The 139,089-nt window shown below is 49.6% G+C and overlaps 7 protein-coding genes, 1 non-coding gene and 1 pseudogene across 9 annotated transcripts; 6 read left to right on the top strand and 3 right to left on the bottom strand.

Moving 5' to 3' along the window:
* Positions 1 to 3,673: 3,673 nt before the first annotated feature.
* ITPRIPL1 (ITPRIP like 1) lies at positions 3,674 to 8,159 on the bottom strand. 2 transcript variants are annotated; one of them, XM_016219231.2, is made up of 2 exons: positions 8,000 to 8,159; positions 3,674 to 6,927 (listed from the first exon to the last, which is right to left on the bottom strand). In XM_016219231.2, the coding sequence occupies exon 2, from the start codon at positions 6,911 to 6,913 to the stop codon at positions 5,261 to 5,263; it is 1,653 nt and encodes a 550-aa protein (XP_016074717.2). In that variant the 5' UTR covers positions 6,914 to 6,927; positions 8,000 to 8,159; the 3' UTR covers positions 3,674 to 5,260. The 2 variants fall into 2 exon arrangements, with proteins under 2 accessions (XP_016074717.2, XP_016074718.2); XM_016219232.2 differs by lacking the exon at positions 8,000 to 8,159 and adding an exon at positions 7,767 to 7,842.
* A 9,409-nt stretch (positions 8,160 to 17,568) lies between these two features.
* On the top strand, positions 17,569 to 46,261 carry SNRNP200 (small nuclear ribonucleoprotein U5 subunit 200). The gene is made up of 45 exons (XM_016219242.2): positions 17,569 to 17,708; positions 18,132 to 18,295; positions 22,286 to 22,457; positions 23,131 to 23,323; positions 23,790 to 23,845; positions 24,950 to 25,048; positions 25,383 to 25,535; positions 25,639 to 25,738; positions 25,904 to 26,040; positions 26,585 to 26,668; positions 26,763 to 26,936; positions 27,216 to 27,353; positions 27,589 to 27,744; positions 28,302 to 28,472; positions 29,663 to 29,856; positions 30,076 to 30,199; positions 31,718 to 31,867; positions 32,069 to 32,179; positions 32,731 to 32,862; positions 33,029 to 33,217; positions 33,463 to 33,660; positions 34,053 to 34,205; positions 34,317 to 34,397; positions 34,665 to 34,748; positions 35,610 to 35,716; positions 36,063 to 36,181; positions 36,473 to 36,627; positions 36,735 to 36,924; positions 37,094 to 37,267; positions 38,412 to 38,572; positions 38,896 to 39,123; positions 39,444 to 39,635; positions 39,726 to 39,904; positions 40,127 to 40,278; positions 41,055 to 41,163; positions 41,954 to 42,062; positions 42,783 to 42,972; positions 43,056 to 43,220; positions 43,411 to 43,532; positions 43,744 to 43,887; positions 43,989 to 44,165; positions 44,428 to 44,588; positions 44,688 to 44,769; positions 45,919 to 46,011; positions 46,105 to 46,261. The coding sequence occupies exons 1-45, from the start codon at positions 17,664 to 17,666 to the stop codon at positions 46,246 to 46,248; spliced, it is 6,411 nt and encodes a 2,136-aa protein (XP_016074728.1). The 5' UTR covers positions 17,569 to 17,663; the 3' UTR covers positions 46,249 to 46,261.
* LOC107542040 (mitochondrial coenzyme A transporter SLC25A16 pseudogene) lies at positions 20,414 to 21,342 on the bottom strand (annotated as a pseudogene).
* Positions 46,262 to 47,308: 1,047 nt separating the features above from the next.
* Positions 47,309 to 52,962, bottom strand: CIAO1 (cytosolic iron-sulfur assembly component 1). The gene is made up of 7 exons (XM_016219250.2): positions 52,760 to 52,962; positions 52,095 to 52,243; positions 51,841 to 51,952; positions 51,646 to 51,734; positions 51,207 to 51,408; positions 50,486 to 50,573; positions 47,309 to 49,417 (listed from the first exon to the last, which is right to left on the bottom strand). Exons 1-7 carry the CDS (start codon positions 52,896 to 52,898, stop codon positions 49,177 to 49,179), a joined length of 1,020 nt encoding a protein of 339 aa, XP_016074736.1. The 5' UTR covers positions 52,899 to 52,962; the 3' UTR covers positions 47,309 to 49,176.
* Positions 52,963 to 53,269: 307 nt separating this feature from the next.
* Positions 53,270 to 64,736, top strand: TMEM127 (transmembrane protein 127). The gene is made up of 4 exons (XM_016219249.2): positions 53,270 to 53,360; positions 53,735 to 54,050; positions 61,124 to 61,288; positions 62,017 to 64,736. The coding sequence occupies exons 2-4, from the start codon at positions 53,807 to 53,809 to the stop codon at positions 62,322 to 62,324; spliced, it is 717 nt and encodes a 238-aa protein (XP_016074735.1). The 5' UTR covers positions 53,270 to 53,360; positions 53,735 to 53,806; the 3' UTR covers positions 62,325 to 64,736.
* A 1,269-nt stretch (positions 64,737 to 66,005) lies between these two features.
* LOC148091700 (ral guanine nucleotide dissociation stimulator-like) lies at positions 66,006 to 85,292 on the top strand. Its single transcript, XM_087823769.1, has 14 exons — positions 66,006 to 66,074; positions 74,912 to 75,094; positions 77,497 to 77,690; positions 78,295 to 78,402; positions 79,048 to 79,238; positions 79,385 to 79,731; positions 80,467 to 80,682; positions 81,036 to 81,139; positions 81,608 to 81,677; positions 83,254 to 83,322; positions 83,757 to 83,828; positions 84,115 to 84,144; positions 84,483 to 84,607; positions 85,256 to 85,292. Exons 1-14 carry the CDS (start codon positions 66,006 to 66,008, stop codon positions 85,290 to 85,292), a joined length of 1,815 nt encoding a protein of 604 aa, XP_087679895.1.
* An 11,135-nt stretch (positions 85,293 to 96,427) lies between these two features.
* On the top strand, positions 96,428 to 97,372 carry MTLN (mitoregulin). The gene is made up of 2 exons (XM_087823877.1): positions 96,428 to 96,696; positions 97,265 to 97,372. Exon 1 carries the CDS (start codon positions 96,428 to 96,430, stop codon positions 96,596 to 96,598), a length of 171 nt encoding a protein of 56 aa, XP_087680003.1. The 3' UTR covers positions 96,599 to 96,696; positions 97,265 to 97,372.
* Positions 97,373 to 101,182: 3,810 nt separating this feature from the next.
* LOC107545090 (uncharacterized) lies at positions 101,183 to 121,722 on the top strand. The gene is made up of 6 exons (XM_087823768.1): positions 101,183 to 101,334; positions 101,442 to 101,583; positions 111,564 to 111,687; positions 115,481 to 115,528; positions 117,359 to 117,624; positions 121,515 to 121,722. Exons 1-6 carry the CDS (start codon positions 101,183 to 101,185, stop codon positions 121,656 to 121,658), a joined length of 876 nt encoding a protein of 291 aa, XP_087679894.1. The 3' UTR covers positions 121,659 to 121,722.
* Positions 121,723 to 131,755: 10,033 nt separating this feature from the next.
* LOC148091698 (small nucleolar RNA SNORA74) lies at positions 131,756 to 131,956 on the top strand. Its single transcript, XR_015715606.1, has one exon. It is a non-coding gene; the product is annotated as a small nucleolar RNA SNORA74 (small nucleolar RNA).
* The last annotated feature ends 7,133 nt before the right edge of the window (positions 131,957 to 139,089 follow it).

Genomic DNA, 139,089 nt, shown 5'->3' with positions numbered 1-139,089 from the left:
GAAATGTTTCATGTACATTTTAAAAATGAAGGCCATCGTTTTTATTCAGATTCTTGCGGAAAGCTACCTGGATCTCTACCCCTAGCCCCCTAAAAAAAATAATGTCGAATGTGAGGCGAATGCTTTGTTCTGCTTCGTCTGATCCGTGGATCTGATTCCAAGAATTATTAGGGGAGGGAAGGCCAGGGTAATTTCTCCAAGCGTTCCTAGGACATCCTATAATTTCTGTAACACACATCTGGCATTTTATATCGTGTTTCTTCCCAAGGGTGCCATTGGCATTCAGGATGAAACAATTCCTGACAAGTGGGACTCCTGTCCTCTGTAGGACTAATCAACATCCCTGACACCATTTGCCAGCCAGATGCCATTAGTGCCCCTCAGCCAATCTGGCAACCAAAAAAGTACTACTCTTTGTTGAAAGTCGCTTTTTTAAGCCTATTTGTTTTTTGCGTGATCTTGTTTTCCCAGTGATAGAGGAAAGAAAACACCGTATGCTTCATCCCCACAAATGACTCCAGCCACCCAGGAGCCCTCCTGGACGCCTCCCCCTCCCACTCTCCACCTACAGTTCACTGAGTTCTCTTTACTTCCTAAAAACCTCTTCAATCCTGTGTCTTTCCTTATCCCCACACTTGGCTGGTCTGCAGCAGCCCCACACCAGCTCTGGTCCCATTCTCTTATCTTTGGGCCCAGGGTGGCGGTTGCCAAGTACAAATCGGACCTGTCACTTTTTCCCCAATGTCTAAAACCATTTGAAGGGAACTAAATTTTTGCCACCCTTAAGCTGCCTTTTTGGGATATTGATTTTAAGCTGTTTATTAGGAAATAAGACTCAGAAAGAACCTTTTGACCCTTACTCCTTTGCTGCCCAAGAGATTCAAACAGAAAAACCTGCTGTAGGAAGGGAGCCTTGGCTTAATCACCTTAGCTTTCCGTAGCTTTAGTCAGGGACTGCAGGCCTGTTAGCTAGATCCCCCATGTCCCATTGTTTCTGAATTGCCTGGCAAGAATTTCCTGCCATGTATGTTCCACTCTTCAACTACTTATAAATCTCCCATTCTCATTTTAGAAATCTAGTACCCCATTCACTCCCTTTCTCTTTTGTTCAAAAATGTCGTATATACTGAATGTTGCCTCACTGTCTTGAACTGTTTATGTTTGCGTGAATTTCCCAGAAGCACGTATTAAACATTTTTCTCCTGTTAATCTGTCTCAGTTCATTTGATTATTAGCCTAGTGAGAAGAACTTACAAGGTGGAAGGAAAAGTATTAATTTTTTATTTTAGCCCCCACACACATTCAAAAATTCCACTGCTCTGGGAACTTTTAAAATGTTCTGCAAGGTCCTAGGATCCTGTCCCTGCAGCCTCACCAGCCTCATCTTGCACCTTGCCTCCCTTTGTTCCCTGCCCTCCTATCACTTGGGCCTTCTTTCAGACTCACCCTCACCATGCCCACTCCCAGCACAGGGCCTCTGGCACATGCTCTGTCCTCCACATAGGATTCTCTTCATCCCCATCTGCACCCAGTTAGGTCACGTCACTTCCTCAGGGAGGCCTTCCCTGATATACTCAAGTGTCTGTACTGGAGGCTTTAGCAGAACTTGTCACCTGTGCAATTTTACATCTGCTGGGGTGACTATTTCATGTCTATCCCTTCCATAGACTGCCAACTCTATGAGGATGAAGCTGTGTCCTTGCTCACCTTTGTTTTCCTTGGACTTGGTTCTAGCCCTGGACACAGCAAACACTTAAATTTGTATTGAAAGAGTGACACCGGAACACAAGTTTAAATCCTAGATTGGGCATCTTAACCTCTCTGGGCCTCATCTCCTTTCCCATTTATTGAACAGTGTAATGAGAATACCTCCTTTCACTGGGCTTTATGAGGAATTAGTAACAGATTAAACTCCCTTGACCACATAGGGTCAGTATACCTTAGGGTCGAGGAGTGTGAGCCTCTGGATTCTATGTCTGCACCTTCTAAGAGCAGTGGGTGCTGGGAAGGTGGTAGGTGGCACAGAATCAGGAGCCTCTGAAGAAATGGCTTGGAAATCCTGGCAAAGAAAGGCTACTAGGTGACCCATTAGGTAAGGCATGAGGCTGTTCTGTGGTTATAATAGAGCCTCCTAAGCTGACTGTTTGGGGCTCCATGTGCTGGAAGGAAGGGGCCCGCTCCACCCTCTGCTCTCTGTGAATGCAGGTAGCTCATTCACCTCCCACTCTGAATGCTCATCTTTTGTTTTGGAGGATTAGAAGTATAGAGGGTGTCAAAAGATTGAATCAATGGTGTCAATGGTGTGCAACACTCAGTTACCCTGTCTATACAAAAGTAAAGTAGTGGGACCCCTCCCCCATCCCTTCTCAGCAGAAAAGCAATGCTGAGGCCATTCACCTTCCTCATTTCACTCCTCACTGAGATTCTACTGCCCCCAGATGAAAGCAAACAGCCTTAGTTTAGGCGAGAAACAATAGTGTTATAAATTGGCTCCCTGAACAAGCAATTTTTTGGCTTCAAATTTGCCCCGAACTTGCAGCTTGCAGCTGGCTTTTATAATAATGTAGTTCATGATACAAACCATGTTGTCACTGGGGCTCAAAGGACACATAGTTGAAATGGCTTTACATTAATTTTGGTCTCTGAGCAAATGCCTTTAATTTTGTGATATGAAACTCCCAACGTCCTAAAGACTGGGCTAAGAACCAACGATTTTGTCTTCTGGAATTTCCAAACAACATACCACCCTTTGGCTTAAAATTAATACACTGCTTTTTGCTTTTCAAAGAACTTTAAGCTCTACATGTTATTTGATTCCCAAGATACTGCTGGAAGGTTGCTGGGACAGGTAATTTCCTCCAGGCTCTGCCATTTACCAGCTATGTAACCTTGGGGAAGTTGTGTGCCCTTTCTGTGCCTATTACCTCGTTGGTAAAATGGAGACGGTAAAGCACCAACTTCATGGGGTGCTAGCGTGAGGATTAAATGAGTTACCAGATGTGAAGCATTTAGAACATTGGCAATGCTCAGTGAACGCTACTATTTTCATTACTATAACTGCTGTTCTATCCTGGGTGCCAGCCAGGTATTGTTTTAGAAGAATACTCAGCTTCCTAAATATCTGGAGGTTTCCCCTTTCATTGTAGTATTCCCAGAGCACTATGGCTCTGTTCTTCCTACTACTTGTTTTTTCTATGCTCTTTCTTATACCTGCTGCCCCACCCAAGCTGTGCTGACTATTCCCTTTGTCTTCTGCCCGCTCATAACTTCATGTTTTCTTTCTTGCCTCTTACTAGTCTAGAAACCCCACAGTGCTAGAACATAATACCACCTTCTCACTACCTGACAGACTTATGCTCGCTAGAACTTATGTATGTTGTCTGTAACACACTAAGATCTTTCAGTTTCGCTGATATTTTGGGTTGGGCACCCATGAAAATGAATGACTTAGATGTTCCTTAACATTCTGAATTATTCTTTTCTGGCTATTGGCCAGGCCACTGGGAAACCACAGGGCAAACTTGTTCAAGGCACATTGAGAAACACCAGGATGTGCTGGATGAGCCATCAGGGTAATGTGAACATCGTGGGAACAGGCTGTGAGAATGCTGATCTGCTGTGTGTGTTATTGCACAGATTCCAACTGATACAGAAAATAGTCTCCTTTATTTAGAAAGAAACACCAGTAAATTATTTTCTAAACAAAAAGCATATGGATGTTTATAATACATCAAAATCCCACCAGCTGGAACCAACCATCACTGCATCTTAACCTGAAAGCAGTTCCGGCAGATACCAGCAGACAACATGGGAACACAGTAGCTACTGAGTAGTGGGAATCCCAGATATTGACTGGTATCAGCTTCTGGGACACTTGTAATTTATTTTTGCTTGGGGGAGGGTGTGGATTCTACAACCAAAGCCCATACAGCCAGCATCTTAACACCCCTGAGGTCAAGTTAAATGTGCGGCCCGGTTCTCTTCCGAGCAGATCTTCCTGGCTTGCAACGTAGGAACAGCATTGGATTTCCAAAACAGCCACACCCACAACTATTGTCACATTTCTTAACCGTCCTCCTCAGGCTGCCCAGGGTTTTAAAGAACAGAAAAATAGATCAATCACATCTCCAGAATCGCGACTTTGTTCGAGTTGGACAGCTTCATAGTCCCTTCCAGTTCAGCCCTGCCAGAGATCGACTGTTCTGACCTTTCTTTGAAAAACTGCAAATATAGTTCAAGTAATCCCTTTTCAATCTTTGAAAAGAGAATATAAAGGCATTACCAGACTGAGAAAAGGCACAGCTACACATGGTAGCTAAAACTTCTTCCTATTTAACAAACAGGTGGCTTCCCTCAGAAACAGCTGTTCATCTCAGAGCCCCGAAAAGATCACCCTCTTTAAGGGTTTTATAATGTTGCTTCCAGGCACTGAGAAGTCATCAGATGTTGGCCATTTAATTTTAGTAAACACATTATCTCGATTATGGGACAGGTCACTATTTACTTAATATTTGTGAATCAATACTAATAAATTACTTGAGTAGTACTGGAATTTTTTCAGGTGCATAAAAACAGCTATACTGTCTCATATAAAGATTAGGCTAAATTAAGAAAACAGAAAATAAACATCTTGGTTATATCTTCAAATAGTGAAAGTCTGAAAAATTAGCTCCTAAAATATGAGGAGTGAGCTGGAATGGAGGTATTCTGATTCTTTCATTTCCAGTGTTGATACAAAACACAACTTCACAGGCCACCTCTGGATCTCTTTAGCAGCAAGATCCTCCGACAACATCCGTTTCCCTGGGCTCTCTGTGGGTCATGATGAAAGTTAAGTCAGGAGAAGTAAAGCTCTGAAGACCCACTGGGACCCATCTTTGTGACCACGAACTCCTTAAAGTGTCTTAATCTATCATAACCCCTATGCACAAGGTAAAGGTCATATACACCACTGATGTATCTGAAAAATAAACTCTTTTGCAGCCTGAAGAATCGGAAATATGCCCTGGCCATTGTTGCTCAGTGGTAGAGTGTTGGCTCGTGCACCGAAGGGTCAGGTTCAATTCCACGTACTTGGGTTGCAAGTTCATTCCCTGGCCCCTATTGGGTTGCATGAGGGAGGCAATCAATCGATCTCTCTTTCATACACTCTTTTCCTTCCATTCTCTCTCAAAATCAATGAAAAAAATATCCTCTGGTGAGGATTAACAACAAAAAAAGAACCAGAAATACCTTCTCCCCTTTATTCATGGCCTTTACATTAATGTGCCCCAGCCAATGGGGCACAAGGCAGAGCTTTCACCTGGGTCAGAAGGTTGTGGAACTCTTCTAGTGCCTGTGAATGTGCCATGGGGTTTAGCACCAGGTGTTGGAAGAGATTGACAGGCTCGGCATTCCGAAATTTCTTAGGGATAGGGATGGTCAGGGGCAGGAAGCTGTTACCAATGAGGAAATGATGGAGGGACCTCTGCTGGAGGCCACGGCCCAAGAACCAGAGGATGTCCTGGAGCCGCTGGGAGAGCATGCTGTGCTGCCAGTCCGTGAGGGGCAGCCACAGCAACAGGTGCATGAGGGCTGTTTTGAAGTGGTAAGAGGTAAGGATGGGACAGGATGCTCCCTGGGGTAAGCTCTGAAGGTCCTGGAGACTTAAAATGATCTGGAGGCACTTGAGGTGACAGGTGTTCTCCGGAGCAAAACGCCCTATTAGCTTCAGGAACAAGTGCTCACAGGCTGCAAAGGACTCGGGCCAGTCCACATTAGTGAGCTGTTCCTGGTCAGGGGCCTGACTCACCAGATAGACCAAGGTATCTTCCCTTTGCACCCCCAGGACCAAGCGGATTGAGAGGAAGCGGCCTGAGCGATAGTCCAGCCTGAGCTTGCAGGAAGTGGTAGACGGTGGGAGGCTGAGCTGAAAGTCATACTTGTGAGCCACGAGGGCCCAGGCATTGCTCACCATGTTCCGGAACCACTGTACAGTCTTGCATACATCCAGGTGGGAGCCGGTGCAGAGGGCTGCTTTGATGGAGCTGCTGCACTTGCCCAAGAGGCCCGAGTGGTCCCTGTGGTGGTGCACCAGGCACAGAACATCCCCCAGAAGCTTCTCGCGTTTGCACACGCATTCTGACTCCACCAGCACACTGCCACAGCGGCGGCCTAGAGATGGATCCCTCATCTCCAGCACAAACATGGAGCCCTGGGGGGGAACAATGGGCACCAGGATATCGAATTCCTGGGTCTCATGGAGGGTTCCCCATTTCTCAAAGGCAGCCCCGATGCCCAGGCAGTCCTCCAGCTGTGGGTGAGCCTCCCAGTGGCTGACCACCTGGCGGCTGAGCACCCGACAGGCCTCAATGAGGTCGTCCACAAAGCTCTCCACGAACTCGCAGGTGCAGGGCAGGTCACGGGTGACATTCTGGACATAGTGTTTGTAAAAGGATTCCAGGGCCTCCTGTGAAGGGAAGTCAGTAAGCCAATTGTAGGAGGTGGCAGGCACCACCTGGACTTCCTCCTCCTCCTCATCACTGCTGGAATCAAAGGCTGGCTCGTGCTGCATGTTCTGTCGCAGAAGCTCAAAGATGAGAAAAAGGCAAAAGAGGCCGGCATTCCACAGGTTTTCCAGCATCCAGCTCAGTGGCCCCTCCTTGGCCTGGAACGGCCACCCCATGTCTTTCCTTCCGAGCACTAGCTGGTCACTGGATGTGTCTCCTCTCCACAAGTTCTGTGCCTTCTGCTTCTGCTCAGCTGCTCGCTTTCTCTCTTCAAACTCTATCTCTAACTGGCGCATCTCCTCACTCATGCGCTTCTCCAGCTGCCGACTTCTGGCTAATGTGTCCAGGTCCATCCGGTCGCTGACCATCAAGGGGTGGTGAACAACATACATCACTGCCAAGAACAGAAGGCTTAGCACAGCCATGGAGGCCTCTGCATCTGGAGAAGTAGGGGTGGGAGTCAGTGGTAATCTTCAGGACTCATCTGCTCCCCCAGTGCATATTCCCCAGAGTCCTGGATCCCTAAATCCTGGAAGCCAACTACCCAGGATGAACAGAAAGCTCAACAGAGCTGGGTTGAACAGAGCCTGGGTGATCTGCCCCGAGGAGTTTTGGGAGAAAGGGGGACAGCAGGATATGCCTCTCAGTCTCTCTACTGCTTTCCTTCCCCATGGTGTAAGTGGTATTTAGGCTTCCAGACTGTGGACATGGGACTGCTTTCATCCCTGTGTAGGATGGGGAGGGGCATCCTAGTGGTAGGGTGGCCTTACCCAACTCATCAGTCCACCATGGGAACCAGGTGTGCCCTGTTGATCCTAGAGGCTCCCTTCCACGGGCAGGAAGCACTGGTCTGCCTGGGCAGTACCTTTCCTCTTGCCAGGCAGTCAGACCCAGGCCCCACTTGTAGCATCCCACTTACACTGTGACTTCACAGTCCTCAATTCTATCTCTATCACCCATTGTCTTCAGACAACTCAGCCTCTTCTCCCTGGTGCCCAGTGGTCCAACTCCCAGTGAGCACCAGAGAGGCACAGTGCCCAGCCACCTCTCCACTGCTTGCTGCTGTGCTCTCTGAGGTCCTAAGGGGGTTGCCGGATGCCTCATCAGGGCCCATAGGCAGGCACAGCTGCACCTCTCAGCCTAGGAAACTTGTGAAAGGCCCGGTGGCCAAGGCCACCTGACAGCTGACAGTAGTCGGTTCCTCTGCCCCCCCACCCACCACAGAGGCCTGACGCTTCCTGTATTCACCCCACTAGTTCACAAGCTGGCTGGGCTTACCGAGATCATGAAGGAAGGGCGCTGAAGACAGAAGGGGTCCTCTCCTCCCCTTGGAACTTGGCCTTGCTCAGGCTCACCCGAGCCCTGTTAAAATTTACAAGATACCTGGGGCTTTGGCATAAAGCAGTGTGCCCCCTCCATTCATAACCTCCCAAAATTCCACCCAAAGACCTGAGCACTCAAATGCCCATCCTCCCTGGGGTTTTCCCGGGACCTGGGGCCAGGTTCCTCACCATCGGTTGTCAGCGGGAACACGGTCTTAAAGAGACAGTGCGGCCTGACCGCTCCCGCCTACTTCCCCGCTGCGTCGGGGCTCCTGGTACCTCGCCGGGTCCGCCCGCGGGAGTAGCCCCATTTCCCTCTCCCGGGGAGCACACCATGTCTGTCCAAGTGTCCGGTGGTCTGTGCCCGCCGGCCGCTGAGACCAGACAGCAAGGTGCCGCGCGCGGTTCTGAGGGCGCCAGCCCCGCCCAGCGACTCCCGCCGTCCAGGCCCCGCCCAGCGCCGTCTAGGCCCCGCCCAGCCCCGCCCAGCCCCGCCCCGCCCAATTCCGCGGTGCAGGCCCCGCCCATACTCTCCCACCACACCCAGGCCCCGGAGCTTGCAGCCGTAGCTCGCCCTCGGGCCGCGGTGACCCTCGTGGCGCGCACCCACCCTCTGTCGCTGCCCCGGCTCCCAAGCGTTTGCGCACAGGGTCTGCGGCCCCGGACTCGTAGCTAAAGGGCGCTCACCCTGCAGCTGCTCAGCCCCGCCGGCGTGGCGGCAGGGGGCACTGCGGTGCGGTGGCCAGCCTCACTCAGCTCCGTTCAGTGGGGAATAGACGAATTTAGGTGTGAGGGTGCTGGTGGCTTAAGTAGGAATTGACAAGGGAAACGTCCTTTCCACTTCGGGCCTGTGCAACATGGTACAGATGAGGTGAGCTGTCAGCATCACTCCCAGCCCACCCCCAGACCCGGGAGTTCCTCCCCAGCTCCTTCTGGCTCTCATGTTGGACCGGCCACACAGCACCCAAGGACCTGGCTTGAGGCCTTGCTTGCCACTCACTAGCCATGTAGGAATAAGAATTCTAAACCTACGGTAGCTCTGCTTATGAAGTGAGTGTATAAGAGAACTTTATAAAGTGTGGAGGCGGGACAAACCGTAGGATTAACACTGAGAAACACCGACGGAATGGATTTCCTGAAGAGCCCCAGCCTTCTGCCCTGTGTCAAACACCCAGGGAGAAAAGGAAGGGTGATCTCGATAGTAACTGAAGTTCTGCTGAAAGACAAGTTTCAGGTCTCCTTATCCAGTGGCAGTGAAGAGGGATCCCCAAACAACTTTGACCATCCTTGCAAAAATATTGGCTTAATCACGGAGGGGGAAAGACTGTCTTCTGGATGACTGACTGAAGTTCCAAAGTTCCTCTTTATAAACTTGCAATGCAAAGAACAGACCATAGGCTGCTACTAAGCATTCAGGTGATGATAATGAAATTCTCCATTATTTTTAAATTTGTGACATGACAATGTCGGAATGAAAAAAATACATTTCAGAGTGCGCAACCCAATGGTGTTTCAAGCCAAGTCTTCATGGTCAGGTGAGGATTTTTTGGTTTTTTTGTGTTTAAATGTGCTTATTGATTTCAGAGAGAGGAAGGGAGAGGGACAGAGAGATAGAAACATCAATGTTGAAAGAGAGTCATTGATCAGCTGTTTCCTGCATGGCGTCCTACTGGGGACTGAGCTGGAAATGTACCCTGATGGGAATGGAACTGTGACAGGATCCTGGTTCATAAGTCAATGACCAACCACTGAGCCACTGGGCTGGGTGTAAGGATTTGTTTTAAAAGTGATCGTTGGGTTAGAAGACATTCGTTAATTCATGATCGGCACAAAAATGAAGTTGGTTGTTAAACAGAATTAGAGACTCCAAGCTAGAGAACTATTAGACATTTCAGCACAAAAAGCCCTCAAAGAAGGGACATTTGTTAGCCTGTTTTTTGTTGATTTTTCTTCTTCAGCATGATGTGAAATGACTGTTGGCTTAGTCAATGGGACTAATAGGAAACCAAGTCATTGGGACACCTTATCACTCACGTTAATTGGTTACTGTACACAAATGACATGTGAGTCAATTGTAGCATTGGTTAGACTCCACTGTGGTGGAACTTACCTCCTCAAACAGTGAAACATGGTAGTATTTCCCCAAAATAAATTTATTTTTTTATCATTTAAAGAAGTACATTATAACCCGTCTGGTGTGGCTAGAGGTTAGAGGGTTGGCCCGAGGACTGAGGGGCCCCGGGTTCAATTCCGGCCAAGGGTTGTACCTTGGTTGCAGGCTCGATCCCCGACCCCTATCGGGGTGCATGCAGGAGGCAACCAGTCGATGTGTCTCTCTCACATCGATGTTTCTCTCTCTCTCCCTCCCTCCCTTCCACTCTCTCTGAAAAGCAATGGAAAAAATATCCTCTGGTGAGGATTAAAAAATATATACATATATACATATGTTTGTATATATGTGTATATATATATGTGAAGAAGAAAAAGGTTGAGGTGGACCAATTGACAGAGTCTGTGAAAATGCAAGGGGATTAAAGCCTATAGTTATTCAGTGTATTTGTCATCAACAGATACTTTGTGGAAAATATTTGAATCCATCATGTATTAGTGAACAGTAGTATCAATAGTGAACTTTGTTCACTCTCATGAACTTAAAAAATCATCAGTTCAGCCCTGGCCGGTGTGGCTCAGTTGGTTGGAGCTTTGTCCTGTACATCAAAAGGTGGTGGATTTGAGTCCCAGTCAGGCACATACCCAGGCTGCAGGTTCAATCCCAGTTGGGGTGCATGTGGGAGGCAACCAATCCATCTCACTCTCTCTTCCTTCCTCTCTGTAGAATCAACAATTTGTTTAAAAATCATTAGTTTGGTGAGTTTTGGTCAGAAATAGAAGCTAAATTTGACTTGCCCTTCCACACGTCAGTTTGGTGCTTGGCGGTTGTAAAGTCTTACTGCAATTTTTTTTATCTTAAAGCTGAGATTAAATTTTTCTAAATGAGAACTGCCCTCAACTACTATTATCAAACACTGACTTTAGACGTTAACTTTTGTAGCAGACTTGATACTGTTTCTTAATGAATTCAACTTAAAATCACAGGGCAAAATGGCATTTATGTGTGAAATTTATACTGTGGTGATATCATTTCAACAGCTAACTTTAAATCACAAGTAATAGCAAGCTGCTTACTACACTTTTCGTGCTGTCAAAGACAAAACAAAAAGTAAGATGACCATTCCCACATAAATTTTGCTGCAGACATATTTTTCTGAGCTCAAACTACAGTTCCAGCAGTTTATTGGATACCAGTGCAAGTGAAAGGGACAGTTCCATATTTCAAAATCCATTTAACTTCACAGTTGAGCATCTTCTAGATAACCTTCAATTAGAAGTGATTTATCTGTAACGTGATGACACACTAAAAGGCTAATATCAATAATCTAATTATATGTTTAAAGTGCCTGGCTCACAGGTTAGTCACCCACCCCTCCTGGGCTTGATATCTGTCATGTGTTCACATTACAAAATATGGCACTTACCACAGAAAACTGCACCCTGGTAGTTGGATGTCTGTTGGTTTCTCTAACATAAATCTGAGACTCTTAAGGGCAAAGACCAAAATTGGACCTAGCTCAATTCCTGTTGTGCAAGAGCTAAGTGTTTTTGAATGAATGAATGACACAGTGTTCCAGCCATGAAGAGTCGGAGTGTTTTGGGTTGGGTAGAGACTGTACCATCTTTGTTTGTATAGGCTGTTTGGAAGTTGGAGATAACTTATAGGAAGCAAGCTTAGGATCCATGCAGAATCCTAACCAAGAGGATGCAGAAATTGGGTCTGTGGCCAAAAATCAGATAAGTAAATAAACATTTAGAGCTTAAATAAAATGTTTGGGTTTGGGGCTAGCAGTGGGAGATCAGGGAAACTGAGCAAAATAACTGTGATATAATAAACCACCACAGGACAAGCCATTTTAACCATAAATTTCAAAAAATCATATTTTTTTACAACTGCAAGATTTTAATTGAACCAATTTCTTGTTATCACAAGCTCAAAAATGTTTCTTGCTCTGGTGACAAACGTTTGTGAAGCTTGCCTGTGTAGACAGACTGGCATGTTGCTGATACTTCTGAGCATAAAGGGAAAGTAGAAAACTGCTGCATTGCTCTCAGTTCTCAGGGGAGCTTTGTGGAGGGGGATTATTGGTAGAAGGGCTGCTACCTGTGCACAGAATGCACCAAATCTGAACAGCATCTTTACTTCTCATGTATTTCTTAGAAAACAATGAATAGGTTCTTTCTTCTCAGATGTAACACTTGTACTGTGGGTATGACAACAATAGATGCTTACAGTTAAATACATACTTGAAAGATGTAAGCAGATTACAAAGTTTGTCGTGACAAATTGTTTGTTTATGCACACATATTTATTTGAGCATTTTCATAAGCATGAAAGGTATATTTGGACCAAGATAACGAGAGGTATGAGAACAGGATCAAAGTTCTTGACAGGGGTCACAGTGCTACACACACGTTTCCCGAATTGTCTTCTCCTGCCTTGCTCTCAGTTTGCTGACACCCTCCTCTCTCCTTAATGTTCTGTTCTTCATTATGGATTCCCCCCCCCCCCCCCCGCATTCTGGTCTATTTATTTACTTTTTCTTCTTGTGTGTCATTAGCATTTTCTTCCAAAGGTTTTTAGAGTTCTTATACAGGTTTCTAGCCATTTATATATTTCTTAAATATTTAAGGCTTTGAATAAAGTAAATATTCAAAAATGCATAAATAATTTATCAAATAAATACATGGTCATAAAGGTATTCTATTTCCTCACAAATTACATTTTGAAAATGTAATTATTGATTTCAGAGAGAGGAAGGGAGAGGGAGGGAGGAAGAGAGAGAGAAACATCAGCGATGAGAGAGAGTCATTGATTGGCTGCCTCCTGCACGCCCCCAGTTGGGGATCGAGCCCACAACCCGGGCATGTGCCCTGACCGGGAATTGAACCGCGATCTCCTGGATCCTAGGTCAGTGCTCAACTGCTGAGCCACGCTGGTCAGGCACAAATTACATTTTACAAAATAACTGGAGTGTAACCTTCAAAATGACAGTGTCAAAAGAAGACAAAAAAAAACAACACAACAAAAACAAAAACTCAGCCTGCATGGCTCAGCGGTTGAGCACTGACCTAGGATCCAGGTGATTGGGGTTTGATTCCTGGTCAGGGCACACGCCCAGGTTGTGAGCTCGATCCCCAGTCAGGGGTGTGCAGGAGGTAGCTGATCAGTGACTCTCTGATCATTGATGTTTCTATCTCTCTCTCCCTCTCCCTCTCCCTTCCTCTTTCTGAAATCAATAAAGACATATTAAAAAAAAGATGGGGGAGGAATAGCTCCAGATGTAAGGAGACTAAAGACATAAGACAAGTCCTGGCTGGGTAGCTCAGTTGGTTGGAGCATTATCCTGATACATTAGGGTTCTGGGTTTGGTCCCCCGTCAGGGCATATACAAGAAGCAACCAATAAATGTATAAATAAGTGGGACAACAATTTGATGTTTCTCTCTCTGTGTTCTTGTGTTTGAGTCACAAATTGCCTCCAAACACAAAGTGTTTCATAAATGCTTTTGAGAAATGCAGCTCTGTTGGTCATAGCTATTTCCTGGGCACCATAGTTATAGGTGCCCAGGAACCCTATGGAGTAGGTAAAACTACCCCCATTATACAGGTGACACACCTGAGGTATGGAGTCATTAAGAACAAACTTAAGACTGCACAGCTAGTAAAGAGTAAAGCTGGGATTTGAACCAGGCAATCTGACACAAAAGTCCATGCTTCTAATCACATCAGACTGCCTCCTGGCTAAAAGGAGGGCATTGCCTCCTAAGGTAAAGACCTGAAAAGGAACAAAGCTTGTTTAGAAACTTACACCAGATGAATTAATTAGAAAATCAATCTCGTTGCTACATAGATAAATCTTATATATATCTGCATATAATATCTTTCTTTTCATTGGCACAGCCCTGGAAACTGGTGCAGTGGCTGGCACATAGGAGACAATAACATTTTGCTAAGGGGGAGTGAATAAATGAATAATGTGTGCATTATGGCTCTGGCTGGTGTGGCTCAGTTGGTTGGGCATTGTCCCATGCACCAGGAGGTTCCCTGTTCGATTTCAGGTCAAGAGCACATTCCTGGGTTGTGGGCTCAGTCTCCAGGAGGGTGCATGCAGGAGGCAGCCGATTGATGTTGTGCACTCACATCAATGCTTCTCTCTCCCTCTCTCTAAAAATCAATAAAGTATTCTTTTTTAAAAAGTGTGCATTATGGATGGACTGATGTTCGAGGCAAATAGAGAGGGAACTACCATTTATTGAACCCCTTCTCCTTGTGGACACTGTGTCTACTGGAGTCATTCTACTAGAGTCATTTGACTTAGCCTCAGTCTAACCCTATAAGGTGTATGTTCAATCTCAGGTCAGGAGGCATTTCACCATCCAGTACACAAGTTACCAAGGGGCTTTTGGGTGACCTAGTACTCCTGTCTCCCAACCTCAGGAGTTCAGGCAACCTAAGAGCTTTCTGGACACGCCAAGACACTGACCAAGTTCCTTTGAGTTTGGCTCTCATTTCTAATGCTCCTTAACCCCTGTCAATGGCACCTGCAGCAGGTATGCCTCACCTCTTGCTTCACCTCCTGTAATAGCCTCCTAGCTGTACTTTCTGTCCCTGGTCCCCCTGCCCCCACTCCCAGACTGTCTTACCTTCCTGATGCCCAGCTTTGGGAGGAAGCCCCTGTACATTGATGCTTCTCTGTCTCTCTTTCTCTCTCCTCTCTCTCTCTCTCTCTCTCTTCTCCTCTCTCTGAAATCAATAAAGGTATGTATTTTTTTAAAAAATTTTAAAAATTATGTCTCAATAAAGTTGTTTTAAATTTTTTAAAAAACAAGATTATCCCTAGGAAGCTGAGGGACCTGGGAGCACCCCAACAGAGGGACTATTAGTTACGAAGTTGGGCTCAGATATAGCTTTGTTCTAGTGTGCTCCATTGTGCTGCCTCTCTGCAAAGACGACCTTTGGAATTCAGTACTTCCTAGCCCAGACCCAAACGCAGGGCTACCCAGGCTCCTGGGCCTTGCATTCCTGTACCTGAAGACTTGTCCCTTCATTTAGTTACCTCTCAAGTATTTATATGTGCACTAAACTCCGTGAGCACTTTTAGGGACTCAAGAGAAAAACAAGGTGCAATTAGAACCCTTGAGAAGTTTCATTCTTGCAGGAGAAATAAAGCACACAAATAACTACAGTTCAAAAGCAGGATGCAGCCCTAGCCGGTGTGCTCAGTGGTTGGAGCGTTGGCCCACGCACCGAAGGGTCTCGGGTTCAATTCCCTGTCAAGGGTACGTACCTGGTTTGCAGGTTTGATCCCCAGCTTTGGTCAGGGTGAGTCCAGGAGGCAACCAATTGATATGTCTCTCACATCGATGTTTCTTTCTCTCTCTCTCTCTTTCTCGCTATCTATCTATATCTATCTATCTATCTATCTATCATCATCATCATCATCATCATCATCATCATCTATCTATCTCTCCCCCTCATTCCCTTTCACTCTCTAAAAAAAATCAATGGAAAAAATATCCTTGGTTAAGGATTAACAACAAAAAAACAAAAGCGGAAAAGCAGGACGCAGTCAGTGCCACAAGGGGGCATTGTCGGGGATCAGAGTTTATTTCTGGACTCTCAATTCTATTCCAATGACCTATATGTTTATTTCTCTTTCAATCTTACAATAAATTGGCTCAAGCTTCATTCTACATGTTATGAGGACAACAGCATCTCTCCACTGCCAGAAATCTGGGAATTCTGAGGGACGTATTTTTCCTCCATTACCTCTTGTACCAAATTCTTGCTTTCACTGAATTTACTCTCAGCTCTGGATCTTGTCTTCTATGACCTAGCCTTCCTCTCTTCATCTCAACTTTCCCTAAACATTACCTTCATTCTTTCATCCCCTAAAGTACCATGAACACAACAGTGTGTGGCAAACTTCCACTCAGGATTTGAGAAAATAAGCGGAGAATGCTGCAAAGTTCATATGGATAGCAGCTGAAAAACAATTTGAACATCACTACCTAAAAGTGCATCAGCCAATCTCCACAATGTGGCTCCTTTAGGTTTTGGCTGATTGTCATCTTCCTGGGCTCTCTTGCCTCCTGGATACCTTTCTCTTCTCTTCTCTACATGCCAACCTCCAACTGTGGCTCCTCTTCCTTTTCTTGTTCAGTTCTTTCCTTGATTTGCCTTTACCAAGACTCCCAGCCTCACCCTTTTCATTAAGAAGGCCCATGAAGTTTCCTTGAACTGGCTGCCCCAACAGAAATCCCATCTCTAACATAAACATTGCCCCTTCCCTAGAGTGGCAAAGCATAGCTGTCATTTTTCCCCTCCTGTACATACATTTTTGTGGGATAATCCTCTCTTGGCTGTGCTAGGGGAGCACGCCAGCACCATCTCCTTCCCCCTTCTTCCCTCCGAGGGGACCCCACGAGACTCGCAACCAGGGGAGCAATGGGCAATGGCAGCTCGTCCAGGCTTACTTCCTGAACTGTCTCTAAGGCCCCCTTCTCTCTCTGACTTCTCAGTGAGCGAAAGCAGCACAGCTTAGGCTCTCCTGTTGCTTCTATGCAGCTTTCTTGTTTCACCGTCCTAAGTATACTTGACTGGATACTCTTTGACTCAGTGCTATGTAGCCTTTCTCTTTGGTTATCTTCATTCCCCATCCCCTTTTCCTTAAATTCAGGTTTTCTTTATTCATCGTCTGAGGTGGCTATTTAGCCTGCCCACGCACCACCGACCTTAACCTTTCAGGAATTTTCCTTTCCCCTGCTTCAGGCTTGATTGTGAACATGAGTACCACTCCTACAGAAATGCAGAGCAGAACCGCAGAAATACTTTTAAGACCTTTTGTGTTAGGTGGGTGAACCACACCATGGAATTCAGATTCAGAGTTCAGTAATCTTCAGTGAGCCCCTACCTTGAGCCAGGCACTTTGCTGGTGCTTTTAAACACAGTGCCTCGCCGGGCTGGGCGTGTGAGGGCAGGGGCTTTGTGGTAGGGTAAGAAATTAAGTTCACTGTCTTTAAGGGGTTGATCTCCAGGAGGGCAGCTGCCTTTACCGAGAGACGTGCAGAGAGCCTTGCCCTGGAATATGACAAGCGTTTGGGAGCAAAGTGAGGGCCCCAGCTGGCCCAGTAGTAGGGCAGAGGAGGGGACAGAGTTTTCCTTCAATTCTTAAATATAGACGAGAAACCCAAAGGAAGATATCAGCTACACACACACACACACACACACACACACACACACACACTTAACTCGTCCGCCGGGTTCTTCAGTTTCCAGACGCAAATGGGGCTAATAAGCCCCTCTGCCTGCACAGCTCTCAGAAGTTGCCAGAGCCAGAAGTCGGTAGAAAAGAGCTTGGGTCAGAGCCAGGGTAAGCAGGCCTAAGCTTTATCATGAAGTTAAGAGTCTTGGAGGTCGAAGGCTGGAGCCCGAGGAGCGGGGAAGAGTATAGGTTGTGGGTCCGAAGGGACAGGTGGCGGTCGGACGCAAAGTCCGAAGGATCCCCGGATTCCGAGACCTGGAATAAGCCAGCCTCACCTAGAAGGCCAGAGAGCAGCGCCGCGCACGCTCCAAAGCCCCGCCCCCCGCACTTCCGGCGCGCGACCCGGAAGCGGAAAGGAGCTGTTTCTCTGCCTCCAGTTCGTCTTTTCTGCGTTGAGAGGGACCGCTAAGCAGCGGGTGTTCGCGGCGTGTGGCTTTGTGAGCGGGTCGCTGAGAGCCCTGAGCGGCCGCAGCCATGGCGGATGTGACCGCCCGGAGCCTGCAGTACGAGTACAAGGCGGTGCGTGTGGGCTTGGGGAGGACTAGGGCGCCCAGTGGGGAGCAGGCGGCTGGGGAAGGTAGTCTGAAGGCCTACCGGAGAACCATGAAAGGGGAGGGGAGGTCAGATCCCGGGCCCCTGCCCTCTTAGCGCTATACCCATTCTCTCCCAGCTGTCACCCCAACGTGCCCAGCACTTTCCCCGCGTGGATTTTCATGGGCAGTGTGAGGAGCGGCATGGGTCTGCTGAATTGCTCATCCTTTGCTCACGCGCAATTATACGATGGTCTCTCTTCAGGAAAACATCTTTTTATTCCGACTAGTGATTATCAGCGCTTAGTTGCTCCGATTTTTACTTCCTTTGTTATCATCCGCTGGCGTCCTTCTGATACAGGAATTGGCCCAGCTTCTGTCAGAGCTTCGGTAATATTGTGGTCTGTTTCAGAACTCGAATCTTGTCCTCCAAGCTGACCGTTCTCTCATTGACCGGACCCGCCGGGATGAACCCACGGGAGAGGTGCTATCCCTGGTTGGGAAGCTGGAAGGCACCCGGATGGGAGATAAGGCTCAACGGACCAAACCACAGATGCAGGAGGAAAGAAGAGCCAAGTGAGTACCAAGGGGAGAATGATTTTTCTTCAGATGCGAAGACCATCTTCCCTTGAGCATTTGAGCAGCGCTTTTTGCTGAAATGCTGGTGCAAGATGAGATATCAGTGGCATTAAAACAACTTAGTGAAGGTAAAAACAACAGGAGAGTTAGAAGGTTCTTTGGCCTTAACAAGTATATCTGAAGTGAAAAATAAATTTTAGACTTTTTTTTTTCATTTAAAAAGTATTTGCATTCCTTTTTATTGATAACATAACTGAGATACTTATTTTATACATTTAAATTATCTTGAGATTTAATAACAATATTAGCTACAGTGCAATCCGTAAATGAAAATAAGTAAAATAGTTTAGGAACACATGTATTTCTACCTGCACGTACAGTTATAAATCATACAAAGATACATACTTATTTTAAAATAAAGACTTTGAAGATGAGACTAGTTCATCTAATTTCTACCAAGGTGTGACAGATCTTTTATGCAAAAATAAAAATTGAAGCAGAAATAACACTTTCAGCTTAGTTTTCTAATGTCTTAAAAATTACATCAGTTCTACAAATTGCTATTTCTGAGGACAGAATTGTAACTGTTCCACTCCCATTTCTGTCATGCTTATAATAGAACATAAAAAGTACTCTAAACACAATACTTGGAAGTCTTACATTTTAAACCATTTTAATATAAAGGATAGCAATTCAGATCATTATTTGTTTTTAATCCTCATTGGAATACACGAGAGAGAGAGAGAGAGAGACATCTATGTAAGAGAAAAACATTGGTTGGTTGCCTTCTGCTCTCGCCTCAGATGGGAATTGAACCTGCAACTCAGGCACAGGGAATCTATTCAGCAACCTCTCAGTGCACAGGGTGATGCTCAACCAACTGAGCCACTCTGGCTGGGCCAATTCACATCATTTTTACATTTCTACTTAAATTTATATTGCACTAAAATTATTTTACATGGAAGAACTAGTTGATGTATTATAATAATACTTTAGAAACAGTCTTTGACATTCACATCTTTATTAATGGATATTTTAGTCTACTTAAATAAATTTTCTAGCATACACTAAATCATCTAACAAAACAAATCTATAATGCTAATCTATTTTGAGAGCAGTTAGTATTTATTATTACTGCCTTTGGGAAATATATTGACGTTTTAAAATATTTACATCAGTCATAGTATCCGGGAATAACATTTGAGCAATACCTGAAAATTCTTCATTTATTGTTGAGTCTGCACATGACTACTTTTTATTTATTTATTTATTTATTTATTTATTTATTTATTTATTTATTATTTTTAAATTTTTTTAAATATATCTTTATTGATTTCAGAGAGAGGAAAGGAGAGGGAGAGAGAGAGAGATAGAAACATCAATGATGAGAGAATCATTGATCGAACCCACAACCTGGGCATGTGCCCTGACCGGGAATCGAACCCTGATCGCCTGGATCCTAGGTTGATGCTCAACCACTGAGCCACGCCTGGCTGGGCCATTACTACTTTTTAAATACAATATATTTTTTAAAAATGACAAGAAAAAGTGTTTTTCCTTTTATTCAGTGGAGCAGAATCTTAAGAGAATTGATAAGAATATTTCAATGCTGGCTTCTAAGCTATGGTTTATATAACTTAAAAGTTCAGTTCTCATCATTCTGTTGCAAAGCCTGTTATAATAATTATAACCAATATCAGTATCTTTGAAAATCAAGGTTATAATGAAAAGCTAGGAACAGCATGATAAAGCTAATGGCGGCTTCTTGAATCCCATTTTAAGTTACTTCTCTGTTCAAATAACACTTTTGAATGGTTTCAAATAACCTAACTGATTAGCCAGCATCAGTTTAGGAATTTTTTTCAATGTTCTGTAGTATAACTTTTGGCATCAGAAGGTACAGTAAGCACTTCTGATTTGTGATAAATAAAAAAATCAAGTACTAAAATACCAGGGGTTCCTGTGACAGGGTAAATACTCTCCTTCAAGTAATGTTTCCCCCCAAATTGAAGTCCCATTTTATTTCTCCCTCTGAGAGTTTATTAAGGAAAGGAAATTATTTCAACTGAGGTGAAAAAACTGCTTTATAAGTTCATATGTTGTAAAAGCCACTACTTAGAGGGAATGCAGCAAATATAGTTCAGAGATAAACCATGATGTAATCCTTTCTGATTCCATGGTGTCCGCAAACATACTTCATAGTCTTCTGTGTGGTGAGGTGCTTTTCAAATTCTGGAAGAACAGTTCCTAATTGCATTTGCCTGTGAGTTATGTCAGATGGGTAGGATATTGCCTGTGCTATTGCTACAGCAACCACCAACCACAGAGTAAGCTTATGTGAGTTTTCAAAACTAAGACATTAGGATTGTCTGATGAAGGTCTGCCCAGAATGGTAGGAACATGGGAAAACCCAATACTCTTTAAGGTACCAAAAGTAAAAAATGAAACACCTGCATATGGAGCCATTCCTAATATAGTATTCTCAGGCCTCTGTAAAAATCCAAGGAAACAGCCTTCCTTTGCATACATTGTTTTGAATGCATGAATAATTCTGTGTGTGTTCCCCTTTCACCTGGACTGCTAGGCGTACTCTAACCATGTCAAGAGGGTAAGCACAGATAACTGCTGTCATACCTGCCATGGATCCAGCCATTAATCTGCATGTGACCAGAAATTCCCAGCTTTGTAGTAACTAACATTTTATAATGCTCAAATACCATAAAGTGGACTGCACCACAGTGAAAGATTTGAATCATCATTGCACCATTCCCCCAAATTTATACAATCCAAGGTATCCCTCCTTTTGGGGAATAGCATACCATACTGAAAACATTCCTAAGTGTTTGTAATGGTGATTGTGAGCTTGTAATAAAACCTTTGCTCCAGCCAAAGAAGTAACTGTTTTAGCACAGCATCTCGCAATACCTCTGGCTAGGAAGGAGCGCAGCCAGAAGTCTCAGCGGGCGGCGGGCCATCTGGCTCCTGCTCCCTGCGGCATTGTGAGGGGGGTCAGCTGCTGCCAGGGCCACCATCACTGCCACCATCAGGACCAGGGCTGTGTGGAGCTTTAGTCACCAATTTACAATCCAAAAGCTGAGGCCACGACCATTGCTGGCTCTGACGGCAGTGACTGCTGCGCGGGTGGGGTAGAGTCCAACTTTTAGACCTTTTTCTAACTTATGCGTTTCTGGTCCATAATGTTTTCTTTATGATATTTTCAAGACCTTTGCTGTTCCCTTGTCTCAGTAACTTTTTTCCTTTCATTACTAACTTTCTACCCCTACTTAACTTCTGCTGTTGCCCGTTTCCTACTTTTGTTAAACTAATATTCAAGCATCCATGGTATAAATGACAGGATTTTTGTTTTTTGTTATTTTTTGCTTTTTGGAGGACATGTTTCAAAACTTAAAAAATCATTCAACTTCATCTCACCCTGATCATCTGTTTTCCTCTTCCCACGAAGAAGTCTCAAAAATTTGTAGGCCCAGTTTTGATTAAAGTAGTTACATTTGAAGTGAGTTAATGCGTTATTGGTCTTTCACTTTACGTAGTATGACTTCTTTTCCAGTTCTCTTATAATTTGTTGGGACTCAGTGGCAGTAGATACCTTTGCAGCTATAGTGTCTCTGGCTGGAAAAAGAAAATGTATCTGAAAAATCAGTCAAAATCCAATTGCATAATGTCATACAAAATAAAAAGGGCTGTGTTTTTTAAATGAATGAGAGGATGTCTCATTGTAGATTTCAGTGTGTCTAGTGAGAGAATGACAGAGGACTCCCTTTGTGTTAGTTACTATGTTCCTATAAAGAAGTAACTTCTGCAAGTGACTAAGGTCAAATGGAAATGATTTACTGAGGTACAGATTCATGTTTTAATATAGTACCTGTGTGCCATGAAGCTGAGAAGGAGAGGAAGGTGGGCCTGATTTAGTCTTGCCTCTGAGAAGCAAGGTTCTGCCTGTTCACCATCATGCTATGTGTCCATTAGGCGAAGAAAGCGTGATGAGGACCGGCACGACATCAACAAGATGAAGGGGTACACTCTGCTCTCAGAGGGCATTGATGAGATGGTGGGCATCATCTATAAGCCCAAAACCAAAGAGACTCGGGAGACCTACGAAGTGCTGCTCAGCTTCATCCAGGCTGCCCTTGGGGACCAGGTGAGGCAGCCAGAGGGGTAAAGTGATGGTTTTGGAGAGGGGGAGAGTCACAATTGAGAGGCACCAGAAGAACCTTGTCTGCAGAACCTTGTCTGTGGTGTTCCTCTGTGGGCTGTGCAGTTTGCAGAAGTGGCTAATGTTTCCCGAGCACTTTATGTGGGATAGCTCTATGATTAGGTGCTGTTAATACTCATTTTCAGTTTTATACAAGAGAGATGTGAGGCAAAAAGTAGGTACATAATTTTCCAAGGTCACAAAGGTTGTATTTGCAGAGCCAGGATAAGAGCCTGGTAGTCAGTGTCTAGAATCTGCTCTTAACCAGGACCTTTATGAGTGTCCAAGAGGCTCTGGTGAGGTGGGCGCTAGAGGCTGTGGGGACAGAATTACCAAAAGTCTGGCAGGCTAGAGGAAGATGAGTGCCTCTGACGCCGGGAGAGATATGGCAGGTGGTCATGGAAGTTGTGTCCTGCTTCCTAAGACCGCCTACCTAATATTTTTAAAATGAGTTTTCCTTCAGTTTTGTGAATGTTTTTTATTAATGTTAATGAAAACGATCAAAACCTGGTGTGCAGGTTTTAAAGGGGTATGACTTTTCACATCCAGTCACATAAAGCTGGTCAGTGGTATGCTGCTTCTCATTGTCCTAAATGTTTCTGTCGTTTTTGGCCACCAGCCACGTGATATTCTGTGTGGGGCAGCTGATGAAGTTCTGGCTGTCCTAAAGAACGAAAAGCTGCGTGACAAGGAAAGGAGAAAGGAGATTGACCTCTTGCTGGGGCAGACAGATGATACCAGATACCATGTGCTAGTGAACTTGGGCAAAAAGATCACAGACTATGGCGGAGATAAGGAAATCCAGAATATGGGTAACTGAGCTCTTTATGTCCTGATCATATTAACTGGTTGCTTATTGACCCCTAAACATGGTCTTCTCGTTTTAATCATTAAAACACCTAGATGTGTCAGTTCCCATATCCTATTTGGTGTTTATTGAGAAGTTATGATTGATAGGTACTGGAATCCCTAGAACAGAAGCCATTTCTTACTCTGGACCCTTTTATTGTATAGAACCTGGGAGGGGATGGCTTGGCCAGAGCCTTGGGGGACTCAAGTGATTGAGCAAGTGGAGCAGGGCCATATCCAAGGTTGGCAGGTCAGAGGAGGTCTCACTGGTGGCAGTACAGATGGCTCTCTTACGTTGATCCTGAAGTGTCTTTGAGTCCTTAGTCCTGAGGTCTGTCCTGAGGAGAGGCAAGTCAGGCAATTGGGGAGGAAATGTGCTCTGTAGCACCTCATTTCACTAACCCTTTCTCTAATCCCTCATTGTTTCAGATGACAACATTGATGAGACATACGGTGTGAATGTACAGTTTGAGTCTGACGAGGAGGTGAGTGTTAAAACAGATGGACCTCGTTTATTCTTGTTTTTTGAAATTGTCATCCTCAGGTTTTATAAAGCAAATTAAAGTAATAATTCTAAATTAATGCAGTAACTTAAAATAAACTAAGTCCATCAACAAAAAGAAAAAGATACATTGAAGGTGTATGCTTCCACATTTTACTACATTTTTACTTTACTGTGATAATGTCCCACTGGTCAGTGCTCTGTCCTGCTGCCAGTTTCAAAAGATGTACATTGCCCACTGAGGTTTACCACCTAATCATAATTTCACGACTATAAATTGGAGCAAGGGGGGGCTCTTGAAAATCTTTGCAAAGTTGCCCTAGAATTCTCAGTGGGTGGGTTTGGCTCCTGAAGCTGAAATGCTGGCCTTGAATATCATATGCCAGGACGGGAAGAAGGGGCAGCACAGAAGCGGCAGGAGAGCACCAAGCTGGGAGTCAGGAGGTCTGAATTTTGGTCCTGTATCTTGAGCAGGTCATTTTGCTTCAGTTTTTCCATCTATCAAATGAGACGAGTGAAATAGTTGACTGCTAAGCCTCTTCCCTGCAGTATAGTTAACAGAATTTTAGATTTGCAGTAGCAAGACCCTGAAAGAATGCTTTACTTATAGAACTCATTCATTTAACAAATGCTTATTATTAAGTGCTTGCTTTAAACATAGTACTGTTCTGAGTCCACAGTGTTAGTGTGAGCCAGTGTGTTAGTAAAGACTGGTGAGCAAGCTAAGTGTGGTCTGCACTTCAGGATCCAAGTGTGCTTCTGCATAGCTTGTCTCTGCTGCTAGCTCTTTACATGTATTGATTGCTTGTGTGTGAGAGAGATTGTGGTCCAGTTGGTTGCCTTTGTGGTGGCCTCAGGTGAGAAGCAGAGAAGAGAGTAGAAGCACCTTATGAAGCCATGCCACGTGGACTTAGAGTAGTGAGGGTATCCCATTAAATGTATTCTGGATAAGGCTGACCCTGGTCCCAGTAAGCAGTTGGTTTCACCCCAAAGCCATTGCTCTAACCAGTCTTAAGTGACTCAGGGGAGAGGTTCTGTGGTGATGTCAGAATCAGCTCGAAGCCATGGGTTGGGGCTCTTTGCACAGGAGGGCGATGAAGATGTGTATGGAGAGGTTCGAGAAGAGGCGTCAGATGACGACATGGAAGGGGATGAGGCAGTGGTGCGCTGCACCCTCTCAGCTAATGTGAGTACAGACTGCTCTTGCCCGTGCAGCCCAGGTTCTTTTTCATACCAAGGTCCTGTTACGTCATTTACGGAGCTCCTTTTTATAGGGCGGGCCATGATAAACATGTAGTACCTTGATTTCCTTATGATTTTAGTCAGCCATCCTCCCTCCCAAAGGCATGTGCTGATAAGTTTGGTGCGCTCCCAAATTCAGGATAGCAGACTTTTCTTTCCTCTGGAAAGTTCTCAATAGAAGATGGGCCATGGGTGGCAAGTAGAGCTCCCTTGCAGGATGATGAGAGTGTAGTTGGGGCAGACAGATGTGGTGAGCTCAACGCCTGGTACTCATGCAGCTTGTAGCCTCTGGTGAACTGATGAGTTCTAAGAAGAAGGATTTGCACCCTCGGGACATTGATGCGTTTTGGCTGCAACGGCAGCTCAGTCGCTTCTATGATGATGCCATTGTGTCACAAAAGAAGGCAGATGAGGTGTTGGAAATCTTAAAGGTATGGCCAAGGTCATATTTTTGCATTTAGTGTATCGTAGGGGATGGGACAGTGTATGAAGCAGATGTCTGCATCCTTAATCCTGGTGTTCCCTTTTCTGCAGACGGCCAGTGATGACCGGGAGTGTGAGAACCAGCTGGTGCTCCTCCTCGGTTTCAATACTTTTGATTTTATTAAAGTGCTGCGGCAGCACAGGATGATGAGTGAGTACACAGTGCCCTGTCTGTAGCATGTGTGTGTATATATGTGCGATGGAGACCATTGTTTTCATAGCTCCAGCACATGTTTCATTCATTTCTATCACAAGGTTGAAGGTTGATTGTATTCACTACCTCCTCACCTTCTCTTTCTCCTTTTGCTGTTGATAGTTTTATACTGCACCTTGCTGGCCAGCGCACAGAGTGAAGCTGAAAAGGAAAGGATCATGGGAAAGATGGAAGCTGATCCAGAGCTATCAAAGTTCCTTTACCAGCTCCATGAAACGGAGAAGGAGGATCTGATCCGGGTAAGGGCTGGACTGGTTTTTCTGTCTGATTCCGGAGCAAGAGTGTTTGCTTTGGAAAAGAGACATTAGTTAGAAGATTGCAGCATAAAGCTAAATGCCTGTTAACTGGAAGGTGAAGGAATAAAGTATTTCTCTAAATTTTGGGGGGTTTGTCAGTGGTACAGATTAGAATTGACAAAAATCACAAGTGTGGTTGAGAGACCAGCACTGTGGGCCCTTTTCTGTGTGCACAGTAAATCATGGTATCTCCTGAAAGTAGAGGAAGGGACATGTGTTTGCTGAACAGAGGGAGAGCCCTTGATGCTAAATTGTTGACTGTCTGTGTTGGAAATCCCCACATTCCACATTGTTCCTTTAAGGCCATTCCCTTGCTTTCATCATCTGATGGTCTCTGTGGCAAGTGTCTGAACATAAAGAGCTGTCTTTCTGTTTTGGGGTTTACTGGTCAGCGCCCATGAGTCAGGTTCAGCTAAGGAGGGATTGAGGAGGACATGAACCTGGAATGGTGATAAACTGTCACCCTTTTTATCTTTCCCTACTGCAGGAGGAGCGGTCCCGGAGGGAGCGAGTGCGGCAGTCTCGAATGGACACTGACCTGGAAACCATGGATTTGGACCAGGGCGGGGAGGTTGGTGGTCAGGCCCTTTCCAAGGCTATGATGGCTGGAAGCTCATTTGTTTATCTTCCTCACTGTCTTTGTATTTCTATTTTTCTGTTCTCAGGCATTGGCTCCGAGGCAGGTTCTGGACTTGGAGGACCTGGTTTTTACCCAAGGGAGCCACTTCATGGCCAACAAACGCTGTCAACTTCCAGATGGATCCTTCCGGCGCCAGCGCAAGGGCTATGAAGAGGTGCATGTGCCTGCTCTGAAGCCCAAGCCCTTTGGCTCAGAGGAAGTGAGTTCTTTGCTTCTCGGTTTTCTCCTCAGCTCACCTCCATTCCTGTTTGGATTTCAACTCATTGACCACAGTGTGGCCTTTTCTCATAGACAGTTTATTCCAAAAATGGAAGCTTTCCCATTTTGATTTTGAGCCCAGGGAATAGTACTGATCCCTCTGGTCTGGCCTTCAGTGGAGATGACACAGGGAGCTTGCCAGGAAATGTAGTCCTGGAGATCCCACAAGAATACAGTCTGCTCAGGGTGCTGCCAATACAGAATGATACCTTTTTTTCAGCAATTGCTTCCAGTGGAGAAGCTGCCCAAGTATGCCCAGGCTGGATTCGAGGGCTTCAAGACACTGAACCGTATCCAGAGCAAGCTCTACCGGGCCGCCCTGGAGACGGACGAGAACCTGCTACTGTGCGCTCCCACTGTAAGCACTGCCCTGGCTGCCTCTTCCTTGTGGAATGTGGTGTCTGTTTTTGGTGGCAAGAGGGTTCATCTCAACCAGCACCCCCCAATTATTCATTCTTTGATGGAAGAGATGTTAAATGGTTGAATAAAATTCTCAGGATGTGCTGTAGTCTCTGTTTTGGTGGTAAGCCCATGGGAATTAGGGTGGTGAGCATTCCCAGGCAAATGGGCCTTATCCGTGGCCTCTATTTTAGGGCGCCGGGAAGACCAACGTGGCCCTAATGTGCATGCTTCGGGAGATTGGGAAGCACATTAACATGGACGGCACTATCAACGTGGATGACTTCAAGATCATCTACATCGCTCCCATGCGATCCTTGGTGCAGGAGATGGTGGGCAGCTTTGGAAAGGTAAGGGTAGCACTCTCCTCTAGACGATGCTGCTGCAGCCATCACAGAGTTGGGCAGGCCGAGTGCTTCCCTGCTTCCTGTATCCGGGCATCTCTGCAGTGCCTCAGATGGTGTTTTTTCCACTTCAGAGGTGGTACTTGACCCAGGTACAGAGTTTCTGAACCAAGAATGTCCTTGACCTATCCTGGCCTTTGCAAGGGTGTATCGTCTTTCTGTCACCCTCTGCACAGCAGTTTTCTCTAGTTGTTCTCATGACCATTGTTAGAGTAGTTGTGAAGCCCTCACGTGGCTGGGATTGATAATACACCTACTGCTGTTAGTCCAGGTCCTGTGATATACACATTTCCATTTTCCCCTCGTGTGCGGAGCTCCCAGAGAGTCTTTGTCTGCTTCATTTGCCCAAGTATAAACTTGGATTTGTTCATATGGCCAGTCTAATTCACCTGCTGTTTCCCTGATGGGTTGATACCTACTTCCAATAGCCTGTGCTCAGACTTCTCAGATTGGTGCCAAGGCCCCTGCAAGCATTCTTACCTGATGTGCTTTTCCTCCACCAGCGCCTGGCCACGTATGGCATTACTGTTGCAGAACTGACTGGCGACCACCAGCTGTGCAAGGAGGAGATCAGTGCCACTCAGATCATCGTCTGCACCCCTGAGAAGTGGGACATCATTACCCGCAAGGGTGGGGAGCGCACCTATACTCAGCTTGTGCGGCTCATCATTCTGGTGAGGAGGGGGCACTTGTGGTGGTGCAGAGACCAGTCTGGTCCAGGAACTTTTCTCCAGTCACTGGCCTTTGTAATGACCTCTGTTGTCAGCATTGCTTTTACCATTAAATGACGCTCTGCACTTCATTGACAATTTCCTAGTAGGTGCTGCATGGTGATTGCCATATAATTCTTTACGTCTTTTTTATGTTTGAAATATTTTTAAGAGAGATGTAAACAACAAATGAAAAACTAATTGTGTCCTTCCAGCACATCAAAGGACTTTATAAATAAATAGTCTATTCTCAGAGGGAATGAGCAAGGAGTCAGGATGTTGTGTTTCATCGAAGCAGAAGTACCCAGAGACCAATGACTGAGTCTGAGTGTAGTTTACATTATTGGGAAAGCAGAAAGGAGAGCTAACGTGTTCATTTTCAGTGTTCCAGAGGACGATGGTCCAGTGAGCTGTGGCTGCTGGTTTTTGTTTTATTGGAACACAGCCATACCTATTGTTTAGCTATTATTTACATCTGCTTTTGTGCTGCCATGACTGAATTGAGTATTTGTACTGTGGCCCACAAGCCTAAAGCATTGACTATCCGGCTCTTTAAGAAAAAGCTTGCCGGCTCCTGTTTTAGAGCCTTGGTGCTCAAAGTCTTGATAGAAATACAGTTTCTCTGGCTCCAACCCACAGCTATTGAAATGCAGTGTGCATTTTAATGAGGTCCCCTGCTGCTTTGTGTCCGTGATGAAATTTGACAAGCACTGTCTTAAGCCCTATAACTCACCATTTGATGCACAGTATCTTTTGTTCTTGGTGAGGGTTACTGCCCAGAGGCGAAGCCTTGTATGATATAAATGTGGTTTGATAAAAAGCTTCATTTGCAGTAAAATACACCTTTGAGTTAAGCTATGAACCAATTTACTTGAAGTATCCGATTTTCTTGCCATAAAGCATCGTTTCATTGATCTGTAGCAAAGCAGCTTATGGCAGAGCATGTTATTTTCTGGGGTGTTTCATGGTGAATTTTGTCTCATCATTGGTTTATCCAGTTTGGGATCCCTTTTCTTGTTTATCTGCTTGGGATCCCTTTTCTTGTCTTTTTTACTTGGTATATTAGGTATATACCTATAAAACGTGACTACTCTCAGGAAAGGGGGCTACATTTCTCTAGTCCTGGAGGTGATTTGCTGCTCTCCATGTCTCAGGATGAGATCCATCTTCTCCACGATGACAGAGGTCCTGTCTTGGAAGCTTTGGTGGCCAGGGCCATCCGAAACATTGAGATGACCCAAGAGGATGTCAGACTCATTGGGCTGAGCGCCACCCTCCCCAACTATGAAGATGTGGCCACCTTTCTGCGTGTTGATCCTGCCAAGGGCCTCTTCTACTTCGACAATAGGTATGAGAAGAGACGGGGAGAAGTTTAACCAGGTGACCTTCCTGTTATCTTTCCCCTTTCCTGAGGAGCTCTGTGGGATTGGGTTTAGGAAGGGCCTTTGGGTTTTGATGTGGTGTGACTTGGAAAAGAGGAATATTGCTTCTGGGCAGTGGAAAGGACCATTTATTTCCTCAATATTCTGTGCCAGAAGCCTCATTTGTCTAATTGTTGAACCTCTAGCTTCCGCCCGGTGCCTCTGGAACAGACGTATGTCGGCATCACAGAGAAAAAAGCCATCAAGCGTTTCCAAATCATGAATGAAATAGTCTATGAGAAGATCATGGAACATGCAGGAAAAAATCAGGTCTGTCTGTGGTTTCTTGTCATTCTTGAACTCTGTTCTTTTGAACTCTTGATTTACCGATTGACAAAGTTAACAAAGATAGAGAAGACACAACACAAGTCACCAATATCAGGAATGAAATGGGATATTACAGAAGCTGTGGCCATTGGAAGGATAATAAAGGAATACTCTGAACACCTTTTTACACACAGATGTGACAACCTGGAAGAAGTGGGCCATTTCTTCAAAAACTACCAACTATCAAAACTCAGCCCAGATGATACAGATAACCTTAATAGTCCTAGAAACCATTGAAGAAATTGAATTTGTAATCCAAAAACTCCCAGGAAAGAAATCCCTAGGTTCAGATAATCAGTCTGTCTGCATCATCTAGGGTCCTTCCATAAAAGATATGGGTGGCTTATACTAAAAATGTAGCAGTGAAAAGGAGATGAAGCTTAGCTAGTGAAAGAGCATTTTACTAAAAGTATGATATGGCTTTTTTAATTGAAAACTGACTTTATCCATGTTAAGCAAGACAATAAGGAAAAGTGATAGGTTGTGCATTTATTTTTGATAAAAAGCAGTGCATTTAGGTGAGATGAATTTAGATGAAGAGACAAATCTTTTCTTGGCACTAAATACTTGGACGACTTTATTTCCTACAAAATGGTGCTCGTCTTACACTGAGACTTTTCTTTTTTAAAAAAATATGTCTATTGATTTCAGAGAGAGGAAGGGAGAGGGAGAGAGAGAGAGAAACATCAGTGATGAGAGAGAGTCATTGATTGGCTGCCTGCTGCATGTCCCCTACTGGGGATTGAGCTTGCAACCCGGGCATGTGCCATGACCAGGAATCGGACCTCGATTTCTGGGTCATAGGTTGATGCTCAACTGCTGAGCCACACCTGGCCGGGCTCACTGAGACTTATTTTTTTTTAATTTTTAAAAAATATATCTTTTATTGATTTCAGAGAGAGGAAAGGAGAGGGAGAGAGAGAGATAGAAACATCAATGATGAGAGAGTCATTGATCAAGCCTGCAACCTGGGCATGTGCCCTGACCGGGAATCGAACCCCGATCGTCTGGATCCCAGGTCGACACTCAACCGCTGAGCCACGCCCGGCTGGGCAATTTCTTAACATCCTTTTATAAAGGGCAGTACCCATTATTTCATAAATATTTTAGTTGTTATTCTGCAGACACATTCTTCAGGTGGCCTTAGAATCTCATCAGGTGCCTGCACACAAATTCTTAATTGAGATTCCTGAGTTTGCATCCTTGTGTGTAAACTTGCTGTTAACAATGTGATGCTGGCCGTTAGTTTGATTTCCCAGTGCAGGGCTTTCTCACTGTACTGTGTGGTTCATTCTCTTAGGGTCTTACCAGCCCGATTTAGGCTTCTGAGCCAGTACATTCCTGCCATGGCTCCTCTTCATGATCTTGGCTTCTGGATCCTGTGATGCTGCAGCTTCTGCTTCTTGCTACTGGTGTCTTGGGAGCTGTCTCTTGACTGTGGCAAACCTGGTTTCTACTTAGGTGCTGGTGTTTGTCCACTCCCGGAAGGAGACTGGGAAGACGGCCAGGGCCATCCGGGACATGTGCCTGGAGAAGGACACTCTGGGTCTGTTTCTGAGAGAGGGCTCTGCCTCCACAGAAGTCTTGCGGACGGAGGCTGAGCAGTGCAAGGTGAGGAGAGACAGGCCAGGTACCTTATTCCTCTCTGAGAACTGGCTCAGTCGAGGTTGTCGAACATTCCCTCAGGACTGCACTGGTTGCTGCCGGTTAAGGTTGATTGCCTGTGTTTGTGTGGAGTAGAGATTTGTTTCCTCTAAGGGAGAGCTTGCACAGCAAGGCTCACCTCATCGCCTGTTTTCCTCTGTTCCACAGAACCTGGAGCTGAAGGATCTTCTGCCCTACGGCTTTGCTATTCACCATGCGGGCATGACCAGAGTTGACAGGACACTTGTAGAGGATCTTTTTGCTGATAAACACATTCAGGTGAGGGTGGCCCAAGCACAGACTTCAGAAGACCTGAAATGTCAAAAGTTGTACCATACGTTTGCGCCTGCTACTTTATTTTTTCTGGCTCCAGTAACCCGGGTCAGAGAGTTGTAGGCACAGTTATGGTCCCACTTCTCCCAGCTCTTCACATACTGCCTGGGGGAAGGGGAATGATTTAGGAAAGTGTCCAGAGCATAGCATGTTGGTGACTCCAGACAGTGCCAAACAAGGCCTCACACAGTCAGGGCCTTCCTTGTTGACTCCCTGTCTTAGGGGAGCCTGTGTGTTTAATGTCCAGTAACCCTAAGTTGACTACTTTAAGTCTGCACTTCTGCCTCATAGGTATCTCTAGATCCTTGAAAGGTCAGTTCTTGACTAGATGCAGTGCCCAAGGACTCCTTTCCTCTTTATTCTGGCCTCACACTGACAAGGATGGGACCCACCTCAGTCCTGCTAGAAGCTCTGGGGCTGATTGCCTAGAGAAGTTGGGGATATTGACCTCTGGTGGTAACGTCTATTTTCCTTATTATCTTGCTTTACCTCTGTAGGTTTTAGTTTCCACAGCAACTCTGGCTTGGGGTGTGAACCTCCCTGCACATACAGTCATCATCAAAGGCACCCAGGTTTATAGTCCAGAGAAGGGGCGCTGGACAGAACTGGGGGCACTGGACATTCTGCAGGTACAGATCCTCCGCATGTATTCTTGGTGGGGAAGGGTACCCCTTGTATAGAAAGCCAGGATGCTGAAAATCGAGCAGATGGGAGGTGAGCATCTATAAAGGAGAACCCTGGAACCCACCCAACAGCCCTATGTCCACAGCCCTCTTGGTTTGCTGTCTGCCCTAGATGCTGGGACGAGCCGGAAGACCCCAGTATGACACCAAGGGCGAAGGCATACTCATCACATCTCACGGGGAGCTTCAGTACTACCTGTCCCTTCTCAACCAGCAGCTTCCCATTGAGAGCCAGATGGTGTCAAAGCTGCCTGACATGCTCAATGCGGAAATTGTGCTGGGGAATGTCCAGAATGCAAAGGTAGGGAGGGTGTTGCCCTTGGCGCCTTTTGCCTTCTCCAGAGAGGCCAGGGTACTAGGAGTAGGATGGCCTTTGTGGTGCTGCAGCCTGACAGTTTCCTTGTTATAAGATCTTAGAATATAGTGAAATACTATAAGCCCTCAGAAGGCATGCAATATACATTGTTATAGTTGGGAGTTAATTTCTAATGATCCGTGGGAGCTTTTTTGGACACCATGCTAAGACCCATGAGCTGTCTCTCGTAGGATGCGGTGAACTGGCTGGGCTATGCCTACCTGTATATCCGAATGCTCCGATCTCCAACCCTCTACGGCATCTCTCATGACGACCTCAAGGGAGACCCTCTGCTGGACCAGCGCCGCCTGGATCTGGTTCATACTGCTGCCTTGATGCTGGATAAGAACAACCTGGTCAAGTATGACAAGAAGACAGGCAACTTCCAGGTGAGTGGGCTGAGGAATGGAAGCAGAGGTCTCAGCAGAAGTCATCATCCCAGGAGACGTTTTCAGATCGCCCTCTTGATTTGAGCCCTGCCTCATGCCCATTGCTCGGAACAGTAGAAAACAGGTGGGGTCGCGCTGTGCCAATTGAACATAAAAAATCCTAAAAGGGTGCAGTCAAACCTTGCCAGTGCCTCCTTTTGGTAACTTGAGTGGAGGTGGCTACTTTATCTGTTTTTCTGTGTGGGCATCAGTTCACTGTAGGTCAGATTATTGTGCCGTCTATCTTTATGTGCCTGGGCCACGCACTTGACTGTAATGCGTTCACCCAGTGGGCACCTGTTCGCAGTGAGAGGTTGCAGCTCAGCATTAGATTACGTCTCCCTTCTTCATAGGTGACAGAACTGGGCCGTATAGCCAGCCACTACTACATCACCAATGATACAGTACAGACCTACAATCAGCTGCTGAAGCCCACTCTGAGCGAGATTGAGCTCTTCAGAGTCTTCTCGTTGTCTTCAGAGTTCAAGAACATCACCGTGAGAGAGGTGAGTCTGCGGCATGTTGGGACAGGAACTTGGTACTCACCGCCAAGTCTCTGGGTGCGTTCTCTCCTCTGCCACCTGGCTTTTCCTTGATCTGTTTCCTTCTCGTGGCAGGAGGAGAAGCTGGAGCTGCAGAAGCTGCTGGAAAGGGTGCCCATTCCTGTAAAGGAGAGCATTGAGGAACCTAGTGCGAAGGTGAGCCCAGCACATCTGCTTGGGGCAAGGATAGGTGGTTTTCAGAATCTTCTGAAAGCTGGACCTTGGATTGGGCTTTGTGCTTGGTAACCTGCTTGGTCTTCCCAGCATTCTTCTCAACATGTTCTTTTCATGTGGGACAAGTTACTTAATGCCTAAATCAAGAGCTGTAGAAGATCTTATCTGGCATGAGTGCCCAGAGCAGAAGTGTGATTTATTTCCTTGGCCTGTTCAGTGATTGCCTTCTGGCTTACCTTACTTTTTCAGATCAATGTGCTTCTCCAAGCCTTCATCTCACAGCTGAAATTGGAGGGCTTTGCACTGATGGCTGACATGGTATATGTCACACAGGTGAGGGCAGAGTTGTGCCTCTGGGAGAGGGGGCCTGAACAGTTTCCTTCCCCGTGTGATGTGTGTGTGTTAGAGAACGTAGGTCTAACACTAGTAAGGGAGAGGGAATGCTGAGATTTGCCCTAGTTGGCTCATTGGTTGATGCATTTGTGGTATAGCTGCTCTGTTTCACTGCTCTTGGGCGTGTGGGAAAGGTAAGGCCTTGAGAGAGTGCTGAGAGGGCTGCTTGGAGAGAACCACAACACACAGCGTCAGCTTTCCTAGAGGGAGACTTCCCACTGTGGCTGCTGGGCTCATAAATAATCCAGAATTGGCAAAAGGCTTTATTAACTACTCTTTGTCTTTACCTCCAAGAGCAGGTCACTAGCATCCTTACTTTTGCTAGAGCTCTAAATGCTAAATGAGCCAAAAGCTTTAAAATCATGCAGTGAGCTTTAGGTTAAAATGTGTAATGATCTCAGGCTGACTTTTTTAATTAGTCTGTGTTCAGCAAGCACCTACTATATGGAGAGGGAAAGAGTAATTACAGAGGAACTTTGTGTTTTGTTTTGTTTTTAAGATTTTTTATTGATTTTTAGAAAGGGAGAAAGAGGAACATCGATGTTAGAGGAAAACATCGATAGGTTGCCTCCTGCACGCCCCCTGCTGGGGATAGAGCCCGCAACCCCGGTATGTGCCCTGACTGGGAACAGGATGATTGATTCCCAACTAACTGAACCTTACCGGTCAGGGTGAGGGACTTAGTTTTTGAGTTGGTGAGGCTGGCCGCATCAGAGTGAGGCAGTTAAACACTGTGTAGAGTGGCTTCATTAGTCTGGAAACAGTGGGGACTTATAGAGGGAATGCTTCTTTTTCCTCCAGTCAGCGGGCCGGTTGATGCGGGCCATATTTGAAATTGTCCTGAACCGAGGTTGGGCACAGCTTACAGACAAGACCCTGAACCTCTGCAAGATGATCGATAAACGCATGTAAGGTCCCAGGGCGCTTGCAGCTGGTCACCATGTTGGGGCCCCCAGGCTGAGGGTGGTGGGAAAGCCATAGTGCACCTGACCTCTGGTCCTGCTGCATGAAGTGGGACCTGCACCTGGGGGAAGTTGAGAAGAGAAAAGGCCCTGAGGGGTGGAGCTGGGGAGTGGGCACAGGGTGGTGGTGAGGGTTGCCTCTCAGGTCCCACAGCTGGCACAGTTTCGAATGTCTGTCTTTGTTTAACAGCTGTGTCTTATGTGGTCACAGCTAATCTGTTGGGAGCCATGATGAGGGCTGTTTGTTACAGGCCCTGCACAAGGAACTAAACAGTTTTTTCTCCCTGGGTAGGTGGCAGTCCATGTGTCCGTTGCGTCAGTTCCGGAAACTCCCTGAGGAAGTAGTGAAGAAGATTGAGAAGAAAAACTTCCCCTTTGAGCGCCTCTATGACCTGAATCATAATGAGATAGGTGTGTGGGAAGCTGTCATCTGCCTGGGCTTACAGCCCAGATGTCTTTCTAAGCCATTATACATTCCAGTTCCTAGGCCTTGTTCCCTGATATCCCGGTCACCTCTCATGCCCCACTCAAGCACTAGCCCAGCCCCTGCTCTTGGCCTTTGAGTCCTTTGGGCTCCACTGAGAGTGAAGGGAAGAGCCTGCCACACCTGAGTAGAATCTGCTGCTTCCCTGGAGGCCCCCAGGGTGCAGACACATTTGGCAGGCTGGGCTGCAGCCCCTGAGCCCTCTCATGTCCTCACAGGGGAGCTCATTCGCATGCCGAAGATGGGCAAGACCATCCACAAATATGTCCACCTGTTCCCCAAATTGGAGCTGTCAGTGCACCTGCAACCCATCACGCGCTCCACCCTGAAAGTGGAACTAACCATCACGCCAGACTTCCAGTGGGATGAAAAGGTAAGCTTTGCTTGGTGCAGGGACTGGCTTCAGTGTGATCTGGAGAGCTGGGTGGGAGGGCTGCGTGCCCACGCTGGCTCACGTCCCTTGCTCGTGTGTGCTTTCAGGTCCATGGCTCGTCCGAGGCGTTCTGGATTCTGGTGGAGGATGTGGACAGCGAGGTGATACTGCACCATGAGTACTTCCTTCTCAAGGCCAAGTATGCTCAGGACGAGCACCTCATTACCTTCTTTGTGCCTGTCTTTGAACCGCTGCCCCCTCAGTACTTCATCCGCGTGGTGTCTGACCGCTGGCTCTGTGAGTGTCTCCTCTGTACAGCCACCTAGGGACAGGTCTTCCCAGGGCAGTTGTGAGAATGAACTTGTTGGGGAGAGCAGGACATCTGCTGCCTTGGGGTTCCAGTGTACCCGGAGTGGATCCTGGGGCATTAAATAAAGAGGACCGCTTCCTGTCTCTCTTCTGGCAGCTTGTGAGACCCAGCTTCCTGTTTCCTTCCGACACCTGATCTTGCCAGAGAAGTATCCACCTCCCACTGAACTTCTGGACCTGCAGCCCTTGCCCGTGTCTGCCTTGAGAAACAGTGCCTTCGAGAGCCTTTACCAAGATAAATTTCCTTTCTTCAACCCCATCCAGACCCAAGGTAGGTGTGTCAGTCCCCCTTGTAAGGCCACTGAGAGAGATGTTTTCTGGACTGGAAGGGAAGCAGGGTGCTCAGGTCTCGGTAGATGTGGCAGCCCACCAGTGCCGGCTAATGGAGCGCTCCTCTCAGTTCTTCTCAAATTCTTGGTGGGGTTAGATTTGCTTTGCTTCTTTGTGTGTCCCATTCAGGAGGGTTGGTGGGGCAGGGTCTTATCAATCATGGAATGTTGTCATTTCTCAGGCTCAGGAGGCTGCCTGCCTCTCACATTCAAGTATTGGGCAGAGCGTCCAGCATTGACTGAGGCCTCTCCCTCAGCACTTTGGATAACAGCTGGGTCCACAGAGCATGCCTGTAGACCTAGGGCATCACGGATGTTTTCTCTTTTATTCCTCCCGCTAACGCTATGAGGGGTTTACTATGTGAGATATTACTATCAGTGTCCTACTTGACAGATAGGGAAACTGAGGCAGAGAGGCACTCAATTGAACGAGCTAATAAACAGGACTTGGACGCTTACCCAGTCTTGATGCCTGGGTTAGTCCGCTCCCTTCTTTCCACATTAGACTGTTTCTGGGAAACATAAGCGCGTTGGAGGCAGTGAAAGGTAGCTAAGGCCCTTTTACTCTGAGTCCTGGGCCCTGAGAAGACCAGCTAAGAGGCAGAGGAGACTTGGCCTGCTTTTGCTTTGCTGCTGTCCTATAAGTGTCCATGGAACTGGAACCTTATTTTTAAATATATATATATTTTAAAATTGATTTTAGAGAGGGAGGGAGAAGGAGAGGGAAAGAGAGATAGAAGAAACATCAATCATGAGACAGAATCATTGATCAGCTGCGTCTTTCACCCCCCTCCCCACCGGGGATTGAACCCCCAACCTGGGCATGTGCTCTGACCCGGAATTGAACTAGAGACCTCTTGGTGCACGGGTTGCCACTCAACCACTGAACCATGCTGACTGGGCAGGACTGGAACTCTTTATTTTCATCCCTCCCTTCCTTCTGAGGGAGACCCATGAGGGGACAGACGGCAGCCCGACTGCAGGGAGGGGCCCGCATCCCATCGCCCCTTGGTGCTCCTGCTGTCTCTGTATGATGAGCGCTGTGTCTCCTTCTTGGTTTCATGCTGCTGCTCTGTCGGTCTGCAGTGTTTAACACCGTGTACAACAGTGACGACAATGTGTTTGTGGGGGCACCCACCGGCAGTGGGAAGACCATCTGTGCAGAGTTCGCCATCCTGCGCATGCTGCTGCAGAGCTCGGAGGGGCGCTGTGTCTACATCACCCCCATGGAGGCACTGGCAGAGCAGGTAAGCAGGAGGGCGCTGTCACCTTCTGCCTCCCCAGAGGCTTTTTCCATCTGTGAGTCCAGGTCAAAGCTGCTTTAAGCTCTGAAATTTGCAGGGTCGTTTGGGGCAGGACTGTTTGCTTTTCCTCAGTTGTTCCTCCAGTTTATGAATGGGAAGTTTATGAGAAGCTTCCCATTGCTTAAAGGTTGGTGTGGGTTATAAAGTAGCTGAAGAGCTTCAGAGCAACAGGTCTCTCCCTTTGTCTTCTCGGCTTTTTCTCATAATAAAGGAAACGTTGCCAGACCTGGCCTCACACTTCCTCCCTCCCTCTTCCTGCCTGCCAGGTGTACATGGACTGGTACGAGAAGTTCCAGGACAGGCTCAGCAAGAAGGTGGTGCTCTTGACAGGCGAGACCAGCACGGACCTAAAGCTTCTGGGCAAAGGCAACATCATCATCAGCACCCCCGAGAAGTGGGACATCCTCTCCCGGCGCTGGAAGCAGCGCAAGAACGTCCAGAATATCAACCTCTTCGTGGTGGATGAGGTCCACCTCATCGGGGGCGAGAATGGGGTATGGCCTGACCTTGCAGCACAGAAGGGGACTGGCCAAGTGACCTTGGCATTGGGCCTCATGTTTGAGTCTGAGGCCAGGGACTAGGGCATTTTCCCAGGAGGACTCTCCTTGTCACCTTATTCCAAAGGGATGGTGTTAACACTTTTTGTGGTTCTCGTAGTGGAGATTGGCTGCTGTGAAAGAGATGGGATCCCTAATTAGAGGGGGAACTAGGAGATCATTTCAAGGGCGTTGGGCTTTACACGAAGGGTAACTCAGGGCCAAGGGTGGCGCCTGGACCTGTGGTGACTCTCCCTCCCTCTGTCCCTCTCTCCCAGCCTGTCTTGGAAGTGATCTGCTCCCGGATGCGCTATATCTCCTCCCAGATTGAGCGGCCCATTCGCATTGTGGCACTTAGCTCCTCACTCTCAAATGCTAAGGATGTGGCCCACTGGCTGGGGTGCAGTGCCACGTCTACTTTCAACTTCCACCCAAACGTGCGCCCCGTGCCCTTGGAGCTGCACATTCAGGTAGGACCTGCACTTCCCACTCCTTGTGGCCTCCTGTCCAGAGTACCAGGTCTTGTAACCTGTGTCTCTCTTCTTTTCCATGGTCCCCAGGGCTTCAACATCAGCCACACACAGACTCGCCTGCTGTCTATGGCCAAGCCTGTGTATCATGCTATCACCAAGCACTCGCCCAAGAAGCCTGTCATCGTTTTTGTGCCGTCACGCAAGCAGACCCGCCTCACTGCAATTGACATCCTCACCACATGTGCTGCGGACATCCAGCGGCAGAGGTAGGGGAGGGGCCAGGCTCTGTCCACTTCATCTTGTCTGGTCTGGCTTCTGTGGGTGGGACTGAGGGGAGTTGGGTTAAGTGTGCTTGGCCCACCCTGAAGGGTGGTTTGTTTATGAGGGTGGGATTAGCCCCTCTGGCTAGGGGCTGAACGACTGCACTTTTGGAGGGTGTTTGTGGGGCCAGAACCTCTCTGAGCTGAGTCAGTGCCTGTGCCGCCCAGGTTCTTACACTGCACCGAGAAGGATCTGATCCCGTACCTGGAGAAACTGAGTGACAGCACGCTCAAGGAAACACTGTTAAATGGGGTGGGCTACCTGCACGAGGGTCTCAGCCCCATGGAGCGCCGCCTGGTGGAGCAGCTCTTCAGCTCAGGTGAAAAGTCTTGTGCAAGAGTGAGATTATTTTTGCGGGGGTACCGCAGGTGGTGTGCTTTCAACTGCAGGGGGTGCTGCTAGCTCTTCAGCACACTAGACATTTTAAAGTACTCCACTGATTATTGAATCTGTTATCTCTTGCCATTTCCCCAGTGCTCAGCATGTTGGTGGGACAGATGTTATCCCTACTTGCTAGAGGGAAAGCAAGTGGACATGCAGGGCTGTGTCGTTTCAGAGCCTGGTTTCTAGACCAGCACCTTCAGCCTCTGTACCTGGTTTTCCATGGAAATCAGACTTGCCAAGGTTGTTAGACCTCAGAGATATGTAAATGGTATTACATTTTGGCAGTGGTGGAGCTGCAATGGAGATGGTCCTACTAGAATCACTTCCTATCAGCTTGAGACCCTTGGGTCTGTCTGCTTTGGGGCACACTCAGAGAGCTCAGTTTGAGCCAGCCATGGTGGAGTTGGTACTTTCCAGCGAGCAGGGCCAGTCTATCTGGCAGGCATCTAAGCCTAGCTTTCCCTGGGCTGGGAATTTTGTTCTAGGGTTACATCCTTGCCTCTAGGATAGTCCCCCAAACAGGTGACACTGGCATGGAGCCACCTCTTATAGCACTGTGTTCGCCCTCTTAGTCATATCAGATCTTGTTCCCAGTAAGCTTTGCTGGGTTCTGAAATAGATAAACCCTGCCTGCTCAGGATCAGGAGGCAGTAAACCCTGCCTCAGCCAGGGAGCCCTGCACTTAGTTGTCTTCTTCCCTCTGCTGCTCAGGGGCCATCCAGGTGGTGGTAGCTTCTCGGAGTCTCTGCTGGGGCATGAGCGTGGCCGCCCACCTGGTGATCATAATGGACACCCAGTACTACAATGGCAAGATCCATGCGTGAGTCCAGCTGCGCTCTGCGCTAAGGGGAGCCATTCCTAAGATGGACACAATACCTGCAAATCCAGACACTAGCTGTTACTGAGCAAAGGTGTTCGGGTAACCAACAGCCAGCTGAGTTCCAGCTCAGCCTGGTTTTGAGGGGAGTTTCAGTTTCAGGACCTAGACTCACATTGGTTTTATAGTTGTCCTCTAGAGTTTCAGTAAGTGGAGAAACAGGGATTGAGCCAGAGGAACCTTAGGAATTATGTAGTTAGCTTGTTGTTTTGTAGATCGGGAAAGTGAGTTGGTCCAGGTCACACTCTCTTGGGGTGGCAGGAAGTAGAAGATTGGGTTTTCTCAGGAAAAGCTCAAATGATTTAACTCAACAATTTTCCCTGAAATGCAGATTATTTATGAAATGAGTTTTATTTTTAATGTCTGAACCTACTTGTAGGTTTGGTTTAAGTCAGGTAACTTGATAACTTATGAAATACATAGTTGTTAAGTTTGGGCAGCTTGATTTACACATGTGATTTTTTTATTAGGGAGTTACTTTTGCCATTAGGTGGGTTTGTAGCTTGAATCAAGGACCCTGAATAACAAAGTCACAACTCTTAAACTTGAAAACTGCAGTGACATAGAGATCAGCAAGTGAAACTAGAGTCTCAGCGCAAAAACACACAGACCTGGAGTTCGCTGCGATGTGCCTGTATCTCCTTCGTTTGCATTTTGTTCTAACAGTTGGAGGCACAGCATCCTGTGAGGTCTCTGAGTTGATGCACTCTGCCTCTTTCACTTCTGTCACCAGGTACGTGGACTACCCCATCTATGACGTGCTTCAGATGGTGGGGCATGCCAACCGGCCCCTGCAGGACGATGAGGGGCGCTGTGTCATCATGTGCCAGGGCTCCAAAAAGGTCAGTGCTGGCCTCAGCGCCATCTGGACATGCTGGGCCTCAGAACACGGTCTTGCATTTCTCTGTGGTGGTTTTAGTATTCTTTCTGTCATCTGCTGCTTATATTCTCCACATTGCTTTGTAAAAAGCTTTTCAGCTCCAGGGAATTTTATAGCCTTTTTTTTTTTTTTTAAATATATCTTTATTGATTTCAGAGAGAGGAGGGGAGAGGGGGAAAGAGAGAGAGAGAGAGAAACATCAATGATGACAAAGAATCATTGACCAGCTGCCTCCTGCACGCCCCCTACTGGGGATCGAGCCTACAACCCAGGCATGTGCCCTGATCAGGAATAGAACCTCAATCTCCTGGATCCTAGGTTGATGCTCAACCCCTGAGCCATGCCTGGCCGGGAGCCTTTTGTTTTTGTTGCTGTTGTTGCCGTGTCCGTGTGCTGAGGTCTTCATCCTCTGGCTGGTTCCATCTTCCCTGTGCTGCTCAGCCCACGGCAAATGACTCTGTGTATCCCTATCCCCACAGTGAAAATAACGGTGAAGCCAGTGGGCATAGGCACACCTTCAGCATTCCCCATGCAGACCCAGCTCACTTGTTTGTAGCTGCTTTCCTCCACTTTGGTGTTAGTTGTGTCTGTCACACAAGGCCATCTCCTAATGATTGCCCTTGGCCCTTCTTTGTGACTATGGTGTCATTGACTAGTACTGTCTCCCCTCCCCAACCCACAGGATTTCTTCAAGAAGTTTTTATATGAGCCCTTGCCAGTAGAGTCTCACCTGGACCACTGCATGCATGACCACTTCAACGCTGAGATTGTCACCAAGACCATTGAGAACAAGCAGGATGCTGTGGACTACCTCACCTGGACCTTTCTGTACCGCCGCATGACACAGAACCCCAACTACTACAACCTGCAGGGTCAGAAGACCATCCTTTTATGGTTTTCTCAGCTCTTGCTGGCCGTCTCCCTGCGTCTCCTCACTAGTCACTCTCCTTCACAGGCATCTCCCACCGTCACCTGTCTGACCACCTGTCAGAGCTGGTGGAGCAGACCCTGAGTGACCTGGAGCAGTCCAAGTGCATCAGCATAGAGGACGAGATGGACGTGGCGCCCCTCAACCTGGGCATGATTGCTGCCTACTACTACATCAACTACACCACCATTGGTGAGGGGCCGGCAAGGGCTGCTGCCCAGGGAGCCCCGCTCCAAAGGGGTGCAGCTATTGGAGATAACGGGTTTCTAGTACCTGAGTCTGGTAGTGGGATGTACTGCAGGGGGCGGGGGTGCCCAGGCTGTTAACTCCTCCTTGCTCCTTTCTGCTGCTTTTGACTCCTCCCAAATCTTGTGTTTGTCAGAGCTCTTCAGCATGTCCTTGAATGCCAAGACTAAGGTGCGGGGGCTCATCGAAATCATCTCCAATGCGGCCGAGTATGAGAATATTCCCATCCGGCACCACGAGGACAACCTTCTGCGGCAGGTGAGGACACTTTGGCTTCAGGAGAATGGCCTGTGCGCCCAGAGCGCATGGATCTGTCACCACAGGAAAATCCCTGCATGCCCCCATCACCCACCCCCACCCCGCTCTGAGTTTTGAAGGGTTGTGAGCCTGGGATGGATGATGCCTTGGCCCAAGAGCTGGTCTTAGGCTGGGTCACCTGTTTATCACCTGTTTTTTTTGTGCTTTCCAGTTGGCTCAGAAGGTCCCGCACAAGCTGAACAACCCTAAGTTCAATGACCCACACGTCAAGACCAACCTGCTCCTGCAGGCTCACCTGTCCCGCATGCAGCTGAGTGCTGAGCTGCAGTCAGATACCGAGGAGATCCTTAGCAAGGTAGAGTATGAGCGCAGTGTGGGTGTGGTCGGGAGGGCCTGTGGGGGCCTGCGAAGTAACAGTTCCAGCCTCACCTGCTCTCATGCTCCTACCCCACTCAGGCGATCCGGCTCATACAGGCCTGTGTGGATGTCCTCTCCAGCAATGGGTGGCTCAGTCCTGCTCTGGCAGCCATGGAACTGGCCCAGATGGTCACCCAGGCCATGTGGTCCAAGGACTCATACCTGAAGCAGCTGCCACACTTCACCTCAGAGCACATCAAACGTTGCACAGACAAGGTCAGCTGGCTCCAGACCTGGCTGAGCCTGAGAGCTGAGTGTCCTGGACTTGGGGTGGGGGTGGGGGGTGAGTCACAGGAGGGGAGACCTCTAGTTCTGTCTCGTTCCCCTAAGGTGCTGTACACTGAGATTTAGAGAGCCTGACAACTGTGGCCGTATTCTGTCTGAAGCCATGTCTTTAAATGTACGGCCGTGTAGGGTGGACATTAGCAGCCACTTGGAGCCGTGTCCTTTGTGCTAGTGTGTGTCCTCTCCTCTGCAGGGCGTGGAGAGTGTTTTTGACATCATGGAGATGGAGGATGAAGAGCGAAATGCGCTGCTTCAGCTCTCCGACGGCCAGATGGCAGACGTGGCCCGCTTCTGTAACCGCTACCCTAACATTGAGCTGTCATACGAAGTGGTGGATAAGGACGGCATCCGCAGGTGAGCCAGAGGGGCCAGGTCCCTGCCCTGGGGTCCCTGCTCGTGTGCTCACCCCACTGCCCCGGTGCTGATGTGCTGCCCGGCTTTTCTCCCCACCAGTGGAGGTCCTGTTGTGGTGCTGGTACAGCTGGAGCGAGAGGAGGAAGTCACAGGTCCTGTGATTGCACCTCTCTTCCCACAGGTATGTTCTGGTGTCTGCTGGAAGCCTTTTGTCCATTGGTAGAGGCAGAGTAGAAGGGTGCTGTGTCACCGGGGAGGGAAGTTTAGAGTAATAATGAAGTCATGATTTACAGACTGAGATAGTCTTGGGGCCATTGATATTTTTTTTTTGCCTTAAAAGTTTAAATGGTCATTGTTAAAAATACCAGTTGAATGGTATTGTCAGTCTGTGACTGTTAAAAACACGTCTTTAGCCTTAAATTAAATGGCTCCAGGACAGTTGGGCTTTTCTAGGTGTTTCTTCTCTCTTCTTTCTCACTGCCACGTACTGTGCTTCCAGTTGCTGGGTTCTTAGCACCAGAAAGGAAATTGACCCCTTATATGGGAGAGTAATTGAAGGTTGAAAGCAGAGACCAAATGCGCTAAGTTTAATCTTACAAACTGTTCTATTTTTTTTAATCCTCACCCAAGGAGTGAGAATATTTTTTCCATTGATTTTAGAGTGTGGAAGGGAAGGGCAGGGGAAAAGAGAGGCGCGAGAGAGGAACATCGGTGTGATAGCCACATCGATTGGTTGCATCCCACACACACACCCTGATCTGGGGTGCCGGGATCAGACCTGCTTCCCAGGTATGTGCCCTCCCATGCATGGGCTGACGCTCCAACCACTGAGCCACGTTGGCCTGGGCCAAACTGGTTTAATATGCTTTGAAGAATGATGCTTGGATCTGCAATTCTTGGGCTTTCTCACAGTGGGGTGGCCAGCAGGTTTCTTGACAGAGGCAAGGCCCACTTCAGATCCTCTCCTCGGGCAGGGTCCTCTCCACATTTATGGTTCAGTTTGGCATATGTGCCTTAAAAGGGTGTCTGAAGAACTCAGAGCTGCCAGGCCAGAGTCTAGATCTCTAATAGTGGAATCTTGGGTGCAGGGGCAAATACTGAATGAAGAGGTACTTTGGGATAAGAAGTAAATAAGCCAGAATGAAAAAATGAGTCCATTGAGTTTGAGATACCCTGTAACAGTTTCAAAATCTTAGTTTTATCAAATTTTATTTCAGGAGGAAATTTTAGAAAGCTTTCTGGTTTATGTGTGTTTTTGGTAACCATTCTCATGGTCTCATATGGCTGTCAAGTTTTATGTGCTGAAAATCTTGGCTTTTGGTCACTGCAGAAACGTGAAGAGGGCTGGTGGGTGGTGATCGGAGATGCCAAGTCCAATAGCCTCATCTCCATCAAGAGGCTGACCCTGCAGCAGAAGGCCAAGGTGAGTGTCCACTGGCCCAGCATTTGTTCTGAGACGGGCAGGCAGGCGCACTCTTCCTGTGTCCTCACCCTGATTCCTGCCTGCTCTCTCTAGGTGAAGCTTGACTTTGTGGCCCCGGCCACTGGAGCCCACAACTACACCCTGTACTTCATGAGTGACGCGTACATGGGATGTGACCAGGAATACAAATTCAGTGTGGACGTGAAAGAAGCTGAGACAGACAGCGACTCGGATTGAGTGCAGAGGCCTTTGCATAGAAGAGCTGAACCTGAGTTAGGAACTTGCAGAGTTGTGTGGGTCACAGTTGTGACCAGGTCTGCTGGCAGGGAGAACAGAACTGCCAGTCAGTGCAGGTGCTGTTCCAGCCTGCCTCCACTGTTTCCCTCTTGCCACCTTGCCATCCAAGCTTTGGACCAATGTCTGTAGGTGTTGTGTAGCTGTCAAGCAAAAACTGTACAGCATTTTTAGGCATGTTTTTTGGTAGTTGATTAGTCAGACATTCTAATAAAAGAAGTTGGAGAAACCATTTGTTTCTGGTGATTTCAGATTGTTTCCCTTTTCTAACCTAAGGTCCATGGTAAAAAAGATTTCTTTTTTTAACCAATGAACTTGCTTAGAAGGAACACTTTGGGAGGACAAAGCTGTTCTTTGGGCTGTCACAGGCCGCCATTTCAGCTAGTGCGGAGGAGGGGTTAGGTAGCTTCCCTTTCAGTCAGTATACCTGGCCTCCCACCTCATTACCCAGGCATTACCACCACTGCAGGAACTAACACTGAGCTGCAAAGACAGATCACAGGCTAGAAATTTCTCAAGATCTGTAGTCCCCCCCACCTGCCCCCCCCAGGAGGGATGAAATGTACCAGCTGGGCGTGGCCCAGGCTTGGTACACTGGTACTGTGATCCAGACCTGTAAATCTTCCACTTCAGATTCTTGCCTTGTGTTCTTTAGGAATAACTGCATAAAATTGGAAGGAGATTCTCAAGGGTCATTTCCTTAGGTCAGTAGTTTTCAAATGATTTGGTCTTAGGAACCCTTTACACTATAAAAATTAAGAACCCCAAAGAGATTGTTACCCATTGGTATTTACTGTATTGAAAACAGCCCTGGTTGGCATGGCTCAGTTGGTTGAGTGTTGTCCCATGCACTGAAGGGTTGGCAGTCGATTCTGGGTCAGGGCACAAGCCCAGGTTGTGGGTTCGGTCCCTGGTCAGGGTGCATAAGGGAGGCAACCGATCAGTGTTTCTCTCCCTCTTTCTCTAAAATCAATAAAAACGTAAGAAAAATAAAAACAATGCATTAAAATTAATAACTTAATTGACTTTTTATAAAACATTATTTCCAAAGCAAATTCAGGGAGACGAGTAGCCTGTGATGTTTGTACAATCTCATTCCTGTCTGACTTAAGACAGGGGTTCTTGTAGTTGCTTCTACAATTGAAGTAAAGCCGACTTCACACACATAAGCAGTTGGAAAGGGAGTTTTTAGCCATTTCAGGAAATTGTGGCTATTCAATGCTATAGCGAGACTCCACAAGTGATAGTTTCTTAAGTGCAATGTGAAATCTGAAACCTATCAATGAGCTTCCTGTTCTGTTACATTAAGATCCATGGATATCTCTTACCCACGAATGATTCTGTAACATCACATAATACTCATTTGGAAAATGCTGATTCACTGAATCATGCAGATCTTCCAAATGTCAACATAATTCATCATACAAATCACTGGTTAGTATCACCAATCTCATCAGAAGAGGGTAAGTACTAGGAAGATGTCGAGCTTTCCAAAATTCCAATTTTTGCTTGAAAGCTGGAACACTGGCAATGCTATCAGTTGCCCTTGAAGTGAAAGGCTCATTCATTTCCTAGAAATTATCTGTCAAGTAGCCAAGTTTCACTACCACAATTTGCTACTTCTTTCAAGTAAAAGTGGTACAGAGCTCACTCAGCTACACCTTTGCTTCTGCATGCTGCCAGTCACAACGTGGCAGCGTTCCCAAAGGTCAAGATTTTAGGCAATTTGTATTTGTTTTTGAAGGACATTTCTAAGTGAAGCTGGCAACACTACTCTGAGAGCAAGGCAGTGAAGACTACAACTACTAGCTGGTGCCACTGCCACGGTTCCTGCCCACATGGCAACAGCTGACCTCTTAGACCCAATCCCCAGGTGCTCGGGTTGGTACTGCCCCAGCTGTCTCTTCAGTCTGTGTCATGATTTTTGTGGGGTAACAAATTAATGAAGGCTGTAGCTTTGGGGCAGTCCTCAAGCCAAAACCCCTTTGGAAGTGACAACTTGAGTGAGATGGCAGGAATGATCGCCCATGGCACTGATTTGCCACCTTTTTTTCATTATCATTCCCCTAAGGAGCTGGATAAGACATTTTTCCTACTTGCCTTCTCGATGAAAATTTAATACCACAGATACACTGTGTATTGTGTACTGCAGTCCCTTAGAGAGCCAGAAATTACTGTCTCTAAGTAATTTTTCTGTCCCCCTCGACGGATGAATTTTCAGCCCCATTGAGAATGTATAGCCTATGGACAGTAACAACTTTCCCTTTTAGGGTTCACACCCTTCCCTATTTTTTGGCATTCCCTGCAGGCACAGAAGATACACGAGGGTTTCTAAGGGAAAGGAGAGGTGTCTCTTACTCTAAACTAGCCTACATTAGGAAATCTTCAACCGATCGAATGTCTTATACGCAAGGACTTTGCCAGAAATCAGGAAGGCAGGACCTATTTCAGAAAAGGCCTCACCATGGAAATGTTTTAAATTGTGAATGTCCTAATAACATAAACAGGACTTGGGACTCAGACGGATTATTTCTATAAGGCTTACAATTTCAGAAAGGTCTGAGATACATGTCTCCTGCACATACACATAGTGACTGTAAGTAGTACACCCCCCCCAAACTTTTAACTCTGCACCCTGAAGGGAAGCAAAACCTGTGGCATAACCAAGGTATTGCTCTTCATAGTTTTTCACCAAGGGCCCCATGTCAACAAGGGAAAGTGAGTGGTTCGTGGCCCTGCACATCCATCCAGGTCGGAGAGGAAAAGAGCCAAATGGAACGAAAGCCAGGCTGCTCCTCCAGTTCCTCTAGAGCTAGAAAAGTCTTAGGACATTTTGGGGGGAACCACGATTCCGTATAAAGTTGAGGTGGCTCAGAGGCCTTCAGGCCGCTGATACTTCCAGAAGGCCACCTCCCCATCGTCACTGCAGGAGGCCAGGAGCCCCCGCTCCTTGGGGTTCCAGGCCACACAGTTGACATCCTGGGAGTGGGCCTGAGGCAAATGGGCTGTCAGGGAGAAGGTGGGCTGCTGCGGATCCGCGCCAGGGTCCTCCTCAAACACTCGGATGGCATCGTCCCCACAAGCCGTAGCCAGGGCCCCTGTCAGTGAGCACCTGGGAGGAATGCGTGCATCAGTGCATATGCTGGTGGCTCCTCCCTCCCCAGCCCGGCGAATTAGAAGTTATTGCTTCTAGTCCCCCGCTGGCTTTCTTCCCAAACTTCAGGTTTCAGCTAGCATCTCTTATTGAGGAGCTCCCCTAACTAATATACAGCCACAGGCATCATCCCCTAAGCATTCAAGTGCTGCCCTCCAGATTTACCCCAATATAATTAACCTAAAAAATTACCTAAGATTCTGAATTACACTTCTGTCACTTAGCATAAGCTATTTCCATTGTCATGAAGTCTGCTTAATCATTTTTTAAAAGTGATGTTAACAGGCCACTGAATTTTACCACTTAGTTCTTGTTATTCCCAAATGCTTGCCAATGTAAGTAAAGCTTAGAGGCATACCAACTTTTTTCATTGTTCAGGGTTATTTCCTAGGGATAGACTCTTTGGGCCAGAACTGCCCCTTGACCGACTCTCCTATACGAACAGTATGGCTTTTCTAGACTCCACAAGGGTAGAGTCAGTGACACTAAATCATAAAAAACCCAGCTATGCCTGGCCTGTGTGGCTCAGTGGTTGAGCAACCCATGCACCAAGAGGTTGCCAGTTTGATTCCCTGTCAGGGCACATGCCCAGGTTGTGGGATCGATCCCCAGTATGGGGTGTGCAGGAGACAGCTGATTGATCTTTCTCCCTCATTGATGTTTCGATCTCTCTCTTCCTCTCTCTTTTAAATCAATAAAAACATATTTGAAAACAAACTAACAAAAACCAACCAACCAAAAAACCCAGAACAAAAAACCCCAGCCACGAATCCAGCTTCATTAATGAATATTTCTAGATGGCAGGATGCTGTGTGACCTCCCCCCTCCCCCCAAAGGCTGGTGCTGCCCTGGGTCTGTTCCAGACTCCTGTGAACCGGGGCCAGCCAGCTCTTAAGAGATGAAGGTGCTGCTCTCGATTCCTGTGCACTCTCAAAAGGGGTGGAGAGCAGCACACAGTCTGGCTTCTCAAAAATGTCTCCAAATTTGGGGGGTGCATGGAGATGGGGAAGGAGATGGTCATCTTACCAAGCGATGTCGTAAATGGTCCTGGAGTGGAAGCCTGACAAAGTGCAGATACATTTCCAGCTGGGGTCAGAGCTGCTGCAAGCCACCCCTGCATGACAGACTTCTTTTGAGTCCAAGACACACCTGTGTCCCAGGCACCTCAGGGGTCTAAATGCCTCACTGCAGAGGAGATCCTAGTTTGCCCTCGCTCACCCCTACCCTCAATCACCAGTCCTCATCTTCACTCCTCTGTCCCCACCCTCACTGATCTGCCTTACATACTGTGGCCAGACTGGTATTTTTGCAGCAGAATTCTGAGAATGTCTTGTTTTTTAAAAAATACTTTTGCTGCAGACCAGGTCTGACTAGTTAACCTGCCTTTAAAGGTCACCCACCAGCCAGCTCAACCCACCTTATTTCTCCCCAAACCCTTTATATAAACCCCACTTCATCTAAAGGAATCACTGCTCCTTGTGTAGACCTAGGCTTTCCCATCTTTAATGCCTTTGCTCATGCTGTTCTGTTTTCACCCAGAATTCTCTTCTTGTGCTAAAATCCTGCACACCCTTTCAAGTTCCGATGAAATGGCTTCTTCCACGTAGCCTTCCCTGATTCTCCCAGTGCTCTCTCATGGCACATCTCCCCTTCTACCCCAGTTTGCTGGGCTTTATCTGTGTCTCAGCCCGAGTAGACTGTCAAACTCCTGGAGAGGAGTCTTCTTAGCTCTGTGCCTGGCCCTCACCTTGCTCATTGCCTGGTAGATACTGGCGCCAGATGCGCACAGTACGGTCATCACTGCAAGACGCCAGACGCTGGCCACTGGGATCAAAGGCCAAACTCCACACGGTGGATTCATGGCCCTCAAGGGTGGCACAGCATACCCAGTCATCTTCTTCCTCTCGGTAAAGCTTCACTGTGTCATCATAGCTGGCAGAGGCTAATAGCTGAAAACATGGGAAAAACACAGCACTTTTGGCCCAGGAAGTGCTTGTGGTTCCAATACCTCTCCCTGCTAGGCCAGGACAGTCCCAGGTAGCTTCTTTCTAACAGGAGTTAATGTCTTTTGGCCAGATATAGTGATCTCTTTGAAAGCCAGGCTGAGGCTGAAGAGCAGAGGGGGGCTGGGCACAACCCTCCAGACCAGAATTCCTTCCCACTGAGATACTTTGCCAGACTCTTACCTCCTGGCTTGGATGCCAGACCACATGCTTGACATCCTGCGTATGCGAATTGAGGACACTGACACATTCATACTCATCTTCTTCATCAACTGTGGGAAGAAAACGAAAGGAGCCCACAAGATGACCCTGTCAGGGTCACACAGCTGGTTGTCTGTCTGCTGGCTCCTACCTGCACCTGGAGGGACCTAGACTCACCTTCCCAGACCCACACACTCTTATCTCGGCTGCAGGTAGCAAGGAGGTTGCCAGATGGGGCCCAGGCCACTGACTTGACTTCATTTTCATGGCCTTCCAGAGTGGTCACACACTGTGAGAAGGGAAAAGGGACAGGAATCGAATGGCAGCTAAGCCCTCGGGACAGCCCACTGGCCCAGGCTGGCTTGAGAAGTTCCTCAACTGGCCCTGGGGAGCAAATGGGCAAGAATCCTGGTCCCATCCAGTCTGGTTACCTCAAAGTCATCCTGATTCTTCTTCCAAATGCAAGTGGTAGCATCAAAGCTGGCAGAGGCCAGGTAATTGCCGCAGGGGGACCAGGCCACCTTCCTCACAGTGCGCTGGTGGCCTTCGGAAAGGACAGACTTGCAGACCCAGCTGTCACCTAAAAGCAGAGAACAGGACAGGCACTTGGGCTGGGTGCATAAGAAGACACTGAAACACTATCACTGCCGTCTTATAATTGGGGCTAGTACTGAGGGTCAAGCTCAATGGGCATATTTAATAACATGCTTTTAGGAAGCAGTAACTGACCTACTTCCTCCAGAGGCATCATCTGAAGACCGTCCTAATTTAATATAGTCAATGGCTCCCGAATGCCCTCGGGATAAAATTTAAACTTCACCGTTGTCGCACATTACTCTGCAGGTTACTTTCCACTGCCCTTCTCTTATCAGTTCCCTGCCTCAGCAGCTATCACAATTTCCTCCACAGTTCCAGGCTGTCTCCTGACGTTTTGGCTTCTAGTACTTGCCCAAAAAGTCTTTTTTGGAGGAGCTCAAGTCCATCTCGAGGTGGCTTCCCTCCCTCTCCCTGGACGCACCCCTAGCCCTGCATCCGCACTGCACGCACGCACGCAGAACCCCGGGCGGCGGGGTCGCGCGCCCAAGCTGGGCCTTACCCTCGGTGCCCCAGATGCGGACTCTGCGGTCGCCCCCGCACGAGGCCAGCAGGGTTCCCGCGGGGTTCCAGGCCAGGAACCAGCAGCGCGAGTCGGGGTGCGCCGGGACCCGGCCCAGCAGCACCAGCGAGTCCTTCATGGCGATCTGACGCAGGACCAGGAGGAACGGGGGAGCGTCCCCACCGCCCACCCCACCGCGCAGGTCGCCGCGACCCCTACGCTACCTCCCGCGGCCGCCAGTCCGGGCACTTCCGCCTGAGAACCCGGTGGACCTGGGAACTGAAGAGCCCACTAATGCGGCCGCGCTGCCCTCTGGGAATTGTAGTCGACCTCCTTCCCCGGCGTAGAGTGTAGAGGGATGGCTTCGAACTACCAGTCCCATGAGGCCCCACGCAGGGGGGGGGTGGTGCTTCGCTCTGTGACGCGTGCGGGAACGGGGCGGGGAGCAGGAGGAGGCGGAGGCAAAGGCAGAGGAAGCGGAAGTGGGTCGGCCCCGGGTCTGTCCGGGCGTAGTGGGTTTAGGGCCTGGGATCGCTCGGCCCGGGCAGCTTGGGAGCCCGTGACAGGACGGAGCGGCGCCATCCCTGAGGCCTGCTGACTGGTGAGAAGCAGCGACCTGCGTGGGAAGGGTCTTTTCTGGGCAGAAGCCGCACCCCAGGGCGCCGTTCCCGGATTCCGGGTCCTCGATCGCCGCGGCCCAGCCTGGTCTTCCTTGGCACCCTCTGGCTGAGACCCCGGGTTCGGGTCTGTCTCCCGGCAGTAACCCATATCCCCGCCCCCACTGCGGTCTGCCCAGCCCAGCCCTCTCCGGGCCCTCATTCCGCGCCTCCTTTCTAGGGACCCAGTCCCCATCCCCGCCCCCCCGAATCCCTGCAGCCCTCCTGTCCACTCTCGGCCCCAGGTCCTACCTCCCCAGCCTCCGGTGTCAGCCCTGGGAGCCCTGCGCCTTCCTCACCTGCGTCCTCCCTGAAACAGGCAGACTGCGCTCCCTGCGGAAGTCGGCAGCGAGCATCTGCGACCGCGGAGCGGCGGCGGGCGGCCCCGGGCATGTATGCCCCCGGAGGCGCTGGGCTGCCCGGAGGGCGCCGGCGGAGGAGCCCGGGAGGCAGCGCTCTGCCCAAGCAGCCGGAGCGTAGCCTCGCCTCGGCCCTGCCCGGCGCCTTGTCCATCACGGCGCTGTGCACTGCCCTCGCCGAGCCTGCCTGGTTGCACATCCATGGTGGCACCTGTTCCCGCCAGGAGCTGGGGGTCTCCGACGTACTGGGCTACGTGCACCCGGACCTGCTGAAAGGTAAGGCCGCAGCGCCCCGGCCCTCTTATTCCTGGGCGACCCGGACTCCGGCGGGGAGCAGAATGTGGTGCTGCCTGGAGAGCTGAGACAGCCAGGGGCAGGACTTGGTTGAAGGAAACGGCCCCATTGCTGCCTGGTGTTCATGCCCACCAGGTGGCTCTGTTTGGGGCCCGGCCCCTCATTAATTACATGTTATTCAACCAAGCACCTACTTTTCACGTCATGCTAATCTGGACTGCTGGTATTTTAGGATTCTGCCCGAGGAAGGGTGCTGTATGCAGAGGAAAGATAAGGGAGCTAGACATTACAATTAGCTGTCCCCTTCTAAGGAACCCCTGGGATGTAGGGAGGTTTCTTTGGGTTGGCTCATGGACAAAAAGAACTTTTAATATGGCATGATTAAAAAATATATTTTCCAATTTTACAGTAGTTGGATTTTTATTATGGAAAAAAGGAGTCTAGCATTTTAGATAACCAGGAGTCAGTTCCAGCCTCAGTAAAACAGTTGGAATTTGGCTCTCAGAACCATACACCTATGCTCGACGGAGCTCATCATGCTTCCCAGCCTGGTGTGCAGAAGAAAGGGGAAAGGGACTGGTCTCCTTACTGGACATGGGGAAGGCCACAGCCTGACAGGGGTGGAGGGGGGTTGGTCGCAGTGGCTGCTGTCCCAGGGAGCCCAGTAGCTGCTCCTGCCCAGCCCTGTCCCCAGCAGTGAGGGTACCGGCTGTGTAGTGTGAGCGTAGAACTGCACTGCCTGGCTTTTATTTGACAAATGGTCAGTGGAGCCCATACAGCCCTTGGTACCAGCACAGTTCATCATTGCCACCGTCTTTTGAACCGTCCTTGAAGGTCTTCATATTTTCCCCCTGTGCCGCTTTGGCTGTGATGCGCTCCAGCTGTTTGCTGCGCCATGTCTCAGAAGCCCTTCCTGTTGGATAGCTTCACATCGCTTCTTTAAGGACTCAGACACTGGCGTTTGGTGAAAAGGTCAAGTTCTCTGTGCCTTGGATCTTAGGTTGAAAAGCTGTATCCTTGTGGCCTAATGTTGTCTTCCTCTGAGAGTTCTCCGACTGTTTTGCACCTCTGGAGTTTTTGAGGGTTTAGGATGAATTAGAGAACAGGATGGGGCTTCTGGTTTGTTGCCAGGTTCTTTCCTGATTATAGCCTTCTCTAGTTTGGCTCATTAAGACAGTAGTTTTGCACATGACGGAGGCTTTGTGACATGCAGCTTTTTCTGTGGCGTGTAGCTGAGGGCAGAAAGACCATTAAGCTGGAGTTGAGTCTGGATGACTTTTCCCTCAGCACATTCCCTGCATTTGCTTTTGAAGCACAGCTGCCACCTTCCCCCCTCTTCATCCTGACCTGTGCACTGATCCCCTGCCTTTCAGTGCTTCAAGAGCCTGATGTCACCTGCAAACTGGGAGAGAGTTCCCGATGCTTCTCCCTTTCAGATCATTTGTAGGGAGGCTCATGAAATTCGTGGGGCATGTGGAGAGGCAGTGTGATCCCAGGTCCTTATTTCAGAGGTCCAGGAAGCTGTGTCTCAGAGAAGTGAAGTCCCATTTCTCCAGGGCCACACAGCAGGAGTGGTATAGCTGCGTCTGCCTCATCTATCGACTCAGTATAAAATGGTGCTGTCTCGTTTATATTTTTACCCTTTGTTTTATTTCAGCTGTCATAGGAATGATCTCAGGGTTATTCTACTTTAGTGTGCATCCTTATGAAAGCCATATAAAAAAATAAAAATAAATTTTTAGTGCAGATTCTTCTTTGTTCACACATATATTTTTATATATACAAAGCATGTTGCCTTAACCTTTATATTTGCTTATGTGTTTAGGGATCTTAACCCATGGACAGTTTCGGTCTGTGGCCTTCTCCTTGGCCATTGCAAGCTAGGAACACTTGGTGTCCATTCATAAGAGAGTTGACGGTGGTACCTTATGAGCTATCACAGAAGGTGGCAAAAATTCAGGAGTCCCTGATTGCTTTGCTTCTTCCTTTTCTCTGTAATGGTTGGTTTTTGGTACCCAGTGGGCCTTCAGACTTGCTCTCCTGTGTGATTATGCTGAACCTCAGGCTCTAACAGATGTCCTAGCATGGAAGTCTGGTGCCTATAGATGCTTCCAGAGGGAGAACAGTGCACCAGGTCTCTGCAGGTGACAGGGAGTGGGCTGGGCCAGCAGGCTTTGGAGCAGTTCCTTCCGGTTTCTTGGACCCCTGCTTAAGGGCCAGGCATTGTGCTCAGCACACTTCATGCCTGCCTTTAGTTTCTCCTAAACTACACCTTGATTCAGTAGGTACTGTCATCACCACCACTTCACAGCGCCTTAGGCTCAGGGAGGTCAAGTGACTTGTTCAAGGCCACACAGCTGATCTGCCTCTACTCTTACCTTGCTGCTTTTCCTTTTGTCAGTGCTATCGAAGGCTTATTACTTCCCCTCCCCATTCTAGTTTTTATCACAAGCCCAGCCCAAGCTCTGCTTTTTATTCTTCATCACCTCAGTGTTCTCGCTCAAGTTGGTGATCTTGAGGCAAAGCCACTCATCCTCCCGCTGTCATTCGCAGAGTCCTGGAGATTTTAGCAAATGTAGGCTGACTCAAATGACTTTGTCCCGAATTCTCCCACTTCCCAGGGCTGCCTGCTTCTCACAATGCTCTTCAACCTGGGCTCAGGTCCACAGATGTGCTCAGGCCTCTAGTGGCCCCAAGCATGATAATCGTTCCTCCTGCACCCCACTCCCTCTCTGCCCCTCAAGTGTGGCAGCGAAGGGCAGCACTGACAGCAGCCTTTGGAGAATGAGGAAGTCTGGGATTTGAAGTCAGGTGAAGCATGATTGACAACAAGCCACTGGAAGTTCAAGGGCCAACCAGAGGGCCAGTATGCCTGAGGGGTGGTGACTGATGCACCTGGCACCTCCAGGCCCTGTGAGGCCGGACCTTTGAGGCAGCTTGGCTAGGACCATTGGTATCTGTGGTGAGGGCCAGCCAGGCACTAGGGGGCCCTGTTGGAGTCCTATGTCAGAAGCCTGTCTGAAAGCTAAAGTCACAGTGGGGAGAGGCTATGCAGGTGGGGCCGATGAGTGCTGAGAAGGACGGGGCTGGGGCCAGGGTGGTGCGGCAGTGCCTCTAACTCACAGGGACAGAAGAGCGGGGTGGTGGGACAAAATGGGAACTGGACAGAGGCCACTTCAGTCTTTCTGCCTGCAACCTGTTTGGATTGGGAGGGGCTGAGAGCAGTGGGCTGGCAGACAGACAGGAAGAGCCAGGCCTTCAAAACAGATCCTGCCCCGTGACTCACCAGTGACCTTCGGTAAAGTCAGTGCTTTGGGATCCTGTTACACAGCAGCTTCCTCTTCCCTGGCGACTGGAGGGCACTGTCAAGCAGTAGTTAGCAAAACAAACAGGCCACAGCACCATGGGGAAGATAGGATGTGTTCTGTCTTACCCGAGTAGTGGGCTGCACCACTGGTTTGAATTTAAAATGAGGACCTTTCCCCATGTGCCCTTTCTCCCCCCAAATAAAATAATGCCTACACAACATCTGGGGATTCTGTTTCTCTTTAGTAGCCCTCTCAAGGGAGCAGATATTTGTGGTCCTCCCCACCACTCTGACGTCAGGCAGGGGAGGAGGGAAAGAGCCCTGAGATCCTGACCCAGGAGAGCCTCCGCTCTAAGTGTGTCCCGGATACTCTGCCTGTCTTCTCTGCGCTGAGACCCTCTGATGCAAGACCGCTTGGGCTGTGGGGCAGACTCTTAACATCACTTTAAGGGAAGTTCACATTTGGCTTCCCCACTAAATCTGAGGATTTGCTCACAGCTTTGGAGTGGAGAAAGGCAGTCACACTGAAACAAAACTGGTTTGATTTTGGGTCAGAAGTACCTTGTTTGTACTCGCCATCCTTCTGGTAGGGCACAAGCTTAGCCTGGCTTTAGCAGGCTTTCTCTGGCCCACACTGGCTGTAAGCAGGAAAGGCACTCCAGGGCTGACACTGCTGTGGCCCAGTGCAGAGGGAGTGGGCAGTTGCCACTTAGGCTGCTGAGCATTCTCTCCCAGTGCGCCCCTGTAGATGGGAGCAGGCAGTACTGCCTTCATTTGACAGATGAGAGAGCAGAGGCCAAGGGCAGGTAAGTGACTTGCTCAAGGTAACACGTCATCTATGGTAGATCTAGGGTTTGGTGCCAAGTCCAGTGCCTTTCTGGTTTCCCCACTGCTCCCCAGATCCAGACTCTGATGGCTGCAACTTAGACTATACCAACCAGTTTGTGCCCAATAATTCCCAGTATGAGCACTTTTCTTTGCTTAATGGCCCACACCTGTTTTGCCTAGAAGGGATTTAGTGCTTCCAGCTGTTCTGCGCTCAGCAGCTACTGGCTCTGAGGGTGGCATTTATACTAACCATTCATTCACACCCCACACTTTAGGATTTGATGGATTGTCTCCATCAGGGAAAGATAACACGGCCAACTCTGGCGCTTGGCAGTTCTGAGCATCACAGTGCAAGGGAGCCTGCCCCGGGTTGGGAGTCTAGCTCTGGTTTGGCGTCTAGCCCTGCATCGTGGGGCCTAAAGGAAGTCACTTAACATCCTGGAGCCTCCAATCTCTCACCTGAGCTGCATGATGGATTCCCAAAATGAGTGAGGCTTAACTGAGATAATGTGTGACCTGTCAGTGTGCATAGGCTCTTCCTGGAGGGGACAGAAGAAGCTGCCAACAATGTTTGTCTCGGGAGGGGCAGTTTGACATGTGAAAGGGAGGGATGTTCTCTCTGAAGCTTTTTATCATGTGCGGCTCTTATCAAAATAGGTGTATTATGAAACACGAGACATGAGGGAGTGTATATAATAGATGTACGTTTTTAAGGATGGTAATAAAATAAACATCCTGTACTCACAATGCAGCCTAAGAAAGTAGCTTTGAAGCCACCGAGTGTTACTTTTTTGCAGTTAAGACTAGTTGTTAAATGAAAACTTAGTGGATTTTTAAGAACCACAATTAAAGCCCAAGCCAAGCGCCTGGCCACATTAAGTAATCCGAGCACAGCCCGCTGCGGAGTGGAGTGTGCTGTACGTCCTTGCACCCTGCTGCTGCGGGTTATTCTTGGAAGCACTAGAAGTACACGTTTATCCTGCCTCATCCCTGCTAATGCCATGTGGACCAAGAGGAACTATCTCAGAGAGCTCTGAACAATATTCAAAGTAAAGCCAGGAGCATTTCCTCCAGCGAAGTCTCCTGCAAGCCCACAGCGGGTCTCAGGCTATGTAGGGCTGGCAGGGCCATCACACAGGCAAGCCTCCTGCTAGTAAGTGAAGGCCAGGCTGGGTGATTGGGTCCAAACAGATGGTCAGCTGAGAAGAGAGTGACAGAGAGCTCTGAGGGCAGCTTAGTGGATGACCTAAAGCCAGGTCTTGGCATGAATCTGGAATGGGCTCAGCCACCATCTGCATGGTGAATTCTTAGCCTGGGGCGGGGAATGCGTGCGTCACAAAGGCCCAGGGTCTCCTGGTATCTGCTTTGGTTCTGTGATCTGGACGCCGGATCCTCTGCCCAAGACCCCATGATGCCACTGTCTGTGGGTCTGAGTCTGCTTTGTTGGCTTCAGGTCCCTCCCTGGTTCTTGTCCTTTTTTCTCAGTCCCCCGTCCTCGGAGGCCCAGGATCTATGTTTTTTAGACGATAAGGCTTGGGCCACCTGCATGCGATTTACCTGGGCTGCTTGTTAAAATCCAGATTCCTAGGCCCTGCTCCAGACTGAGCTTAGAATGCCTGGGGCCTGGGAACGTGATTCCAGCCAGCGCCCCGGTGTGCGCTGGAGAGGGATGCGGGCCTCCCCCAGCCTCTCTGCCTGCTGTAGGGGCTCAGAAGAGGAGCCTGTCGTCTGAGTCTTGCCAGCCTCTCCAGATGCTTCTAAATCACTTGATGACCTAGCTGAAAGAAGAGCCTGTGGGGCTGGAATAGAGGGGAAGCTAAGGTACATAAATGGCTTCTTTTTAGATCAGCCCTTATTCTGTCTGTGTGTGTCTGGGAGCTGTGGCATTTTGTATAGACATCGCAGGGGTCTGACAGTGTTGTCTAGACAAAATTTAAAAGAAGTAAGATTGGTAAGACGGTCCTAGATTGGTTGCTCTGTGTGCCCGGTGTGCAGTTGTGGTCCTGGGCTTTCCCCTCACCGTGACCCTGGGGACTCGTGAGTGCTGGGTCTCCTTTCAGCACCTTCCTTGGCCTTGCTTCACTCCCTCACAGTGTGGAGTGTGCACCCTCTACGGTTTTGCACTCATTTTAGAAGGTGTTTGGTGCTGTCAGTTTCTGAGCTTTTCAGGTATTTGTGGTGTAAATCTGGTTGTGTCTGAGCTGTCCCACTTCTGGCTGACATCCCACTTACCCGGCCTGCGAAGGCAGTTCTAAGTCCCTTTACTGTCCAGCTTCCAGAATTGTGTTTTGCCCTCTCCCCTTTGGATGGGTTTATGCCTTTAAAATGTTTTGTTTTGTTTTGTTTTAGTAGGGTTCAGGGAGTGAACAAAACTAAATGTGAAGGGCTAGTCTACCATGTTTCCTAACTTATTTAGTACTCTCTTATAAGGATACATTTTCTAAATGGCTTCAAGTTCTTTTTTAACAAAAAAGGGGGTGACTGAGCGGCTGGGTGGAAAATCGACACTGCTCGGCCTCTGCTTGCCTCCCTGGCCATCGCAGCACAGTAGTGAGTGGGCTCTTCCACAGACTAGGACATGCTTTAGCTGAATGGGCTGACATGTCATATTAATTGTCAGGATCTTTAAAAATGGTTAAAAGACCATGGCAAGCACGACAACGTGGAGGCCTGCACATAGACTGGTTTTGTTGGAAGGGAAGGAGTTGAGTGCATGGAAACGGTGACAGGTCCCTGTCTGCTAATTCGGATGCTGTTCCACCTTGTCTGTGGGCCAGGTGGGAGCAAGAGTCATGACCACATTCTCTAGGACTCCCCTGGCACTCCAGGACTGACCAAGGGGGACAAACTCCTCCCAGGTGGGGACTTTCTGCTCCAGAGTGCTGCATGGGGTCCCGAAGATTTGGTTTCCCCCCCACAGATTTCTGCATGAATCCCCAGACGGTGCTGCTCCTGCGGGTCATTGCAGCCTTCTGCTTCCTGGGCATCCTGTGCAGTCTCTCCGCGTTCCTTCTGGATGTCTTTGGCCCCAAGCATCCAGCCCTGAAGATCACCCGTCGCTATGCCTTTGCCCACATCCTCACAGGTAAGCCCAGGCCTGCTTCCAGTGGGGGAGGAACTGCCACAGGGCAGGGGCACACTGTGTGGAGTTATAGGTGGGGATGGCGGGGTTTCTCTGAGCAGACACTGGTCCAGAGGCTCATTTCAGCCCTAGCCTTTCCTGGAGCACTGGGGCGTGATAGCAGCTTGCTTTCATCATTTGCATGTATACCTGGCCCAGCTGCGGGAGGGAATATTGTTAGAATTCCGCAAGAAATCTCACGGCTCTCCAAGAACTGGGTTTGAGGCTCAACTGGGTCCTGGGGCCTGCAACCAGCAGGGAAGGAAGCAGAGTGTCTCACTGTGTCTCCCTGGAGTTCATGGTCTCATTGGATCTTTCCTCCCCTTTTCGCTTCCCCACAGACTAGCCTCTGCCAGGATTGGGCTGGGTGTTGATTTGATTTGTGGTGGTGCTCACTCCAGCTCCCAAACTGCATGGCTTGTCCGTTCCTTTCAAGCATGCAGTGACTTCTAGCAGCCCTTGTATTCCAATTCCAGGTTCTTAAGATGGAGAGACTGACTGGCCCAGATGGGGTCAGGCATCTGTCCCAGCCTCAGCCTAAGGACCCTAGAGTTCCCCCCCTTGCAGGACCCAGGGCCACACAGGTTCTCTGACACTGGGGTTTGGGTAGAGAGGCTGCAGTTGGTTCCCCAAGCATCCCAGCTGCTGGGTGCCTGCTAACCCCCCTTCTGTGCTGTCCCTCTGTCCCCCAGTCCTGCAGTGTGCTACTGTCATCGGTTTTTCCTACTGGGCTTCCGAACTCATCCTGGCCCAGCAGCAGCAACATAAGAAGTACCATGGTTCCCAGGTGTATGTCACCTTTGCTGTTAGTTTCTACCTGGTGGCAGGAGCTGGCGGAGCCTCAATCCTGGCCACAGCAGCCAACCTCCTGCGCCACTACCCTACAGAAGAGGAGGAGCAGGCGCTGGAGCTGCTGTCTGAGATGGAGGAGACCGAGCCTTACCCCTCGGAATATGAGGTCATCAACCAATTCCAGCCACCCCCGGCCTACACACCCTAATGCCAGCCTGGGCTTTCTGCCTCCCTGCTCCCACTCCGTGGCTCCTCCCACACCCAGAGGCTGCCTTCCCCCAGGAGGCCTCACTGGTAGGATCCTGAGCATCTTCATCAAATCTTCCCCAGGAGAGACTCTGCCTTTGGGGTTGTTCATGGATCCCTGCTCCTGAAACCTGGGGTTCACGGATTTTATATCATGCACTGTTTCCCCTCTTGCCACCTTCCTGTCCCTGAGGTCACTAGTCATTACCAACCAGGGATGGTCATATAAGTTTTCTTCCTTCATGGGCCATATCTTCCAGACCAGAACTTTCTTTCCTTGGGAAGCTGCTGACAGTGGACAGCCTCAGGTAGAGGTGACAACAGGCCCAAGGGAAAGAGGACTGTGCCCTACAGCCTTCCTTCGTGATGGTCAGCGTTTGTTCCACAGCTGCAGCTGTGGGCAGACCCGCCCCATTCCTTCTCAGTGCCCAGGGCCAGGCCGCCCGCTCTGCGGACTTCTCTGCACTTTAGTCTTTGGACTTCCCGTCCTCCATGTTCTGGTTTAACAGGGAGAAGGAATTGCTGTTGGGAAGCAGAGCGAGTCTTCTCCCTGCCCTGCCCTGGCTTGGGTGGCTGGAGCCCAGGCCAGGACAGAGCAGGTGTGGGTCTGAGACCACCTGGTGCCCAGAGAGGACCAGAGTGAAGGGGGCTGAACCACCCCAGCCCCTTCACTTTTGAAAATTGAGTGGCTTTAAAAGGAAAAAACAAAACCAGGCAACAGCAATGATAATCTGTTTTTAAACTCGCGACAAGACTGTTGTCATTCTTTCCATACTTATCCCTTTCTTTTGGGCTTTGCAGTGTTTTGGGCCACAGCTCCTTCCAGACCCTCTTAGTTCTTCCCTGAACCTCTCTCAGCAGAAGGCAGCACTCTTCCCTTGCTCTTGCCCTCCCCGCTCCCAGTGGACTTCCTGTGGAACCCAGAACACCATCAGCAGAGGGCTAAGGACGATGGCCAGGCTGGCCGGCCAGCGTGGTGCTCCTCAGGACTGTGGCACTGAGATGTAACCTGGCCTCCGTGCGGGAGCAGGGGTCAGGCAGGGCAGGAAATCTGCCACTCTCTACATAGGAACCGCAACCGGGGGACCCTGTTGCACAAGGCGTCAGATGGCAGACCTGGCTGTGTCCTTCAGGCTTAGTGCCTCCCCTAAACTGACTTTGGGGCAACAGTTTGCTGCGTGCCCCCTCCCCTTGAATGTTCTCTGGTCTTGCATTGTGCTACTTGCTGGCTCTTTCTTGCCCAGCCATCGCTCTGGCTTTCCTGTATTGCCACATGTGGCTCTGGGTTTGGCAGAATTTTCTGCCCTGAGATAGGTGTCAAAGTGGGAGAAACTCGAGAGACCTGCAGTATGGGTCCAGATGGTCGACCTTTGGAATCAGTGCCCAGTGCGGAGCTGAAAAGCAGATGGCTCCCAGTCTTCTCCTCCAGGTGACGGAGTGAGACCGGAGAAGGGACACGGCTGTTGGACCGTGGCTAGGAAGAAACTGTTATGTGCCTCGTTCTTTGGCCAAACCGCCTGGGGATGTCTGGACAGACGCCTGTGTGGGTGTGAAGACCATGTCTCCACGGGAATGAGTGGCTGCCTGGAGGTCACTGCGATGTCACAGTGTGTCCATAGTGACTCACACTTCCAGACGCCACTGTTCGGCAAGAAAGACTGCCGTGTGAGACTTGCGCGCAAAGTCAAGGAGTGACATTGTCTTGTCTTTCTGTCACTCCCGAGTTTGTCTGGCAGATACCTAGGGTGTGGCCAGCTCTCACTGACCTTGGGGCAGATCAGGAGACCAGGCACCGGACACGCATGCCAAAGTGACCGGTCACTTCGTGAGGCCCCAGACATGACCCTGTGGACTGTTCCATGTAATTCGGAATCCACTTTTTATTAACTGTCCACCCCCTGGCCTTTCTCTTCCCCTGCTATCCTGACACTATCATATAAATTCCCCTGGTTGTGTTTTTTTTTTTTTTTTTTTCTAGGAAAAAAATAAAAAGCAAAAACAAAACAAATGAACAGAAACCACAATAAGAATGTAAGTACCAGTGGCTCCCTGTCGTTTTTCTGTCACAGTTGCCCAGTTGGTTGTTCCCTTCCTCTTGGAGAAGCAGGAGAAATTGGTGAAGTGTGTACCCTAAAAAGTCAGAGGCAGCCCGGCTGGCGTGGCTTAGTGGTTGAGCATTGACCTAGGATCCAGGAAATCGTGGTTCAATACCCGGTCAGAGCACATGCCCGGGCTGCGGGCTCCATCCCCAGCAGGGGGTGTGCAGGAAGCAGCCGATCAATGACTCTCATCATTGATGTTTCTATCTCTCTGTTTCCCTCTCCCTTCCTCTCTCTCTGAAATCAATAAAAATATGTTTAAAAAAAGAAAAAAAGAGGGAGTACATGTGCCTACTCTGTGTGGGGCATTGCCACCTGGATGCCCCTCTAACCTGAGCCTTCCCACAGCCAGGCCCCATGGAGCCCAAGTGCCTGGCTGCAGACCCTCCTGCTGAGTTCTGGGTGAGCTGCAGGAGAACTCTTGTCTTGTGTGGGGAGAAATAGACCCCAGGGCTGGGACTTGCCAAGGAAGCTTCCTTTCTTTTGAAACCATTAGGAGATGCATGTGACTGCCGTCAGTCCAGGATGTAACTTGTTGGAGAACCATCCATCCATCCATTCATTCATTCTTTAATTCATTTCTACATTCAGCTGACATGCTGGGCCCCAAAATGTGCATCATAGTAAAAGATCTCAGGGCTCCCTTTGAGGAACAGCCTGTTTTGGTGGTTTTAAGCATTTTTATTTTATTTTTATTCCTGGGAAGAACACACATCTTTCTTGGGGATTAGGAATGTGTTCTCTCTCATTTCATTTCAGGCATTTATCAAAGGTGACTTGTGCTTTGTCCAAAGCATGTGAGACACCATGAGAGAAGCATGATGACCCTCAGGGCCCTGTCTCCACGGGCTTTATGTTCTCAGTTCTGGAGATGAAGTTGTCCACAGAGAGGCAGTAAGTGGTCCAGGGCACAGCTGGGAGAGGGGCGGTGCCAGCAGGGGCTGTGCTCGTGGCTCAGATCTGAGTACCAAAGGTTTTGTGATGGCAGCTGGAGCTGGGCTCAGGGTGAGAGAGTATTCGGAGGTGGGGTGGCGGCCAGTCCTGCAGAGGGGCTAGCAAGAGGGAGGCACAACTGGTGGCCAAGATGTGGCAAGAGCAGAGCTTAGCAAGGTGAGAGGGCCCATTGAAGGCACTAAAAGCAGTGTGGAGCCCTGGAAGGGTTCTGAGAAGAGAAAGAAGGACCAGGTTTCTTTTTTTTTTTTTTTTTTTTTTGGTTAATCCTCCCCGAGGATATTTTTTCCACTCATTTTGAGAGCAAGTGAAAGGGATGGAGGGAGAGAGAGAGAAACAGTGTGAGATAGAGAAACAGTGTGAGAGAGAGACATCGGTTGGTTGCCTCCCGCCTGCTCTCCGACCCGGTCAGGGATGAACCTGCAACTCAGGTACGTGCCCTTTACCGGGAATCGAACCCGAGACCAATGCTCCAGCCATTGAGCTACACTGGCCAGGGCAAGAAAGGACCAGGCTATTCTTAAAGACTGGTGGCAGTGTGAGGAGGGGCCTGTGTTAGTGGAAGGGTCTGAGGGCCTGGAAGTGGGGTACGGATGGGAGATGGTGTGGAGTCCTGGAACTGCCTGTTGTCTCAGCAGGTGCTGGAGTGGACCTGTCTCGAGGTGGGAGGGGGAGCCAGTGCTGCAGGCTGCAAAGGGCTCAGCAGAAGTCGCAGGATATGCAGGGCACTGAGGCCCTTGAGCCCAACTGTGTGTCTCAAGAGTTTGGTAATGAAAGAGCTGTCAAAGAGACATCTGGTTCCATCTTGTTTAAGGGCTGCCGGGCTCTGAGAATGGGGCCCGAAGGGGCAGGACCGGCAGGCAGCCCTGTTTGGAAGCTTCCCCTCCCTTCTGGCTCTAGCAAATGGCAGCTAGCCCTGTGAAGGAGCACTTCATGGCGATGTCCGGCTACACCCTGTGGCCCAGTCTGCCCTCCCCCTTGGTTTGACCTTACTCTTGGGGCTCCTTACCTAGATTTCTAGTGCCACTGCTGTTGGCGGCAAGTTTCCTTCTGGAATAACCTTAGGATGGGGGGTGGGCTTTGCTTTGATCAGGGGGAGGATGCTCCGTATCTGTTCTTACCCACTTGTTTGCCTCCCTGTGTTTTAGTAAGTGTGAGGGAAATTGGCATGTGTGCACTTGCACTCACTCACACACAGTCTCTGTCAATTGTCTGTCTTTTTTCTATGTGGTAAGTTCATTAGGGCCAGAGGGTCATGCTTTCTTTTGCAACGTTTGCTTATCAAAAGGAGGTAGGTACTAGTGCACACAGTCCTTGCCCTGTAGTGCCTTCCAATCCAGCTGTCAGGAGAGGAAACCTGACAAGGCAGAAACTTGATGCCCCTTGAGACTGATGGTCCAGGAAGGCTTCACGGAGGAGAGATGGAATGTTGGCCTTGAAGAATGGGGTAGGTGTTCATGAGAGATGGTGTGAAACACAGTTGCAAGATGCAGAACTCTTGCCTGGCTGGCGTGGCTCAGTAGTTGAGTGTTGACCTATATGAATCAGGAGGTCATGGTTCGATTCCCACTCAGGGCACATGCCTGGGTTGTGGGCTCGATCCCCCAGTATGGGACATGCAGGAGGAAGCCAATCAATGCCTCTCGTTTCTCTCCCTCTCCCTCTCTCTCAAATCAATAAAAACATATTTGTAAAAGAGCTTCATTTTAAAAAAAAGCAGAACTCAACACAGAAATTCCTTAATTTTTTTGTTTTGTTCATCCTTACGTGAGGATATTTTGTCCATTCCTTTTCAGAGAGAGGAAGGAATGGGGGGGAGGGAGAGGAAAAAAACAACATTGATTGGTTGCCTCCTGTATGCACCCCTACCTGGGGCGAGGAGTGAGCCTGCAACCCAGATGTGTGTGCCCTTTACAGGGAATCAAACCCTCAAACCTTTGGTGCAAAGGTTGATGCTCTAACCACAGAGAAACACCAGTCAGGATGGAAATACCTTAATTAAGTGGAATTTATTGGTTCCCGTAGCTGAAACGGTGAGTTGGCTGGATCTGGGGACTCAACCAATGATATGAAAACATGATTTCTCTCTGCTCTGCTTGTGGCCTCCAGAGTCCCCCCAAAAGTGGTGAAGATGGTCACCAGCAGCCCCAGGCTCACACTCAGCTCCCGTTTAAGGGCTGGATGAATCTCTTTTGCCCGAATTATATCAAGCCCTCTCCCTGAACAGTGACCGAGGACTTGGAGCTTCAGCCTGTGGCCCAGGATGAGGATGGTTACATTTGCTGAATTGATTCAGGGATGGCATCACTCATGGTGGGTGGGATGTGTGAGCCCCAGGGCGAAACTACACCAGTTAGAGATCTTGCTGGCATGAGCCTGTGAAACAGATGGGCCGCCCGCAGTCTCCCTCAGCCCTCCTTCCTGTGGTGATGGCTGCGGGCACTGCCCAACTCTGCTTCCTTGTTGGAGTCCGGCGCGTCCCATCTTTACCAGGGCTGGGCCTTGAAGTCAGGTTTGCACACTGTCAAGCAGGCAACCTGGGTCTTGATTACATTTGCCTGGCCTCCAGAATTGGGTCTTTTCCTTCCCTCCTTCATGTGCCCCTTTCTTCCTGCCCATTCCAGTTAGAAAGAAAGGAGAACCTATTACTTATGACATAGCAGAGGACTATCACCAGTTTTGTGCCAGATCCCTGAGCCCCCTTTCCCACAGGGTGATGTGAAGATGGCTGGTGATGTCTGCATACACACTGGGTGGCATCAGAGAAAAGGAACAGCGAGCTTGGAAAACCCCCATCTTAATAAGGGACAGTGAGAACTCCTGCCCCTGGCTCAGAGAGAGAGGCCCTCCGCGTCCCCCAGGGCTGACAGCAAGCCTGCCCCTTGCTCCTCCAGAAATGTGTCCTACCCACAAAGGAGCAGGGCAGATAGCGCCCCTTTGCAAGACAAGAGGGGCCGTGAGGGACCCCTGGAAGTGTCTCCAGCTTGGCAACATTAACTTTCACTCTGAAGAAACTACTGTGCACAGCGCTGCTCGCCAACATGAAGCTGCTTCTGTGTGAGTCAGCTAAGGGCAGGGAACCTGATTCCTGCAGGACCCGGCTTAGTCATTTCACGCTGTGGAGCCATGTCGCCACTAACCTAGGGACAATACATGCTCATGCCTGTCCGACAGCTTCTACAGGCAGGAGCAGCGCACGGCATAAGTGGTTCCTCTGAGTCGGGCCTCACCAGACCAGGGTTTGGCTGAGACTGGGGTCCCCTCTGAGTGTCTACGAGGCAAGGAGCAGCTTCCAATCTCCCTCCGGGGTGGGCACAACCCGGTTTCCTGCAGGTAGAGGACTCAGGGGTTGGATTTCTGGCTGGTTGCGGGCTGCAGGCTGCCCTCAGCTCCCAGAGGCCACAGGGAGCTTAGCGACCTGTGGGGCTCCCCAGCACTGCCACTTGCTACTCCACAGCCCACAAAGGACAGGGCCAGCAACCCAGCAAAATGGGCACTGCAAGGTGTGTGAGGGAACCCCATCATTGTGGCGGTGCCATCACGGGGGACGTGCTGTGCTGCTGGCTTCAGATGTGTTCCTGGGCAGGGCTGATGGGACCAGGTAACCCAGGTGGGTGCTAGGGTATCTTACCAGGAGCCACCATTGGGGCTGGGTGACTGTGTGTGTGTGAGGAGGGCGTGGGCATGAGGTGCCTGTGGACTTAGAAGCTTGGGAGAAGTGGCTGCCTGCTGAGTTGTCATTTGGATGATCTGACTGGGTCTGTCTGTCCTGCAGCTTGACCATTCCTTGATCCAATGCCCTGAAAGTTGGTAAGTGGAGCAGGGTCCCAGGACAGGAAGCGCTTACTGGGACTTCTCCCCAAAGGCCTGGGATCCCAACAGCACAGTCCATGGAACCACCAGGGAGAAGGTGCGTTCTCCTGAGATCTGGGGCTGCATGTGGGATTATTGGGGGCAGGAGTCCTGCAGCTGGTAGTTGCAGGGTTTGGGCTTCCTCCAGGTCACACTCTAATGCCCAGAAGAACCGTCTCTGACCGGGGCCTTCATGGGCTTTGGCCCTCTGCTCTGTTCACAGATGTAGACCCAGGCCCAGTGCAGCCCACCCCAGGCCCTTGAAGCCACCCCAGGCAAGTTCCCATGCCCTTGGAGGGCAATGGGTAAGATCTTGCTGCCTGAGCTCCAGGGGCCAGGGATGTTCAGGACATGTCCTCCCAGCCCCACACCAGGCCCCCAGCCCAAGGTTCCAGGGCTGGGAAGAGACGTCCCCATAGCTTTGGGCTGTGAAAACCAGCGGGGATTGTGGCTGATGGAGTAGAGGCTGCAGGAGTCCCAAGCAGCTCCTCTTAAAGGGCCAGAGCAGGGACACACCCTCTGAGCCCTAGCACCGGGCAGTACCTTGAAGGGAACCTGGGACATTCAGGAGGAACTAACTTGCCTGGAACCAGGGCAAGAGCTGGAGGGTCAGCTTTCTACCAGACAGAAGGGCTGGCAGAGGTCATTGCTCCGTTGGCCTTCACCCCACAGAGCCTGCAGGCAGGCGCCTTCTCTGAATCTCCAGCATCTGACTCACACCTTTGGCCCCTGGTAATTCCGGAAGACCCCGCTGGTCCCTAGTTGCAAGCTCATCCAAGCCATTTCCAGTGGCTTTTATATGCAAGTGGCCTCTCTAGCCTCATGCTTAGGACTTTCCTAAAATCTCTCATACAAGCAACAGCAGGCTCATAAGTAGCCCCAAGCCTGGTACTAGTGACAACCTGCATTGGTTCATAACTTGGCCTCTCCTGGACACCTCCAAGCCCAGCACAAGTAGCAGCCAACTACAGTTTGCTGTGTAGCTCATGCTGGGTGGCTCTGAGCATGGCACAGGCAGAGGCTATCTTTGCACCTCCCAGGAGGCCCCAGAGACAGAGCACCTGGTGGTCAGCTTTGACCACGCTAGATTGCAACCCTACTACATCCACGAGTGACAAACTCAAGGGGTGGACTCAGTGAACACCAAAGCTCCACTGAAGTAAATCCTGTTCCATAGAGGTGTCTCCAGCACACCAGCTCTTCAGTTGTAGCTGTACCAATTCCTGGGGATATAGCAGCTCTACCTAATACATAGAAACAAACACCAGGAAGTAGCCAAAATGCGGAGGTAAAGAAACATGTCATAGAGGAAAGAAGAGAAGAAATCTCCAGAAAAAGAACTAAATGGAGCCAAGCAAGCTACTAGATACAGAGTTCAGAATAATGGTTAGAAGGATGTTCAAGGATCTTAGTAAGACTATTAAGAAAACTAGTGAGATCATCAATGACATAATAACCAGTCAGAAAGGAAGGCCACACAAACTGAAATGAAGAATAATTTACAGAGAATCAACAGTAGAGTAGAGGACACTGAGAATCATATCAGCAATTTGGAATATGAGGAAGCAAAAAACACCCAACTGGAAGAGCAAAAAGGAAAAAGAATGCAGAAATATGATGACAGTGTAGGAGTCTCTGGGTCAACTTCAAGCGGCCCAACATTTGCATTATGGGGGAAACAAAATGAGAAGAAAGCAAAAAATTATTGAAAACCTATTTGAAAAAATAGTGACAGAAAATTTCCTCTAGCCGTTGAAAGAAATAGACTTACGGATCCAGGAAGCACAGAGTTCCAAGCAAGAGGAACCCAAAGAGGCCCACAGCAAGACACATAAGGAAAATGCTAAAAGTTAAAGACAAAGAGAATCTTAAAAGCAGCAAGAGAAAAGCAGTTAGTTACCTACAAGGGATCTCCCATAAAATTGTCAGCTGATTTCTCAACAGAAGCTTTTCAGGCCAGAAAGGAGTGGCAAGAAATATTCAAAGTGATGAAAAGCAAGAACCTACAACCAAGATTGCTCTACCCAACAAAGCTATCATTTAGAACTGAAGGTCAGATAAAGAGCTTCACAGAAAAGAAAAAGCTAAAGGAGTTCATCACCACCAAAGCAGTATTACATGAAATGTTGAAAGGTCTTTAAGAAGAAGCTAATGAACAAAAGAATTTGACAAACAAAATAGACCTAGAGACATTGAAGCATGCAACAGATGGTCATATCTCAGAGGGAAGAGGGAAGGGGGTTGGGAGGTGGGAAGAGATTAACCAAAAAGTTATGCATATGTGCATAACTCATGGACACACAGACAATAATGGGGTAAAGGCCTGGGGAGGGGGTGGGAGCAAGGTGGAGGGGATCAATGATGGGGAAAAATGGGACACCTGTAATACTTTTAACAATAAAGATAAATAAAAAAAAAATAATTGTGGCCCAGCCGGCACAGCTCAGTGGTAGAGCACTGACCTTAGATCTAGGAGATCATGATTCGATCCCTGGTCAGGGCACATGACCAAGTTGCAGGCTAGAACCCCAGCAGGGGGAGTACAGGAGGCAGCTGATCAATGACTCTCATCATTGATGTTTCTAGCTCTCCCTCCCTCTTCCACTCTCTGAAATCAATAAAACATATTAAAAATAATAATTGGGGTAAAATACACGTAACACAAAGCTGACCATCTTAGTCATTTTTACCTATACAATTCACTGGTATGAAGTATTTTCACACTGCTGTGCAACCATCACGACCCCCACCTCCACAACTCTTTTCATCTTGCAAAATGGAAACACTAACTTTCCGTCTCTTCTCCTCCGTCCTCTGGCAGCCTCCCTTCCACTTTCCCTGCCTGGAACGATGATGCAAACAGGACATTATTTGTCCTTTTGTGATGGGTTCATGTCCCTTAGCATAATGTCCTCCAGATGCATGCATTCGGTCCTGGCATGTATCCGAATTCCCCTCCTTTTAGGGCTTAGTGATACTGTGGGGGCAGGTAGTTTTAAGGTGGGGAGGGTAAAGGGGCTGGCAGCTCCCTCCCCACTGCCCCCTGTTTTGGGCTTTGTCCTTGGAGGTTGAGGTTTGCTCCTGCAGGCAGCAGATTCCCAGCCCACAGATAACCATCCTGGCCTGGGACCAGGAACGGAGCTCCAGCTGCACCTGCGAAAGGGGTCCTCATCCTGGCCCCCCAGACAGCCCTGCAGCTTCCACTCAGCTGTAAGTATTAGGCACATGTATAATTTTAAACAGAAGTTGAATTTCTAGCGTCAAAAGGAATCATTCAAGTATCTCCACCCAGGGCCTTCCACGCGGCAGGAGCAGCCGGTAATATGGACCCCAAGAGTCTCCTGCTGGCCTCTGCCTGTTCCATCAGAGCCTCCTGGGCAGTGTCTGCTCCCTTCTTGGCTTCCAGGCCTAGGGCTGGGGCAGGTTTTGTCCTCAGCTCAGTGCTCCTGCCTTCCCCGTGAGAAGGCTTGGCTGACCCTGATGACCACCCCCACCCACACCCAGGGGGTCCCATCTTTCTCAGAAGTCCCTGAGGAGTTTTGGCCTCAAACCATAAACAGACACACACAGATCTGTGGCCTGACCCAGCTCTTCACATGGACGATGTGAGGCCAGGGCAGGAGGGGACATTTGCAAGGCCTTCCAAAGTGTCACCCGTTCATGCATTCATTGGATGTTGAGGAGTGCTTCCTGCCTTGGGCCAGGTGCTCATCCCCACCCTCGGGCACTTAAAGACCCTGGAAGAATGTTGAAACTGATTTTAACATGTAGACACAGCCCTTGTGATATGCCAGGTGTTCCCACCGTTAATTTTTAACACTATAACCTCACAGAAGGTAGGGCTTTTTTTATTGCTGAGTGTCAGATGGGGAAACTGAGGCACAAATGACACTGCTCTCAAACCTTCCACATGTAAAGTACAAATATTAATTAACACCTCACAAGTGCTGTGGACCAGGCTTCTGGGCACGGTTTGGCTGGGTGCCTCCGCCTCAAGGACTCTGTGAGGCAGGAGATGGGTTTCATCTGCAGCTCGACGGGAGAGATCTCGTCCCAAGGTCACTCGCCTGGTGTTCATCAGGGTGCAGTTTGGACTGAGAGCCCGGGTTCCTGCCTGTTGGCCTGACCCTCCCTCGGTTCTCTCCTAAGGGGTCTGTCCATAGGGCAGCTCAAAGCATGGGCACCTTCTCTCCCTGTTCCAGAGACATGACAGAGACAGAGAGACAGAGAGACACATAAAGGAAGTGAAATAGAGGCCGAGAGAAAGGAAGGGAACTCAAGGACGAGAGAACGAGAGAAGGGACAGGACCTGACATCCTGTCACCTGGGCTGTGCTCTCTGTGGTTCAGAGGCCAGTCCCTGAGCCCTCGGCAGATACACGAGGATGGTCCCCCCTGGGGGCTGGACTCACTAGAAGCCGCTGTGATGGCTCCACCACGTGGACCCGCATGAGGCCCTCGGGCTGATTCTGAGCCTCACAAGAGGCCACGGAAGGCTTCAGGCCAGTGAAGGACAGTATCTGAATTTCCTGCCATTTCAAACCCTTAAAGGTGCAGACTTGAAAATGAGGCCAAGGTGGGCAGTGACTCTCCCGAGACCACACGCTGGACACAGGCCTGTTTTACTCGGGGTTCATCTCGTGTCCCCCTCATTCTTGTCCCTCTTCCCCCTCTACCCTTGTGCAGCAGGTTCATGGGAGGCCAGCCCACAGGTGTGAGGGACGTTGTGTCATCCACACCTGATGGTGTCCTTGGGAAATGGTGTTTAGTGTCATCCTCATTGTGTGGGTTGGGAGACTGGGGAGGCCCTGAGAGGCACAGTCGTCCCCAGGACACGGAACTGGGGGGCAAGGGGCTGCGAGCTCGGCTTTCCCCTCCAGCCGGGTCCTGGCCCATCCCCAGGGAGCTGCGGGAGGGCTGGGTAGGTGCTGGGGTGCGGGTGTGGACAGGACCTGGGCAAGCAGGGTGAGAGGTCAGAAGCCCAGGGGGCCTTTGGGTGGCTCTGATTGGAGGAAGGGGCCCAGGTCACAGAACCTTGAGGAGTGACCTCACTTCCTTGGTGACAGGTCCCCAATAGCATTTAGACATCTGGTAACCAGGGACCCACATTCTAGAGACAACTGCCTTTCCAGCTCACTTGACTGGAGTCGGTTAGGAGACTAGGATGTCTCTCTGTTGCTTCCCGTGCTTCCGAGGCTCTGGGCACAAAAAAGCCCAGAGTGAGAGATGCTGCTGTTGCTGGAGAAACTGGTGCAGACACCACCATCTGGTAACTGAGGGCAGCCCAAGGCAGGCCCATCCAGGCCAGTCCCCAAATGGGGTCCCCCCTGGGCAGCCCCACACCTCTTACCCCTCAGCCTGGGTCTGTGTGTGCGTTGGGGGTAGCGAGGGAAATTGTGGGGTGAGGGGCGCTCATCCTGGGCAGGAGCAGTTGTTAGGTGTCCGAAGCCCGGAGGGTCTGTCATGTTCATGGACCAGGTCATGGCTGACAGGAAGGGAAGCTGAGGGCTGGGGACCAAGCTCCTCTCCCCACTTGTTACTCAGGAGTCCTCCAGGGGTCATCATGTTCCCTCCCTGCCTGGAGGTCTTTGCAGATGGCCCTGTGTGCCTGATGTGGGGAGCAGCATTTGTGGTGGCATCTCCCCCAGTGGCAGTGCCCAGGCAGGCCCCTGACGCCCCTGCCCCGGGCCCGGGCCCTGTCCCTGCAGACCTCCAACGAGGACGTCACACAGGAGCTGACCGATGGGTTCACTTACGCCAGGAACCTGTACAAAGGACCAGAGCGCCAGGCCAGGAAAACGATCCACTGCGGGTCTGAGATGAGAGCTCAGGTGACTGGGGTGGGACCAGAACCCAGGTGACTGGGGTAGGACCAGAACCCAGACTCAAATCTGGGGCCTCAAAATTTTACAGGCCCCCTCCCAAAGAAATCTATACCCCAACCCTCCGACCAGTTCCCGGTAGGCTAGAAATCCAGTCTTCACGTATTGGGTGGGATCACAGAGGAAACATCTTTGCTGTCTTTGCGTTTTGCTCATTTCATTGTTTAACTTCCTGCCCCATGTATCTTGTGGACCAGTCCCAGCTCCACTGTCCTTGCAGACCTTCTCCGAGCCTCACACATCATCACACTGACAGATGCTGTGTATTTAAACAAATGGGAAAGGATTAAGGTACTGGATACATTTTTCTGCCACTTGTCATCTCAGAGAGCACAGCCAACCACTGTGGTCCGGCCGGGTCAGAAGCTGTGGCCTCACTCACCACCCTCACAGCCCATAAAGGAGGGAGTTTCCCTAAGTGCCCCAGCCTCTCACTGCTCTTAGACCTTGACGTGCTTCAGTTCTTGCTAGTTCAGCAGGGCTGCAGGGAGCATCCCCACTGTGTCCTCACGGACTGTGTTAGTTTGCCAGGGCGGCCGTTACACAGGACCACACATGGGGTTGGAGGATCCTGATGACTCCTGGTTCAGTGCCCGCTCTGTCTTTGCAGAGCTCCCAGGAGAACATCATCAAGGTGCTGGACCAAGAGCCCCACTCCACCCCCTGCTGGGTCAGGGTACAGGTGCAGCAGGCCGACAACCCCGTCCAGTGCTGGTCTGAGGTGAGAGCTGGCCCAGGGCAGTCTCCACACCAAGATGACCAGGAAGGGCCAAGAACCCAGACTCACATCTAGGGTCTTCCCCAGGGCCCTCCTAGAGCTTTCCCACAACAGTGTCCACAGTCCCATGACAAAGGAACCCGGATATCCAGTCTTCCCTCCAGCTACACGGGACACAAAAATATCACTCCTCACATATTTGTAGGAATATTAGGGAAAAGAGTATGTTTCACTTCACAGTAGAGCACGAGCACATTGGCATGTTGCTGTTTTCTTCTTTTCTTAAAAAAGACACATATCTTTATTGATTTCAGAGAGAGGAAGAGAGACAAACATCAATGATGGGAGAGTCATTGATCGGCTGCCTCCTGCACACCCTCACCTCGGGACTGAGCCCGCAACCCGAGCATGTGCCATGACTGGGAGTTGAACCACAATCTCCTGTATCCTAGGTCGATGCTCAACCACTGAGCCACGCTGGCCAGGCTGTTTTTCTTCTTTTCACTACCCACCCCAGGTATCCCGTGGAGCAGCCAGCTCCACTGTCCTTGCAGACCTGGCCCAGTAACGGAGGTCGCTCGCCACAGCGATGCGGCCTTTCAGTGCTGTGGGCATCGCCCTGATTCAGTTCAGCTGCCGCGTCAGCGGTGCTGCCGGGAACACTTCAGTGTGTCCCAGGGGACTGTGAGAGGCGCGCCTGCTGCCCTAACACAGGACACACTGGGTGGTGTGAGCAGTAGATATTCATTTTCTCACAACTCCAGAGGCTAGAAGTTAGTGCAAAGGGCTGGAGCAGCGATGCTGCCGGCAGGAGTTTCTGCTGATGGCCGCTGCCTTGTTCCCGGCCTGGCTGTTGGGTTTCTCACTCTCTGAAATTTTTACCTATCCGATGTCAAGTTGTCCAAGGCAATCACCGTGTTCCTTCTCTGACAACTGTCTCACTGGTCCTTTGGCCCACGTGTCAGCTTTCCACAGGCCACGTGAATTTGCTCCTTCCTGAGTCATCTGCTCAGATTCTCTAGCCATTTGCCTCTTTGCAGAATCTGGGGTCTCCATAGTGAGGGCCTCACAATGTCCTTTAGTGTAAAAGGAACAGACATAAGGGTCTTTTTGAGGTCAATGGTTTTTATAGGCCAGGGGTACAGCGTACACTGTCCCCATGCTGGGGAGGGACAACATTCCTAGAGCCTTTCCATCAATGTCAGGAGCAAGTTAGTCTCAGGTAGCTGAGAGGGAATGTCATACAGGACAGTTCTCAGTTCTGACCTGCATGACCTTGAGCAGACATTTGACATCCCCAGGCCTCTGTGATCTCACCTCTATAATGGGGATGTTTCTTAAGGACTCACAGGGACAATGCTCTGCATATGGACTATTAATACAAGGAGGTCAGATGTTCCTCAGCTAAAAAATGAAAACATGCCTAGAAGGTACCAATTGTATGAACATCCTCCCACCTCCCAACTTAAGTGGTGCTTTGAAAACCTAGAACCTCGTTCAGCCTGGGCACTGCTGTCCCTCCTCTTGCACACGCCCCTGAGGGGCTGGGACTTCCTGGGTGGGCTCCAGGCCTCAATCCCCCTGGGATTCCCCGTGGGGAGGCTGACTGGATGTCGCTCCTTGTCCCACCCAGTGTGCGGCTGAGTTAACTTTGAACCTACGTGAGGCCTCCAGGATGCGGGCCCTCCAGGAAGGCTGCCTGGAGAAGGTGGCGGCGTCCACGGTACCAGCTTTCCCCGCTGGAAACATCCCCCACATCTGCAGCTTCATGCCCGTGCACCCGGCCTTCTCCAGAGCCCAGTGGTTCCTGGACGAGCTGTTTACTAGGTGAGCACACGCCCCCTCTTCTGCACACTGGTGACTCTGCCCACAGTTAGCTGTGTGTCTTGAAAATGTCACCATCCTGTGTGAGCCTCAGTTTGCTCCTCTGAAGAAAAGTGGGTGGTAGAGGAGATACCTCATAGGGTTCCTGTAGGGACTACTGTGGGAACAAGCCAAGGCTGGTCTTACCTGCTGCCTGGCTCTGCAGAAAAGCGTGCTGGACGTGCTGCCGTGGTTTGTGGCAATTATTTCTCTCTGTCCCATGAAAAGTCCTTGGACTCACCCATCAGCAGCCTGTGGCATCTGAGTTTGGAAAAGCACAGGGAAAACAGCCTGTCAAGCAGTTTGATTTCACCCAGCTGGTCCTAGTCCTGGTCCTTGTTGAAGCCAGATTATGGACCTCTGGGGACAGATAGCGGGGGTCCAGGCCCACTCAGACATCTGGGATGGTTCAGGTTGGAATTCATTTGTGGACAATGTGTATTAGGCTCCTACTACCAGCAGGCACTTTTGGAGACACTTAGCCTAACTCAGTGAATGAAGCAGACACAATCCCTGGACCTTAGTCCAAGTCAGTGAGTCAGACAGTCACACTGCACGTCATTCCCAGGTCCTGTGCACCATCCGTCAGATCTGACGTCATCAGGGTATTTACTGCATATGGAGATAAAGGACCATATAATGACCAGGGTGACACACCAGAGGACCAAGTCAAAAAGTGAGTGGCCTTTGGGTCCAGGAGGAGGCTTCCTGTGCCTATGAGATGGGGGTTTCGGGTGAACAGGGCCTGGCAGAGCCCTGATCTTACACATCTGCTGATTCCCAAGGGAGGGCTGAGGTCTGGAAGCTTCTACTCCAGGAGGACAGGGGTCAATGAGAACTGCTGATGGGGCCCCAGGCCCCCTAGAATGAGAGATGAGGCTGGAATGAATTGTCCCCTAAAGTCCTATCCCCACCACAGACCCATCCTGCTCTGCCTGCCCCCTCCACATGCATCTCTCCTGACAGCCATGGCCAGGCTCAGAACAGGACTGTGGTTCTCAGGCTGCTCACATGCCTGTGTCAGTCCTCAGCCAGATGCCCAGGGGCATGGAGCTCTGGGCTGGGCTGGGCAGTGTACAGGGCCTTCAGGAGTGCTGGCAGTGGGACGGAGGGACTCACACAGACTCTGTGTGAAACCCGCTGGATCACCATGCCTGCTACTCTCATGACAGCCACACAGGGGTCGGGGGTGGCATGGGGCTGACCCCTGGATGGGCAGGAACAGCCATAGAGGCTCAGTCCCAAACAAGGGTGCCATGGGAGGGCAGTGTGGAAGGAAAGACCAGGACTCTGACTCTGCTGCCCACCTGACTCTCCGCAGGGCCATTGCTTCTGTAATGGGCACCTGGCCCGACCGGCTGCAATATTTCGGCCAGCCCCTCCTTTTCCCCTGGTTCACCCTGGAGCAGGCCTTTGTGAGGGGCAAACACCCTGCCTCACACCTGCTGCACCGGGTCCCAACTGTTTGGGTAGAGCTGGAGCATCTTGAGCCCACTGGGGCAGAGCTGGAAGGTGAGGGGCTGCAGTCTGGGAAGATGATCTGGGGGTTGTGGGGTTGGGGTTTCATGGGCTGGAGGACCCTCAAAGGCAGTGGCATCTTTCCTGTCTCTGGGAAGGCACGGGAAAGTGAGGCATGTGGGTGAACCAGTCTCTCTAACCTGCTCCAGAACCATCTCCAGAGCTCCAGAGCATCCGAGAGGCAGAGGAGGGGCCTGCTCCAGGGCCAGAGCCTGGTCCAGCTGTGCCGGTGCTGGAGCCAATGTCACCTCCATCAGCCCCTCCAGCCCCTCCACCAACATCCCTTGCAGCCCCAGGGCCAGCTCTGGAGGTGGAGCCACCTGGACCACCAGCTCTGATGAGAATTCCGAGAGCAAAGGCAGCCCCAGCCCCAGCAGGCGACTACCCCCAGGCTGTGACCAATAAACGCCTGCTAAGGGAGGCCAAGTATAGCATCCGGCTCTTCCCTCCAAGACTGGTGGCAGAGCAGCTCACAGCGATGGATGCAGTGAGCAGGGGGCTCTCCGGGTGAGGTGGGAGAGGCCTTCCCTCTGTCCTTAGCTGCCTGGACCTGCCTTTCCCTACTCTGTACTCCTATGATCTGGATCCAAATCCCAGCTCCACCACTTGGCACCCGTGGATCCTTGACAACTTTCTCAACTCCCGAGCCTTCGCTGTCCACCTGTGGACAAGAGGGGAACACTCACAAGATCTGCTGCACAGCGTGGCTGTGCGGATTAGATGAGGAGGGTCACACAGAAAGCTGGGTGGGGCCTGGACCATAGAGAGCTCACTGTGTGCAGCCAGGTCCATGCGTCGCCCATCCCTGTGCCCATGAGGCTCAGCGGCTTCAGCACTTATTAGGCACCTGATGTGTACTGAACTACAAGGGAGATAAACAGCCTGTGGTTGTTGCTGCCACTGAATGGGGATCTGGGCCAGAGGGGTGATCAGATCCTGCAAGATGCCCCTTGGTGAGCAGACATGAGTCACATCCTGGACTTTGGAGTAAGTGAGGAAGGGCTGGAGGCAGGTGCTCCTGTCCCTTCCCCACCAGTCTTGGGCCCTGGGTCATCCAGTGCTGGGTGCCCTCAGCGGACAGAGAATGAATCCCAGGGACTCCAAGGCTCAGGCCACATCCCCAGAGTCTTGAGTTTCAGCCTTGACCACTGACCCCTGCTGGAGGTTGGGGACCCTTAGCTGGGGTGTTGCAGGGCCGGGTGACACTGCCCTTCCTCCCCAGGAGCTGTTCACGGAGGTGTTGCCTTCCCAATGCCTGGGCTCCATCTGGTCCCACTGGGAAAATCCTGCCAATGAGCAGCTGGAACCAACTACCCGTGCCACCATGGCGCAGTTCAATCGCGTGGCCACCTGCGTGATGACCACTTGCCTTGGGGACCCAAGCATGATGTCCCAGGACAGGGCCAAAGTCATTGAGTACTGGATTAAGGTGGCCAAGGTATGTGATGGGAGGCCCAGTGGAGTCCCTATGTGGAGCCTTACAAAATGCCTCTACTGCTTTGTCAGCTGGCAGGCCTGAGGCCTGAGGTCTGAGCCCCGGCACAGTCTCTAGGTCCTCTCTGCCAGGGGCATGTTGACCTTGACTCTCAGGTCCCAGTGGTGGGAGGCTCACTTCCTACCTGGCTCCTTCCTTGGGTTGAGCTAAGACCCTCCTCTCTGTGAGTGTTGGTCTTTGGATGCTAAGTGTGTCTACCCTGAGCATCTGCCTCACCCAGAAGGGGGTGTCAATTGGGCGGCATTGAAGCTAGAGCTCCAGCTCCCCACCTCACAGCACATCTCCCCCCTTCCCAGGAGTGCAGAGCCCTGGGGAACTTCTCTTCCCTCCATGCAATCCTGTCGGGTCTAGAGAGCACGCCAGTCCATCGGCTGAAAAAGACGTGGAAGGAAGTTTCCAGGTGTGTAGGCCTCTCCCGTCAGAGGACGGGGGTGTCTCCCATGTGTCTCCCAATATCTCCTCACCTCCTGGGAGGCAGCCAACCCTGGGGACAGGAACTGGGTTCGTGGGCGGAGACTCTCAGCCTCCCTGGGACCTCAGGCCACCAGCTCTGTTTCAAGAGTCAGTTCCCTTAAATGTCAGAGGCTGCATTGAGCCAAATAGGAGATTGGCAAGTGTTTCCAGCACCAGAACCCTATGCCCAGCGAAAACCAGAACTGGCTAAAACTGCTCAAGAGCAATGGGAATGGAGGCCCCAGTGACCAGCATGAGAGCCCCGCCCCAGCCCCACGGAGAGGGTCCTGCTCAGAGGAACCCATGAGGACCCTCCCCCCGGGAGTTTGAAACTTTAAATGGTCAGAAGGAGTCTGCCCTTAGCGCCCCTCCCCCATCATTCCTGGACATGTCTTTCCTCTGTCCCTCCCCTCAGGAGGAGCAGAGTCCAAATGAAAAAACTCTGTGAGGAGGACAATCCCGAGATCTGGAGGAAGCTCATGAAGGTAGAGCGAGGCTGGGGGTCTGGAAAGAGGGGAGGGTGAGGGAAGCGGGGACGGTGCAGGATGTGGCTTTGGTCGTTTGTCCATTAAAGATTTTCTGAAAATGTTCCCCCTCTGTCCCGATGAGCAGGAAGAGGATCTGCTTGGTCCCTGGGCAGGTGGGGGGCAGGTTCAGGGGCAGGAGGCCAGGTCCCGGCACAGAGTGGCAGTGGGGGTGCGGGGCTGGCAGGCTGAGCGCGTCTCTGGCTTTCATGCGGGTCCATCCCGCTGGCACTTGGCTTCTTCAGGCTGTGGGGTGAATGGGCTGGGGGGGACCTTTCTTCCCCAAACCAGCCCAGCCTGCCCTCAGGAAGCCAGGGCCCTGCTCTCCTTCTGTCTTCATCACGCCCGCAAGGGGAGCGACCCTGCCTGCCCCGGGCTTGGGCCTGCTGGGGGTTCCCACGGGCCAGGTGAACAAAAGGGCTGCTTGGCCCCGGGTCCCCATTGCTGGACCAGACACAGAGAGGTGTGCATTCTGTGACTTCCCACTGCCCCCTGTAGCACTGGCTGCCAGTCAGTCTCAGGATTCTCACCCAGTGCCCAGTGGGCACTAACACAGGCCAGGGAGCTTCTGAGAAGTGTCTGGGGAACTGGGGCATTGTTAGTGAGGTGGGGAGCTGGAGCTCTAGCTTCAGTCCCCCTCAACTGACACCCACTCCTGGGTGGGACTGATGCTCAGGGTGGGCACGTTGAGCACAGATCTCAGATGCTTCATGTCCATGAGGAGGCAAAGTGTCCTGTCACCTGCTACCCAGCCAGTCAGATGGGACACCTTGAGGGTCCCATCCCCGAGAACCAAGAAATACTGCTGCCCAGAGGAAGGTCCTGGGCGTTCCTTGGGGAGGTGAAGGCTTGGCATGGCCTTGGCTCCGGTCTGATGGACACAGGCTCCAGTGGGGTAGGCCAGGCAGGGCTGCTCAGCCAGGCTCCTGAGACACCTGTCCATCTGTCTATGCCTTGGCCCAATGGGGGCCTCGGCACAACCTAAGAGCCCAGAGGACAGGGTTCTGGACACTGATGGGGCTGGTGAGGGCATATAGGACAAAGTCTCTGACTGGGAGGGGCAGGTGGCCTCTCCTGTGTGGGCCCCTGAGTCAGTCACTGTCCCCCTCTGGGCCTCCTGTCTCCTAGTGAGAGAAGTGGAGGGATGACCACCCTGTGCTGCAGGCCTCACAGGGTGCTCATGAGGTTCAGGCAGGAAAGGACTGTGCAGAGCCCCCTGCACTGTTCCACCTGCAAGGGTAGGGTGAGAACAGTGATGACAGTAATGACACTGAGTCCTCCAGAGGACCTGTGAGCTAGGTGGAGGTCTCACACTTTGCAGAGGAGGAAGCGGGTCAGGGAGGTCAGGCTCCTGCCCAAGGTCACACACTGAGTGAAGGTTGTAGCTGAGAGCTTGCCAGAATCAGAGCATGCTGGAGGCACAGTAGCCCTGGTTCCAGCTGACTTGGGTCAGATGTCCAGGGTCTGAGGTCAGGGTGGAGGGCGAAATGGGGTGAGGGGACTATGGCCTCAATGACCATGTGCCGGACCCTGGCAGAAGCGGCCCTCCAGATTTGTCACTCTGATGCTGACCCTCTGTGGAGCACAGAAGCGGCTGCAGAAGAAGGTGAGTGAGCCTGTCTGGTGGGTGCTTCAGGGTCAGAGGACAGGGGGCGCTGTCCTCCCAGCTGGAGGCCTCCAAGTGAAGAGAGGGAGGCCTTCCTCCTGCATCCGCCCCCTGTTCCCACAGAACCCTGGACCCTTCATTAGAGGTGACCAAGAGGAGGGCCTGTGAGAATGGGTGCAGCAAGGAGATGGGGGTGGGGCTGGCCCCTGACCATAGACCCTGTGATTTGCCAAAAGTAGGCCCAGACGGGTGGTCAGGAGGAGTTCTTGGAGAGTGAGGGAAGGGAACATTGAGGGGAGGCTCTAAGGTCCTGGGCTGCTCCATGTGGGATCCCTGGGGTGGGCCAGGAGACTGAGGGTGGCAGGCTTTCAGGGGAGGGTGTGTTGGGGCACCTGAGAGCAGGAGCTCATCCCACCTTCATCCCGATTGCCCAGTGTGTCCCCTTCCTTGGGAAATTTCTGGATGAACTGATGATGCTGGACACAGACATAGAGAATTCTCTAGAGGTGGGTGACCTGGGACCCAGGCTGAGATGGCATCAAGGGTACCTCTGGAGAGAGAGCCCTGAGTTGTCAGCACAGCAGCCCCTGGGAGCTGGGGTGTCTTGCCCATATAGCGATCCATGTCCCTGTCCTCTGGAGCTCAGAGCCTGGCCTGGGTCCACGCCCTCTCTTTCCATGTTTCCCGCCCTTTCTTGGAACCTGGCAGCAGTGCAACATGAGACGGGGTGGGCACAGGGGGAAGTCAGGGCCATGGGGTCTTTCTGATGGACTTTGGCTGTCGGCCTTGCAGGGAAATCGGATGAACTTAGAAAAAGAGAAGATGGTGAGCAGTTGTGGCACCTCCCGTGGGGCAGGGAGGGGGTGAACATCAGGGACGCCCCTGCTGGCGCACTCCTGGGCTCCATGCCCTGCATCTCACATCTACTGGGAGGGTTGATAACAGAGGCGGGAGGCCCCTCCAGGTGGTGGCTGGGGGAGGGGATGGCATCAAGGATACCTTCCTGCAGGAAGAGCTGTCCATGGGCAACTCTGAGCATGGGCAGGGCTTGCATGGAATTAGGGGAAGGGCAGTGCCCATGGGCAAAGACCCAGGGTGGGCCCCTGCCCCACTCCCCACCCCCCACTGGTGCTGTGTCTGCATGCCCTCTCCCTCTGGCCCCGGAACAGAAAATAATGGAGGAGATCGTGGTGCTGCAGGAGGCTGCTGAGAAATATGAAATCGAGCCCGACGAGCAATTCTGGGCCTGGTTCAGGGCTGCGGAGCAGCTCAGCCTGAGGCAGAGGTGAGGTCGGGCAGGAGCTGGACCAGGGCGGGGGTGGGGTCTCCCTGTGGATAGTCCAGGGAACCTGTGTCCATGGCTCCCTGGTCAGCCCCAGTCCTTGTGTAGCAGCAACGTCACCTGACACTGGGAGGGACACCTGAGGTGTGGCTCCTGGGAGCTCACATGTGCCCCTCTGTCCTGCAGTTACCTCCTGTCCCGCAAGCTGGAGCGCCTGTAGCAGCTGGCCAACAGGACACTCAGGGCTTGACTTTGAGACAGAAGGATGTCATTGAATGACTGACAGCAAAAGTGGAAACGGTCCTTAACCTGATCGCATTTTCATGGACTTCATCCTAATTGAAAACACAGAAGCATGGAACAGCCCAAGGACGCTCAGAGGGAAGGGGGGGTGGGCAGGAGGGTCATGGGGACAAGAGGGGACCTCTGTAATGTTTCCGATTATAAATCGTTTTAAAAAGAAAGAAACCATGTTTGGATACAAAATCTCTCTTCACGGAAATTATTCGGTCTTAGGTGGAAGTTTATGAAAGTCAGACAGTAGAAACCCTTCCTTTTAAGAGCAGCGCAACAAGTAGCGGACACCTCACACTGGGAGGGACACCTGAGGTGTGGCTCCTGGGAGCTCACAGGTGCCACTCTGTCCTGCAGTTACATCCTGTCCCGCAAGCTGGAGCCCCAGGCCTAGGTGGCCAGCTGAACACTCAGGTCAGGAGCATCAGGTGTCAGTGAGTGTCCAGGTGGCAGAGCAGCCTCTCCATCACCGGTGGGGACACAGCTGGGCCCTGGGAGCACTGGGCAGCTGCTGCTGCCCTGGAAGGAGGGGCGCTGGGGGATCTTGCTGGTGCGCCCAGGAGGCCAGAAGGGAGGGAAGCACCGCCGCCTTCCCCACAGTTCTCCCCAAGCCTCTTCATCCACGGGAGGGGCGATGCTTATCTGTGGCCAGCAGGCTCTGGGTGGTCCCCTCTACTGTCCCGGGCAGGCATTTCTGTCCCCAGTGTCAGCTCCCCTCCGGCCGGGAGGGCGCCCTTTCCCCTGAAGGTGACTGCGTCCTGGACTGGAGCTGAGACCCTGATGCCGTCTCCCCAAGCAGAGCAGAGCCAACCAGGGCGGCCAGAGGGAAGCCGACCAAAGCGAAGCCGTCCAGCCAGACGGGCCGGACACTGCTCTTGTCATGACGGGGGATGACAAGTCTAAAGTCCCTAAGGCCAGCCAGCAGGCTAAAAACAGCAACATTTCACACTGCGATCTGAGGCAGAATTCCCTCTTCACCAAGGAATCTTCATTTTCACTCCTAAGGGTTTCAGCTCAGGAACAGACCCACCCCATTTCCAAGGGAATGACCCCCAAAGTCAACTGATTGCAGATGCGTTTGGTCAAATAACTGGGTGCTAGAGCCCAGCCAAATGGATACAACTCTCACCAGCACAAGTTGCAGGAGTTCTTTATCTGGATTAAGTATAGGACCCATCCCTGATATTTGCTCTGCTAATATTTCCTCCCATTCCATGGGTTGCCTTTTTCCTCCTGACAGTGTCTTTTGATGCACAGAAGTTTGGCACATTGATGAGGTCTTTTGTTACTTGTGCTTTGGAGCTCAATAAATGTTCATTCACTGATTTAAGAAACAAAATTGAACCCCTGGCTACCTTGGCCCAGCTGGCTGACCTCGAATGGTTGCCAGCTGACTTCTATGACCTGTCTTACCATTTTGACCTTTCTTAGCTCTGTGACCTGTTGAAATGTGATACCCCACAGAGCTGGGTTGGGGCTTCCGCAGGGTGCCTCTCTAGCAGGCTCACAGGAGGGCTCCCCAAGTTCTTGACATATTTCAACTCAGACTTGGCTGTTGAGACAGAGCTGGCCACATGGAGAACTGGGGAGCTACCAGTAAAGGGACAGCAAGTGCTCCCAGGGCAGGGAGAACCAGGCTGGCTGGGGTGCAGGAAAGGGGGGACAGGCAAATAAAGGTCCCTTGGGAGGGTTGAAAATTTTATCCCAACCATTAAGGCTTTGAGGCAGGAAATGACATGATCTGATGTATATTTTTTAAAGATCACTCTGTGATTTAGCATTTGAAATAATATCTGAGAGGGTAGGATTTACACAGATGAAAGACTGTGGGATGTGCTTCAGGTACAGACAGTGGAAACATGGCCTGGAGGCAGGACAGATGAACACAGGACACCGGAGCCCACACTCTCAGAGACCTGTGACAGAGCCTGCAGGGATATAGGGAACCTCCCTGAAGGTTGCAGGGCATTGGACAGGGGACCCTCCTTGAAGGGGGCTGGGCAGAGGAATAAAGGACCCTCCAAGGATGGATGGGAAATGGACAATAGGAGACCGAAGGGGAAAGGTAGGGAGGACAGGGGGCCCACCATTAGTTGGGCAGGGCAGTAGGGTGAGGAGAGGAGGGAGAGGGGACAGGGGACAATGCCCCCTCCATGTAGGGTCCCCTGTCCCCCTATGGAGGGTCCCCTTTCCCCGCTGCCCTTTCCCAGGGTCCCCCGTGTCCCCTGCTCTGACTTATCTGTTGTTAGTCCCTTTTCCCCTCTGCCTTGTCCCCTCCATGGAGGGTCCCATGTCCCCCTGCCCTGTCCCCTCAATGGTGGGGTTCCCTGTCCCATTGACCAAGATGGCACAGGGGTCAGCTTCATTCAGAGCCAGCAATCACAGATACAGACTATGTGGTTAAAGAAGATCAATATGCTCCTGGAGTGCTGATCAATTAGAACAGTGATTTTCTACCAGTGAGCCACAAGAATTTTTAACACATGCAATACCTGACTATTTAGTCAGGGGCACTGACCTCCTTTCCCTTAAATTGTCAAATAAAAAAATGACAACAGCCCACACAGCAGCCGTCCGTTGTTAGTGAATCAAAATTATACCTATTTTTTGGTAAGATTAGCAAAAAGTATAACATATATTTTGGTGGCCACAGAATTTTAGTAATTGTTTCATGTGTGCCATGAGATGGAAAAAGTTGACCACTGCTGAATTAGGAGGTCCTGAGGCCCTGGCCAGGGAGCGCAGTTGGTTAGAGCGTCTTCCCCATAGGCCAAGGCTGCGGTCAGGGCGCACGCAGGGAGTGATGGATGGCAGCCCAGATAAATGGAGCAGCAGAGCAGTGCTCCTTCCTCTCCCTCCCTCCCTCCCTCCCTCCCTCCCTCCCTAAAAAAAGGGGACTCAGAATTGCAGGTCTGGCTTACAAACAATGGATGGGGAGGCTTGTCCCGTATAATTGACTTGTCTGAAGTCCCCTGGAGGAAGGACTAGGTTGCTAAAGGCCCAGGCTGGTAGCCGCTGTCTAGGAAACTGGCTAGAAAGGGGAGGCTTCTCTGTGCAAAGGGAACCAGGCCTGAGAAAGCGCTGTGACCTCACATCTCAAGAAAGGCATTTTTATTTTTGAGTAGGTGGTACATTCGCACAGCTCAGCAAACTATGAACATTTGTAAATGTGTGTGTGTTCGTGTGTGCGTGCGTGCGTATGTGCGTGTGTGCGTGTGTGTGTGTGTGTGTGTATGTGCACTTGTGCACGAGAAATGTTTCTTTGCCTCTGGCCCGGCCTTGTTGAGTCCCCAGCGCCACCACCCATTTTGAAGGTCGCCCCTTTATTACTTAGCGTCTCCTTTACCTCCGAGCATTTCTTTAAGAACATAAAAGCAAGTATTAATATACTTTCATATCCACCTTCTATACAGAATACAATATACCCTGTTTTTACCTTTTTCACTTACATCTTAGAGTTCTTCTCATTCGTACACGAAGGGTTTCTACATTCTTTTTTATAACTACATAGTTTGGGCCTTCAACTTCTTATCTGCATTTCAGAAAAACAAAATAAAAACCTTTAAATTGCTCAGTATTTCACTCCTAGATATATATCCAAGGGGAGTGTGTACACATAAACTAGGTGAAATGTATGAGACTGTTCCTCGCAGCACTATTTATTAAACCAAACACTGCAAATGACCCAAGTGTCCATCAACAGAAGAAAAGAGAAATAACTTGCTGTGTGTCCATCTAATGGAATCCCATGCAGCAGTTTGACTAAACAACCTACAGTCACATAAAATAACTTAGATGTATCTCACCGGCACCAAGAGGGAAGCCACAACCAAGAGAGCACATATTTTATGATTCCATTTATGCCAAGTACAGAAAAGGGCCAAATTTGCTTACATATTTGAATTGAGGTCTCTATGGAAGGGAAAGAGGGTGAAGGGGGAAAAGTACAGATTGGTAGTTTCCAGGGGCTTGGGGACCATGGCTGAGGGGCGCCCGGGCTGGTTCAGAGCCACTGCAAGGTCCATGGAGGGCCGGGACCCAGGTCTGCCTGCCTGTTACCAAGGCACAGGTGGCCGGGACCCTCCCTGGGAGTGTGCTGGATCCCACAGCTCCCAGGACCTGCTGGGTGACCCTGCGTGGATGCAGAATCCTTCTGGATCTCCATGAATGGTTTTGGGGGTTAAAGGGACAAAAAATAAGGCACTAGAAGCGCAGTGCTCAACCCAAAGAGCTTGCAATGAGGGTCCCTTTGCACAAGAGTCAAAGCAGCCAGCACAAAGCTACACAACTTGAAGTCAGGACCTGCCTCTCCACTCCTGCTCTGGCTTTTCCTTGCTGTTCATGCTCCGCGAGCTCCCGCTGTGCCTTCAGGACAACACGGGGCACTAGATCCACCACAGGGGCGGCCCCGCACCTTTGGTGGCCCCGCACCTTTGGTGGCCCCGCACCTTTGTGCTGAGCTGGATGCAGGGCAAAGGGGAGAACATTGCCCCCCTCCTCCCCGTCTGGGCCGCTCCTCCTTTTGAGGTGCCTCTGCTCCTGCCAGCCCCTCTCCTGCCTCCCTTCCCCTCCCTTGTAGCATCCTGAGCCTCCCAGCTGCTCAGGGCACCCGCTGCCCCCTGCTGGGCTGCGTTGCTGGGCCGCCTGCACCCCGAGGCCTAAAATGGGGCTGGCCTGGTGGACACTCTGACCATGGAGACACGCAGGCCAGGGCAGAATGGCAGTGGTTTTAATTTCATACATAGCGCTACTTATTAAGTAGCATTTAAAATTAAATTGTAGAAGATGGTCAGCATCACTAGTCACTGGGGAAATGCAAATGAGAACCACAAACTATCACCTCCCACTGTCAGAATAGCTATTATCAAAAGAGGAGAAGTGACAAGGGGTGGTGAGGGTGTGGAGAAAAAGGAACCCTCTTGCTCTTGGTGGGATTGTAAACTGGTGCAGCCATTATGGAAAACTGCACATAAATAATAGATGCACATAAATTCTATACACAACCCAAGGACATGGACAATGGTGGGGAGAGGGACTGGCGAGGGGGAAGGAATGGGGTGGAACGGGTCATTGGGGAGAAAAAGGGACATCTGTAATATTTTAAACAATAATAAAATTAAAAAAATATATAGCAATATTTTAAAAGCTTTTCTTTTCTACTATCAGTTTTAGTTGTAGCTCAGGTGCTTTGATGCTACTACAATGGGTTAGGTAGGAGCTCAGTAAATGTAGGAAAAATAGGAAAAAAAAAATTTAAAAATAGAGCTAGCGTATGACCCAGCAATTTCACTTCTGGATATTTGAAGAAATCCAAAACACTAATTCAAAAAGATATATGTATCTCTGTGTTTACTGCAACATTATTTACAATTACAAATATATGGAAGCAACCTAAGTGTCCATCGATAGACAACCGGATAAATAAGATGTGGTACATACACAATAGAACATTACCCAGCCACAAAAAAAAAATGACACTTTGACATTTGCAACAACATAGGTGGTCTTCGAGGGCATGATGCTGAGTGAAATAAGTCAGATAGAGAAAGGCCAATACCATATGATCTCGCTTATATGTGGAGTCTCAAAAACAACCAACCTCATAGATACAGAGAAGAGATTAGTGGCTGCCAGGGGTGAAGGGTGGTAAAAATGAGTGAAGCAGGTGAAAAGGTAAAAAGGAAAAAATACAGGACATTATGGAGCAACAGCAGAAAAGCTTGTTAGTGGCTAGTGATTTGTGACAAAACAAAACAAAACAAAACAAAAACCCTTAAAAAACACTGTCAATGAAGAAAAACAAGCTCAAATGGGGTATCAGTTACTTATATTCTGAATCTAAATGGTGGCACCAGAGCCAGACCTCAAGTTCTAAAAGTTACCTGCCAGGAAATACACAATTTATCCCCCGTGGTTTCCCTCCGCCCTAGAGTCAGAGGGCACTGAACCCCCTGAATGAGGGTTCTAAGGAAGGGACCTCGCAAAGTGGTGATTTTTTTAAAGGGAACACAGGAAACTTGGATTAACTTCACATCATATAAACTATTGAACCAGTGGGTCTGTGATAGTCATTATCTGTCCCCATAGTCCAATAGCTTGAAAGGTGTGGTATATACACTAGGCCTCACGGGAACCCAGGGAGCCCCTGTTCCTGCACTGATGGCAGAGCGCCATCCTTTCATTCCTCTAAGGCAGATTCGCCCATCTGCGTAGTGTGGGTAGGACAGGAGCAGGTCCCCCGAGTGGGCCCCAGTGGCCGCTGACAGTTGACACTTGGACGAAGTTCTGAGCAGGAAAAACCCTTGAACAACTGAGCTTGCTGGTTTATCCGCTTATCTGTCAGGGAGACAGGGCTTCCTGAGCTGTGCTGTTGATGTGACTTGGGCTCATTCCCTCACACGTATCACTCAGGGGACTCAGCACCAGCTGCCACATCATCAGCCAGGTGACGGGATTTTCAGGAGCAATTTAACTGGATGGGGTTTGCATGTCACCAGGAGCCCTGAAAGTACAAAGGGGCCCCCTGTGCTTCACTTTATTTTCCTGTGAACAGTGTTCAGTCTAAAGTGAACGCTAACTTTGTTCCTGTAAAGGGACCTGGTATGTGCTTATAAATCTGACTCTTTCCGAGGCTGTTTCATCTACTTTTTTATTTCCTAGTTAGCCGGTGAAAGAGGAGAATTAAGCTGTGGGCATTTCTTAAACATTTTGATGCCAATGGAATTCCTGATCCAGCAAAGCAAGTTGCTATATATGCCTTCCAAATGGGTAACTTGGTAGAAATTCAGTCCTTAGAATCTAGATACTTCAGCTTTGCAGAATGTCTGCTCTGTTAGCATTTCAGTAACTTGTGGGGAGAGGGCTTTGAATGTTGATTTTATGGTCCTTTACGTGGTGTGTGAAAACAGCATGTACAGTCTCATGCTAGGGCAGGGAGGTGACACTTAGAAAAGGGATCTTAAGAGATGTTTGCACCACTGTCTGCTGAGAATGTTCTCAGTGGGATCAACAGTTTTCATGGCGCTGAAACAGTCCAGTTCCCGCCAAAGAGAGGGAAAGCTAAGGTGAGGTCCCCAGGGCCTCTGTGACTTTGCCTTTCTTTTGTACGGGGATGCTGACATGGTCTTGGCAGCCACTGTAAGCAGATGTAAAACTTATGCTCGAAAGTCAAACTGGTAGCAAAGTTTTGGAATATGCACATAACAGAAGATTACTACCCCTGATATAAAAAGAGCCCTCAAAAATTGAAGAGACAATCTTAATTCTAAAATGGGCACACACAGACATCTAACTGTAAAATGGGCACACACACAGAAACCTAAGTCTAGGATATAAACAGGAAATTCACAGGGATACAGGTGGGCACTCGGGAAGAGGGTGATGAAGATCCAGATTTCCATAAAATTCAGGGCTCTAGTTCCCCTGTGTCTGTGTAACAGTCTCCAACCCACAGTTTCCCCAATTTGAGAAGGGGGGTTATCATAGTTTCTAACCCCAAAGGTTTAATTCAGGTCATGCCCTCCCTCCACCGCTGCTGACACCACAGGGTGGACAGGACCTGATTCCTGCAGGACCCGGCTTAGTCATTTCACGCTGTGGAGCCATGTCGCCACTACCCTGGGGACAGTACACGCTCGTGCCTGTCCGACAGCTTCTACAGGCAGGAGCAGCGCACGGCATAAGCGGTCCCTCTGACTCGGGCCTCACCAGACCAGGGTTTGGCTGAGACTGGGGTCCCCTCTGAGTGTCTCCGAGGCAAGGAGCGGCTTCCAATCTCCCTCCGGGGTGGGCACAACCCGGTTTCCTGCAGGTGGAGGACTCAGGGGTTGGATTTCTTCTTTGCTGGGGCTGCAGGCCGCCCTCAGCTCCCAGAGGCCACAGGGAGCCTAGTGACCCGTGGGGCTCCCCAGCACGGCCACTTGCTACTCCACAGCCCACAAAGGACAGGGCCAGCAACCCAGCAAAATGGGCACTGCAGGGTGTGAGGGAACCCCGTCACTGTGGCCGTGCCATCACGGGGGACATGTGCTGTGCTGCTGGCTTCAGATGTGTTCCTGGGTGGGGTTGATGGGATCAGGTAACCCGGGCGGCAGCTGGGGGATCTTCCCAGGAGCCACCATTGGGGCTGGGTGACAGTGTGTGTGTGAGGAGGGTGTGGGCACGAGGTGTCCGTAGACTTCGAAGCTTGAGAGAAGTGGTCGCCTGCTGAATTGTCATTTGGATGATCTGACTGGGTCTGTCTGTCCTGCAGCTTGACCATTCCCTGACCCAATGCCCTGAAAGCCGGAGCAGGGTCCCAGGACAGGAAGCACTTACTGGGCTTTCTCCCCAAAGACCTCGGCTGGGTCCCAGCAGCACAGTCCATAGAAACACCAGGGAGAAGGTGCGTTCTCCTGAGATCTGGGGCTGCATCTTTGATTATTGGGGGCAGGAGTCCTGCAGCTGGTAGTTGCAGGGTTTGGGCTTCCTCCAGGTCACACTCTAATGCACAGAAGAATCGTCCCTGACCAGGGCTTTTACGGACTTTGGCCCTCTGCCCTGTTTGCAGATACAGACCCAGGCTCAGTGCAGCCCACCCAAGGCCCCTGGAGCCACCCCAGGGAAGTTCCCATGCCCGGGACATGTCTTTCTAGATGGGTGTCGGTGTGACTGCAGCTTCTGGGCAGCCCTGAGTCATTAGTGTTTTTGTTTTGTTTTGTTTTTTGTTAATCCTTACCCAAGGATATTTTTCCCATTCATTTTTTTAGAGAGTGGAAGGGGCGGGGAGAGAGAGAGAGAGAGAGAGAAACATTGATGTGAGAGAGACACATTGACTGGTTGTCTCCGATCTGCAACCCAGATATGTGCCCTTGACCAGGAATTGAACCTGCAACCCTTAGGTGCTTGGGTGGATACTCTACCACTGAGCCACACCCGCTAGGGCACCAGCTCATTAGTTTTAATAAAAATAATTGTGGTAAAATACACATAACACAAAACTGACCATCTTAGCCATTTTCAAGTCTACGGTTCACTGGTATGAAGTATATTCACACTGCTGTGCAGCCATCCCCAACCCCTACCTCCAGAACTCTTCTCATCTTGCAAAACTGAACCACTAACTCCCCATCCCCCTCTCCTCCCAGCCTCTGGCAGCCTCCCTTCCACTTTCCATCTCTGTGAACCAGAGGACACCAGGGACGCCATGCGAGTGGGATCATCCATATTTTTCCTTTTGCGATGGGCTCATTTTCCTTAGCAAGTGTCCGTCTCCAAGGTTCATGCATTTGGTCAGGCCACATGACAATTTCCTTCCTTTTTAAGGCTGATTAATACTGTGGGAGCAGGTAGTTTAGGTTTGGGAGGGTGGAGGGGCTGGCAGCTCCCTCCCCACTGCCCCCTGTTTTGGGTTCCTTCCTTGGAGACAGAGGTTTGCTCCTGCAGGCTGCAGATTCCCATTCAGCAGAAAACCATCCTGGCCTGGGAACCAGGAACAGAGCTCCAGCTGCGTCTGGGAGAGGAGGTCCTGGTCCTGGCCCCTCAGACAGCCCTGCAGCTCCCACTCAGCAACAAGGTTCACTGGTTTGAAGATTAGACACAGGTATAATTTTTAACAAATAAAGATTAATTGTCTAGAGTCAAAAGGAGTCATTCAAATATCTCTGCTCAGGGCTTTCTATGCGGCAGGAACAGTTGGAATGAACCCCGAGAGTCTCCTCCTGGCCTCTGCCTGTTCCATCTGAGCCTCCTGGGCAGTGTCTGCTTTCCTACTTGGCTTTTAGGCTCCGGGCTGGGGTGGGTTCTGTCCTCAGCTCAGTGCTCCTGCCTTTCCCCCAGAAGGCTTGGCTGACCCTGATGACCACTCCACCCCCACCCAGGGGGTCCCATCTTCTCCAGAAGTTTCCAGGACCCTAAGAAGTTCTGGCCTCAAACCATACACAGACACACACAGATCTGTGGCCTGACCCAGCTCTTCACATGGATGATGTGAGGCCAGGGCAGGAGAGGATGTCTGCAAGGCCTTCCAAAGTGTCACCCGTTCACGCATTCATCATATGTTGAGGAGTGCTTCCTACCTTGGGCCAGGCGCTCATCCCCACCCTCGGGCACTTAAGGACACTGGAAGAATGTTCAAACTGATTGTAACATGTAGACACCGCCCTTGTGATATGCCAGGTGGTCCCACCGTTAATTTTTAACACTATAACCTCAGAGAGGGTAGGGTTTTTTTTTATTGCTTAGTGTCACATGGGGAAACTGAGGCACAAATGACACTGTTCTCAAACCTTCCACGTGTAAAGTACAAATATTAACACCTCACAAGTGTTGTGGACCAGGCTTCTGGGCACGGTTTAGCTGGGTGCCTCTGCCTCAAGGTCTCCGTGAGGCAGGAGATGGGTTTCATCTGCAGCTCGACGGGGGAGAGATCTCGTCCCAAGGTCACTCGCCTGGTGTTCATCAGGGTGCAGTTTGGACTGACAGCCTGGGTTTCCTGCCTGTTGGCCTGACCCTCCCTCGGTTCTCTCCTAAGGGGCCTGTCCATAGGGCAGCTCAAACCATGGGCGCGTTCTCTCCCTGTGCCAGAGACATGATAGACAGAGACAGAGAGACAGAGAGACACATACAGAGAGGCCCCTGTCTCCAAGGCCCCTTTTCCCTGATTTTTCTTTTTCTTTTTATATATATATATCTTTATTGATTTCAGAGAGAGAAAGGGAGAGGGAGAGAGAGATTGCAACATCAATGATGAGAGAGTGATCTGCTGCCTCCTGCAGGCCCCCGACTGGGGATCAAGCCTGCAACCTGGGCATGTGCCCTGACCCGGAGTTGAACCACCATCTCCTGGATCCTAAGTCGATGCTCAACTGCTAAGGCATGCCTGGAAGGTCTGACTTTTCAGTAAGCTAACAACAACCTCCCCTTGGGTCACTTCTGTCACTGTGACTTACATCTCAGTGTGTCCCCACAGCCCAGTGTGGCTCACTTCTTTCCTATAAAGTTTCTAGAGAACCAAAGCGGCACCACCGAGGCTCTCTCCTGCTGCTCCTCTATGCGAAGTCCTGCCTTTGTTTCGCTGTCCCAGCTTTAATAAACCTTGTATTGTAAAATCTTTCCTGCATGAAGTCAAGAACCTGCACACTACAGCGCAGGGAGGCAGAACGCTCAGGTCAACCTTTCTGGTGACAGTTGTAGGATGGAGGGCTCTAGCTAGCTAGCTTTTGGCTGCTGTTGGCTGTTGCTGCGTTTCTAGAGGCCACATCAGGGCTCTGCTAGTTGAGCTTCTCCAACATGCGTGCTTCCTTCAGCAAGCCCACAGGAGAGTCTGCAGTCTGTGAAGGAGGTTTATGTAAAAGTGATCACAGGAGGGACATCCCTGCAAGTCACAGGTCCTGTCCCTGCTCAAGGTGGGCCCTCCCTGCGTCCAGGGTGAGGCGCTGCAGGTCCGCCCCCCGAGCAGCAGGCGGCGCTGGGCTCGCCCTCCGCTCCCCCTTGGAGGCAGCGCCTTGTGACCGTCCCCTCCCCGCGGGCCCAGTGCACGCGGCGGCCGCGATGGCGGACGTGTCCGAGAGGAAGCTGCAGCTGTCCGTGCTGCTGGCTTTCGTCTCCGGGGTGCTCGTGGGCTGGCAGGCGAACCGGCTGCGGCGGCGCTACCTGGACTGGAGGAAGCGGAGGCTGCAGGACAAGCTGGCGGTGACGCAGAAGAAGCTGGACCTGGCCTGAGCCCGGGCGTGGGCCCCGCGCCCCGCGCCCCCTCGCCGCGCACCCGCCGGTCCCGTCCGCGCGGGGCCTCCCGCCCCAGCCAGGCTCCTCCGCAGCGGGTGAGCAGCGCCTGGAGCGGCTCTGCGGGGACTTGGGGAGGGGGGGTTCCCCCGGGGCAGCTCGCAGGAGGTGGCTTGCTTCCACTGACCCCAGAAAAGGGAAAGTTTTCCCCGGTGACTTGCGCTGGTGCCCTAGCTCGGCTCCTTGTGCGTTTACTGGGAATTAATTACCACGTGCAGGGGCGCTGCATTCAACTTAAAATGTAAATACTGGAAAAAGGGAAAGGGCAAAAGAAAGACTGCACCGAGGTGTCCCCACCCCTTCCCCGCAGATCATTCTTTTCAGTAGTATCCTTGGTGGCACTGTAGTCTGCATTCGTGTTTTGTCATCTCCAGTCTGAATCCTTAGGTGTTTGGCAGCGTGGAAGTGGAAAGGGCAGTGGCCTGGCAGTCAGGAGCCTTGCATCTGGGCCTGGCTTTTCCATGGGGGCTGTGTAGATGTTCAGGGTCTCAGTTTTCTTACCTGTAACCCCAGATGTGTAGTTCATGGTTTAACTCTACAATTGGTTAAGTTGAAGTTAATAATTATGCATTTCTCAATTTTTTTTCTCTTTTCTGTTTCCAATAGCTTGTTGAAGATGGATATAGAGCCCTGGACAGAAATTATTTCTCCTTGCACTTATGCACCAATTTTATTTTATTTTTAAAATAAAAATGTAAACATCTTTGAACTTTTTATTTAGAGAAGTGTCTTGCTGGCCATGCAGTTCACTGTGTCAAGACATCTGGATTCTCAAAACTAGATGTTGGTGTCTTTGAGCAGATACCTTGTTTCTTTAAAAAAAAAAAATTTTTTTTATTGATTTTAGAGAGAGAGGGATAGAGAGGTTTCTGAAACATGGATGTGAGGGAGAAACATCTATCAGTTGCCTCTTGCACACTGACAGGGTATGTGCCCTGAACGGGAATCGAACCTGTGACCTCTTGGTTCATGGGTAGAGGCTCAACCACTTAGCCACACTAACCGGGCAGATACCTCATTTTTTAAGGAATCTGTGCTAGTTCCTTGGTACAACTGCAAAGCAGAATTTTCCTGGGCACCATTGTGAGTCTTTTGGTCAGTTGTTTACTGGACCTGGTCAGGAAAGTCAGACACTGCGTAAAAATAACTGAGGTAAGAGTGATGTGTAGAAGACATTTGCGCTTCCAGGAGTATTATGGAATATGCATGTGAAGGAAAAAACCTCTTGAGTAGAGCTTAGTGATAAATTCCAACTACATCTAAAAAATCAAGAGTGAGGGACCAAGTCCCTGGTTACTGTGGATCTGCAAGGGGTGTTTTCTAGAACACTGCCCTTGCTCATTTCTGTAAAGACTAATTTTTTGTCTTAGCCAATTTAATGGCAGCTCCATGTTAACAAGCAAATTCAGAAAAGTTGTAAGGGGGGAAAGCTCCCTCCCCCTCCTTTTACTGGGGCCATTATGCTTTGTTACTTCCAACGTACATTCATTCTGTGAATGCAGTACTCAAGGACTGAAATGCTGGTTCTGAGAGCTCTGCCCCATCCAGGCTGCAGTTCGCTAGAGTGTCCTAGTCACCATCGCTCACTGAGGCTCGGGAGTTGAGGCTCTTTGAGACAAGGTAGGCTTCTTAAGGCTCATGGTGCTCCCTGACTGTTGGTTTGTGCTCAGTTAAGCTTCTGGGTTATGACCAGTTCTGCCTGTTTGGGCCTGTTCGTGTGCCGTGTTACTTGTGGACCTGATCGTTCCAGTGGTGCTTCCTTTCCCCTTACTTATGGGTACTCCCCTGACAAACTCATCTCCCTCTTCTGTCTCACCTCAGTGTTCTGTCATCCCTTCGCCTCTGGGCATGTGCTGCTCACCCCCCGAGTCCTATCTAGGTGCTTCTGTGTTTTTGCGCCACTCCATGCCCCTCCTCATCATTCCCTTGTTTTCTGCCTACTGCCTGTTTACACTGTGGTGCTGTGTCCCCAGCTCTGTGGTGGGCAGTTCCCCTTGACGTTGCTCTGTGGCCATTTCTCTAGCCTTCTGCCCCTTGCCCTACTTAAATGTGTTTGTTTTTCCCCCCTAAAAATGTGTCACGTGGAGATGTTACTTTTTCCATGTTAGCTAAAATTGGCAATGAGGAGGTTGGGAGGTGGGTTACGATGCCAGTCATGTACCCTGGAATTGACAAACTGTTCACTCATCGAAATACATGTTCCCTCCCCTGCCCTCAACCCCACCATTTTGATGGGGATGCTATTCCAGGACTCACAGGAATAAGTGCTTGTAACTCTGAATATGGTACAAAATGTGTAAAATCAAAGTCACCTGAGGTGAAGAAGAGTCATGAGCTGTTTGGCAGCCTTCTCGTTGCTCTTACATACTCACATATGCAGGGAGTTTGTCTACTTCTCCCAACATTGAGTTAAACTAAACTATGTTCATGACCCTGTAACTTTTCATTTAAAATATGGACATCCCTATAAATCAGATATAGGGTATTTTTTCCTAATTTATTTATAGACATTTAAAATAAATAAGGATTTCATAAATGATGGATTGTCTTTAGGGCAATTTTTTTCTTTTTTCTAACCTCTTACAAGATCACTTGGAAGTTCTGATTTATCAGTACAACTTTGGGGAAATGGCAGCATCTACTAAACCTGAACATGAAACATGCCCTGTGGCCCCGCACTGTACACATATGTTCCCACTATGCACTTAGGTAAGTAGTAGCACTAGGTTGTAATAGCCCCAAACTTGCAGCTGCCCACATGTCCAGCAACAGCAGAAGGAATGAGTCTGAGTACAACACAATGAAATACCAGGATGAACAACCTACAATACACAATGATACAAGTGTATGTCACAAACATGTTGAATGAAAAGCCAGACAAGCTGCCAGGACACAGTTCAAAAAGGCAAAATAAGTTTTTGCTGTTAGGAATTAGGGTAGTGTTTATTTTTGACGTGGAAGGAGTGGAGGTGGGTAGGGCCTAGGAGGAGAAGACTACTACGGTATTGGTAATGTTCTGTATCCTAATCTGGGTGATGTTTTGTGTGGGTGTGTTCAGTGTGAAAATTCAGTGAGGTGGACACTGCTCACTTTTCTTCATATTATACTTGAAGATAAGAACTGCACATAAATAACATGGCAGTTAGGCCCTGGGAATCAAGTTGTGTGGTACTGAAGAACATTTATATTAGCGTGAGTCATCATTTGAAAAGTGAGCTCAGATCATTTTCCTTATTTAGTGTAGTGGAAAGAGCTTGGGAATTGGATTTATAGGATCCAGTCCCACTTGGGGAAATGTTATTACAATCTGAGAGATGTAAAATTGAAACCAAACTCAGGTCCCACTGCCTGCTGCAACAAAGGCCAAATATGTTAGACAGGAATTGGTGAGAAGAAAGCGGTTTATTCAAGTGTGGGCGACCTGAGAATATGGCAGACTCCTGTCCTAAAAACCATCTTCTGATCTTAATGAAGCCAGCAATTCTTATAGGGTAGGAGGAAGGGGGGAGGGGACACCATGGACATGAAGAGAAACGGGATGGGCAGGCTGCCTTCTTGGTGGTCCCATTATAGATCTTTACAGTCAGTATTCTGGAACTGGTCAGCCTCAGCCAAATTCCCAAGGTTGGGAGATTTGGGATCAGGCCATTTCTTGTTCACATGGGAACTGGAACTGCTGAGTCCTGCAGGGTGCTCATAAGGAAACTTAGTGTATAACTTCTTTTTTATGAGTTTTGTTGTGTTAGTGTATTTTATTCTAGTTCTTATAGTAAGTTGGAATAATATAAAGTTTTCATATCTTTATTGTAGGAACCTATATTAGCTCAAGTTAATGTTCTAGTTTTCCCTAAAGTTAGTACAGTTAGTCTTATATGGATTAAAATATTTTTTTTGTTATAACTAACTTAATTTATGTTAGGATTCTTTTTAACTCTAAATTCTGACCAAGTTTAGTATTATTAGTCCTGTATAAGTTAAAGTATATTTAAAAACTGAGATATATGTTCATGGTTACAGAATGGAGATCATGTTTACTCACAGGCTTGCTGTAGAACAGAAAGAATCCCAATCCTCCCCAAACTGCAGATAGAATGAAATGAAACTTCAGCAACACCCCAACTGGCAAAGAACTAAAAACTGCCTTTTGAAAGGAGTGTGCAGAACTGTGTGTCCCACGAGGGCCACCGAGGAAAGCTGTCCTTGCAGTTAATTTAAGAGTTTAAGATGCTTAACTGCTCTCTCAAGGTTGCTTTTGCAAAACTGGCATCAGAAAACTAGGGGCTAACCCCGTGGCCTGCAGTCCTGTGGCCACACTGCGGTATGGCGGGATGTGCGGTTTCGGGGGTGGGACTCCCCTGCCTCCACCCCAGGCCTATGGGTGGGCCGGTTACCGGCGGAGAGCTGGAAACCTGCGAAGGCGGAGGGGGGTGCGGGGGGGGGGGGGTGTACGCACGCGACAGACGACGGTCGCCCGCACTGTCTCCGCTCTCGCTCAACCTGGGATTGTGAGGCGGGCGCGCGCTGATGGCGTCACCGCGTGACGTCACCCGCCGGGGCCGCTGGGGCGGTTTCCCTGGCAACCGATGCGGGCGGCGGGGAGGCGAAGAGACGCTGGCGCGGCGGCCGCGGGACCCCCTGTCGTCCCTGCAGCGCCCGCCCAGGAGCGGAGGCAGCAGGTACCTCTGGCTGTTCCTCCGGGCGGGTGGCGGGGCGGCCGGGCTCCAGCGGGGCGAGAGCCGGGGGTCCGAGTCCTGGGAGCCCTGACCCTCAACCTTCCCCGCAGTACGGCCCCCATCCCAGCGTCCCTCAGCCACCCGGGGCTGCCCCTCGTGCCCCCACCACACCCCGGGGACCCCGCCTCCGGAAACGTGACGGTGGCCTCTGCGCCCTCAACCCTCCGCACCTCCCAGTCCCGCCTTTTAACCGTAACCGCGGCCACCTCACCTGCGCCGGCACCGCTCCGCTCCCGGCCCCTCGCCCTCCGCCCCGCCCGCGGGGCTGCCGCTGCTGTTCACGTGACCTCGGGCTGAAGGGCCAGTCAGGGGACAGTCCCCGTGTGTACACGCGAGAGCAGGGACTCGGACCACAGCAGGCACACGGGTACCTGCGGGGCGTGAGGAAAGTTAGCTTCAAGATCACCAAGCCACTGCAAAGGAGAGGTCTCAGACATTTCAATTTTATTTACTTTTTAAATGTTTCTGTTGGTTTTAGAAAGAGGGATTGAGAAATAATAAACTTGAATATACAGTATTTCAACTAATTTTTTATATATCGGGTGTTCCAAAAAATGTATACACACACTTTACATAATTATAAGGGCCGTGTTTATGAAAATACATTCCATTTTCAAAATTGAGCTACCAGCTATAAAAGTATGTAAACTTTTTTTTGGAACACCCTATATATGTAGAAAAAGATAGAAGGAAACATGCTAGGATGGTAGCTGGTAGCATGCTGATGATTATTGTGTTTCTCTCCATTTTGACATTTTCATGATTTTGAATACCAAATATATATTACTTAAAAAAATAAAAGAGTGGGTTATTTTCTGAAACTCCTATTTAACTTTGCTAATTTTACATTTTATTTTTCATTTGAAAAATTGCCAAGTGTTTCCACTAAATAAAATTATTTTATCATTTTGGCAGAGAAGAGATTTACTGAATGCTCATATTTTATCCAGTTTGGACTCTTATTTAAAAAATACCAGTTATGCACAGCTTTGGCTGGATATTTAATATGGTTCTGGATCTGATTGTAGTTTAGTGTGATGTTGGGGGAATAACAGAAATTGTTATGAAAACAAGCTGCTAACAAGGATTGTCAGCCTGGAGAGGAATTGTCTCAGGAGCCTTTAATGCCCAGCGTCTGGCAAGGGCCCTTGGATAGTGTGAGCTCATTCTTCCCTCTCCCCACAGAGGACGCCTAAAGCAAACTGCGGAACAGATTTCCAACTTGGTGTCCAGGGGACAAGAGTCCAGTTCATTCATGCCCCTACAAGATGCAGAATAGCAAGAGCAGAGAAGCTAAAGAACTTCCCTCTTTCTTACACACTTTGTCTTCATATCATTTATAGAAAAGAACCCAGCAGAGGTACGTGGCTCCTTCGTGAGGACATTGGCAAAGGTCCGTGTAGTGTGTGGAAAATACTAAGTCAAGGTGTAAGATGTAAGAATGAGGACAGCCCTGGCTGGTTTGGCTCAGTGGTTAGGGCGTTGGCCCGCGGACTGTAGGGTCCTGGGTTTGATTCCAGCCAAGGGCACGTACCTCGGTTGCAGGCTCTCTCCCAGGTCCTGATTGGGGCAGGTGCAGGAAGTTACCAATTGATGTGTCCCTCTCACATCAATGTTTCTCTCTCTCCCTTCCATTCTCTCTGCAAAGCAATGGAAAATATATCCTCTGGTGAGGATTAAAAAGAGTGAGTGAGGGTAAGCAAAGGTGTGGTGAGTTCATTCAGTGCATACTCCTCAGCAATAAGAAGGAATAAATTAATGATACACACAACAAATGATACGGCAGTATCTCAGAAACACGCTGTGAAAGGATTACATAAAAGAGTACATACTTCCTGGGAGTGTTCTGGGGTAAAGGTACTTTTCTATACGTTGGTGGGGTTTGGTTACACAGGTGTATACAAACGTATACTTAAGATTTGTGCTTTTCATTGTATGTAAATTTTACACTAAATGTTGAACTCTAGTTAGTGATACCATGGTGCATTATTTAGGGGGAAATGTATTGATGATTGCAGTTTACTTTCAAATACATAACAAAATAAGACTGATGAACAGATGGATCAAATAAGTATAAGTATAGTACAATGTTAATGTAGAATCTAGCTGGTGGGTATATGGGTGTTCACTGTAAAATTCTTTCCACTTTATGTGTTCATCCTAAAATATTGGGGAAAAGATTACATTTTTATTTCCTAAGTTTACATGGTATTTAAGAATATGATATTTAAAACAGTCTCTGTTTATTGTAAGTCGCTAGTTTGCTTTCTGAGAGTCGATTGAAAGGAGTTCTAGAAGCCAGTAAAAGGCGAGATATTTACCAAAGGTAAAGCATACTAAATGTTATAAGCTTTCCAAGAACTGTGCTTGTATTGCAATGAGCTGTGTTTACAGCATTGAAACTGAGACATTATTTCTTTCCTTTTTTTTTATTAGTACAATTAAAAACACTAACAATGAGAATAATGAAGTAACAGTGAAATTTTCAAAATGTATTTAAAAAGATTTCTTGCAGTTATCTATATCAGGTCTAAACTTTGGAATGATAAGATTAAATTGAGGATTACAAATATTAAAAAGAGGCAACTTAATTTATTTTGTATTCAAGTAGTGTGGTCCACACTCTAAAAACTTTTCTTAATTTTCACAATATACCATGAGAAAATTAAGGTTCACAGTGGTTAGTTAATTTTTCTAACATTACTTTAAGACATTGAAGTGGAGAGGCAATAAAAATGTCAGTTTGCTAAGAAATGCAGGATTCAGTCAAGCAGGAGAAGGAACATTATGAAGTTGCAGTGGGGATGCAGGCTTCAGTCCATTTGAGTCCAGTGGAAGAATTACATCATGGCCTAACTTGATCTCGGAGAAACCACCCTGAACCTGAAGGCTGTGAACTTGCTGCTGTGACAGCAACTGTAAAAAGTGCTGAGTGAACCTCGGTGGTTTACGCAGGATTCTGGGAGGTCCTCAGCCTGTGTAGCCCCAGATCCTGTGACCTGGTCAGAAATCTCTTTCTATTAACAATTCCAACTCCCTTATGGTGGGAAAACTGTTCTCTTGGTGGATAAGTGTTTTTGTTTTCTTTTGACTTTTTTTTTTTTTTAATCTCTGGAAAAGTTTAAAATTAAATAGAGTTTAAAATTATATAGTCATGATACACTAAATTGAATTAGATTATTAATACTTCTGTTTAGGACATCATTAAGATAATCTGTGTTTTGGGGTATTGAAAGAGTTTATAACATTCAAAGGAACATGAGATTCATTCTACTAGTTAAAATGGTTCATTGGAATCATTTGAACAACTTTGACTTAAGTCAGGTATTCAAGGCGCTTAAAAGCAAAATTAAGTTTATATGAATTTTAAAATGTCTAAGGGAATTTAATTAACTACATTTATTATTCGGATTGATTAAGGAATTTAGGTCAAGTTGAATTAATCAAACAATAGTGAAAGAGAAAGTAGAGGTGATTGTACTTGCTCTACTAGATTAAAAAATAGATAAGATGTGTACGCTGAATTTGAAGCCCCAGGGAAAACTAGGTTTTTAAATTTTATTTTAATAAACTAATTATTTTTAAACCCAAGTAACCATAAAATAGCTTTCTCAATGTGTAAAAAGACCTCCTCACAGCCATTTAAAAAATTCACTTCTCGTTTGGTTGGCTTTCCAGCCCCATCACCTACATTTCTCTTCGTCTTGTTCCTCTAAGGGGGGCCTGGTCTGGACTGGTATTTACTTTGTTTGCTAGCACACATTGGAGTCAGTTTTCTTTTAAAGTAAATATAACAGGAGACAAATTTTTAGTGAAAAGGACTCGTTCTCCTAGGCCGATGAACCTGCACCTGTTGGGAACCGTCATCAGGAAAAGGCGGAGGCGCTCGTTCTCCTGGACAAGCCGACCCACCAGCTGCAGGAACTTGCCGGGTCCATAAGTAGAGAAAGTAGAACTGAGTATGTGTCTCCCCTTCCTTCCTTCAGATGTTACGTGGCCACAGTTTTAATGATTCACTCAGGACACAGACACAACATGTAGATATAACAAGTGGCCGTGGCAGGAGGCTCCTAGTCACAGCCCTCTTCCCTCCCTGATGACTCCGAAGGGCCAGTCTCTCTGTCCTTGTATAGAGACATGAAATGCCAGGAAGGCATGGTTTCCACCCAGAAGAGTGCTGAGTAGACTTTGCAGATGTTAGATTCCTCCCCCGGTACTTCTGGGGAAGGGCAGAGACCTTGTTCACAACAGGTCACAGCAGATAGTGTGCTCACTCCCTAGTTCCCAGGAAAAGGCAAAATCCATATGTGATGAGGTCAGCCGGGTCCCATGTGGAGAGAGTTTCCTGAGGGGTTTTCCTGTTGCTATATCATTGGATTTTTGTGGGTATTAGCTTATGCATGCAAAGCATCACAGTGCTCATTTCCCTGGAAAATTCTAGTTAAGAGCAGGAAAGATGCCAGTGAAAGCGTGGCTTTTGTGCAGTAGTTTCATTTTACACAGGACAACCCGTTTGCCAATACCAGAGATTCTAAGTTGCTCTATTAAGTAACCACTGGAAACGTGATGCTCTCAGCGTGCAGATGTTGGGAAGGTTTCTTCTCCCTGTTCGCAGTCTGATGTATGTTCTTTTCAAATATATAAACTGGAATGTCACAAACTAAACTTAATCTGTGGCAAATTTGTTTCTGAAAACACCTGCAGAAATCTGTTTTTTCTTTTTATTTTGTTAAAGATTCATTGATTTGAGAGAGTGACAGAGGAAAGGGGACAGAGAAAGAGAGAGAGACACACAGAGAGAGAAAGACATAGATTTATGTTGCACTTATTTAGGCGTCCGTGGCTGATTCTTGTATGTGCCCTGACCAGGGATCAAACCCACAACCTTAGAGTATTGGGATGATAATCTGACCAACTGACTATGTGGCCAGGGCCAGTGTCTTTTAAGCAAAAATAAAAAAATAATAAAAACCCCTCAGAGACCAAGTTTAAAAGGGGCTAATTCGGGTGCCAGGTAGTGCATAAGACTTCGATCTGGTTGCAGTAACTTTAGCACAGTCCATTGTAAGGTCCGAGTGAACCTGATGACAGTGAGGACACGGGCCATGAGAGTTTATATTTAACCGAAGGAGCGTTGCTCAGCACACATCCTCCCTCCTTTCCCATAGCCTTAGACCCACGTGTTCCCCAGGAAGATGAAACACACTGGGCTACCCATCTGGGTTTAGCATGTGGTCTGCTCCGGTGACACCCCCACGCTGTGAGGGGGGGTCCGCCAGTCTCACATGTCCCGCCTCACAGGCCAGGCCCCTGACATGGGAGTGAAGGAGCCATCATGGACTTGGAGGCATGACCTGGAGAAGAATCCAGGAACCCAGCAGACGCCTGGAACTGGCACTCAAGGTGGATGGCGCCAGTCTGGGCCAGGGCCAGGTCTGGGTCCAGTCCAGCTGAGGCCCCGGCGCCCTGGGGCAGGATGGACAGCGCCCACTGTGCCTGCCTGACTTCCTGTCCCCAAAGTTGGGAGCCTTTGGAAATGGCTCCCACATTTAAAAAATGTGATAGGGCACAGACACCAGAAGCAGAGGCACAGAAGAGTATAGAAAATACTGAAAAATAGGGAACAGTTATAACAAATCTCAAATTCTGGTTGCTGTTCTATCCATTCATTCTAGAAAAGTGTATCGAGATGGCTGCAAGCCAGCATTATAATTAGTGCTGGGGATAGAAAAATGTACCTGTGTCTTCAGGGAGTATCTAGTTTAAGGGGAGGGCATCAAACATGTAAACAGTTGCCATATAGTGTGATACAGGCTGCTCCGTAGTAAGGGTTTGCGGAAGAAAGTAATTGCACTGAAGATGCAGAATCTCCCAGCCTGAGGGAGTCAGGAGAATTGTGGGGTACACTCTGCTTGGGATAAGTCTCAAAGCCCGAGCAGAGGTTTGCCAAATGGCCAAGGCGGGGCAGGCAAACCCTGTGCTGCAAAGCACAGGGCAGACGGGTCGGACACTGGATCTGCTGCTCCTGTGGTCAGTTCCTCTGCCTTTCGCGGGCAAAGCACTGAGCGCATAACCAAAAATCAGAGGCGTCTTCCCCTGTATCTGTGGTAAGTAGGATCGAGAAGAAACAGCTCATGGATGTGGCGTATCACTGAAGCCAGGCTCAGCCCGTGAGGGTCCAGAGGGGCTTGGTGTGCTCAGCAGAGGGGCCCAAACCTCTTCCAGCCTTCAGCGCAAACTAAGTCATCAGTTTGTTTTTGAAAGCATGCTTACCAGTCAGACGTGACCCTTAAGACAGAATTTCAGGCCATCCGTCCATCCAGTTTGCTGTCCTAACCCTTTAGGACAGACAAACCAACAGGTCCTTTGGGATGGACCCCTGAAGTGAGGGTAGAGACAGATTTGCCTCCACAGTAGGGCAACGGGGCCATGATGAGGGAAAGCCTGTGTTCTAAAATCTCTGCGCTCTGCATCTAGAAGACAAAATGGGTTACAAAGGCTTCTTCAAACCTTTCCCTGCTCTTCAGTTTGATGAAACTCTGACGGCATTTCTAACATTGGTTTCATTTGAGGACGCATCTGTCAAACGGCTCCCAGAAGAAACGGAGGGAACCTGTTAAACCATTGCAAGAAAAATGGTTGTAACCTCAATAGAGCAACTTGGTCAAGGACTCCACTTAAAGAGAGTGAAAGTTGACACATTTTAAAAGTACCAAGATATCACAGCAGTGGAAATAGTGAAACAGAAATGTTGAGGGAGAAAGGAGCCTGGGCATAACTGGAAAAGCAATCGAAAGCGCTTGATGTGTGCATCTCTGTACCGCCTTGTTCCAGAGTAGATTTTGCAGGGAGTTGGTTTCCTGGGCAAGTGAAGGGGCTGCTCTTTATGCACCACTTAGGTGCAGAGCACATGCTGCCACAGTGCTTGGAGCTGGGAGTGGGGCTGGCATCTGCTTTAGAAAAGCAGGCATCTGAGCAGGGCCCTCCCAGTAGAGACAGGCTCGTCCACTTCCACGTGGAGGTGACTGAGGAAGGACTGGTCGTGGCTGAGAAAGATGTTAGATTTCCTACAGCCTTAGACCACTGGGACTGGAAGCAAACAAACCAGTAAACAGCAGGGAAGAGTGCAGGACCCAGGAAGGCAAAAAGGAACTCCTGTCTCAACACTGATGGCCCTTCTTATAACTTGTCTCACCTGTCAGCCACAGCCCCATGGAGACCCACTCGATGCCCTCGGGTACCCTGGCTGCCTCCCATGTGTCGGCCCAAGCTGGCCGGTATGCAGACAGCCCCTCACTCTGCCACCAGCAGTATGTCCACAACATTCATTGGGTGCTTACTGCATACGAGGCTCTGTACATGTATATGATCTCTGGTCTCAGCATGCTGGACAATTCCCATCACAGAACCAGGCCTGGGAGGACACGTGATTCACATGGTGACAAATGACAGGTATATGAGCGAGCTCTGCGCTGTTTTATCAGTGGTGATAAAATGTTACCCACAATCCGTAAAGCGGACAAGAATCCTGGAGCTGGGGACATTTCACTCTGGAATATTGTCCAGGCAAAGGATGGTCAGTGAGCATTTTGAGAAATAGACATGGGGACAGGATTGAACGGAACTGAATTGGTAAATTGACACAGTCATAAATCTTATGCTTTTTAACACTTTTTTCATTAATTAGTGCCTTCCTATTGGTAACCATGGCCTTTATTTTATGGTGTTTTTAAATAAGTGAAAATAAAATACCAATGAAATGTTTTTAAAAAAGTGTTGTGCCAACTGCACAATTTTGTTCCAGTACATATGGGTGGGGAGGGCCTGAGGGCTGGGACCCCGGGAATGGGGATGATGCTCTTTCTTGGTCATCATGCCGTGAACTTGATCTCACGTTTCCCTCTATTACATTTCAATATAAGCTGCACGAGAGGAGGCTGTGTCTCTTGTTAGTAGAGACAAAGCTCTGCATGCTTAGCAAATGGGCCTGTTACCTCACACGGCGATCTTTTTTTAAAACAATGTCTTTACTGATTTGAGAGAGGAAGGGAGAGGGAGAGAGAGAGAAATATCTATGACGAGAGTCATTGATCATTGCCTCCTGCAGGACCCTTACTGGGGATCAAGCCCACAACCTGGGTATGTGCCCTGACAGGGAACCGAACCCTGACCTCCTGGTTCCTTGGTCGATGCTCAACCACTGAGCCACGCCTCCCGGGCACACGGTGGTCATTTTTTATCCTCTTGCTTAGGAAGCGTGGACTTAGCTTCAAAATGAGGACTTGCCATCAGGGCCCAGTCCTGGCCACGCCCCGTCTCGGCCCTTCCTGTGGAAGTTGCAGGGCTCCTACCCCTGCCTCGGGGGCCGCTGGAGCAGTTTGGAGTTGGCAGGAGGAAGGGCTCATTTCCACCCGTCCTTGGGGAGAAGAATCCGGGTTAATCCTCAGGAAATGTTCTTCTCACCTATGGGCAATGATTTTAAAATAATTTTCTGTAGGATCTCTGATTCATCTTACCAATTCTATAATAAAACAGCCATTAAGATATTTTGTATATAGTCCCATTAAAAATTAGGATTCGATGCTTACTTTGTCTTCAAATCCTGCAAATGACTGAGCTGATTAAAGAAGACATTTTCCCCCTGGACTCTGAATTAACACAAAATAAAATTGCCCCTGCACTTTCAAGGGTACCCAGGAGGAGACGGGTGGGGGCGCACCATGTGGGCCTGCTGCCCAAGAGGGAAGGAGGACACTATGCAGGGAGGTGGCTACTGTCCTTCTGGCCCCATGAGCTCAGTTCTGATCAGATTCTAGTTAAGAGACAAGCATTTAAATGTTGTATCAGAAGCAAACTCTGTTGGATATTTGAAGCAGAGGGAGGCGCTCTCCACAGGACAGATCAGAGATTATAACTAATATCCTGATGCGTGTGCTAAACAAGTCCACACAGAACCTCGACTTTCTATTTGCTTTGATTTTCTTCCTGATGAATTTCTTGTCTTGGGCAAAAGTACACATATCGCCATTCTTAGTTTTTCTTTACTTGGACCCCACTCCAGAGTTTCTCTGCGTCTGTAAGCTTTTCCCTACAGTCCTCTGATGCAGAACCTTGTCTTCCTGCTTCTCTCTGGACACCTGTGCAGCCCAGTCCTGGGGTCTGTCAGACCCACGTCACCTGCCACCATGTGTCCTTTTTTGCTTGACATGAGCACACTCCCTTCCCCCTGCCTGCTGGAGGGCTCTGCGGGCCTTGCACCGAGAGCTAGTTATCTGGGGAGACAGTCAGCAGGTACCCCTGGAAGGTATGAGAAGCAGAAAGGAGGTAAAGAGACGCTCAGCTGAGCTCAGAGCGGGTCTTCGATGGACCGGCCCTGAGGGTAATTTCAGCATTGCGGCCATTGTGCAGACAAGGCCTCCAGACACTGATTAGGCGAGGCCCACCGCCCCCTGGGACAAGTGTGTCTGTTTTCCTTCCCCACCCTGCGAGTCCTCCACCTGCGCAGGCCTGGCGCTGGGCCTCACCTCAGTGTCACAGAGCCCACAGCGGGACACTTATTCTGCCAACACCTGGGGGAAAGAGCCCTCCCAGTCCCCGGCTTGGGAAAGGCCTTCTGTTCCAGGAGCCTGGGGGCGATGCTGTCCTGGGTGGCAGCTCTGAGCCCAGACGGGGCCCCTCAGTATCTCCCCCATCGCAGCGCAGCCAGAGCGGCTGTGCCCGCAGCGTGGGGATTCAGGAGGCCCCGGAGACCTCTCCATGAGCCAACTGTGCCAGTGAGGGCGCCCCAGGGGCAGCAGCTAGACCGGCTGGGGCAGGGGGAAGGAGAGGGGGAGACCTGGGCTGGGGTCGGCCAGCTGCCTCCCACCATTCGGGGCCCTGAGCCCTTCCCTCCTGATGGCATCAGCCCCTCCCTGGCAGCTGGAACCCCGCTGTCCTCGCCAGCCCGCTGCGCCCACCCTGTGGTCCTCGGTGGCTCCAGCGGCGAGAGCTTCTGCGGCCTTGGAGCTGGGCCCGAGAGAGAGGCTGCGATGCGATGCGCTGGGTCTGCTTGGCCCGCGGCCCGGGGGCACCGCGCCCTCCTGGCGGCCCCGCCCCGGCAGGAACGCCCGCCCCCTGCGCCCCTCTCTCCCGCCCCCTGCGCCCCTTTATCTCGCGCGCCAGTCCTCCCGCAGCCGCTAGTGGTGCGCGCATTTCCCTCCAGCCTGCTGGGTGCAGCCATGGCCTCCTCCTCCGCGCGGCCCGCCGTCCTGGCCTCCACCGCGCTGGTGCTGTTCCTGCTGCTGTGCCTGGGCCCAAGTAAGTAGGGGCGATGCCAGGGAGCATTTTGAGTCCCTGAGAGGGCCAAAGGGTGAAAGGGATGTTGGGCTTTGCACTCGCACAAGTAGCAAGTGGTGCTCTTGGGCAGGCCGACAGAGTACCAGGGTCAAGGGCAGGGCCTCAGACCCGGGGAAAAATGAGGGCCAGAGGGTCCCAAAGAGGGACAAGAAGTGTTTTAGGACTAAGGTAATGAGGAGGGGTAATGGGAGCTTGACTCAATCAGGTGGTGCCCCGCCTTCCCTCCACACCCCCGATGGTGAACAGACTTTGCATCCCACAGGGGGAACCGCTCTTAGGGGAGAAATGCTGTCCCTGGCTCTACTTCATGGAGCCCTCAGCAAATGGGTTGAAAATTCCCAATGGAACACTCCCTACAACATGTGCACTTTCACACACACCCAGAATGAAGCAGTGTGGTGGGTGTGCAGCCATCTGGACCCTGGGAGTGGACAGATCCTGCCTTGAGAAAGGCAGTGGGAAATAATGTTTTGTCTGGACACCACCGCCTTCCCGTGTGGGGTCCTCTGTGGTTCACTAGTGGCCCCACATGCTCCAGGGCCTTTGAGGCTCACAACTGAGAGAGGCAGGCACTGTGGCCCCAGATCTCCTGCTAAGGGAACAAGGGCTGGAGTGAAGGACTTGCCCAGACCTGAGACCCCAGGCTGGTGCTTTCCCCACTGCGGAGTAGCTGGGCACTGGATGGAAATGGGAGTTTGCTGGCTACTGTATTTTACTTACTCAAAGCAGGTACAGAAAACCAAGTTCCTGGTGGAGGGGAGGGAGGAGGCATGCAGCAGGAGCCCGGAGGCTGGAGCTGGGGTCCTTCGGACAGCAGGGGACCTGTTCAAGTGTGTGTTGGGGGGGGGGGGTGTGTTACTGCAGTTCTAAATTACAACTGCAGAGGAGCCTAATCAATAATTTCCCATTACAGAATTTATCTACCTCACACCCTCTGTTCCGCTCATTTTAAGAAGCACATCCCAGGAAGGAGAGTGAGCCCTGGCTATAAGCTTCCCTCTTCAGGGCTTGTATTTTGTTTCCTTCATACCAAGAACGTAGTGAAAGCAGTCAGTTAAAATATTACAGTATCAACATTGAGCTGGAATGGAAACGTTCTTATGACATAGAATGAAAATATTTTTATCTAGATAGAGTCCCAAAGGTGGCCCTTTGTGACACCCAAAAACATTTAATGGAGAAAATGATCATCTCCCTTCTTCACCAAGTAGTAAATTGATCAAAGGGGCATCTTACAATTCTAAACCTGCTGGGAGATCTCTGCCAGGTAACTAGATTTGATAAACTCAGAAGTGCCAATTACCACAGCCTAGAAATAGAAATGATGGTGTTGGGGTAAAAAAAAATCCCATACTACAGAAAAAACATCACACGTGTTCACTTGTTCTTTGCTTTTTTCCTCAAACAAATGTAGTGTGGTGTCGGATCATACGTGTGAATGTTTATAGTTCAGTGTGTAGTGATTGGTACAGTGGCAACACTGACAATTCATAATTCAGGGATTACCCATGCTTTTCCGTTGCATTGCTGAGAATTGGTGAGGCTGCAAGTCTGGAGCAGTGGTGACACATTTGCTGCTAGAAATTGCAGCCTCATTGAAAATGCTTAAGCCCGTGTCTGTTTCAACATCAGACCACATTTCATTCATTAATTGTTCAGCTTTTACAGAAGGCCAGCATAGAAGGGACTTAATTCCGCAGGAGTTGTTGCAGATGGACAAAGGTTAAGACTGTACTGAATGCTACCACTAGTGCCAGGGAACACAGCTGTCTGTTTTGGGAAGCGTTTTCTTTGATTCCTTCCTGTAAGAGGCGTGCGGGCCCTCTAAGGAATCCCGCCTGCGGCAGCCTCCTCAAGGGCTCCTCTCTGCTTATTTATGCTCAGGAGCCTCCAGCAACTCCTGATGTGAAACCTCCTGGCACGACCTATGCCAGTGCTGCAGGGCTGCCAGGTGTTGGAAACCTTACTTCACGTCCTAATCTGTGGCCCTGTGGCCCCTCAGAGCCATCACTTTCCTCCCAGAGCTTTTATTCCTCCGGGTTAGACATCTAAATTCTTTTACTGTGTCTCATATAACACGTTTGGGCCCTTGTCCCCCCTGGACTCTCCCTCTGACCACAACTCCAGTTTTTCTGGGCTCTTCTGAAAGTCATGTTCTGAACTGAACCAGATGACAGAGGGGTGGTCTGATCAGAGCAGTGAGAAAACAGAGACAGGACAAGTGCTTCCTTTCTGCAGGATGCCACCGTGTCATTAATGAGTCTAAAATGGCAATTGCTTTTTAAACCATCACATCACCGTAGACTGGCGCGCGCACAGACAATGGAAACCCCTGGGTTCTTCCAGAGGCCACCGCACATTGTGCTACTACCTGGGCGCACTGTGCAGCAGACACCAGCCCTCCTGTGGAGACACCAGGGCAGCCGCTCCCCACCCCGCACCCCCAGTGCTGTAATGTGGTCTCTAGAGAGTCTTCCCGAGCCGGCTCCCTGCCTGGCACACCTACTCTAAAGGAAGCTGGGTATCACCCAAATTCAGATGCTTACAGGGGCTAATAGAGTGGCTCTTTGGGGACCAAGGGGTGTGCTGAGTGATGTAGACCCAGAGATGTTCAATTCAAATTCTGTGAACACTGGACATCCCAGTAAAACACACCTGCAAGAAAAGTTCAGCTGTGGGCAGCCAATCTGTGACCTTTCCCTCCAAATGTATTCTTTTTCCCCTAGTGAACTACCTAGCAAATTCTTTCAGCAGGGTCCTTAATCTCATGTGGGTGCCAGACACTTCTGAGAGCTTAGGCTTCTTTCCCCAGAAAACTGTACCCTTGCAGGTAGAAATCCAGGCCTTGGGCCTGACCATGGAGAGGGAGGGAGGCTGAGTACCTGCCCAAGAAAGTGCCCACCTCCCCTCAGTGCCTGTCTCCTTCCTGGGGCCAGACTAGCTCCTGACACCTGGAGCTACCTTGCTCCCTACCTGAGAGGCTGGGCTGTCCCGGGGCTTTGTTCCCCTCAGAGGACAGGCCTTGTGCTGACAGGTGCACCTAAGGACCAGAGGCGTGGACGGGTCCTCACACCCGGAGGGGTCCTATCAGGCCAGATGCGTTGTTTTCCATTGAAACGACCATGCTGCTGAGAAACATTTTTAGAAGTGAATAAAAATAAGAGCAAATGGTGCAATTACGTCTGCTTATAAGGAGATCGGGATAAGCTACAAACCGGGCTGAGTTCTAGAGCTAAGGCTTCGGCTTGTGGCAGCACAGCTCCCAACGTCTGCCGCCCCTGCCTTCTGCCGGCACCTCTTCGGCATCCTCTCGGCTTCGGGCGAGGACACCAGTCCTGGGGTGTAGAGCCCGCCCTGGATTCAGTGTGATAGCACCTCGAGGGCTTTGACTCATGTGTCTGCAAAGACCCTATTTCCAGGAAACTTCAATTCAGAGGTTTCAGGTGGACATGAATTGGGGGGCACTTCCACCCACTCTACCACGAAGAGAGAAAGCCTGCAGGAGGGCACCTGTGACAGATGACTGGCCCTCATAACACGACGTAAGGGCTGAAAGAACAATGTCACCTTTCCCAGGGACCAGCTCATCCTGTCCTGCCCTTGGTCAGCCACGGTCACCGTCTCCAGGCTGAGCCATGGGCAGCCTGAGCTGTTTTTTCTGCACAACAGGGAAGCCACAGCCCTAAACAGTGTGATACTATCAAGCTGCCAGATCAAGGTGGGCGCAACCTGACTTCTGTCTTCCTTCCTTTAGGTGCCATAAGTGGAAATAAACTCAGGCTGATGCTTCAAAGACGGGAAGGTAAATACCCCCTGTGGGTCAGGGTTGCGGTCTCCCCGGGATTAAATGAAATGGCCACGCCGAGCGTGCTCCCCGGAGCCTCGTGTTCGGGCATCAGGCGTGTTTAGTCTGAAGAGCGTATTCTGTGGGTGTGGGGTGCGATGTTTCATTAGATGAGTATTATTGCCAGGAGATGGCTGAAGGTTGTTTCCCGAAAGCTGTCAGTGTGGACTCGGAAATGAGAGCGGCCGGCTGCAGTGTGACCCGGGTGCTGTTCGTGCGGGAGCGTGGGCCGGTCAGAGCACATTCATCCAGAGCACACTCTGGAGCCGGCAGAGCTCGGGGGCAGCAGGCACTGCCCCGTCCCGATGGCCCACATGCAGTTAGCTCCTGGGGGGCTCAGCTGGAAAGACGTCTTCTCACTGACACCTGGTGGGACGCTCCTCAGGTAACGTGGTGGACAGCCGCGCAGGGTCTAGGGAGAGCGCAGTCTGGGCCCGCTGTCATCAGCTCCGTCCATGGGACCAACGCTGTGGTCTGTGAAGGCCATTTCCCTCCTGGAACTTCATTTCACCTGTAATATTAAATTAACTGTCCCTTAGAAATTAGGAAGTGTGACACACTCCTGACTTGAATATTTAATCACTCTTGTCTGTCCAAGTCAGCAGGGACTCTAGTAGGTTCAAGTGGGCTCCCGAAGGGGCCTCCAGCTTCCCCTCGGGGATCCCGCAGGTACTGGGCAGGGGCGCCCCCTCAGGGTCGGGGGCTCCTGGGGCATCTTGCCCAGCACTTCCAGCCGCTCCCACGGCCCCGGGCCCCTCCGCAGTCTCTGGGGCATCTCGGAGAGCTTCTTCCCCATGCTGGGCAGCCAGTGTCTCCCCAAGCACAGCTGGGTGACAGAAAGTCTCTCAGGGCCAGCCTGACAAAGGGGGACTGGAGCAGAAACCGCCAGATACCCACATGTCCTGGGTGTACATCCTCAACTTTGATTCATTTCAAGCCAAGAAATACAGATGGAGCACCTACTGTGTACCAAACGCTGTAACAGGCCCGGAGGGAATTAGACATGAACAAGAGTGAAAACAACCCCCGGTATTTATCCACCTGACCACGAACACACAGGCACTTCACTCCCATCACCCCCGCTGCCTCCGTAGCAGCACAGAGGCAGGGACGGCAGCCCAGCTTCATAGGAGGGACCCGCTCAACCAGGCAGCGGGCAGACCCAGTGGCTCGGCGGCTCCCTGCCGAGGGGGTGCTGTTTAAGCAGCTGAGACCACGCAGACAGACGGGAGGCAGCCTGGGACAGCAGCACCGGGACCCTCCCAGACTCAGTGGCTGCCAGTGATCCGAGGCAGAGATGGTGCCCACGGTGGCACTGTGTGTCCCAGCAATCTGGGTGCGCACTGGCCACATCATGGGGCTGGGCCTGGTCTGGCCCCCAGGGCTCATCATTCCTGGCCTTTCCACTCCCTGGTTTCCTGAGCAAGCCCCGTGCTCTCTTGGTTGCGTGTACAGTGCATGTGCACCAGGGCGGGACTAGACACCCGTCTCCTGAATGCAGAGCCCGGGGGGAGCCATCAGTCCTGAGTGAGGCCTGGCTCTGGGCACGGGAGAGCTGCAGGGAATGAGCTGAATTTCATTTCCACCCTGGGCCTGAGAAGCTGAGGGTCAGCCACCCCTTTTACATGGCTGGTCCCAGACAGACGAGCTTATTAACAGGACTCTGTACGAGTGACGCTGAGTCAGACCACCCTCCCCCTGGGCACCTGGTGGGATGTATGACAGTGATTCGCCCAGCAGGAGAGCAAACCACGCTCTTTCCTTCCTGGGTGGGAATTGCTCTTTCAGCACCTGCTCCAAAGAAAACGGACCTGGCTGTTGAGGAGAACAAAGCCCAAAACTTCCTGGGCAGCCTGAAGCGACAGAGACGGCAGCTGTGGGACCCGACCTGGTCCAACACCCAGCAGGGGTACCCGCAGTGGGACCCGCAGTCGTACCAGCAGTGGTACCAGCAGTGGTACCAGCAGTGGTACCCGCAGTTGTACCAACAGTGGGACCCGCAGTCGTACCCGCAGTGGAACCAGCAGCTCCCCAATACAGGCTCCAACAGGAGGGTGAGTACCCGCTCCCACTGTGTGTGTGTGTGTGTGTGTGTGTGTGTGTGCGCGTGTGTGTGCTGGGGATAGCTTGGGGAAACAGGGCACAGAAAATAAGGCTTCATTGTTGGCTCCAAAAGGACAAGTCCCCCCCCCCCCCCCATGGCAAGGCTACCCAAGCTCGGTTACGTGACCATCAGTATGGGGACAGCAGCTGGAATTGTCCATCACACTAGGTTCAGATGGGAAGCCCTCCTAACATGTTTGGGAAGCGGAATTCCAGAGAAGTCACTGCCCAAACTGGCTGGAACTGATTCATCAAGTCTGGTTTTCCTAGGAACAGTTCTAACAGCTCTGCCTTAAAATAACTCACAACCACCCCAAAACATTTTCAGCTTTACCTCAAAAAATGTCAGAAACGACAAGGTCAATGCGAAGACCCAAGAGGACAATGGAAGGACATGGAAACTGACTTTTAAAGAGAGATGGGTCTTTGCAAATGCTTTGGGGATAATTTGTCAGTGCATTTGCAAGAAAAGATGGTTTGGTTCACATGCGCAGGTAGTGAGAGTGGACATATTCACCCAATTACAGGAAAAAATGTTTCTAATCACAGACTCCCAGCTGGGGACCAGGGGCAGGTAAGACAGTGCAGGGTGGAGGTGGGGATGGCAGTGCACAGAATTCTGCAGAGTGACAGCCAGGCTGCCGCTGGGAGCAGCACAGTGTGCGAGGCTCAGGGTGCAGAGCGCTCAGCCCCACCCAGCAGGGAGCAGATGAAGGGCGGCCTCTCCGAGAGCAAACAGAAGGGCTTTCCCACACGGGCCGTGATTCATGTTGTCAATCAAGGGCGTATACAAAATACTGCAATTGGTGAGAACAAATCAAACTCTTTAGAGACATCATTCTTAAAATTAATTTTATTGGGAAACAAAACAAAAATAAATGGGACTACATCCAACTAAAATGCTTCTGCACAGCAAAAGAAACCATCAACTAAACAAAACAAAAAGGCATCCGATGGAATGGGAGACAATAATTGCAAACAATACCTCCGATATGGGGCAGATATCCAAAATATATGAAGAACTCACACAACTCAAGAGCAATGAAACAAACAGTCTGATTATAAAGTGGGCTGGGGACCTAAGGAGACCTTTCTATTTTTGTTTTGTTTTGTTTTGTTAATCCTCACGGGAAGAAACTTCTTTTGCACTGACTTTTTTGAGAGAGTGGAAGGAAGGGAAGGGGAGGAGAGAGAGAAACATCAATGTGAGAGAGACACATGGACTGGTTGCCTCCTGCACTCGCCCCGACTGGGCTGGGGATCGAACCCTGCAACCTAGGTACGTGCCCTTGACCAGGAATCGAACCCTTGACCCTTCGGTCTGCAGGCCGATGCTGCAACCACTGAGACAAACTGGCCAGGGTGAGACCATTTTTAATGGCTGCATAAAATGCATCCCACTGAGTTATGCAGCAGTGTCAGAATTTCCTTCTCGTTCCAAACCATTGGCCATATCAGTTGTTCCCCAGTTATCTTTTTGCTACTCAAATATAATGTTTTGCTGTACAAATAGCTAAACTCTTATAGCCAGACTCTATGCCAGGAATATTCTAGTTCTTACATGAATGAACTTACTTAACTTTCACAACAACCTCACAGGCCGGTGCCGTAATTGGCACCTCTTTGTGTAGCTAGATTCTTCCTGAGCATCGCCTGCGCCCAGGGCAGTTACTGGGCGAAGGTGGATACATCTGAGGGTCGCTCCCTAAGCCACAGGTGAGGACCCCTGTTTCCTCACATCTGCAGCAGCATCTGCTATTCTCATGGAAAGCTTTAAAATTTTACTTATTTGATAGATGAAAATGCGATTTCACCTTTTAGCACTTTGCATTTCTTTGGTTATCAGTATTTGCAATTCATGAAAATGGGTACTAAGAGCTCAACATGGGGAAACGGCTACGTAGTGTCTGAGGACAGAACCAGACTAAAGAAGGAACAAATAAGACCTAATAACTAAATATGCTCAGGCGACACTGGAAGGAGCCCCCTCGGCGGCAGCAGTGGCCGCTGGCAGCGGAACTGCGATCTCCCTTTTTCTTCGTTTCCCTCCCACATACGGATTTTAAAATATGAGCCCGCATCTTTTCTGTAGTCATCAAACATTAAAAAATTTTAATGAAATAAATATATTTTAAGCCAAGCTTCAAACGAGATTCTAAAATGAGAAAATCAAGGAACAAGATGATTTCGCTCCAGGAGAAACTGCAGTGTTCGGGACAAGCCAGCGCCCTCCTCTTCCAGGCACAGGCTCCAGGCCCCAGGCCCCGCGATGCCCCCGGCTGGGGAAAGGAGCCGGGCATTGCGTTCGGGGCTGCCCGAGCCCTGCTCTCAGCCCGCACAGTTGGCCACTGCTCGCCCAGAGAGGACGGCCACTGAGAGCACGGCCACTGCTCGCCCAGAGAGCACTGCCACTGAGAGCACGGCCACTGCTCGCCCAGACAGGACGGCCACTGAGAGCACGGCCACTGCTCGCCCAGACAGGACGGCCACTGAGAGCACGGCCACTGCTCGCCCAGAGAAGACGGCCACTGAGAGCACGGCCACTGCTCGCCCAGAGAGGACGGCCACTGAGAGCACGGCCACTGCTCGCCCAGACAGGACGGCCACTGAGAGCACGGCCACTGCTTGCCCAGAGAGGACGGCCACTGAGAGCACGGCCACTGCTCACCCAGAGAGCATGGCCACTGAGAGCACATGGGCGAGGCCGGCTGCCAGCCTCAAGGAGTCCTGGGATGTCATGTTCACTGGAGTCTAATTGAAATGAAAGCAGGCTCCTGAGACCCAACCACCAGAAGATTCGATCAGGAGGCGGGCGGGGGTGCCTGAGGCTCTGCGTTTTATAGCATCCCGAGATTCGGCGGTGGTGGCGCACTGGCCACACTAAGAAAAACCGGCCCGAAGCCCAGACTTTCACACACACTCCACCCCCAGGCCGTGTCCGTCTGCTTTGCCTCTTTGCCCTTCCACCAAATCGCTCACCACATCCTGAGGCCCACAGGTGTGAGTAACCCCAATTCATCATGCACCCCCCCCCCCCCCCCCAGCAAACAACTAGCCTGTCCTTTAGGAATGGACTAATAGCAAAGAGCAGGTGCCCAAACTGTGAACCTGAAGGTCACTCCCCACTTCTCACCCCCCCGCAGGCAGTCCTTCTCCTTCCCTTTTCTTTTTATTAGTGGCAGATGTCTGTCCTCATGTCTCTCGGGAATTGTAGGCTTCCCGAAGCAGGGGATATCCTACCGGTGTTGGGCGGCCCTCCAGTGCCCAGGTCAGGGCCTGGCACGCTGTGTCCATTGCACCAGTGTCTGAGGGATGGACAGGCCCGTGAGGGCTCTAAGCAGCACCGCAGGTGTGGGGGGGTCACCGTCAGGAGCACCCAAACCCACCTGCCCTGTGCCGCGCTGGGCCAGTGCCGTGCGGAGTCACTCAGCCCCCAGTGATGAAGCCCCCGCGACGTGCAGAGTGGGCCTGGCCCAGGAACGCGACAGGAACACAGTGTCTGCCACAGTCAGATGTGCATGTGCCAGGCATTGGGCCCAGTTGTTACTCTATCAGGCAGATGCCCGTTTCATTTACCAAAAAAGCAAAGTGTTGATGTATGGGATGTACCTAGAAGTTTTCCTAGGACCGAAGTTTTCATGGGAATGGGTGTGGACTGCTTTGGGGAAAACGTTTTGAGAGCCCCGTCCTGGCTGCAGTGACCTCTGGGCACAGGAGTCCTTCAGTGGGACTCAGCCTGGGTTGTTAATCACTGAGGAAAAACCACCCCAGAGAAAGCCGGGGTGACATGTGGTCAGGGTGTGGCCTAAACCCACTCTCTATGGTTCCCTCTCTTCTCCAGATATTGGAAGGTCTCTGGCTAAATGATGAGAGTGGACACGACTACTCTGATTACCACAGTCACCACAATGAGGATGCCGCCGCGGGTCCCCAGGGCCCCGACAGCTCTCAGGAAGGAGCCAGCGACAATTATGACGACTACTAACCAGTGTCCGTCTGTGCAGAGGCCAGGAGGGTCCTCTCTCCTCTTCCTAACCCGGCTCAGAGGCTCCTGCTGTGCTTTGCTTCAGCCACTCTTTCGGGCCCACTTTGTGACCAGAAAGAAAGAGTTAAAACAATGAATATAAACTCTTTTTGATAGTTTATGCAAGTACCTAACAGTGCATTTCATTAAATGCCGGAGCCTGCCGGCAGTCGAACAGTAACCTGATTGAGGGGGTGAGGATTGGAAAAGAAAGACAAGAGACAGGATGGGATCGGGAGGGCTTCAGTACGTGACTGAGCCCCGAGTTTATTTTTCAGCTTGTAATTATAGCGCATTCAGTAAGGCAGCGGTTTAATCAGTAACCTTTGTCCCAGGTATGTTCCCCACCTAACTCTTTGTCTAGTTAACTAGGACGTTCTGCCCTTTTGACCTCTGCTAAGCCTCCTATACAAAGGTATTTCCTCATGTATGCACAGTTAATCTTAAGCTTAGCCAAGTCCTTAAGGAGGGGGAGCGGGGGGAGCAGGGCGAGTGCTAGCACCGCTGCCCACCACTCGGGTCAATGCCCCAGAGATTCCTCTCTTGGTGACACTAGGGCATACGGGCCACCCCGGGTGTTCACCCTGGGGCAGCACCTCGCCCGGCGGGCCCTCCCCAGGGGGAGTCCCGCCGGCTCCCCACAATTAAAAATAGCAATAAAAGCATTTTGTTAAAAAGAAAAGTCTCAGACTGGATTTGGATGAAAATTAAGCAGCTCACAGTTTTCATTACTGGAGTGTTTGTAGAGTTGAGGCGCCACCTGAGAGGCCTCTCTCTGTCATCACCCCAGCGGAACCTTCCAAGAATGTCACCACCCCCAGGCGACCCTGGGACTCAGAAGGGGTCTTCCTTTTGTTAAAATTCAGTCCACATTAAATGCAAGGTATAGAACCAGCTTAGCTGAACATTCTTCAAGGTCACAGAGGTAGGCGTTCTGGGCGCCAGGCCCTGAGCCAGAGCTGGGCCTGTTTAATGTTATCATCAGGACATGAACAGTGGTAGAAACAACCCTGAAGTTTGGGTGATTTCAGAGCCCCGCTGATCTTTAAAAAATGAACCTTGTCCAATGACTTCAAGAAAGATTTAAGAGTATATTTCCCATTGTACTTAAATCGCCTGAGTAAACGAAAGAGAAAAGTTGCTTGGCGAGGGGAGAGGGGGTGAGGAAGGTGGGAAGGAGATGGGGGGCCCCAAAGGCCCTGGGGCATCACTGGTCAGGGGCCTCTGGTCACAGCCTGCTGGGTGCCTGCAGGGATGCTGGGTGGGGTGGGGTAGGGTGGGGTAGGGGTGATTGAACTGTTGGGGGGAGCCACTCAGAATGGCTCTCATACTTCTGAGGCCCACACACCCCTCTGACAGTCTGATGCAGCAATTTCCAGCCTTTTTCATCTCACGTCACAGAAACTAATTACTGAAATTCTGCAGTGCACCGAAAAATGTATTTTTTGTTGAACTGACAAAAAAATAGGTCTGATTTTATTCATTCTCACTGGACAGCTATTGGTTTGGCTGTTGGCTGTTGTCACTTTTTTATTTGACAATCCAAGGGAAACGAGGTCAGTGCCCCTGATTAAACAGTCAGGTATTGCATCTTTTAGAAATTCTTGCGGGTGAGAATCACTGTTCTAATGAAGTGTATTTGTTCTTTCTCAGAAAAATGACACATAATTTCCCATGTGTCTCTGAAACCAGCCCCACGCAGGAGCCGGGTCACAGAGCCCCCTGGGCCGTAGGAAGCGCTGGCTCGGGAGCCTGTGTGTGGACAATGGTAACACCTCACTGTAGTCACTTTGTTCCTTCCTTTGGAATCCTTACAACTTCTTAAAATTTATGGCAAAACACACATAATACAAAATCTGCCATTTTAACCATTTCAGGGTACAGTTCAGCAGCACTAAGTAGACTCACGTTTGTTTGTTTGTTTAATGCTCACCCGAGGATATTTTCTCCACTGATTTTCAGAGTGTGAAGGGGGGGCTAGGGGAGAAACTCCGACGTGAGAGACACTAGATTCGCGTTTCGTGCCCCATCACCACCACCCATTTCCAGACGTTTCCACCTCCCCAAACTGGAACTGTCCCGTTAGATACCAACCCCCTTCCCCTCCCCAGCCCCGAAACCCTCTGTTCTGCTCGCTGTCTATGAACCGGACTATTCCAGGTGCCTCGCATAAGTGGGGTCCTACAGGATTTGTCCTGTTGGGACTGACTTATTCCACTAGCGTACTGTCCTCCAGGTTCACCCATGTTGTGGCAGGTGGCAGATTTCCTTCCTTTTTAAGGCTGAATAATGCCCCATTGCGTGTATAGGCCACACTTTGTGACCCTCCGTCTGTTGATGGACACCTGGGTTGCTGTCACCTCTCGCGATTGTGAAAGTGGTGCGCAACTCTCTCTTTGGGCCCCTGCTTTCAGTGCTTTTGGGTACATGCCCAGAAGTGGGATTATTGGATCATACGGTAATTGTTTAATTTTTAAGGAGCAGCTACACGTTTTCCACAGCAGCTGCGCTATTTTCCATTCCCACCCCTAAAACTCCTGTTTCTTCTCGACCACCCCTGGGCTGGCTCAGCCTCCACCAGTGTTTAGGAGGGAGAAGGTGACGAGAGGACGTCTTTGCTTCATTCCCAGTCTCAGAGGGGTGCCTCCCATGTCGCCCCATAGACTTCGTTTGCTTTATATTTTTGTAGATGTCTTTCACCAAGTTAAGCATATTTCTATTCTTTTAAAAATATGCTAAGAAAATTTTAATGTCGTATGTGGATGTTGAATTTCAGATTCTTTATCTCTTGAGATAATGTAACTTTTCCTTTTTAATTAATGTAGTAAGTTTTACCAATGAAATTCTAGTATTAATCAGCTGAATGCCTGGAATGCACTAACTGGATCATGACTTTTCAGTCGTTGTTGGGTCTGGTTGGGTTGTGTTGGTCCAGGTTCTTTGCATCCATGGTTGTGAGTGTTTTCTTTTCCCTTCCCTGGGTAAGAGTGGAATTGTCTGTTTTCCAGACGTTCAGCACCATTCAGACAGCACCACCTGAGTGAGGTGCTTTCTTCACTGAAATGTCTTACTATTGCTCACATTTCTTTTACAGTTAAAGGATTATTTTAATTTTTCTTTCTCCTTGATCTGTTTCACAAAGTTCTGTCTATGTCACCATCCATTATGTCAATGTTTTGAAGTGTGTTGAGAATTGCCCTTAATATCCTCTTACCTGTTTTTCTCTGTACCATCTGTGGTAATGTTCTTTTTTTTTCATTCCATTTATTTGTGCCTTTAAAAAAAATGAGTCTTATCTTTTCCAACATGTAGTTTTTGTTTGTTGGTCTCTTCTTTATGTGCTTCTCTATCTCATGAATTTCTGTTCTTTTAATTTCCTTGCCTCTGCACCTATGGGTCTTTAATATTAGGTCTCAGTTCCATTTTGAGCCTTATTTTTTTTAAAGACCAGTACTTTAAGTTGCCTTCCAAGTATTGTATCCCATAAGTTGGATGTGAAAAGTTGCATGATGAAATATTCTGATTTCGATTCTAATTTCTCCTTTGACCCATGAGCTGATTATAAGTATTAGATTTTCAAGTGAATGCATTTTTAAATTACCTTATTGGCTTTGTTTCCCAGCTTAACTGCATCGTAGGGAAGGAAATGGGATGGGTCGGACCCCGGCCCTTGGAGTGTACTGAGGCCCCAGCTTTACGTCCAGGTATGTCAGCCTCGGCCAGCGCTCCAGGTGAGCTTGAAGGGAGTGTGTCACCAGGTTTGTCAGCCTCGGCCAGCGCTCCAGGTGAGCTTGAAGGGAGCGTGTCACCAGGTGCATGAGCCTTGGCCAGTGCTCCAGGTGAGCTTGAAGGGAGCGTGTCTTTCTTTCTCAGACATCAGAGGCAGTCAAGTGCATTAGCTCGAGTTCCAGAGTTACATGGCTCACATTGTCTATTTTCTTCCTTTGGGGGATCCATTTGCTGTACTGATTAGTGGGTGATCTACTGTAAGTGTGTAAGAGCTGATGGATTGGACAAGTTTTTCCTTTAATCCTGTCTGCCTGGTTTTGTAAGAGGCTAGAGGCAAATTCAGGAGGTACACAGAAATTTAGAATCATACGTCTTCCCAGTGAACGGAGTCATTCATCATCCTGCAGCAAATTCCCTCATTTCTATAATGCTTTTGGCCTGAAATCTCCTGACATGCCTTCTTTTGGTTACTACTTGCCTGGTCACCTTTTCCATAATCTGGCCTTTATCTTTCTGTGTTCTTTTTTTTTTTTTTTTTTTACTTTTACTTTTTAATTTTTATTTTTCAGCTACAGTTGACAAACATTATTATACCAGCTTCAGATGTCCCACCCAGTGATTAGACATTACAGAACTTACTAAGTGATCCTCCCCACAGCCTTGCAGCCATCCGACCCATCCAGCATTATTAGAATATTACTGACTATTCCCTGTGCCGACCTTACATCCCCGGGCCTGTTCTGCAGCAGCCTATTTGTGCTTCTTAATCCCGTCACCTTTCCACCCATCCGCCCACCCTACAGCTTCTGCAGAACAGTTTTCCTTGGGTTTCTCAACAGAGCGCACACGGTTTCTTCTCCCCATAATTTTGTCTTCGGAAGGCAAACCTGGTCCCCGTGCAGAACTGCTGACTGAGCTGCTGTTTCCTAGAGGAAGCGTCTCCCGGGAAGCAGCAGCCTCCTCTGCGGACAGCTTGTCTGCCCCTTCATCCCACAGCATCTGCTTTCTTAATCCAGGGACACAGTCCAGACAGCCAACATCACTCTGTCCCCGAACCTGTCACCGAGAATCTCAAAGGGAACCAGAAGGAGAGCCGCCATCCCAGCAGGGTAGCTGGACAGGGGGCCAGCTAATGGGGAGCTTCAGGAGGGGCCACCCCACACTGTCTGCTCCCCTCCCAGGCCTGCGGCCAGGAGCAGACAGTGTCTGAGCTGCCCCCACCTCCAGTGGCCGCAATTCCTGGTCCCTAAGTAAGACATGAAGCAGAACTCGAGGAGCCAAGGTCGCCAGGGCCCTGGGAGCTCTGGGACGGGAGGCCCCGGGCCCCACCAGAAGCAACACCAGGCGGGGGAACTGAGATGAGGTGTCAGGGCCACCGCAGATCAACTGGCCACCAGGGGCCAAAGGGCTGGTGTGTGGGGGACGGGGGACAGGAAGTGCATCCCAGTCAGGACCCTTTCCCTCATGAGGCAGCTCCCAGAGCAGCCATTGCATTTCTGAACCAAAACTGGAGACACAGGTTTTGACCAAAATCAGATTTTTAAAAAATTTATGAATTTACGTGAGATGTCCTAAAGAGGTTTAAGAAATCATATGTATGTATTTATATGTTAATGAATCCGGTTTATTACAAAAATAAAATTGCGTGAACTCAGAAAAGAGCCCTCCACTCCAGAACTCATTCAACACGTGAGCACCGTCCGCGCCTCCGTGGCGCTCCCTGGACCTGGGTCTCAGGGCGGGGCCTTCACAGGTGACCTTTCGGGGCTCAGAGGGGCCGGGAGACAGGCAGGTGGACAAGGCAACACTTTATTTCACAAGATACTAAGAGCCAAGGAGCGAACAGACTCAGGTGATGTGACCACGGCTCGACAGGGACTGGATGGCCCTAACAGGTGACCTCAAATGGAGTGGCCCACGCCACAAAGCGTGTGATGGCAGGCGCTATGGGTCAGAACCCCGAGGGGGGCTCATCAGGCTGTGCTGCTCCCCGGAGGCTCCCTGAGACCCCGTTCCCTGCTCATGGGGTGCTGGCAGAATCCGTCCTTATGGGACAGTTCCCTTCTGAGTCCCTGCAAAAGCCCCTCCCAGCTTCCAGGGACCTCCCGAAAACCTTGGCCTCGGTCCCTTCCTCCAGCCTCAAAGCCAGCAACTAGGGTCGAGTTCCTCCCAGGGCACCTCTGGGCCACCCTCCTATCGCTCCCCACTTTCGAGAACACCTGGTACTGAGGGCCGGGCCCTCGGGTGGGGCCGCACCTTCTGTGTGTTCGGTAGAGGGTGAGGGGTTTGTTGGTGCTCAATAAATGTTCATTCACTGATTTTAAAAAACAAAAAAGAACCCAAGGAATACCTGATTACTTGGCCCACCTGGCTGATCTGAAATGGTTGCCAGTTACCTCTATGACCTGTCTTACCATTGTGACCTGTCTTAGTTCTGTGACCTGTTGCCACATGATACCCCACAGGGCTGGTTTGGGGCTTCTGCAGGGTGACTCCCTAGCAGGCTCACAGGAGGGCTCCCCAAGTTCTTATCATATTTAAACTCAGACCTGGCTGTTGAGACAGAGCTGGGGAACTGGGGAAGCCACCACCAAAGGGACAGCAAGTGCCTCCAGGGCAGGAGATCCGGGCTGGCTGGGGTGCAGGAAAGGCAGGCAGGTGAATATAGGGCCCTCGGATGAGTGGAAAACGCTATCGCAACCATGAAGGCTTTTAGGCATGAGAATGACATGATCTGATGTATATTTTTTAAAGATCACTCTGTGATTTGACATTTGAAATGATATTTGAGGTATGTCTTGAGAGCAAGGGGTGATTTAGACAGATGAAGAGGGTGAGATGTGCTTCAGCTACAGACAGTGGCCACAGCCTGGAGGCAGGACAGATGAACACTGGAGACCTGAGCACACCCCTGAGAGGTCTGTGAGTGATGGGACAGGGCAGGGGAACAGAGGACCCTCCATGGAGGGGCCAGGGCAGTGGGGAAAGGGGACCCTCCATGGAGGGGGATGGGAAGGGGTCAGGGAACTTTCCATGGAGGGACCAGGGCAGGGAGGACAGGGGACCCTCCATGGAGGTGAGAAGGCAGGTGTACAGGGGACCCCATGGATGGTGAATCAATGGGGAGACAGGAAATCCCCCCTTTGAGGGTGCAGGAAAAGGGGGACAGGGCCCCTTCCATGGATGGAACAGGAAAGGGAGGAGAGGGGATCTTCCATGGAGGGTAATGGGCAGGGGAACAAGGAACTCCCTTTTGAGGGGGCAGGGCAGAATGAACAGGGGACCCTCCATGGAGGGGGCAGGACATGGGGAACAGGGGAATGGGCAGGGAACAGGGGATCCTCCATGAAGGTTAGAGGGGACAGGGACAGGGGACCTTTAATGGATGGAGCAGGGAAGGGAGGACAGGGGATCCTCCATGAGCGGGCAGAGGGGACCCTCCATGGAGAGGGCAGGGGGACAAGGGACCCTACGGAGGTGAGAGGGCAGGAGAAGGGAGACCTTCCATGGAGGGCAATGGGCAAGGGGAGAGGGAAACCCCTGTGGAGGGGCAGGGGCATGGAACCCCCTTTTGAGGGGACAGGAAAAGGTGGACAAGGGACCCTCCATGGAGGTGAGAGGGCAGGGGGACAGGGTGCATTCCATGGAGGGAGGAGGAGAGGAAGGACAGGGGACCCTCCATGGAGGGGAATCCACAGGGTGACAGGAAACCCCGCTTTGAGGGTTCAAGGAAAGGAAGACAGGGCACCTTCCATGTTGGGAGCAAGATAAAGAGGACAGGGGGTGCTCCATGAGAGGGCCGGGGCGGTGGGGACAGGGGAACCTCCACGGATTGGAATGGGCTGGGGTACAACAAACCCCCCATTGAGGGCACAGGACAGGAGGGGTAGGGGACCCCCCATAGAGGGGAATGGGCAGGAGGACAAGGGACATTCCATGGAGGTGAGAGGGCAGGGGACAGGAGACCTTCCAAGGAGGGAGCAGGGAAGGGATGACGGGGACCCTCCATGAGGGGAGATAGGGGACCCTCCATAGAGAGAGCAGGGCAGGGGGGACAGGTGACCTTCCATGGAGGGGAATGTGCACGGGGACAGGGACAACACCTTTGAGGGGCAGGGTAGGGGATCAGGGGACCCTTCATGGAAGGAAATGGGCAGGGGACAGGGAACCCCTCTTGAGGGGGCTGGTAGGGGTGACAGGGGACCCTCCATGGAGAGGAATGGGAAGGGGGACAGGAAATCAGCTTTGAGGGGCAGGACGGGGGATGGGGACACCCCACCGAGGGGAATGGGCTGGGGGACAGGGGACCCCCCTTTGAGGGGCAGGGCAGAAGGTATAGGAGACCCTCCATGGAGGAGGTAGGACCCAGGGGACAGAGGAATAGGCAGGGGACAGGAAACCCCTTTTGAGGTGGCAGAGCAGGGGAACAGGGGACCCTCCGAGGAGTTGAGAGGGCAGGAGGCCTTCCATGGAGGGAGCAGTGAAGGGAGGAGAGGGGACCCTCCATGGAGGGAGCAGGGCAGTGGGACAAGGAACCCCCTTTGAGGGGCAGGGAAGGGGGCACAGGGGACCCTCCATGAGGGGGGACAGGGGCCTATCCATGGAGGGAGCAGGGCAGGGGCACATGGAACCCCACTTATGAGTGGGCAGGACGGGGGGACTGGGGACCCTCCATGTATGTGACAGGGAAGGGAGGATAGTGGAACATCCGTGGGGGGGGGCACGATGATAGGGGACATTCCATGGAGGGGAAGGGCCGGGAGGACCGGGAACCCCCTTGGAGGAGGCAGGGCAGCGGGGATAAGGGACCCTCCGTGGAGGGGGAGGCAGGTTGGACAGGGGACCCACCATGGAGGAAACAGGGCAGGGCAGTGGGGACAGGGGAACCTCCACGGAGGGGAAATGGAGCCCCACTTTGAGGGGGCAGGAAAGGGGGGACAGGTGGTCCTAAATGGATGCGACAGAGCAGGGGGGAAAGGGCACCCTCCATGGAGGCAGCAGGGCAGGGAAGACAAGGGAACCTATATGGTGGGGGGTGGGTAGAGGAGTTAGGGGACCCTCCATGGAGGGGACAGAGCAGGAGGGACAGGGGCGGAGGGGCAGGGTACAAGGGACACAGCCCACTCCATGGAGGGTCTCCTCTCCCCCCATGGAGTGTGCCCTGTTCCCCCATCCCTGCCCCTTCCCAGGGTCTCCTGTCCCCCCTGCCCTGCCTCTCCCATGGTGTCTTGTTCCCCCTGCTGGGCAGGGAAGGGGGGACAGGTGGTCCTCATGGATGGGACAGAGCAGGGGGGAAAGGGCACCCTCCATGGAGGCAGCAGGGCAGGGAAGACAAGGGAACGTATATGGTGGGGGCAGGGCAGGGGAGATAGGGGACCCTCCATGGAGGGGACAGGGGAGGAGGGGCAGGGGAGGAGGGACAGGGTACAAGGGACACGGCCCACTCCATGGAGGGTCCCCTCTCCCCCCATGGAGTGTGCTCTGTTCCCCCAGCCCTGCCCCTTCCCAGGGTCTCCTGTCCCTCTTGCCCTGCCCCCCCACGGTCTCTTGTCCCCCCTGCCTTCCTACGGAGGGCCCCCTGTCTCCCCTGCTCTGACCATTCTTGGTTCCCTTCTCCCTCTGCCCTGTCCCCTCCATGGAGGGTCTCCTGTTGCCCTGCCCTGTCCTCTCACTCATAGGGACCTGAGAGGCGTGTGCTCCGGTCTCTCCAGTCTTCATCTCTCCCGCCTCCAGGCCATGTGCCCACTCTCTGTACCTGAAGCACATTTCTCACCCTCTTCATCTGTCTAAATCCTGTGCTCTCAAGACACATCTCAAATGTCATTTCAAATGTCTAATCACAGGTTGCCTCCAGTGGGAAGGGGGTGGGGGGAGAGAAGAGGGTATGGGGGGGATAAGTGGTGATGGAAGGAGACTTGACTTGGGGTGGTGAACACAGTACCATATACAGATGGTGCGTTATAGAACCGTGCACCTGAAACCTATACAATTTTATTAACCAGTGCCTCTCCATTAAATTCTATAAAAAATAAATGAAAGGTGGGGGCCCCTTTGAGAGTGATGAGATCATGAGGGTGGAGAGAGCCCTCAGGAATACGATTAATACCAGTTAAAAAGAGACCCCATTCCAGACTTAGTGGGGGATCACTTTGTAAGTTACATAGATGTCTAAACACTGTGCTGTGCACCTGAAACTAATATATTGAGTGTCCACTCTAATTGAAAAAAATTTTTAATTATTAAAAATTTAAATAAAATAAAAAATCAGAGTGATCTCTAAAAAATATAAATCAGATCATGTCACTGTAGTGCCTAAAAGCCCTAATGGCTCCAGCAGTGGTCAGCTGTCCAGACAGAATCGCCTGTGATGGTGGGGCACTGCTGAGATAGGAATGTCCTATCGTCTTCCTCCAGTTGCCTACGTCACTGTTTTGGTGGCATCGGGCACTGGTGCAAGGCAGAACTGTGCTTCCTTGAGGGCGAGCTAAGCATCACTTTGGTTGCTTAGCTCTAGTGTGGGAGCAGGCACACAAAAAAATAGTTTTTAAAGCCTTAATGATTCTAATAGCATTTTCAAACCACCCAAGGGGGCCCAGACTCCTTAAGTCCTATTTGACTTTTTAATTCTACTCTTACAAAGAAAGCCAGGTCTTGGTCTTTTGTGCACTGCCCAAACATGTGTAAGAGGAACCCAGCAGGTAGTAGCTAGACCTGGTATACCTTGGGACATTTACTGAGTGGCTTTGGACCCAGCCACTGACACTGAATTTGAACCTGTATCAAGCTGGTGTAGACCACTTGCCCCTGGGGACTCACTGAGAACCCACCTCATGCAACTTGAGTACCTCCAGAGGCTCTTTCAGTGACTGAGCCTAACAGGCAGCCAGCAGGTGAAGGCAGGCCGAGACAGATTTAGGGGTGCCTTGATCTTTCCTCAGGCCTGGTGCTGGTAAAAGCCAGACTTGATGTGCTGTTTAAACCTTCTTGCGCTCATGCAGGCCCACCAGAGGCAGCACAAACTATGAATTGTTTTGTAGCTTCAAACAGATTGCCCTGGGCCAGTCACAGGAAGCATCTGACACTGGCTGGCACCAGAGTCCCTCCTAGGAGGCCTCAAGACTAACTCACCAAGTGGCTAGCTTCAGATGACATCAGAGCAGGACCCAATTAGCTTCACAAGAGGCATATCCAAAGGGAGATCTCGGCAGGCACCAGATCCTGCTGAGGTGGATTCCGCTCCATGTGGTCACACCTGCATAGCAAATTGAACACTGTGGTCAAGGTTGATCCTCACAGTCAGCCAGCCTGAGTGTTGACTCCATACACAAATGGGCCAATAGCAATCAAGATTCAACTACAACAGGAGGGCTCACCTAACGGAGGGTCATCCCGGGAGCACTCAGCTCAGGTGAAAAAGAAGACTTAGCCACTGGATCCCATAAGGCCACACTACTAAGAATGAGAGTCTAATACATAGAAACAAACACACAGAAGCAGCCAAAATGGGGAGACAAAGAAACATGCCCCAAATTAAAGAATAGGAGATACCTCCAGAAAATAAAAGCTAAATGAAGTGGAGGCAAGCAATCTACCAGATATAGTGTTTAAAAAAATGGTTTTAAGGATGTTAGAGCAACTAGGGGAAGAATGGATGAAATCAGTGAGAACTTAAAGAAACAGATAGTGAGCATGAAAAAGAACATGTAAGCTTTAAAAGAGAACCAGTCCGAAATTAAGAACAGAGTATCTGAAATAGAAGAAATAGCTGGATGAAGAAATAGTAGGATGAAGCACAGGATCGAATCAGTGATTTGAAAGACAAGGTTGCAGAGGGCAATCAGAGCAGCAAAAAGAAAAAAGAACTTTTAAAAATGAGGACAGTTTAAGGAACCTATGTGACAACATGAAGCACAGCATCATCCTCATCGTAGGAGCAGAAGGAGGAGGAAAGAAAGGGCAGGGGATCAAGAACCTATTAAAAGAAACAAGGACTGAAAACTTCCCTTACCTGGTGAAGGAAAAAGACACACAAGTCCAGGAGAATCCCAAATAAGAACAACCCAAAAAGGCCCCCACCAAGACACATCCTAATTAAAATGGCAAAGTTTAAAGACAGAGAATATCAAAAGCAACAAAAGAAAGGCAGTCTGTTACTGACAAGGGAGCTCCCATAAAACTGTCATCTGATTTCTCAACAGAAACATTTTAGGCCAGAAGAGATTAGTATGAAATATTCAAAGTGATGGAAAGAAAGGACGTACAACCACAACCACACTCTCTACTCAGCAAGGATATCATTTAAATTTGACAGAGAAATAAAGAGCTTCCCAGAGAAGAAAAAGCTAAAGGAGTTTGCTATCACCAAACCAGTATTATAAGAACTGTTAAAGGTCAAGAAGAAGAAGAAAAAAAGAGGAACATAGGGAAAGGAATAGAATGGCAATATGTACGTACCTATCAATAATCACTTTAAATATAAATGGCTTAAATGCTCCAATCAAAAACTTGGTAGCTGAACAGATAAGAAAACAAGACCCATATATAAGCTGTCAATAAAAGACCTACCTCAGAATGAAAGACATACAGACTAAAAGTAAAGGGATGGAAAAAGATATTTCATGCAAATGAGAATGAAACAAAACAAAAAAAGCTGGGGTAGCACTACCTATATCTGACAAAATAAACTTTAAAACAAAGGCTATCTTAAAAGACAAAAAAGGACACTACATAATGAAAAGGGAGCAATCCAACAAGAGGATATAACCCTTGTAGACATTTCTTTACCCAACACAGGATCACCTAAATGTATAAGACAAATCTTGATGTTCATAAATGGAGAGATCAACAATAATACAGGCATAGTAGGGGATTTTTAACACCCCATTTACGTCAATGAATAGAACTTCAAGACAGAAAATCAAAAACGAAACAGTGGCCTTAAATGACACACTAGATCAGATTGATTTAATTGGTATCTTCAGAGTATTTCACCCTGAAGCAGCAGAATATACATTCTTTTCAAGTGCATATGGAACATTTTCTAGGATAGACTACTACATGTTCAGATACAAAACAAGTCTCAATAAATTTAAGAAGATTGAAATCATATCAAGAATGTTCTCTGACCAAAATGGTATAAAAATCAATCACAAGAAAAAAATGATATACAGTTGATAAAGTATAGAATTCTACACACCTGAAACCTATATAATTTTATTAACCAATGTCACCTCAATACGTTCAATAAAAAAGAAAAACTGAGAAGCAAAAAAATAGTTCTGATATGGATGGTGAATATAGCTGCACAATGTCAATGTATTTACTGCTACTGAATTGTTACTTAAATGTAGGTGAAATGGTAAATCTTATATACATTTTGCCACAATAAAAATTATTAATTATAGGATTAAAAAAAAAAAAAAACAGAAGAAAAAAAAAAGTAATACACAGAAAGACATAGAGACTAAATAGCATGTTACTAAACAATGAATGGATTAACAATGAGATTAAGAGAGGGGAATCAAAGGATATCTTAAAACAAATGAACAAGACAACACAACTCAAAATCTATTGGGACACAGCAAAAGCAGTCCTAAGAGGGAAATTCCTAACACTACAGCCTACCTCAAAAAACAAGAAAAATCTCAAATAAATAATCTAACTTTATATTTAGAAGAACTAGAAAAATAAAAAGCTCAAAGGGAGTAGAAGAAAGGAAATAATGAAGATCAGGGCAGAAATAAATGAAATAGAATCTAAAAAAAAGAAAATACTAGAGATCAATGAAGCTCTGGTTGGTGTGGGTCAGTGGTTAGACCACTGGCCCACAGAGGGAATCTCACATCGATGTTTCTCTCTCCCCCCTCCCCTCTCTCCTTCTCTTCTCCTTCCTCCCGACCTTCCATTCTCTCTAAAAAATCAACAGAAAAAACAGCTCTAGTTTCAAGACAAGGGAAGACTCCCATGCGCATTTTATGAGGCCGGCATTATCCTAATTCAAAAACTAGATGAAGATACTACAAGAAAAAAAATTACAGGCCAAGATCCCTGATGAATATAGATGCTAAAATCCTCAACAAAATATTAGCAAACTGGATCCAGCAATACATTTAAAAGATCATACACCACGATCAAGTGGGATTTATTTGGGGGACGTGAGGTTGGTACAATATCTGCAAATCAATAAATGTAATAAAGCATATGAACAAAAGAAAGAATAAAAATTACAAGATCAAATCAATAGATGCAGAAAAAGCATTTGACAAAATCCAGCACCCATTTATGATAAAAACTCTCAGCAAAGTGGGAAACGGAAGGAACATACTTCAACCTAATAAAGGTCATATAAGACAAACCTACAGCCCATATCATACTCAAAGGACAAAAAGTAAAGTCATTTCCCTTAAGATCAGGAACAAACAAGGATGTCTGCTTTCACCACTCTTAATTCAACATAGTACTGGAAGGAACCACAAAAATTAGAAAGAAAGAAGAAATAAAAAACACTCTAATTGGAAAGGAAGAAATAAAACTGTCGTCATGTGCAGATGACATGATTCTGTACATAGAGAACCTCAAAGATTCCACCAAAAAGCTACTAGAACTGATAAATGAATTCATTATAGTAGCTGATAGAAAATAAGTATCCAGCAATCCATTGCATTTTTATACACTGATAATGAACTATCAAAAGGGAAACTAAGAAAACAATTTCATTTACAACTGCATCAAGAAAAAAAACAACAACCTAAAAATAAATTTAACCAAGGGTTTAAAAGACCTGTACTTGGAAAATTATAAGGCATTGAAGAAAAAAATTGAAGCTCTGACTGGTGTGGCTCAGTGGTTAGAGTATCAGCCCACACACGGAAGGGTCACAGGTTCCATTCCTGGTCAAGGGCAGGTACCTGAGTTGCAGCTTCTGTCCCTGGCTCTGGTCCAGGTATATGTGGGAGACAACCAATGGATATGTCTCTCTTACACTGGTGTTTCTCTCTCCTCCTCCTCCTCTTCCCTCCCTCCCTTCCACTCTGTCTAAAAAAGAAATGGAAAAAATATCCTTGGATGAAGATTAACAAAAAAAGAGGAAGGGAGGGAGGGAGGGAGGAAGGGAGGGAGGGAGGGAGGGAGGGAGGAAGGAAAATTAATTGAAGATACGAATAAGTGGAAGCACATACCATGTTCATGGACAGGAGGAATTAACATCATTAAAATGTCCATATTACCCAAAACAATCTATAGATTCAATGAAATTGCTATCAAGATATCAATGGCTTATTTCACAGAACTACAAATATTCCAAAAATTTATATGGAACCACAAAAAAAACCCAAATAGCCACAGCAATCTTGAGAAAGAAGAATAAAGTTGGAGGAATCATGCTACCTGATATCAAGCTACACTACAAGGCCATAGTAATAAAAATAGCATGGTACTGGCATAAAAAAAGACATACAGATCATTGGAACAGAGTAAAAAGTCCAGAAATAAACCCACACATTTATGGTCAATATTTGACAAAGGACACAAGAACATACAACAGGTTAAAGATAGTCTATTCAACAAACGGTGTTGGGAAAATTGGACAGATACTGGCAAAAAAATGAAAGTAGACCATCTTCTTACACCATACACAAGAATAAACTCAAAATGGATTAAAGACTTAAATGTCAGATTCAAAACCATAAAAAATCCTTGAAGAAAACATAAGCAGTAGAATCTTGGACATTTCTTGTAGCAATATTTTTTTTCTGATATATTTCCCAGGGCAAGGGAAACAACAACAACAAATAAACAAATGGGACTACATCAAACTAAAACTTTTTGCACAGCAAAGGAAACCATCAACAAAATGAAAAGACACCCCACTGAAAGAGAGGACATGTTCACCAATGACACATCTGATAAGGGCTTAATATCCAAAATTTATAAAGAACTTATAAAACTCAACACAAAACAAATGAACAATCCAATTTAAAAATGAGCAAAGGAACTGAAAAGACACTTCTCCAAAGAGGACATACAGATGGCTAATTGACATAAAAAGATGCTCAGCATCACTAATCATTACAGAAATGGAAATTAAAACCACAATGAGATATCACCTCACACCCCTATCAATAAATCAACAAACAAGAAATGTTGGCAAGGGTGTGAAGAAAAGGGAACCCTCGTGCACTGCTGGGGTGGGGGGCGTGCAGACTGGTGCAGCCACCTTGGAGAACAGTATGGAGTTACCACACAAAATGAAAAATGGAGCTGCCTAGTGACCCAGCAATTCCACTTCCGAGAATGTATCTGAAGAAACCTGAAACACTCATTCGAAAGGATATATGCTCCTCTAGGTTCACTGCAGGGTTATTTACAATGGCCAAGGTTTGGGAGCAGCCCAAGTGCCCATCGGGCTGAGCGGATCAGGGGCTGTGCTGCATTTACACCATGGACTACTACGCAGCTGGGAAAAAGAAGGAAACCTCACCATCTGCCACAGCGTGGAGGGACCTGGGGGGTATTATGGTAAGTGAAATAGGGCAGGCAGAGAAACACTAATACCACAGGATTTCACTTATACGTGGAATCTAATGAACACAATAAACTAACAAACAAAGTAGGAACAGACTCATAGATAGAGAACCGACTGACAGCAGTCAGAGGGAATTGGGGTTGGGGGACTGGGTGAAAAAGGTAAAAGGATTAAGCAAAGAAAAAACCCTCAGAAACAGACAACGGTATGGAGATTAGCTCAGGGAAAGGGGGTGGGGTGTGCAGAAGAGGGCATAGAAAGGGTAAATGGTGGTGGAAGGAGACTGGACTTGGGGTAGTGAACATACTACACAACACACGGATGACATATCATTGACTTGTATACCTGAAAGCTATGCAACTTTATTAAACAATCTCACCCCAATACATTCAATTTAGAAAAAAGGAAGGGCTTTGTGACACATGCTACAACCTGGATGGACCCTGAAGACATTCTGCTCACCTGTCACAAAAACATAAATATGGTGTGATTCCACTTATAAGAGATCCCTCAGCCGTCGGAGTCATAGAGACAGAAGGTAAGGTGGAGGGCACCAGGGATGAGGGGGAGGGGTGGGGAGTTGCTGTTTAGTGGGGGCAGTTTCATTTGGAGAAGATGGAAGATGGGAACAGTGATGGAGATGATGGTGCTGAGGAAGCACAATATGCTTGTACTTAACACCACCAAGCTGTGCGTCAAAAAACAGTTAAAATGCTAAATTTCATTTTGTATATCTTATTGTGATAAATATATTCAAAACACAAACAAAACAAAAAACTAGAAGGCACTGTCCTGGGTGCCGGGGAATCGGGTAGAGCTGCTCTCTATCTGGGCTGCACGGCGAATGCACGTGATGAAAGTGCACAGAACTAGATGCCCACACGCGAAAGTGGGCACCAGGAGAATCAGGAAACCTGCCCTCCATCGGTGGTTTGTGTCAATGTCGATATCCTGGTTGTGAGGTTTTTATAAGGCATTATTGAGGGAAACTGGGTCAGATTATGTGGGCCATCTGTGCATTATTTCTTACAAATAATGTGAACTTTATAGAAAAAAAGGTTTAAAAATAAAAAGTGGGACCCAGATTTCCTTTCCTTGCCCCAGAGACTCTGGCTGGGCATAAGGAACTGTCCCAGGGGC

Source organism: Miniopterus natalensis, chromosome 13 (genome assembly GCF_054644295.1).
Source record: "Miniopterus natalensis isolate mMinNat1 chromosome 13, mMinNat1.hap1, whole genome shotgun sequence".
NCBI classification, from domain to species: Eukaryota; Metazoa; Chordata; class Mammalia; order Chiroptera; family Miniopteridae; genus Miniopterus; species Miniopterus natalensis.
This window is presented reverse-complemented; position numbering and strand designations above follow the sequence as displayed.

Excerpts from the sequence above, each read along its gene's own strand:
- ITPRIPL1 (XM_016219231.2), bottom strand. The coding sequence starts at position 6,913 with ATGGCTGTGCTAAGCCTTCTGTTCTTGGCAGTGATGTATGTTGTTCAC.
- SNRNP200 (XM_016219242.2), top strand. The coding sequence starts at position 17,664 with ATGGCGGATGTGACCGCCCGGAGCCTGCAGTACGAGTACAAGGCG. Across the intron at positions 38,573-38,895 it reads TGGAGGCACTGGCAGAGCAG|GTGTACATGGACTGGTACGA; the intron begins GTAAGCAGGAGG and ends CCTGCCTGCCAG. Across the intron at positions 46,012-46,104 it reads CCCTGCAGCAGAAGGCCAAG|GTGAAGCTTGACTTTGTGGC; the intron begins GTGAGTGTCCAC and ends TGCTCTCTCTAG.
- CIAO1 (XM_016219250.2), bottom strand. The coding sequence starts at position 52,898 with ATGAAGGACTCGCTGGTGCTGCTGGGCCGGGTCCCGGCGCACCCCGAC. Across the intron at positions 51,953-52,094 it reads AGAATCAGGATGACTTTGAG|TGTGTGACCACTCTGGAAGG; the intron begins GTAACCAGACTG and ends CCCTTCTCACAG. Across the intron at positions 50,574-51,206 it reads TCTACCAGGCAATGAGCAAG|GGGTGGCTTGCAGCAGCTCT; the intron begins GTGAGGGCCAGG and ends TCTGTCATGCAG.
- TMEM127 (XM_016219249.2), top strand. The coding sequence starts at position 53,807 with ATGTATGCCCCCGGAGGCGCTGGGCTGCCCGGAGGGCGCCGGCGGAGG. Across the intron at positions 54,051-61,123 it reads GCACCCGGACCTGCTGAAAG|ATTTCTGCATGAATCCCCAG; the intron begins GTAAGGCCGCAG and ends TCCCCCCCACAG. Across the intron at positions 61,289-62,016 it reads CTTTGCCCACATCCTCACAG|TCCTGCAGTGTGCTACTGTC; the intron begins GTAAGCCCAGGC and ends TCTGTCCCCCAG.
- LOC148091700 (XM_087823769.1), top strand. The coding sequence starts at position 66,006 with ATGGGAGATGGTGTGGAGTCCTGGAACTGCCTGTTGTCTCAGCAGGTG. Across the intron at positions 80,683-81,035 it reads ACTGGATTAAGGTGGCCAAG|GAGTGCAGAGCCCTGGGGAA; the intron begins GTATGTGATGGG and ends CCCCCTTCCCAG. Across the intron at positions 84,608-85,255 it reads CAGCTCAGCCTGAGGCAGAG|TTACATCCTGTCCCGCAAGC; the intron begins GTGAGGTCGGGC and ends TCTGTCCTGCAG.
- MTLN (XM_087823877.1), top strand. The coding sequence starts at position 96,428 with ATGGCGGACGTGTCCGAGAGGAAGCTGCAGCTGTCCGTGCTGCTGGCT.
- LOC107545090 (XM_087823768.1), top strand. The coding sequence starts at position 101,183 with ATGGCGTCACCGCGTGACGTCACCCGCCGGGGCCGCTGGGGCGGTTTC. Across the intron at positions 101,584-111,563 it reads CCCAGTCCCGCCTTTTAACC|CCGCTAGTGGTGCGCGCATT; the intron begins GTAACCGCGGCC and ends GTCCTCCCGCAG. Across the intron at positions 115,529-117,358 it reads GATGCTTCAAAGACGGGAAG|CACCTGCTCCAAAGAAAACG; the intron begins GTAAATACCCCC and ends TTGCTCTTTCAG.